Genomic DNA, 144179 nt, shown 5'->3' on the forward strand with positions numbered 1-144179 from the left:
ATGACTGGCGAAAAGGACAAGTTCGTGTCCATTGCACCCAAGGAATGAGGGTTCGTGACCTTCAGTGATAACGCAAAGGGCAAAATCATCGGAGTAGGTAAGGTTGGTAAGGAACCTTCCCTTTTTATTGATAATGTCTTATTAGTTTATGGTTTAAAACATAACCTACTGAGTATAAGTAAATTGTATGATAAAGGTTATAAAGTGTCCTTGAAAATGACAAATGCATTGTTGAGAATAAATATGATAACAAAATTCATTTTACTGTTGATCGTCACGAAAATGTTTACACCACTAGTTTTGATAACTTAGCTTCACAACATGTAACATCTTTTTCTACTATGAATGAAGCAAGTTGGTTGTATTATAGGCGTCTAGGGTATGCTAGCATGGATCTACTATCAAAACTTGTGAAAAATGACTTAATTAAAGGCTTACCAAAAACACCTTTTGTGAAGAAAAAAAATTGTGATACATATCAAATAGGTAAACAAATGAGATCTAGTTTCAAGAAAAAAAATCATATCCACTACTAGACCACTTCAAATGCTGCACTTAGACTTATTTGGTCCTAATCAAGTTCAAAGTCTAGGAGGAAAATTATATGCATTTGTAATTGTAGATGACTATTCTAGGTTCACATGGATACTATTTCTTACACATAAAGATGAATCATGTAAACAGTTTACTAGACTTTGTAGAAGAATCCAAAATTAAAAGGGGTACAAAATAACACACACTAGAAGTGATAGGGGAACAGAATTTAAAAATGAAGGCATAGAGAACTACTATGACTTGGAGAGTATATCTCATAATTTCTCTACACCAAGGACTCCACAGCAAAACGGTGTTGTTAAAAGAAAGAATAGGTCATTGCAAGAAATGGGTAGAACAATGCTTAATGAATATAAATTACCTAAATATTTTTGGGCCGAAGCACGTAATGAACAAAGTCATAATGAGGCCCTCTCTTAATAAAACTCCCTATGAATTATGGAATGGCCATAGACCAAACATCTCTTATTTTTATCTCTTTGGCTGTAAATGTTTTGTGCTTAGGGATAATAAGCACCTAGAAAAGTTTGACTCAAAATCTGATGAAGGAATTTTTCTAGATTATTCACTTGATAGCAAGGTTTACAGGGTATTTAATAAAAGAACATTAACAAGTATTGAGTCCATCCATTTAGTCTTTGATGAATCTAATCATTTTTCTAAAAGAGATGATGAAGATGATATTGAAATTAGAACAAGATTAGAGAAATAATGTTGCTCGGCAACCCACATGGGTTGCCTTTTCTAGACTGACTCTAGGTTTGTGAAATACTGTTGCTAGTTAGTTGACCTAGGTAGAAAATTTTTAAATATCCAATTCACTCCCTATCTTGGGTTTACACTAAAGTCAACATGATAGCTATCACAATTTCAAATTTATTTTATTTTTATATATAAGTATTAAAGTGTTTTTCCTCCAATTATTTGGCATTATCTTAGTTTTCACAATTGTGTTAAATAAATTACTTAACCAATAAATCCATTATTACCTAGTGGCTATTTCCATATTTCAATTGGGATGTCATGCACTCCTATAATTTTTTTATTTTTTTTATCTTTTTTAGTTCAAATTAAATTTATTAACTCTAATTTTGCAAATAAATTAAAATTTTTTATCCATTTTCTCATTTGTAAATTTTTAAGTCTTCTACAAAATTTTCATTAAATGGCTTATCAAAGTTGCCAACATGTTGTGGAACAACTCAATCCGAACCACCTTGACTCGAATGACAACCAAGTGAGTAGGATAAGATAATGGGTTTCAAGATGTTTGTGGTTAGATCCACCAATTTTTAATAGTTTCTTTGTCACTATGATAATCCTAAGTCCGGGAAATTGATAGTCATGATTCGCATAACTGGACTAGTTAGGGTATTGTCTTTTAAGACAGTAAGGATGTCATGCAATGTCATATACAAAATCCTAGAAACTTAGTCGTATCATTTTTTTTTTTTTAGAAGTTTTTGAAAATCTTTAGTATTTTTATGGATTTTTGATAAAAATTACAATAACAAGAGAAAAGTAGTAATAGGAAACATTTAGGCCTCATTTGGAAAATGAAAAATATAAGAGAAAGGAAAGGAAAATATAAAAAAAAAATTCATTTTTTCATGTTGGGTTTTAGCAAGGAATAAATAACAAGGAAAATTATATATATATATATATATATATATATATATATATATATAGCAAATCAATGAATAAAATTTTAACTTTATATCTTATTAATATTAATTTTTAAAATTTTTAATCATATTTGAATAATTTTTTATTTTTAAATGTTATTTCATGTAGAGAGAAAATACAATGAAAAATGCATTTCCTTCTTATTTCTTAATCTAAACGGAACTTAAGAAAATGAATGTGTTTGTTTGGAATTTCCACTATAACAATAACCGCAATAAAGCAACAAAAATGATGGTCACAACAACATAATAGTAATAACAATAATGAGCATGCATTTAGGCACACGTGCTTAAATAAAAATCATGTGTATATGCACATTCTAGCACACACACAACACATGGATGTATGCACCCACATCTATGATGCATATATCCGTGCATGCATATAAACATACACATATTTTTTATTTTTTATTTTTTATTTTTAAAAGAAGGGCGGTACCTCCATTTATTTATTGATAACCCCTCACTTTTGGGAATACCGTGGTTACAAGACAATCAATGAGAGATAACAAAAGACAAATGTTAAAAATCTCCCAAAGAACAACACCAAGATCCAGCCAAAACCGGGTTACAAGTCCAAACAAAACAAAACAAATTAGGACCTACAAAACAAAATTCACACAACATAACAAACAAAAGAAAAATAGCAAAAAGCATGAGCAAAAACCAAAAGAATATCATCTAAACATACCTCATATAAGCCATACCCATCTTCTCCAATTTATACAAACCATTGCTAACTTTAGGGAGTTGACTACTATTTGTAAACAAACTATTCCTCCCCATAGCACCTTGTCGAGCCAAGGCATCTGCTACTTTGTTCCCTTCTCTATACGAATGATTTATCGAAAAACATACACATATGAACTCACATCCATAAGCATATATGCTCACATACATGCCATGCTAATTTCCCTCTCTATGCATGTCTACACATGCAGACATGCCAATACTCGTGCACACACACCTTTGCACAAACAAACATACACCTAGACCAATACATGCTCACACACATTCTAGCTCACATGCATTCACAAACACACATTATCACATACACTGCCTACACTTGATAATGCACATGCAAACATGGCAGATAAAGAGAGGGAAGACCTCCCTATAAGAGGAGGAAGTACTACTTGGTATCTAAAATAAAGGAGGCTGGGAAAAAAGAAGGGGGTAGAGGAGATGGAGGGATGGATCAGTGAAGCATCAGGGAGTGATGGTCAAAAGAAGGCACCACTCAATCCCCCCCCCCCTTTTGGGTTTATGGGCTTTTGTAGGCTGAAAAATTTATCGAGAAGAAGAAAAACACTAAATAGTTAAGGAATTTATTGATTTTCATACAAAAAACTTGAGATCTTCCTCAATTGTTTCAAACTGTTGCAAATCACCCTAAACCACCGAAAATGACCAAAAAGGGTGGAAAAGCCTCGAAATGGTAAAAATTGAGCAAAAAAGAGATGGCAGCTAGGTTCCAAGCTATCTCAATTTTCAACATATTGTACAAGATTAGACCAAACATAATTTTGAGCTGACCAAAAGAACTTCACCTTCTTTCTTTAATGTTATCTTCTTTAACCAAGAAACTATCATCCTCATTTTTTGTACATTTTACATTAGCTAAGTCTTTGTTCTTTCTTTCTCTAACTCTAACCAGTTTAAATGTGTCTCTTTCTCCATATAAATTATTATATGTTTCATACTTAGCTTCTGTTGTATTTGTATGTGTGGCTCTTATACTAAGGCTCATAAATAGAAGATGAAAAGCATATGGGTTGAATTCTTGAAGAGTGTAGCAGTGACTCGTCGATGAGTGTCCTATTCTCTTTACTTGTTTTCAGATTTGCTGGTTGTGTATGAAATTTTATTCTTGGTGCTTCATCATTTGCTGCAAGTTTTATTATTCCACTGTGCATCCTATACTCGATTTCCACAACAAATTGGTATTAGAGTGTTGTTACATGGCGTCGGGTACTTCTTCTATAAGATTTGATGTTGTAAAATTCGGTGGAATCGGGAATTTTGGTTTGTGGCGGAGGAGAGTTAAGGATATACTTGTGCAACAAGGAATAGTGAATTCTCTACATGGTGTTCAATCGGATAATATGGATGAGGCAAATTAGAGAGAATTGCAGGCAAAGGTTGTTTCTACAATACGCTTGTGTTTGGCCAAAGAAGTTCTCTATCATGTAATTGAGGAGGATTCTCCAGTGGTTGTATAGCGAAAGTTAGAAAGTCGGTATATGTCTAAATCAGTTTCAAATAAACTATTTTTAATCAACATCTTTATTGGCTTAAGATGGTTGAAGGATCAAACTTAAATCAACATATCAATGCCTTTAATCAAATCACAAGTGATTTTATGCGTGTTGATATTTAGTTTGATGAAGATGATAAGGCTTTAATTGACTCACTCAAAAGATGAGCAGCTCAAAAGTTATCCCAAGTATAGGAGTTCTGTCATGTAATATTCAACCCAAATGCCAAATTCTTCTTCTCAAGGAATACAGTTAAATCTCAAATCTTACGTAAGTCCAATCAGAAAATAAGAAACAAAAGGGCACTAAACACAGTTCAAATTCGAGTTTTCTAGATTATTTGAGATTTCTTTTGACGAATTAAAGTAACGTGCAATTTAAAATCTAAGTCCTAACACACACGAAATCATCACTGAGAAATGGAAATCCTACGTTAATAGTCGAACAAGAATTGAAATAGGCGTTGAACTTCAGAATAACAACTAAAGATGATAACTTTCCTACGTAATTAAAACATGCAATAGTAAAAAATAAAAAATAAAAATAAAAAGCTCAATCAAACACAAACATGAACAAGAAAAACCGAACTTTTAACAAAATCAAGAACTTGAATCAAGATCAAAATTTAAACGTAAACAAGAACTTGAACAAAAATTAAAGCTTTAACAACTTAAATAAAAACTAAACACGATAAAAATTCAAACTTTAATAAGATTAAACTTAAACTAAATCAAACTTCAACAATAAAATTTAAATTTTAAGGAAAACTACTAATTTAACTTCTAAAAAAAATATTTTTTTTTGTATTTTTTCTTTTTTTTTTTTCAAGAACTAGATTGGACTTTAATCAATTAAATAAATAACTCAAGCAGTAATTAAATCTAATGTTAAATTTCATTGAGAGAAAAAAAAAATAAATAAGCTTTAATAATAATAATACCCAAACAAAGATTCAAAAATTTTAAAACTTTAACTAAAACTCAATTGAAAAATAACAATACTCATTTAAATATTAATTTAAAGCCAGAATAAAAAAAAAAAAAAAAAAACTAAAGGAAAGGAAAGGAAGGAAAAAGAGAAAGAAGGGGAGAGAGAGAGAGAGAGAGAGAGAGAGAGAGAGAGAGAGAGAGAGAGAGAGAGAGAAATTGGAGGTGGCTCAGCTATAGCAGCAACAAAGCTGCTGCTGGCCGTGACATTGAAACCGCAGGCAGTAGGGGAGGCTGGGTGCAGCAGCTACGGTGGCCAGCAAGTTGCAGCAGCTACAGTGGCTAGTTGCAACAGGTGTCTCCTTCTTCTGCAAACAGCAACAGCAGGTAGGGGATCTCCTCGGCTTCAGCACAACAGCAACACAGGGAGGCTTCAGCGCAGCAGCAGCACAGGGAGGCTCGACTATGGCAAAGAGGCTTCTGGCGGTGGTCTCCAACGAAAGCAACAGTCGTAGCACACTGGAGCAACAGCGGCACAGTAGCACCAACAGGGAGGACCTCTAGTGTTTGTGGGCTTACAGTAGCCAGGAGAGTAAGGGAAGTAAGGGAGAAAGAGAGGAAAGGAGAAAAGAAGGGAAAGGAGAGAAAAGAAGAATTAAGAGTTGAGAAAGAATGAAAAATGGAGAGAAGAGGGTGTGGGGCTCTCTTGAGAGGAGGAGAGAATGAAGTTTATAAGGGGGAGGGGGAGCTGCCCTAGTGCGCACGGGAAAGGGGAGATCCAGAACCAGCTACATGGCTGGGTCACATCAAGGCAAGGTTTTATATATTTTTTTTTTCTTCTTTTTCTTCTTTTTGTTTCCCAGCGAACAAGCCCAAGTTTGACCATCTTAGAGCTCGTATACATGGAAGTTGTAGATAATCTTCTCATTTTTCTCTAAAATTTTGAATCGTCTCGATCGGAACTCAGACGAAAAAAGTATGCACAAATTTTGAAACGGTGTCGGTTTTAACTCCAAATAATTGCCCTGTGACAAAAAAAAAATGCCAAAAATTCATAATTTACTCAATGATATCCAAATATCAGAAATAAGATACCATGCTAAAATATTGAGAGTAATTAGGTATTTAATTAAAAATATAAGCTCCAATGCATGAATTAAAACACCTAATTACGCAATTTAAGCACGTAATCATTAATATTACTAAACTCCTTACCAGCGACTCACACTTATGAAAATTTAGTTACCACCCTTACTTGGGGAAAGAGTCTCTTAATTTAGAAGAGGTGACAAGTGTCTTACTGAATTTTCATCAAAGGCTGAAAATATGTGATGAAGGAGAAGAACTTGTGGTGAAAGGTAACAATGAGCGTGGCAAAGGAAAATCCAAATATGGATCGAGTCAGAAATCCCTACTCAATCCAAGAAGAAAAAAGGATATCTAGTGTTATAAATGCAGTAAAAAGGGGCATATTAAACCAAAGTGTTTGGATTGGAAGAAAGGAAATGTTGAAAAGCATGAGGGCACTTCAAAATCCGTGAATATGATTCAAGAAAGAGATTTAGTTTGCAGTGATGGTGATATTCTTTCGGTTTTGTCAGGGTCAAATCACCTTACGGACTCATGGATGCCTGACTCGGCATGTTCTTACCATATGACTCCAAACAAGGAGTGGTTCAACCCCAATAGGTTCGTAAACTCAGGTTTAGTTATTATAGGTAATGATGTTTCTTGTAAGATCATTGGCATAGGAAACATTAAAATAAAAAATTTTGACAGTGTTGCGAGAACCTTGAGTAATGTGAGACACATATTGGAGTTAAGGAAGAGTTTGATTTCACTTGCCACCTTGGATTGTAATAGTTTCAATTACAAGTCCAAATGTGGGATTATGAAAGTATGGAAAGGTAATTTAACAGTGATGAAAGGGAAAAAGCTAGATGGGAATATCTACACATTGCAGGGAACTACTATTGTAGGTGGAGTCGCAGTCGTAGATGTTGAATTTGATGAAACTGTCTTGTGACATATGCATCTTGGGCATATGAGGGTACATGATATGAAGGAACTACACGAGAGGAAATTCTTGAAAGGTATGAAATCATGTCAGCTGGACTTTTTCAAAATTTGTGTTCTTGGAAAACAAAATAGGGAAAATTCAAGTCAGTTGTTCACAAGACGAAAGGTATTTTTGATTATGTGCATTCCAATGTTTTGGGCCCAGTTAGAGTAGCATCAAGGGTTAGAAATATGTATTATATGAGTTTTGTTCACGATTACTCACGAAAATTCTAGGTATGCTTTATGCAGCATAAGTCTAATACGTTGGTCAAGTTCAAAATGTGGAAGGCTAAAGTGGAAAACCAGACGAGGAGGAGAATCAAATATCTAAGGTCGGACAATGGGACCGAGTACTTTGATTCTCGGTTTATGGAGTTTTGTAAGCAGTAGTGTGATACCCCATGGAAGAAAGGCTTAAAATGATTAGATGTTACTACCCATATCAACAAGGTACACCTTTCTTTTCGGGAACCTTCCCATAAAAACTTCACGGTTAAGTGTGCTTTTCTTAGAGTAATCTTGGGATGGGTGACCTTCTGGGAAGTTTTCTTAGGATGTGTGGGAGAGAGGACAAAATACACTGAAAATGACACGTGTTGGTCTGTGGGACCAATCATTAGTTCGATAAGGCCCGCCCCCCTATTGTCTGGTCCAGGTGGACAAGGAGAGATGCAATGCTCCCTGGAAAGACCCAGGTTGGGGCGTTACAAAATGGTATCAGAGCAATTACCCAACTGGAAGTTTGATGAGATTCACATCGCCTGGGTTTGGAAATGTGGGTTCGCAACGAGGACGTTGCGTTCTATAAGTGGGGGAGAATGAGATACCCTGTGGAAGAAAGACTCAAAAGAATTAGATGTTACTACCCATATCAACAAGGTGCACTTTCCTTTTTGGGAGCCTTCCCATAAGAACTCCACGGTTAAGCGTGCTTTGTTTCGAGTAATCTTGGGATGGGTGACCTTCTGGGAAGTTTTCTCAAGATGTGTGTGAATGGAGACAAAACACATTGAAAATGACACGTGTTGGTCTATGGGGCCAATCATTAGTCCGATAAGGCCTACCCCTATTGTCTGGTCTAGGTGGAGGAGGAGAGATGCAGTGCTCCCTGGCAAACCCAGGTCGGGGCTTTACAAGTAGGGCATTAAGAGTCACTTTACCATTCGTCGGACACCTTAGCAAAACGGTGTGGCTAAAAGGATGAACCGAACTCTGACTGAAAGAGTTCGGTGTCTCAAACTTAATACAAGGCTATCGAAGAATTTCTCGGTCGAGATAGTTAGTATGACTTGTTTTCTGATAAACTAATCACCAAGGGCATCACTAGAGGGTAAAGTGGCAGAAGAGGTTTGGATGAGAAATGCAATAGACTACTCCAAATTGAAGTTATTCGGTTGTCCAGTACGTCCACATGTCTAGTGAGGAGTGATCGAAGCTTGACCCAAAATCTAGACATTGCATCTTTTTAGGATATCAAAAAGGTGTGAAGGGGTACAAGTTGTGGGATCCAGTGGCAAAGAAAGTGATGATCAGTAGAGATGTAGTCTTTGATGAGAAGACTATGGTAAAGCACACTCAAGATTGTGATGATCAGAAACAAGAGCCAGAAAACTAGTGCAGAGATGAACATGTTGTGCAGGTGGAGTTGGAAGCTCAAGGCAACGGCAATGATCATGGTCCTCTGGTTGCAGGGAGTTTTATCTTGGGAAACCAGCAACTTGACAATCTTCCTATATGGAGATCCAAACGCACTATTAGACGACCACCAAGGTATGGATTTGAAGAGTCAGTGTTTTATGCTTTTCTTACCAGTTGCAATGATCCAACTACATTTCAAGAGGCAGTGCACGGCCAGGAGAAAGGTAGATGGATGGGTGCAATGATTGAGGAGATGGAATCACACTACAAAAAAATCAAACTTGGGATTTTGTGAAGCTTCCAGACGGGAAGAGATCGATAGGTTGCAAATGGGTATATAAGAAGAAGGAATCAATTTTAGAAAAGGAAGGAGAAAAATTTAAGGCACGGTTAGTGACAAAAGGGTGCTCACAAAAGAAGGAAATAGACTATGATGAGATCTTTTCACCTGTGGTTCGACACACTTCCATCAGGATTGTGTTGGGGTTGGTAGCCCATTATGATCTTCATTTGAAATAAATGGATGTAAAGACAACATTTCTTTACAGTGACTTGGAGGAATAAATTTATATGGTATAACCAGAGGGATTCAATACCCACGAAAAGAAAACTTAGTTTGTAAGTTGAAGAAGTCTCTCTATGTATTGAAACAGTCTCCAAGGCAATGGTATAAAATATTTGAATCCTATATGATGAAGATTGGCTACAAAAGGTGTGAGTATGACTGATGTGTGTATGTGAACAAGCTTAATGACGATTCTCTTATTTTCTTAATATTGTATGTCGATGACATGTTGATAGTCGCAAAAGATTTTACTGAGGTAAATCAGTTAAAGGAAATGCTGCATAAATAGTTTGACATGAAAGATCTTGGTCCAGCTAAGAAGACACTTGGGATGGAGATTCACCGGGATAGAACTGAAGGGAGGTTATGGTTATCTCGGGGTGGTTATGTGCAAAAGGTGTTTGAGAGGTTTAGCATGACTGATGCAAAACCAGTGTGTACACCTCTAGCGAGTCATTTTAATTTTTCTAGTGCAGATTGCCCAAGCACGGATGATGATATCCGGGACATGTCAAAAGTCCCCTATGCTAGCTCCATGGGGAGTTTAATGTATGTCATGGTGTGTAAGAGGCCAAACTTGGCACATGATGTGAGTGTGGTGAGTAAGTTTCTCTCTAATCCAGGAAGACAACATTGGAAGGTTGTCAAGTAGATCTTCAGATACTTACGGAGTACATTGGGGTATGGCATCATGTTTGGCAAGTAGCAGGGTAATCCTTCAGTTATGGGATTCGTAGGTGCTGACTATGCAGGGGATATGGATGATAGCAGGTCTACAACAAGTTATATTTTTACCCTAGTAGGAGGACCTATATGTTGGAGATCCATGGTTCAATCTTTGGTGGCATAGTCCATGACTAAAGCTGAATATATGATAGTTGTCGAAATTGCAAAGGAAATCTAATGGCTTACCGGTTTGGTCAAAGAGCTGGGTTTACAGTAAGACGGGGTTGTGTTGCGTTATGATGATCAAAGTGCTACTTACTTAGCAAAGAATCAAGTGTACCATGCTACAACCAAGCATGTTGATGTGAGGTTTCACAGGGTTCAGGAATTGATTACTTCAGGTGAGTTTGTATTTGAGAAGGTTCACACATCTGAAAACGCAGTGGATATTTTGACAAAGCCAGTCACTAGTGAAAAGTTCAAGCATTGTTTGAACTTACTCCATGTCTCCAAGTGATAGAAAGGAGACAAACCCAACCGAACGGTCCAAGTTCAAGGTGGAGCAGTCAGATATGTTTTTTCGGGTTCTCCTAAGGGACGTATAATCGCCAAGGTGGAGATTGTTGTATTTTTATGTGTGGCTCTTACACTTAGAGCTCATAAACAGAAGATGAAAAGCATATGGGTTGAATTCTTGAAGAGTGCAGTAGTGACTCATCGATGAGTGTTCTGTTCTCGTCGACGAGTGCTCATAATGACTCGTCGACGAGTGTGTTGTTCTCGTCGACGAGGAGATACCGAGAGGCTGGAAATTGCAGAGTCTGAGATACCGATAGTAGCAAATCATACTCGTCAACGAGTGGTCATACTAGTCGAAAAGTGGTCTTCTCTCTCTTGTCGACAAGTATCCTGTTCTCGTCGACGAGTGCTCTTGGGCTGCGAGGAAGAATTCAAATTTTGAATTGGAACGTTGGGACAGTTAGGTATTTGAAGGGAAACCGCCGAGGGGTTGTTAAATAGGTCCTTCTGAGCATATTTTGATAAAAAGAGATTATTGTATGAAGTGTATTGTAAACTTTCAATTTCATAGTGAAATATTGGTCGGATTGCTCCCGTGGATGTAGGCATTACCGAACCACATATGTTCTCGTGTTGTTCTCTTTACTTGTTTTCATATATACTGGTTGTGTATGAATTTGTGTTCTTTGTGTTTCATCATTTGCTGCAAGTTTAATTATTCCATTGTGCATCCTATACTCGATTTCCACAATAGCTTCACTAATAGCCTTGTTTTTGCATCTTTTCTTGTATCTTTATACTTTACAAAGTTTTCCATGTTTCTATACTTTAGTCATGTTTTGTTCCAAATTCTTTTCATACTTCTAGTTTTCTGAACATCTTGATCTTACCATTAACTTTTTTTACTATTCGAGAATCTTTCTCTAAATTCACCTAAAATCTCTTTTGTTATTTTTTTTTTTTTTTATAAAGGTAGTCATCGTACTCCAAAATTTGTTTGCTTCTAAATTATCCTCTGTTGTCCAATCACCATTGTTAATCATTTTAAGTTGAAATTTAAATTTTATTATATTTTTTCCCTTTAGATTCCACCACCTAGCTATCTTGTGTTGATTTTTTATGTTATCCTTTCTCTTTCCTATTTATACATACATACATACATACATACATACATACATATATATATATATATATATATATATATATATTATATACAGCCCTACTATGTTGTATAGTTCAGATTTCACTTGGGATAACTTTGAAATCCTCCCATGATAAACAATCTAGCCTTATGGTTAGGAAAAAAAATTTTGACTTTTATTTTGTCTTCTTACAGCACCTATTCATTGTAGTTAGATCATGTTCTTTAGCATTGATCAAGGAAAAGCAAAAAAATTTGAACTTAACACAAGAAGCTTTGATATATGCACAAAAAATGGATGGTTAAAGCCTAAAGGTCACCATTGTGTCATATGCTAAGAGAGTTGTGGAGATATTTGGAGAAAGAATGCTCCTCTTGAGATTGTCATCTAATTTTCTGTGATATTTCGAACGCTGAAAATACATTTCATGATTCTAACTCCTAAATTTATTCTTGTGGGGAACAATGAGCTGGCTCATTATGTGCCAAAATGCGCATGCCAAAGATCGTGTGAGGCTCATGAGTCTTCCTTGACAGCAAGTCATAGCCCTAAGACCAAAGGTAATGAACTACAATTGTGGTACATGATTGCATCCTGGCTGGTCTTCAATCCACTGGTCAATTTAAAAATAAAAAAGAAAAAGAAATGGCCCCAATTGCATCCTGGCTGGTTTTCTATCCACTGGCCAATTTAACATACACAACAAAGCTTTGATCAAATTTTATACGGAAGAGATTCTTTGATGCCTCAATTGTAATATCTTTCTGCAAAAAAAAAATTTAATTTCCAACTTCACACTAGCGCTGAAACCAAGAAGGAAAAGAAACACCATGCATTAAATGAAAGTATTCTGTACATTAAAAAACTCAAAAAAAAATCCTAGACAACCAATTGTACATGTGAAAAGCCTGCTCTAACCCCAACAGTAAGCACAAAAACTGTTTAAGGCAAAATTCCACGCCTAAGATTTTGTAAGAAGGTACTGCATCAGTTGGCTCAATACAAACACAGCATATATGCTGTGAACACTTGTGCAAGCATCTAATTACACTGATCATGGAAAAACTGCAGAGGTATTGATTGAGGGCAGTACTTCTTTGCCACGGTTTTGTACTGATGCAAAAAGAAAAGCATCAGTAGGCTCTGATTTATCAAGTGGTACAGATTTAAGCAAAATCAAAATAATTACAAGAGAGAGATGTCTTACCTTATGCTGACTGTATTTCTCTCTAATTGCAGGTAAACTAGAACCATGGTTGTTACAGTATAGGCGATGTAGTGCGTTAACGCAGTCGCACAAATCTGAGGGCTGGTAGAGTGTGTAATGCACCAAGGAAGAATTCTGCAAGAGTGCAGAAACAGGACTGAGAATTACATATTTGTGGCAAAAAAAATGTATCTTTCTAATATGTTTAAAGCACGCACCCAAGGCTTCTTAGATGGGAGGAGTATAAATTTGGCCAAGAAAGTGGCAGAAGCAGCAATTAGAGATGGGGCATAACAAAGCATGCTATACTCTAGGAGTGATAACTCTGCAATATAATTGGCCAAACATTCCAACTGCAGTGATGGAACCTGGAAAAAGGGAAAATAAGAACACCACAGAGAATCGAGGTTTCAGAATCTGGTTGACAGTAGATACCTCAGCAACAAGGCATTTTAAAGGTAATTGATAACACATAAAATGGCATTACAAATGGCACTAACCACCACTTGGGTCTTCATTATAGTACTATTCACTATTACAGTCATTTTGAAATATATGATATTTCTTTGAACTCCAGTGTAAATAAAATTAGAAACACCCCGGAGTTGAGCTACCTCCCAAAAAAATTAAAATCCTTTGTTTTTCCTCTTTTAGAGTGATGGATTTTAAAAGAAATTATATTAGCATCCCTTCCAAGTAAATAAAATTTTACATCATGCCCCTGCCCAAAACACTAAAGCTAAGTTCTGCCACTGGAAATATAGCTGTTAAAAAAAAACTAACTGCAATGACAAGAAAATAATGTTTCGTGGAACCCTATACATAGTAGCAGAGGAAAAAAACACGCAAAAATACTGGAAACACAAGACAGATACCTCATTAATGCCTTGAGCAGCTCGAACAAATCGCCTAGATATGCCAGTGAACTAAAGTCAACACCTTGAACAACATAAAAAAACTGCTGTCGAGATATTTAATAAGAATATAAAAGTTTTAAACCTGGCCAATTACCTCAAAAAGCATCTGACTGTTGGAGTTGTCATTTCAAACTTCAAATAATTCAACACTGCAGATTCCATTTGCAAAACCTGCGAAAACAAAATTGTTCAATGTTTGCACAGTTTGAAAAATATAGAAAGATTTAAAAGAAGAATCCAAACCTCCTCCTTCACATATGTATTATCCGTAATGTAACAGAATTCTTCAACCTGGGGTGCACAAATCTCCTCATATTTTCTGGCAATGTTATCATTTTTGAGTTCTTATTATACTCCAAAGTAAACATTTAAAGAGGTGGGGCGGAGGGGGGGGGGGGAGGGGAGGAGAGGGAGAGAAAGTGAACAAGCAAGGGAGGTATTGGTTCTCACGAAGCAATCAACATGCAGGCAACGCCAAGCAATTGAAGCTGTTTCCGGTTCATTGCGTTGCCAGAAAGGTAACGATCTATGTAGTTTACAGTCAAATATAATGTGTCAGGTAGAAGCCTGTACTCTTCAGCTACCTGCAGTACAAATTGGAAATTAACATCACAAGTTGGAAGAAAAATATAAAGGCATTCTTATGGAGGTTAGAAGATTATATAACAATATTGCCAAACAGGACACTTATAATCTATGAAGTAGTGTTATAAAATAAAAATATTACTGGGTGTCTGGGTGATGATTTCGAATATACTTGGAATGCGTTGTGAAAAAATCCTTCCTGAAAATATTGTAGTTATACTGCAATTTACCTCTACAAGCCAATCAATCAATATAGCACGCATGCTAGCATTAATGTCAATTTGAACTCTCTCCATGAAGTCAGATGAGGGCCTTTTCCGTATCTGAAAATTCAAGGGTATGAATGAATTGCAAGAAACATAAAGAGAGACAAAATTGAAAAACTAAGAAAATGTCTATTACAATAATTAACTTTGCATGTTGAACCATCCAGAACTTGTCTCCCATTTCAGCAATTGTAGTGTTTGTATATGGGAGCTCATATTTCATGCAAAACTAATAAAAGTAAAGAGACTCCTCCAACTGATCTACCATCCAGTGAACCTTCAACAAGGTTCCTAGAACCAGGCTGTTGTCAGCTTAGTGCTTCACCGAAATACCATTTCTCTAGTAAGCAAACCACCGTCTACTAGACTTTTATCTAGGCATTTTTTCATCACAGAACATATTGTACAATATGGGAAAATAGGCCCAAAATTTTTCATCTTAAGGTAAAAATATCTGTTATGATAACATCAATGAAGTGTCCAAGAAGGTAAAGTAACATTAACAGTATTCAATGACATATAATTTTCTGAAGGACTGAACAGACTTCAAATATATACTCACTAAATAAATTCAACTTTTTAAGTGCGCAAGTACATGTAAATCACAGAAAGCTCCATAATTTTTTTGTAGCAAGGGAACTCAATACCAATGGCATACTTAATCTGTTCAGCCAGGAAATAATTATAACTAAAGAAGATTTTATTGAGAAAATAGATTTATGCAGTTGCAAAGTTAAAGTCATTGAGTATCTAACTATTTTGGTTTAGTGTTTTCATTTCAAATCATAATAATTGAAATTACTTTAGACATAATATAATGAAATATATCAACCCCACAGAACCAGAATGACTGGCAAGAAAATTATGTTTCACTTGAATAAGCAAAAATAAGCTAACTGCATATGCGATTTTCATCCTGTTATGACTTAGAACCTACTTAAATACATTCACCTGTAATGTATGTGTCAGCTAGACTTGCCTATAAAATTGCTAGCAAATTTCAAATAAAGCTGATATCACATTCCATGCACCACGAAAATGACTATTCTGGAAAGTTTGCCTGTTTAAAAGCACTATGTGAATGATGTGTGTAATAGATGGCATCTACATAAGTATAAACAAAATGCTGAACCTCAGAGGCACGCAGGTGCTTGTAGATGTCACTGGCAATGGTTGCACACTCCTGGGGGTCTACAAAATTATTGTCAATTTTAACAATTTTGTCAAGTGTTTCCATCCCCTGAAGTATATCTCTCTTGCTACCCCCTGAGATCACGAAAACAAGAACTAAGCTTTGCAGTAATGAAGTTCAGCAAGGAAATGTATTATGGCCCAACATTTTTATGGCAAACTATTAACTGAAAATGTGAAAATGTGAAAATGTCATTAAACTCCTCTTCAGCTTATTCAAAAAAAAAAAAAGGAAACAAATAATAGATATAAATGAATTGGATATATGAAGTTTCAATTTTTTGAGGCAGGGAAGACCTGCTACTTCTGCTTGCTCAGATATGTAGAGACTATTTGATGCCTTCCTCTCAATAGAATTAACTGCTGAAGCATCATCATTATCTATATACTCAAATTCTGGACTTCTCAAAGACTCGCAAGTAGACATAGTCTCATCCAAAGAAATTGAACCATCGGATTGAATTGGAGAAGTATCCAATTTGCTGCAAACATCATGGGCAGTATCCACGTTTTGAGCAGGGAGGGCTAATACAGCAGCTGCAGCTTGATCAGTCTTCAGGAAAGAAGTATCCTTGCAAGAAGCACCACGGGTTGGCTTCACATTCAAAGATGGAAGAAGAGTCTTCTCTGAGAGGCTTTTATCGTTAATGCAAGTAGATGACCCTTTCTTCAATTTGACAATTTTTGCAGCACATGGCACCTTCAGAGTTGGAAATTTCAAAACTAAGTGAAAGATTAAAATGCAGAATATCCTAGTGATTATCCCAGGTTAGAATCATATCATTCCAATTAGTTTTTCATGTTGTTCTGAAGGGAAAAAAACTATATTTCTGAATGCATTCCATTAGTTTTTCATGTTCTTTTGAAGGAAAAAACTATATTTTTGAATGCATACATTAGTCAATGGAACTATAAATGTGGTTATCTCTAACCCCGAAGAAGATAGATAAAGATGCAAATATAGAAACACATACACATAGCATATCCTGAATTCCTGCAGATCTTATGCATCTATCAAATATAATAATTTTGGAGATGGAAATAAACTTATAAAACTGCAAAAGTGTTGATGAATATATCTTCTTTTTTTTTGTCGAGATAATACTCGGTAAATGTAAAAGACAGATTTCTGAGTATTGTTCAGTGAGAACTAGAAAAATTATAAAATTTTATTAGTGTATACATATACAAGCCTTGTTTTCCTATTATCAAAATAACAATAACAATTTAAAAGCCAGTAACAATTGAACCTCACACTGCTGATCTTGAATAATCTTCTGTAGATTGATTCTTAATCTCTAACTCTTACATGGCCAATCTCCATGCAGGTTTTAATTTTTAAACTGGGACTTTGGATATAGCTGAAAAGCTTCTTGGTGTTTCTTCATGTGATCTTGAGAACCATAACAAATGAAAGAAAGTTGGCATAAGAAATTTGTGCTTAACAGATGACCTTTTAATGTTTGCCCATGGTGTTATTTCTTCAGCTACCAGCATTAAGAATGCTCTGGGTTCAAACCCAGCTAAGTTCGAATTTTTTAGTTCCCATATTACTCTCTCCACAAAGCAATATATGATTCAAATATGGGAATTTCTGCATGCTCACTCCAGTAAAGCACCTTGGCAACCAATTTGTTTAGAAAGAGTACACAACGCCGATTGCGACCTTCTTGTTGATAGAATTTCTGCATATGGATGCATAGATATATGCCTTTTATGCTGGTAGATTGCAGTTGATTGAGTGAGTGTTGCAGAATTCATGGTTGCTGTTGCTCAGCTCTTGTCCTCCCTGAAGATGTGTGGTGGACCTTGAACAAAAGCTCAAAGCTTTTCTTATGGAGAGCAAATGATTGGAATACATCTAGTTGCAAACAAAATTGGTCCAATGTTTCCAAACCTTGTACTTAAAGAGGGCTTTATTAGCAACGGAGGAGCCCATGAGTGGAATTGATACACATGGGTGAACACCAACTTGACCCAAAAGCTTAAGTCTATTGGGTCTTAGGCCCAATCATGTATATAAGCACCCATCATCCACTCAAATTTTCCAATATGGGACAAACTCACAAGTGGAATTCTCAACAATCTCCCCCTCACTTGTGAGTTCCAACTACTCCCCCTTGAACGGAAACCGTCTCCCTTATGGGAATAAATCCAATTCCCCAACAGTTGCGCAAGTGAGCCTTACCACCAGTGCCTTACGTGCATCGGATTGCATTCCGCGTGCCTCTGAACCAATCCTACCTCTCACGTCTTGATCCTATTCAGATCCATCCCCAACCTAGACAATCTTTATTGGCCTCAATCACACACTTGGTCTTCCAACTTATAACGCGTCAAGAGAATTAGCTTCACATCTCAACTTTTTACGATATCACTCACCCAAAGTTACGAACCGTCGGCTTTGATACCACTTGTTAGTACCGAAGGAGCCCATGAGTGGGCTTGATACACATGGGTGAACACCAACTTGACCTAAAAGTTTAAGCCTATTGGGTCTTGGGTCCAACCATGTATATAAGCACTCATCATCCACTCAAATTTTCAATGTGGGACAAACTTACAAGTGGAATTCTCAACAAGCTTGGTTTGCTAGTTTATGAACTCAACAAAACCTCTGTTTTCAGAATAATTTGGAAATCTGTTCATTTAAATCCTTTCCATTGGTGATATGGATCCTAGTAAAAAGCTTACAGGTAAAAGCTTTTGGTCTCTTAAAGTTCCTCAAAACTGTACATGGACTAGGAAAAATATTCTAAATGCTGGGGATGAGATTTATCCATGTATTAAAAGCCGGTTTGAAAATGGAAAATCTACTTCATTATTTATTTTTTATAACTGGCACTCTGCTAGTCCACTAAATTCTTCATATGGTTCTAGAATTTTTCATGATTTTGGGCAATCCTAGAAATGCCGAAGCTGCAGAAATTATGACAAGTGTGCTTGGGTCTGGCTGAGGATATCTTCTTGTAAAAATTGAATAAAAGATTCATCGGGATTATCTTCCAACTCAGTCTGTAGCAGAACCTAGCTCTACTGGTTCTTATTACTTTCAGCTGGTCTGCTTGGAATCATTTGAGGAAGAACCCAGAGGTTACTTGGGCTTCTTCAATTTGTCTTTTTGTTGCCTGCAAAGCATTCTTTAATATGTTGGCTAGTTCTTCTGAGAAGAATTTCCACCCTAGATAAGCTGAAGAAGTGGGAGAAAATAGAGAATTCAAAATCTTGTGTAAGGCTGAAAATGAGACTCAGGGTCGCTTGTTCTTTAGCTGCCCATTTTCATTTAAAATTTATTACAAAATCTCTTGGAAAATTTACAGTTCAAAGGCCTTCAGATGTTAGGGTTTCTGAGCTTCAGAAGGTACCTTCTCTGGGAGCTCGCGATTCTGCATTATTTGCTTTCTGCAGAGAATGCAGAGAATTGGGGAAGCTAGAAATGCAAGGCTCTGTTAAGGGATTCTTCTTGAGATAGCTGATGTAAAGGCTCAAAAACTTTTAAAATTTATGTTGTTATAAGGTTTGTAATCTTCTTTGTAAGGTCTATAGTCCGTAGTCCCATCTTTTTGGCTGTTTGTAATTTCTGATGTTTGTAATCTTCCCTATTGCTTAATATATTCCTCAACTTGCCTTCTTTGAAAAAAAAAAAAAAACACTATCTTATGGAATGAAAAAGAAAATAAAAAAAAAAAACTAATAAATCTTAGATAAATTTACCTACATATGAGTATTACTCACAGATGTTGTGTTTCAAGTCCCTCTCTGCCCAATCCCCAACCCCAAGAAACTTTAGAATATATATATATATATTGAAAAAAAGAAAAAAAGCTACATTGAGGGCTGGTTACCTAGACATTATAACATTGTTAAACTTCTGCAATCGTGAAAATCAGTTTAATTCACTCACTAATTCAGTAACTAGGTGTGCTCACTTCACCCGCAGGGCGCAGCGCCGCATGTCCCCATAATTGAACACTCACAATATCTTGACAGTTTATCCGCTCAAAACAATCTCAATAATCTTCAAAAATATAAAACGAGCATTCATAATATATTCAAGAAAGGGAAAAGGCATAATAATCGTTCACCAATTACCCAAAACATAAAACCTATAAAATACAAAATCTAAATGAAAAAGACCACAGATAGTAATCTAGTTCAACAGAATCACTTCCAAAAGGGACAATACCCAAAACAAACAACAATTAAGCATCAAACAAAATTATTTCCGGTCTGAGTTATTGTCGTTAAAATAGGAAAGGGAAGCATGTGAGTACAGTTAAAGACTCACTATGGCGGCGGATGCAACACCAGATGTCCGCACTGCAATCTTGGGGCCATTCTTTTGGTTCGTTAGATTACTCAGAGCGGGTCGTTTCTTCGCCAGCGGCGGTATCGTCGCCGTAACCTTCTTGCCGGCATTCTCTGAAGCAGAAGGCCTCCTCAGCGTCGATGATGCTGAGAGGGATGACTGGCGATTGCGATTCGGCGGCATTTCCAGAGCGATTATGGATAGAGAAGACCCCAAACCTCAATTGCCCTGCAAGAAAGTGGAAATCGAATTTTGTAGTTTCTTTAGTGATCGAAAATCACGGAGACAAGTAAAAGCATTCTGGATGAATATAGTAAATGGATCAAACCTCCTCAATGGCGAATCTTCTTGAAGGAATCAGGGTTTAGTGGTTGTCTCCAATTCAGAGATTTTGAAAGATTTGCAGGGTTTTACAGAGAGAGAGAGAGAGAGAGAAGCGTATCGTTTAATTTTCATTTTTATTAATGTTATTTATTACTGGGGGGTTAGGAGCGGGGAATAAGATATTTGAATTGCAGAGATCCTGACCGTTGCTTCTGCATGGAGCGATATTGAGCATCGGATCGGCTCAGAAATTGTTGGCCGCGTGGTGGGGACAGGAGCTGCGCGGCGGGCCTTTTCTCTGTAACGAAACTATCGTCACAGGCGGCCACGAAGACATTCAATGACGGCGACCAATGACATCTCACGGAAAGACGTCAATGGCTGACCTTTTTCGTTTGTTCGCAACTTTAACTGGTCAGTGAGCATTTTAAGTGACGGGGCAGTGTTGTTAGTTATTTGTGTTTGAATTCGAATTCGAAGGCTCCGTTCTGCTCCACGAGTGTCGAATCTGTCTAAGACAAGCGGGGGTCCCACACCATCCAAATTTCGGTAACTTGAACCCTCAGAATGGAAGGCAGCCTTTGTTAACTTAATCATCGCATTTTTTTTTATTTTAAAATTTTTATTTCTTTATTTATTTGCGCGGCTCGTATATCATTAAACTATTTAGATATTTTTATTTTATTATTTTCTTGGGCAAATATGTGGGGAAAACATGGTAGGTTGATGGGGATCAACATGCTTTAACTATCTCTTTTGTTGATATGGTAACACGTGAACGACATCCCGATGTCTACTATTACTCATAATTATTTTGTAAGTACATATGAAACTACTTGAAAATCATCTGTCTTTTGAAGGAAAACTTTTGAAAACTTTATTACTTGTAGATGCATTCTTGAAGATGATATTTTATGTTAGACTTTATATTTTGCATGGTCACTTTAATTTGGATTTGGATATTTTATTTCAAGATTTTATGGACTCGTAGATTGAAAATTTGAAGACTTAAATATTTATTCTTGAAAACTATTAGGTGCATGAAAACCCAAGTGAAGATGTTAAAGTAAGATCAAGCCCAAAAACCTATGTGGCCCACACGATTTGTGAGCCCCACACAATTTTATGCTTCATAGGCCACACCGTTTTGGCCTCTCTTTTGGCACGTGTTTAAATTTGAATTGTAATAGCACATGACAACTAACTTTGAGTTGTGTGTTTATGAGTTGGATTTCCTTATTTTTTAGTAAGTATTAATTGTGTTAGGTTGTCTTTTGTGTGAAAGTTATTGAAAGTATTTAATGTTTTGTCTCCTAGACTCCTATGTTTGTGTGAGACTTATAAGAGTGTTTAATGATTTGTCCATCATGCTAGTCTTTATAAGATTTCCTCATTGTAAGAACACAAATTAGTCTATTGTTGAATATTGAATAAAAACTTCATTATTGAAGCTTGAAGCTTGAAACTTTGTCCAATCTTGTGATTTTGTAGTGTGAGGATACACCGTTCTCTCCGGAGATCAAGTGATGAGAGACCACTCTATCTAACATCACCATCACCCTCTCCTCCCTCTCTCACCCATACGGCCTCCCCCTTTAAGCACCCACATGACCTCCTCTATCTACACATCCATACCTGCTTTTTTTTTTAGATATCACTCCGGGTGTCCACGTCCGTTTAACGGTCCGCGACTAATCCCGCGCCCCGTGCCAGCCTGCCCCCAGCCCACAGAGAGGGTAAATTTCAGGAGCCCACCGTAGGAATCGAACCCGGGAGGGGAGAAAGCCCTAACCTCGTGAAAGGCACTCCCAAGGTCCGCCCTGCCAACTGAGCCACGCCCTGGGGGCTCCATACCTACTTTTTATCTTTATGTTTCAAAGCTTGATTGAAGGACTTCCGGCGTGGTCTAAGCTCATGTTGAACAAGGTCAAATCATCCAACGAATCTCTTAAGTAAACTATTTACTTTTCTTGAATCTTTGCTAGATTGTGTGAGTCATTGCTTGAAGCCTAGAATCCCATATTAGAGGAGCCCACTTGAATTCTTAAATTTCAATATTGTCACTTGCTAATATCAATCATAAGAATATTAAGTTGTTAATTTAGAACTTGTATTTTTGAATTTTGAAAATAAAATCTTTTCGAATGAAACTTGATTCCTTAATAAAGGACCACTTGGGACTTGATTTCTGGACAAAATCATACATTTTTTTCAAAAATATTACAACATGTGAATTATCGCATAATTTATGATGTTCGTGTTTGGTTGATTGTGTTGGTGAGTGCCCAGTCCTACATCACCTCTTTGGGCAATTCCAAAGTCAGTATAAAATCCTTTTAACTCTCTCTCCTGATACCTAGGTTTTGAAGATGAACTCTCTAACTTGGTATCTGAGCTAGGCCTTGGCTGTTTGACTCCTCCGTGGGTTGGACTCATCCTCGCCTCATTTCTCCCCATAGGCTCAAGGGGGAGTGTTGGTGATCGTCCAGTCCCACATCGCCTATGTGGGCAGTTTCAAGCCAATATATGATCCTCTTAGCTCTCTCTCCTTGATACCTACTTTTTGAGGATAAGTTATCTAACTGATTGAATTCTTGAATCAAAGTGTTCACGTGTATGTGTTTGCTTAAGGGTTGATCGTAGGACTTGGCTGACCACACCTATCCTACATCATAGGTTACATTATGCTAATGTCACTCTAACTAGTGCCTAGTGCACCTCATTGTACCAAGTGTCATCCATCTGAGGTGACATGCAGCCCACCAACTTTTTTAAGGCGGGACATGACTCAAGGCTACCACATAGATAAGTGATGTCATCATGATGTCACTCAACATAGGGACAATGCAATTTTGTCACGTGTCAATAGTGACATATGGCACTATATGGACATTTTTTTTATGAGGGGTCGGTTACTTACCCCCTTTTATTATTATTATTTTTATTTTTTTCCTTTTTCCCTTTCTTCTCTCTCTCTCTCTCTCTCTCTCTCTCTCTCTCCATCTCACTATCTCTCCCCCTCCCTTTGGCTGAGAACCCTAAGGGTTCTCCACACCTCCTTCTGCAACACCCCCACCATTGTCACCTCTTTGACTAGCCACATCACTACTGGCAAGATCCTTCTCTAGGTAAGCTCTCCCTTTCTTCTTTCTTTTTTTTTTTTTTAATTTTTTTTTCTTCTTTTCTTTTCTTTTACTTTATTTCTAGAATCTAACCCTTCTTTTCCTTTGTGTGATGTTTGCCCAACCAAACGGATGCTCTCTTTCCTCTCCAGCAGGATCCACCATGGATTGGTCTCACGCACGTGTGACTCTCTCTCTCTCTCTCTCTCTCTCTCTCTCTCTCTCTCTCTCTCTCTCTCTCTCTCTCTCACACACACACACACACACATTTTCTTTTCTTTTCTTCTTGTTTTCTTGGCTATCAAACATCAAACCCCCTCCTCTCATTTTCCCAGCCTCCAAACAATCCCACCCCACTTCTTCTCTTATTTTCTTTCTTGCCAAACAATTTTGGAGCTTTGGTTGGATTCAGGTCATGGGTTAATTTGGTTAATAAATCTAGGCACAGGTTTGGCTAGGCCTAGGTTCGGGTCATAGGTTGACACGAATATTACAAAATGGGTTAGGGTCTCAGGTTGACTCAATTTAAAGTAGGTCTAGGGCTTGAATTGACCAGATTTAAAATGGGTTCAAATCTCAAGTTGACTAAAAAAAAAAAAAAAAGGTTTGGGTCTCGGGTTGCCTAGTGTTTAAAAATGGGTTCAAGTTGCGAGTTGACCCAGTTTGAGACTCGAATCTTGGGTCTGGGATGAACTAATACAATCCAAATCCTAAAGTGAACCTAGATTAAAAAAAGCTTCCCAATGTTGTTACACACATAAGATCATGATTTTGTTAACAATTAGGTATGGAGGGTTTGCAATTTTCAATTCTACGTTTTTATAGTGAACATGTTCATATATTACCCAATATATATATACACAAGACCCCTCCCCCCCAAAAAAAATAATCTAGCCAAATTTAAATATGCTAGAATAAGTAGAAATTAAAAGGAAATATGAGAGATTTAAGGGATTCATGTCTTCAGGCCTTTAACTCCTTCGTCTTAATTTAGGTCCTTCCACCAGTTGAACACCACACAGCTCAAGTCTCCTTATTCTTGTCTTCTACTATATGCCTCTTTTCTTTTCAGTTCTCACTCTCAGCTCTCTAACTCCCCATCTTCCTTTGAATTCTCAACCCTCTCAGCTCACTAGGATGGCTCCTCACTCTTGTTGCCTCTAGTAACTCTCTAGTTCCCACCACTCCTTTTTACAACCCAAAATGGAAAGGGAAATTCCATGAATTTAGGAAATTCCTTCCTTGATTTCCTAATTTTTCAATTGATAGCCTACCATTTTCTGGGGGGGTTACTTGGGCAGCTAATTTGCTTCAAATTTTTGTTGTAGGTAGCATAGGTGTGGTGCTAAGGCTGTTGTGGGATGAAAAGTTGAAGAACCTCCGGTGGACTTTGTTGACCCTATGGGTCATACCCTGTTTTCATTATGACAAATACTCAGGTATTTAATGTCTTCCGAGTTGATGTGCAGGTTTACATTGACTATATCATATGCTGGCACTCGGAGACCCAAAGGAAAAGAAGACCCTATATGTTTTTAAGTGTTGTAATTTTTATTCATTTGGGTTTGTAATAAGTATTTATTCAAAGGTCTGTAATAATCATTGCATAGCAAGCATGTAGGGATAAGTAAGCTCAAAAAGACCTTAGAAAGGCCCTTAGGTTCCCACACTGAAGGGCATAAAGCCCTAACATAGTTCTCATATTATCATGGAAAATTTTAAAGCAAAGAAAAGGACCTTAGGTTAAAATATAAAGGCATTCGGGGGACCGAACCTGGCAGTTCAAATTGCCTCGGTTGACCGAACCATGGATGGGTCAAAAGTTGACTTGAGTTTGGAAAATTAAACCAAAATGAATGTATCTTCCACAGGTGACCGAACCTATGTCAGGACCTTTCCCACCAACTCAAGCGCCCTAACCTTCACGTGTAAAATACCCTCGGGCGACCGAAGGTTGTTGTTCGGGCTACCGAATTATGTGCAAACGACCAAACCTTGAACGATTGGAAAATCACCTAGTTCAGCCAACCAAACCTTCACTCAGGCACCTAAACTTTGAAAATCACATTTTTTCGTTGAGTCTGTTCTAGCGACCGAACCTCAGGTCAGCCACCCGAAACTCTCGGGTTGGAAAATTTTTAACCAAGGTAATTTGGGGTAGAAAGGGGGTTAATTTCTTAAACATAATTAAAATAAATTTTAAAATTACCCTTGAGTCCCCAACGGTCATAATTTGTCCCTTCTCTATATATATGTTTTCATTTGTACAAATTATGAGTGATTAGCAAATAGGATTAATCCAAAACTCTCTCAAATTTCCAAATCCTATTTTGTTCATACTAATTTTATATACTCTCATACACCTATTTCTTTGATCATCTAAGCTTTGTGAGAGTGCCTTGAGTGTTTATACTCCACTTCATTTTGCTTAATACTCTCATTTGTTTTGTTTGTTGATTGATTTTGATATTAAGAGTTAAGCATAAGTTTTCCCACTGATTTAATCTAATAAATCTTGTGTGGGGAAAACTTTGAGGCTTGTGGGTTTTTGCATCAATATTGCAAGATACCTTACCCTATAATTTTTGTGTGTGCAAAATCATTTTACAAGCTAGGATTCAAACATCTCTTGTGCCTAGTAAATTAAGAAAATATTTTTTTTTAGGCTGTTTGAATAACCTTACTAGCATCTTTGAAACCCTAGGTTGATATTGAGATATTCTATGTTGTGTTTCAAAGAAAAAAAACTAGTTTATACACTCTTGTGCTTATTTGAGAATACACATTATATTGAGTGTTGATAGCACACATACACATCATTGAGCTTATAATTCCTATATTGTTGATGTGCATTGATTATACTGTGCGTATTATGGTACATACCTGCTTAGTGTAAGAAGCATTTCCATGTACATAAATTTTTATATTTGTTTTAGTCCAAGCGTGGGCCTGAAGAAGGAGACTAGCCCTATCAAATAGTCCCAGATTGGCTTAGACCCAGTTAGGAAAGTTAGGTGCACCATCCTAGTAAGGTGTAGGTTGAGATCAACCCTGTAAATTGACCTGGTTCTAACTAGTACCATTCCACCCGTTAAGTGAGCATTACTGGAATCTTTGGGCTTGCGAACTAGAGGCGAGGACGTAGGCTTAATTAGCCGAACCCCGATAACATATCATGTGTACACTTTACATTTCCGCAATTTTCATTCCTGCACATGTATGTTATTTTTTGAATGTTGCATATGATTTAATTTTCGCATTTTACAATTATCTGCGTATTTGGGTTTATGTATATATAGGCAGACCCTAGGTTGTGAAATACTGTTGTTGGATTAGTTAAACTTAAGACAATTTTAAATACCCAATTCGCCCCCCTCTTGGGAATACACCAAGGTCAACACTTGGTATCAGAGTCTCGTGGCATTGACTTAAACGTTTTTGCTAAAAGATTGAGATGACTCACATTAGTGTGTTCCCATTCATTGAGGGACGATCACTTTTCAGTCTTTCAGTGTTTTGTGGTGTTGATTACACCGTCTAGAAATTTAGAATGAGTATATTTATAAAAGCAAGGGACTGGAAGGCTTGGGAAGTAATTGCTAAAGGAAGTGGTGCTAACATTTTTGAACATGATTTCAACTTAATTAATTCAAATGTCATGCATATGCTATACAGTTTTTTAGATTCTAACATCTTTCTTGAGATCATGGCATGCATAAGTGCACAGGAAATATAGGATGAACTTGAAAGAAAATATGGAGAATCCCGGGAGAATGAAACCACCACTCAGGAAGTGGAAAATGATAAGGTAACTGTTGTATCAAACGTTGAGGTATAGGATCCTATCTCAGCCTTTATAGATGATTCAATTGTTGAATTATGTGATATGTCATATGCTGAATTATCTATTGAATATAATGACAGTTCTGTTGATAATGCATGTGATTATTCATATGAAAAATGTTGTGATATATTTTATGATGAATCATCTTTTGCTTCTGATGATATTACTGCATGCAATGATTCATTTGTTAATGATTAAAATAATTATTGTAATGAATCATGTGCTAAATTATATGATGAAAACATGCCCATATATAGAAAACTAGAAAAGGCTTCATCTAAACTATATAAGCTTCTAGGCAGAATATCTAAACAGAAAATATTTTTGAAAAATGAAAATAGAAGGTTGGCAAAACAAGTAAAAGATCTAAGAAAATATCATGCCACCTTAGAGAAGAAGAAGATTGTGAAAGTGTTGAAAATCATCTTCTTAAAAAGAAAAACTGAATACTATTCTGAAATGATTTTCAAACCCTCTTGTGAAAAGAATAACAATGATAAACCCTTGGAAGTTAAAAAGAAAAATATTTTCATAAAAGGTTCATGTTCTGTTTATCAAACCCAATGCCATGCCTCATCAAGTAAAAACAGAATAAATAAGTATATCCCTTCATGAAAATCCAAAGTCTGCTTATTTCGAAAAATGGCATATTCAATCTACTTGTTCATCTAGAAGTGCTAGAGGCTTAGATAAGGAGATGGTGTGGGTAGTTATGAAAGCAACTCTTGTAGGATCTAAAGTGAAATGGATCTAAATTAACATTACATAAATATTTTTAATCTTCCTTAGTTCCTAGGTTTAAGGGGTAGTGATGACTGTAGGTTTGGGAAGTGGTTGTTGCTTAAAATGAAAATCTTAGTATACGCACTCTCTAAACACTATCTTGTTATACTAAGAATCTTTATCCATTTCCAAATGGACATGGCATCTATGCCTAGTATTTAATTCAAAATGCTTAACCCATGCTAACATGCAAATCACAAGTTTAAGCATACTTTTGTCCATTGCACAGAATTGAGTTTCATGGAATTTGCCTTGCCTTATATCATTTTACCCTAAACTCATCAATAAAAATTGAGTCATTACTCTAGGTATAAGCACCATTGATAATAAATTCCATATCTATCTAGTGTTAATAAAAAGTCCTCCTCCTTGTAATCAAAATCAGAAGCATCCACTAAGGGATTGCTTCCTTTGAGTTCAAAATAAAAATACTCTAATTTTGGTTATTCTTTACCAACCACGATCACATAAGGTAAAGTTTTTTCCTATCACTTGATGTGTATCCTTGCTCTTGATTGTGATCATATCTAAAGGATACTTCCATTCTCCAAAAAGCATCGTTCTTCAAATACCTATATACTCCTAAATGATCTTTATCTAAATAGCTAGGACTTACCTTCCAGCCTACTCATACTATACAATATCTTGTTTCACCTAAATACTCTTCTAAGCTTAATGATAACCTTATTATCCAAGAGTATTTATTCTCTACAGCTCAAACAAAGCTCTCAAGTTTTAAAATTAAATCATTTAGAGCTTCATATCTTTTGAGTGTGTTGAATGGCTAAATTGGTTGCCTAGGTCCTAATCTTGATGAATGTGTGTATCTCAAAGTGATCTATGCACATGTATTTATAATTCAAAGTCATTCGAACTTGTGCCTCTCACTCATTAGGATTCTCAAAGAAAAGAGGCAATGTAGGTTAAGTTCATTTTCATTGTGACTTTTTGGTCCTCTAAGCCTAAGTATGATATGCCAAGACTAAATCACGAAAAATCTAAAACACTTGGCTAAGTAATTAGATAATGAAAAATGTATAAAATGGTTTAGCACATAACTCAGGGGGAGCATTTATCTTCTATGGCTATAAATTGAAATGCTCTCTTGATCCAATATCATACTATATGCTTATATGCCTTTATGGGAACTAAATTGCACATTGCCATCTATAGCATACTGATTAGTTAAATATTTTTTATAGATAGCATATTTTCCTTGAACTGTTGATTGTACTACCTGATTGCATGCTTGTGTTGAAAGTCTCCTACATGGCAGATGCAGTTGATGAGAATTACATGCTGGTAATGGATATAGGTTCTTATGTGCCTTGAACTGAACTATAAATTGCTCATTTGAATCTATTAAGTACAGGTTTTATGGAAAAAAGTCCAATTTACAGACAGTATGCTGTCGAAATTTTGGTAGATTTTTCCCAAAATAAAATCTTATACAAAGATGACTATAATAAAATGAAAGTTAAAATATTTTTGAAAGGATGAGTGAAAATCAATTGAATAATTAAATTTAATCCTTGCATAATCATCGAGAATATTTAGATGAGCTAAACTCCATCCCTAGAGAAAGAGCATAAAGAACTCATATGCATCATGCTTTGATTTTTGAATATTGAGGCTCTTCTGATATCCTTGAACATTATATCTTGCGCTTGAAGCTTTATGATTTGATATAAAATGTTCTTGGGTCATGAACTATATAGCGTACCTTAATATCCATTTCTGATGCATTTGTTGCCTATAGGGATGACCATACTAATCAGAATATTATTGATAAATCTCTAGTATGGTTGGTTTAAAAGTTTTGGTTTGATGGCTTATACTACTAGGAATAATTAAATACTTCTTTATCTAGTACAAGCAGTTTATTGCATCTAAATTAGGATTCCAAAAGACAGAAGGAGCATCTAAACATTAATCCTATTATGTTATGCTCTTCAATATGTTTAGCTTAGATCTTAAATGAATTCTGTGTGGCATGTGCTTGAATAAAATGATTATATTGAAAATCTAATGTTGAAATATGTAGTTTTGCCACAATCATCCGTTTTTGCCATATGATCTTGTTTTTATCTTTGAATATATTTTTAAGTTTCATATGGTTTTATTCTTTTGGTCATGAGATGTTTTGTACTTAAATATTCACTAGAAAAATTCTACTTGCTTGTGCCTTATTTTAAAAGATCTCTTTTCAGCAAGCAACCCTCAGTACCTTTTTGCAAATATCATAAGGGGAATATATATTTATTATATACATATATATATTTTTTTAAAATTGCATAACTGGTTCGGTGACTTCATATGAAAATGCATGCGAACTTATTAGACTGTTTTTATGATCAAACCAACTATTTGCTATCATATGTCGTGTGCTTTAAACTCAAATATTCCACGGGTCTTATGATATGTTTCAATTGCAATGGTTTGTATATATTTATGGTTTAACCTTGTTTTCATGTCATTTAAATCATTTAAATGACCAGTTTTATTATTTGTCTTCTTAATTGTTGAGATTATCTTTGTCATTCATTTTGCATTGTATGGCTATTCTATATCTTGAATGATTGAAAGTTATATCTCTATTTTATGTCTTGATCATACTGGATTGATTGAGTTGCTTATCATGGAAAAATTGTATTCTTATACTTAATGAGGTTGTTGGAATACATATTGCTTTTGGGAAATGTTCTATTTTCAAACGGCATGCTACCGAAATTTTTAAAAAAAAGATTTCCCAAAACCATCTTTGTATTTGAATTACAATTTTCTTCTTATTTGCCTATATATACTTAAATGGTTTATCTAAGCATCCTTTTTGTTGTTGCCAAAAGAGGGAGAAGTAAGCAAGTATTTGTCATTATCAAAAATGGGGAGATTGTTAACCCTACGGGTCATACTCTGTTTTGATTATGACAAATACTCAGATATTTAATCTCTACCGAGTTGATGTGCAGGTTTACATTGACTATGTCATATGCTGGTACTCAGAGATCCGAAGGAAAATGAAGACCCTATATGCTTTTAAGTGTTGTAATTTTTATTCATTTGGGTCTGTAATAAGTGTTTATCCAAAGGTCTGTAATAATCATTGCATAGCATGCATATAGGGATAAGTAAGCTCAAAAAGACCTTAGAAAGGCCCTTAGGTTTCCACACTTAAGTGCACAAAGCCTTAACATAGTTCTCATATTATTAGGAAAAATTTGAAAGCAAAGAAAAGGACCTTAGGTTAAAATATAAAGGCATTCGGGCGACTGAATCTGGCAGTTCAAATTGCCTCGGTCGACCGAACCGTGGATGGGACAAAAGTTTACCTAAGTTCGACAAACCGAACCAAAGTGAATGTATCTTCTACGGGTGACCGAACCTGTGTTAGGACCTTTCCCACCAACTCAGGCACCCTAACCTTCACATGTAAAATACCCTCAGGTGATTGAAGGTTATTGTTCGGGCTACCGAAATTATGCACAAGCGACCGAACCTTGAACGACTAGAAAATCACCTGGTTCAGCCAACCGAACCTTGATTCGAGCACCCGAACTTTGAAAATCACCTTTTATCATTGAGTGTATTCGGGTGACCGAACCTCAGGTTAGCCACCCGAAACTCTCGAGTTGGCAAATTTTTAATCGAGGTAATTTGGGATAAAAAGGGGGTTAATTTCTTAAACATAATTAATACAAATTTTAAAATTACCCTTGAGTCCCCAATGTTCATAATTTGCCCATTCTCTATATATATGCTTTCATTTGCACAAATTAGGGGTGATTAGCAAATAGGATTAAGCCAAAAACTCTCTTAAATTTCCAAATCATATTTTGTTCATACTAATCTCATACACTCTCATACACCTATTTCTTTGATCATCCAAGTTGTGTGAAAGTGCCTTAAGTGTTTATACTCCACTTCATTTTACTTAATACTTTCATTTGTTTTGTTTGTTGATTGATTTTGATATTGAGAGTTAATTATAAGTTTTCCCACTGATTTAATTTAATAAATCTTATGTGGGGAAAACTTTGAGGCTTGTAGGTTTTTGCATCAACATTGCAAGATACCTTAGCCTATAAGTTTTGTGTGTGCAAAATCATTTTTACAAGCTAGGATTCAAACATCTCTTGTGTCTAGTAAATTAAGATTATTTTTTTTTAGGCTGTTTGAATAACCTTGCTAGCATCTTTAAAACCCTAGGTTGATATTGAGATATTCTATATTGTGTTTCAAAGAAAAAGACTAGTTAACACACTCTTGTTCTTATTTGAGAATAGACACTATACTGAGTGTTGATAGCACACATACACATCACTGAGCTTACAATTCCTATATTATCGACGTGCATTGATTATACTGTGCGTATTGTGGTACATACCTGCTTAGTGTAAGAAGCAATTTTGTGTACGTAAATTTTTATATTTGTTGTATTCCAGGCGTGGGCCTGAAGAGGGAAACTAGCCCTGTGGAATAGTCCCGGATTGGCTTAGACCCGACTAGGAGAAAACTAAGTGCACCATTCTCGTAACGTGTAGGTTGAGGTTAGTCGCTTGAATTGACTTGGTTGTAAACGGTGCTGCTTCACCCGTTAAGTGAGCATTAGTGGAATCCTCGGGCTTGCAAGCTAGAGGCGAGGACGTAGGCACAATTGGCCGAATCCCGATAACATATTGTGTGTACACTTTATATTTCCACAATTTTCACTCCTATACATGTATGTTATTCTGTGAATGTTGCGTATGATTTAATTTTCACATTTTACAATTATCTGCACATTTGGGTTTATGTGTATATAGATAGACCCTAGGCTATGAATACTGTTGTTGGATTAGTTGAACCTATCACACAATTTTAAAATACCCAATTCACCCCCCCCTCTTAGGAATATACCAAGGTCAACAAACTTTCTGATCTCGATCCCCTGAAAAGGACAGAAAAAGAAGCAGGGCTTGGTGGACTCGGGGTGTCAATTGCTCTCTGAGCAAATGTCTTTGAGTGACTATGGCTTTGCCGAGCTGAGTTCAGAGGAGTTCGGCTGATCTGATCCAATGTTGAGGCTTGGTATGCTTTGCTAAGCCAAGTTCGGAGGAGTTCAGCTAATCTGAGCTGATGTTAAGGCTTGCTTGGCATTGCCGAGCCTTGTTCAAAGGAGTTTAGCTTATCCGAGCCGAGGTTGAGGCTCTCCTAGCTTTGTCGAGCCGAGTTCAGAGGAGTTTAGTTGATCCAAGCCAAGTTTGAGGCTCACCTTGCTTTGCCGAGTCGAGTTCGGAAGAGTTCGGCTGATCCGAGCTGCTTTTTTTTTTTTAATTATCAAAATAGGTAAATATATTGATCAACTGAAAAATATACAACAACCCTGGACACATCCAAGACAAAAGGATTACAATGAGATCACTCATTGTGCAATTCCAAACAATACATCAAACCCGGGCATACCTAGGGGCCATGGATGGCCACTCCTAGTAGCCTACTTACATGTCATGAAATATCAAACTAAGTACATGTCAAAATTATCAAAACCGCCCTATAGGTGTGCTTCTGGATCACTTTAACTAATTCTATAGGGGGGATTACAATACTTTCAAATCTTTTTTTGTTCCTAAAATGCCAAATACAGTACACGGTAGCAGCAAGTCCAATTCTTTTTCCTGCAGAATGCACACCATTCCCCTTAGCCTCTTTATGAAGTCATTTCACAGCAACCTTGATTGTGGACATGGGTCTTCTAATTCCTAACCATTTTCTTATTATACTCCAAATTTCAGCCGAGTACTTTCATTTGAAGAAGAGGTGGTCAAGTGTTTTCCTGCTTTCATCACAAAATGTACATCCCTGATCAATCTCTTCAACTTGAATTTTGTCACAAGTTGGTAGCTTCTCCTTCAGGCCAAGCCATAAGCAAAAAGCATGCTTTGGGGTAGACCCATTGTACCATACTTCTTTAAACCAAGGTACTTTATAATTTTTCTCTCTCCAAAAATCATACCACATGTGCGAATTGTTTTGCATTTTATGCATCATTTCCACAGCTGCCTCTACTCCCCCAGCAACCTGAACTAGTTGATTTTTAATCTCAACCACCCTCTTAAATAAAGGAGAGTGCTCTTTCCTGGCAGCAACATACCAGATTTCAGTGTCATTTAGGTACACCTGATGGATCCATTTAGTCCATAAGCTGTCCTTCTTCGCAAAAACATTCCATAAAGCTTTTGTTAGCAGGCCTTTGTTCCAGGTCTTTAGGTCGAAAATCCCCAAACCACCTTCTTCTTTCGGTAGGCAAATATCCTTCTAGGCAGCCAAAGGTTTTCTCCTGCCCCCCCCCCCCCCACAGAAATACCCTACATAGTTTGATAATTTGGTTTAACACATTAAGAGGAATGGGGAAAATTGCAAGCAAGAAACACTCTAAGCCTTGAATGATTGAGTTTATTATCTCAAGCTTCCCAGCATAGGATAATGTATGCCCACACCAGCCCTTAATCAACCCAGCATTTATAGTAAGCTGCATTTAATCTTGATGACATTAAGGGGATGCCCAGTTATCTGAAGGTAAACACCCATTCTTTAATGCCAGTCTGGTTGATAACCTCTTCAAGATCATTAGCCTTCATTCCAGTATGAAATAAGTTAGACTTCAGGCAGTTTGCAAAGAGACCAGAGCATTGAGCAAACTCCTTCAGGCAGTCCATTAAATACCTTACAGACACAGCATCTCCTTTAGAGAATAACATCAGATCATCGGCAAATACTAAGTGAGTAATCTTCAACTCTGCACATTTAGGATGAAATTTAAATTTAAATTTACCCTCCAGGGATTTTAGAAGTCTTGATAGGTATTCAACACAGATTACAAACAGAAAAGGGGATAAAGGGTCCCCCTGTCTCAGATCCTTTCTTCCTTTGAAGAAGCCATTCAACCTTCCATTTACTGAGACTGAGTAAGAGGCAGTAGAAACACACTCCAGAATCCATGAAACCATTTTTTATGGGAAATTTAGATTCTTCAACATGTCCTCCAAGAAAGCCCAGGAGACAGAGTCATAGGCCTTTTTTAGATTCTTGCAGGGCATATATGTTTAGCACTGTCCAGCTCTTCTTTAAGTGATTGTACTGAGCAGCTCCTTCGTATATTTTTCCGAGCAGCTCATGTTGTGGAACTTTGTTCTAACTAGCCCTTTGAGGAATTGTGCCGAACAGCACCTGTTCTAACTAGCTCTTCTCGAGGTATTGTGCCGAGCAGCTCCTTCTATAGAACTTTGTTCCGACTAGCTCTTCGAGGAATTGTGTTGAGCACCTCCTCCTAGGGAACTTTGTTTCGACCAGCTCTTCTAGAGGAATAGTGTCGAGTAGCTCCTCTTGGGGAACTTTGTTCCGACTAGCTCTTCCGAGGAATTGTGCCGAGCAGCTCTTCTTGGGGAACTTTGTTCCGACCAACTCTTCTGAGGAATAGTGCCGAGCAGCTCCTCCTGAGGAACTTTGTTCCGACCAGCTCTTCCAAGGGATAGTGTCGAGCAGTTCCTTTTGGAAAACTTTGTTCCAACTAGCTCTTCCTAAGGATTGTGCCGAGCAGCTCCTCCTGGGAAACTTTGTTCCAACTCGCTTTTTCAAGGAATTGTGCCGAGCAGCTCCTCTTGGGGAACTTTTTTCCAACCAGCTCTTCCAAGGAATTGTGCTGAGCAACTCCTCCTGGGGAACTTTGTTCCAACCAGCTCTTCTGAGGGATAGTGCCGAGTAGCTCCTCCTGGGGAACTTTGTTCTGACCATCTCTTTCAAGGAATTGTGTCGAGCAACTCCTCTTGAGAAACTTTGTTCCGACCAACTTGTCTTATGTGGCCTAATGAGTTATGCTCATCTTTTGGGCTATCTTCTAGCCTAATGAGTCGTACTCATATTTTGGGCTTTATTTGGGCCTAGTAAGCTCTGCTCATCTTGTGGGCCTTTATTTGGGCCTAATGAGCTATACTCACCTTTTGGGCCTACTTTCGAGGCGGGTTCATCAGTTGGATTGTACTTGTGGTGATCAGAGAGACCCTCCATCATGTTGGTCGCACCTGCAAAGTTTCAAGATTTTTTGTTAAGTGAGCCATACCTGTGGAGTATCAAGATTTTCCTCGGGACTATACATCTCTTTGGTGTCCCATCTAGTTAGGAGGCATGCTTGTACAAAGCCTTTGCTAGCACGTGCCTCGTAGAAGATATCTTTTTTAAATTGCACGCTCGTATGGGGACTTGCAATATTTTCCTCGAGATATGAAATAATCATGATTCTGCCTCCTCTAGATTTGCACTTTTTGTAGGGATTCAAGCCAACTTTTCTTTATGTAAAGGCGCTTGCTGGCTCATTTGCTCCCTGTCTCAACCGAGGTTTTCCCTTGCTGCTAGGTACGCTCTCGCTTTGTCCTTTTCCTTGCTTCTTTTCATTCTTTTTCTTGGTATTGTGTAATGTGTTCTTCATATGTTCTTAATGTTCTTCATATCTCGTTTGAATGTTCTACGTGTTCTTCATTTTCCTTGGATGTGTTATTAATAAACCGTAAGAAATATGCATTGTTGATCCAAATCTTTGTATAGTGTAAATTGTTTGTCATTTTGACACTTCAAAGCTTTGACCCCATGAATTCTTCCGACGTTTGGTCCAGATCTCCCGTAGCCATTAGGAATGCTCGATCTGACCTCACCCTAGAAGAGCTGCAGACCATACGTCATTTATTTGTTATCCTCGATACTATCCACCTTAAACTGCCCACCAGCTCTGAGTTTGCTCAGCAGCCTGGTTCGAATAAGATCTGTTTGTATACCGATTACCTTGAATTAGGTCTTAGGCGTCCTTTCTTAGCTTTCTTTTCCAATGTGCTTCGTTTCTATAACGTTGCCCCTTCGTAGTTGGCCCCCAACTCTTACTCGACATTAACGTGTTTTGCTATCCTTCTCCTCAAATGAGGCCACCAGCCCACCGTGTCTCTGTTTCGGAGCTGTTATCAAATGAGAAGGCATACCATAGAGAAGGACTTGTACTATTTCAATGCCCTTCCTGACTACAAATTGTTTACCCCTAGTAGCTCTTCCATTTATGATTGGAAGTTTCGATTCTTTTTTACGTCTAGGGAGCTACATTATCATGGGCCCCACGTGTGGTCCACTCCTCTGGATGGTGATGTTCCTCCTTTCACGTTTTATTTATTCTACAAATGCCTAGGTCATATATACATTATTATATAACAATATCCTCGTTATCAGCTTGATTGCGACACTTGGCTCCCACTTTGTCCTAGTTAGAGGAAGCTATCCTTGGAGAGCTGCGGGCCAGTGCTCGGCAGGGGCTTATCCCCCACGAGCAGCTGCTCAAGCTGCGAGTCCTTGTGCAGTGGGGGCTAAGTCACGTCTCTTCTAGTCTCTACTTTTCTTCAGCTTTATGCATATTATATGTGTACCTTGTTCTATTTAATTTTTCCTTACTCACCCCTCTTTTCCTTCGTAGATATGGACTTCAATCAGTACAAGGCTGTAATGATCGAGGCCAAAAAGTAGAGGACGAGTAGGAAAAAGAAGAAGCGGGACTTACAAGGTGACTCTTTTCAGATGGGGGATGCCCCAGTTGCCAACAATGAGCCTCTACCTATTTAGTTGGCTCCTCCAATGGCTACTTCTTCTAGAGGACCCATCTTCTATGATCCTACTCTTTCTGGTCCTGCCCTTTGGCATGCAATGCATGTTGAATTCCTTGTGGAGGCGAAGCTGACCCTACTTGAAAACCTGCTTTCCAGTGTTCGGCACACCGCCTATTAGGTAGTTTGGTTAGTTTTACTCATGAGGTTTGATCTTACTACTCATTACTATGTGCTAATTTCGATTTTACTTACAGCTAGTTACTATGTCCCTAGTTGTTGAAGACAAGGTGACTGAGATGTACCAACTCTCCATAGGGTCATGAGAAAAATATGTTGCTACCCAAAATGAGCTTTTCGAAGCCAAAGTCGCTACTAATCATCGTGAGAAGGTTCTTCAAGAAGAGATAGCAAGGATTTGGAATGAGGAAATCCTTGCTGCTGTTACTACTGTGACTGCCAATGCTGCAGTATCAGACTACCGAAGCTTCAAAAAATTTGCCTTAATACTTCCAAATCTTATCTCACAGGCTTTCGTAGATGCTGAGAGCAGGTCAAGATAATGCATCTTAACGTCTCTCTAGACGAGGTATGCTCATACGGCTATGGTAATGAGAGCCCAGAATCAGGGGATGAGATGGATGAGATCGAAGAGTATGTGGAGGAAGGTGGAGAAGGAAGTAACGCTGGTGATTAAAGATTCTAGCTCAATATTTTGTTGTTTTTTACATTGTACTCTGACTTTTGAATCCTTTTAACTCAATTGTACAACTTATGCAATGAAATTTTAAAAGTAGTACTTTTTCAACATATTCGAATTCCATGTGTTTTTTATCTCCTTTCCTTCTAGGTCTTCTAGAGTGTCAGCTCCTGTCTTGATTTCTGATGCTACTTTGTATGGTCCCTCCCCATTGGGCTTCAGTTTGCTTGAACCGAGTTCTGCAGGGTTGCTTTACACCTTTCTTAGGACCAGATCTCCTGGTTTAAATGTTCATGCCTTGACCCAGGTATTGTAATATCTGGCCACCTTTTTTGGTATGTTGCGATTCTCATATGTGCTTGGTCTTGCCTTTCCTCCAGGAGGTCTAATTCTGCCCTTAGCTCTTCATTATTGTTCTGCTCGTCAAAATATTTGTTATCGAGGTTTGGCCAAACCAGCCTACGTCCCCGCCTTGGGCATACCCCCCAAGGATTGCACTAAACCCTCTCACTTAAACAGACAAAGTAGAAGCCGTTACAATCTCTCCTTACGGGGCGAGCTAGCTCAATTATAAGGCTAAACCCAACTTGTCTTACTTACAGGGCTGAGACTCCCCAGTTCAAATTACAAGTTGAACCTAACCGGTCTGACTTATAGGGTTAAGACTCCCCAGTTCAATTTATGGAATGAACCCAACCGGTACAATAAAAACATTTTCGTATATGATAAAATGCTTCTAAATACAAGAAAAGATGTACAACATTTAAGCTCTAAATACATGCACTCTAATATGATATGAAATATGCTCAGTAGAGTAAGGGTTCCTATCAGATAATCAATGCACAAATATATGTAAGGACTAGGAACAGATTCCAACTTCTGTAGGGATGACTGCTTTGGCTCCAAAAGTGAGCATAAAGGGGGTTTCCCTGTAGCTATTTGTCGAATCATGTGATTCATCCAAATAATGGAGGGGAGTTCTTTAACCCAATTGTCGTCTGAAGCCTCGAGTTATGTTCTGATACTATGCAGTATTGTTCTATTCATGTTCTCTACTTGTTCGTTGCTTTGTGGGTGTGCAACAGATGCGAACAAAAGTTTTATGCCCAGGTCGGCGCAAAATTTCTTAAAGCGGTTGTTGTCAAATTGTCTGTCATGGTATATAACTATAGCCCAAGGGATACCAAACCTGCAAATCACCGAAGTCCATACAAACTTGGTGATGTTACACTCTGTTATATGGGCCAAGGCTTCTACTTCTACCGACTTGGTGAAATAGTCTATAACCACTAACAAGAAATTTCGTTGCCCTGTCGCTTGTGGTAGTGGTCCAAGGATATCCAGTCCTCATTGGGCGAAGGGACAATGACTCGTCAAGGGGGAGAGAACACTGGCCGGTTGGTGTTGTATGTTCATGCATCTCTGGCATCCGTCACATCGTTTGACCATCTCAACCGCTTCTTTCCTCATAATGGGCCAGTAGAATCCTTGTCGCAGAGCCTTGTGAGCTAAGGCTCTGCTGGCTAGGTGATTCCCACATACCCCTTCATGGATCTCTTTTAATACGTACTCTCCTTCTTTGCTACCTAGGCATCACATGTATGGCAATGTCAGGGATCGTCTATACAACTCCTGATTTATGAGTGTGTACCTAGATGCCTTCTTCCTTAGCTTCATGAACTGCTTCTTGTCTCCTGGTAAGGACCCATCCCAGAGGAACTATATTAAAGGGATCCTCCAGTCTTCCTTGTTAACTTCTATTATTGCTATATTGACGTTGATCTCCTTGTGATAAGGCTTCCCAATTCTTTCTAAGTAGATGGTGTTTTCCCAATCTGGCTTTGAGGTTGAGGCTAATCTTGCCGGTGCATCAACCTTTGAGTTCTCTGCACGTGGTATGCGCTCTATATCAAATTAAGTGAATGTTTTGACGTATTCTTGTGCTCTTTCCAGGTATTTCTTCATCTTCTGATCCCTAACCTCAAATTCTCCTTTGACCTGCTCAACCACAAGCTAAGAATCGCTCGAGACTTGAAGCCGAGCTACCCCGAGCGATTCTGCCAAATGTAGACCCACCAGCAAGGCTTCGTATTTGACATATTTGTTAGTTGTTGCGAACTCCAACCTCAATGTGTATAAAATTTTTAAGCCATCTAGTGCCGCAAGGATTAGCCTTGCACCCCCTCCAGCTCCATTCGACGACTCGTCCACGTGTAGTATCCAAGACTTCGACTCCTCAGTTCTTTCGTAGGATTGTTCTACCATGAAATTGACCAGCACCTGAGCTTTGACAGAAGGCTTCAGCTTGTAATCTATATCAAATTCTCCTAACTTGATTAATCACCTTATCATTCTCCTCGAGGCCTTCGGCCGTTGGAGGATCTATCTCAACGGCAAGTTGGTCAGCACTATTATCTTATGTGCCTGAAAGTATGGTCTTAATTTTCGCGCACCACAGATGATGGCAGAGGCTGCCTTTTCAGTTGTGGTGTAATTAATCTTAGCCTTGCTTAGCACCTTGCTAGTGTAGTAGATGGGCTTGTGCTCCCTTCCCTCTTCGCTAACCAAGACTGAGCTGACCGCGTGTGGAGTTGAGGCCACGTATAAGTAGAGGTCTTCTCCTGCTTCTGCCTTTATTAACAGTGGGGGGGAACCAAGGTACTGCTTTAGCTATTCAAAGGCCTTACCTTGTTCCTCCCCCCACTTGAATCCTCCTTTTTTTCGCAACTCTTCGAAGAAATGTAGGCTCTTATCTCCTGAGCAGAAGACAAACCTACTGAGTGAGGCAATTCTTCCAATTAAGACTTGGATCTCCTTCTTGGTTCGAGGAGCCTTCATTTCCAACAATGCCCTTATCTTGTCAAGGTTAGCCTCTATTCCTCTATGTGTCACCATGAAACCTAGAAACTTCCGTGTAGAGACATCGAATACGCATTAGAAGGGTTTAACTTCATTTAATACTTGCGTAGTAGCTTGAATTCCCCTTTAAGTATTTGCAATGCTCCTCTGCTTTCAAGCTTTTCACAAGCATGTCATTAACATAAGCCTCCATCATTTTCCTAAGTAGACCTTTAAACATCCTGTTTACCAGCCTCTGATACGTTGCTCCCGCATTTTTCAATCTAAAAGGCATCACCCTATAACAGCATAACCCCCTTTCTGTGATGAATGACGTTTTCTCCTCGTCTCTTGGGTGCATTGGAATTTGGTTGTATCCCAAATACACATCCATGAAACTGAGGAGCTCGTGTCCAGATGTCGAGTCTACCAGCTGATTAATGCATGGAAAAGGGAAACTATCCTTCAAGCATGCTTCATTCAAATTCATGAAGTCGATGCACATCCACCACTTTCCATTTGACTTCTTTACCAGGACCACATTACTGAGCCATTCGAGGTAATTGACTTCCATTACGAACCTGGCCTTTACCAACTTTGACACTTCTTCATCTATCACCTTGACCCGCTCTAGCGTGAAGCTCATTTTCTTCTGTTTAACAGGCTTGTGGTTAGGATCAACTTGTAACCTGTGCTCCATGATTGCAAGGTTGATCCCCAACATGTCATCAGCTGTCCGAGCAAATATGTCTACAAACTCACTCAGTAATCTGCTCAGCTTCGTTTTCAAAGTGTCTGATAGGCGACTTCCTATTCGGACACACCTCTCTTGATCACCATTTATGGGGATATCCATAAGATCTTCGTCAATAGTGCCGATTTGCGGATATTCCACCCTTACCTCTAGGTCTTCGATAGTCAGGGCCTCCCATGCCTCATCCTTGCCTTTCAATGCCATCACATAACAATTTCGGGCTGCTGACTGATCTCCTTTAATCATCCCCGTTTCGTGTGGAGTAGGAAATTTTACCTTTAGGTGGTAAGTGGATGCCACGGCTTGGGCTGTGTTGAGTGATGGGTGGCCCACTATGATGTTGTAAACTAATGGCAGGTCAACCATCAAAAGGTCCGCCCATCAAGGTGATTTGTTGTGGGGATATCCCCATTGTCACTAGGAGCGTTATCGTACCCATCGGATGTACCACATCACCTCTGAATCCAACCAACGGGGTGAAGATTGCTTTAGGCGCTCTTTACCTATTTTCATCTCTCGAAGCACCGACCAGAATATTATGTTGGCCAAGCTCCTGTTGTCTATCAGCACTCGTCTCACCCTGTAGTTGGCCACTAATAGCGACACCACCAGGGCATCATCATGAGGCTGTTGTACTCCCTCCTCATCTTCCCTGTTGAAGGTGATAGTGTCTTCTTGCTTTTGTTTCTTACCATCTGACTTCCTTTTAAGAGCACCTGCTTGGCATATCTCTTCCGAGCACCTCTGTTATCTCCGCCATTGGCAGTTTTGCCGAAGATGAAGACAATCTCTCTGATGATCTGCTCTCCCTTTTCTTCTACATCAGGTCTTTTTTGCTCTCGAGCTTCCCTTCGATGGTCTCCCCTTTTCACGAACCCTGATAGGTGACCTCTTTTTATCAGGGCTTCAATTTCATTTTTGAGGTGAATGCACTCCTCTGTGTCATACCCGTGATCCTTGTGAAATTGACAGTACTTCGACATATTTAGCTTATACGAGGGCGTATGCACAGGTTCAGGCCATGAAACGTATCCTTTTTCTCTTATATGCATTAATACATTGGTTCGAGGTGCATTTAGGGGGGTATAAGATTAAAGCTTACTTGCCTATCTCGACTCCTTGGAGCTACTTTGTAGCTTGTTGCTCTCCTACCTTTCCCGACTCTGGAGGATTCGCCCATATCCCTAGATCCTTTTCTTTTCAATTCGGCCTGATCTCTCATCATATCCATTACGTCCTCCAAGTTGATGTATTTTTGTGCCCTAGCCATCAACTCTCCCATGTTGACCAATGGCTTCTTTCCTAATGAGTATAGGAAGGCTTTATACCTTTCAAAAGTTGGCATTTTGAACTTGCTGGGCAGTGGGACCTCTATTACTTCTTTGGTGAATGGTGGATTTGATGACTTTAACAAAGTCTTTCCATAAGAGGGGTTGGATCGGCCCTTTTTTTATCATTCTTTCTATTTGATCTATCTTTTTTATTCTCTCCTCTAGGTCATTTGATCGTTGCTCATTGACTCCTACGCTATTCGAGTCCTCCACCTTCTTTGTGGGGTTGGTTTTTTCATTACTCTCCTTCAGGTCTTCTGCTTTCTTAGATGAATCAGGATCAGCCCCTTGGTGGTGGGGGATGAGTTCGGTCTTTTGTTGTAAGAGTAGGTTGAACATGTCTACCATTTTCTTCTAGGAGGCTGTCATATCTTCCATTCTCTTTTGGATGAAAAGGAATTCTTCCCTTATCACCCTCGGACGATCTTCGGGCGTAAAGTGAACAGACTAAGGCGATTGATCACCCGCAGCAGAATCCGACTTAGAATTAGTGGTTGCTGCCATGATTCGAGGATCGAGGGTCAGAAATAGGATGAGCACCTCTCAAAAGCGTTCCCACAGACGACGCCAATTGTTGCGAGATGAAAAGTTGAAGAACCTTCGGTGGACTTGCCAATCTTGATCCCCTAAAAAGGATAGAAAAAGAAGCAAGGCTTGGAGGACCCAGGGTGTACTCCGGAGGATCACTTCGATGCTTAAGTAAGGGATTGCTTTAGAGAGATAGTAAGCAACAGTAAAGATGGGTTAAGAAAAAGATACGTTAGCCTCTTCTCCGAGTCCCTATTTATAGTGACGGGAGTTGACTCGAGGGTGTAATGCCATTTATTGGCGAATTATGGTGCGGGCGTGAATCGCTCTAGTCTTTAGCTTGATAAACTTTCATAAAAAGCAGTCTCACTTTCACTCCCACATAGGTAAATCTATCAAGTGTGTAACTGTAATTAAACACATCACCTAACAAAGGATATGGATTTATTAAAAGTTAAACTCAACTTCACAATCATTGAAGTTGCACTACTCCAACAACAGAGGGATGAGTAAAAATAATAACAGTGCTAAGCAAACAACTCAATTACTTGTTATTACCCATTGAACTTAATTCATGAGATCTTCAATCACATAGGTTGGTTTGTTATCATTAGTAGTTTATGTTAAAAGCTTAAGACACATCCGCTTTGATGTTTTTTCTATTACCTTTCTAGTTAGTCCTTTAGATAAGAAGTTCATTAATTAACAGTTGTATCTCAATTTTCATATTTCAGTCATATTGGTAGTAAGTAACCCCATATTTTTGTGATCGCACTAGCTAATAATAGCACAATTTGATAATTCAATTAGTTCATGCATGTTAGTCTATAGATAACTAATCAATACCAATACTGTGGCTACCTGTCTATTATCTACTTGGACAATGCACCACAAAATTACACATTTATGTGTATTAATTATTGTACTCTAATTATTTTTTCTATCTTATTTAAGACTCGTAAATTTAGGTGACTTCACAACCGCACTATCTACCAAGCAAAGATTCTGCCTCATTCTACCCTCATTCTACCATGCAAAGATTCTGCCTCATTCGCACCTATCTTACTTTAAAAAACATTTGCAATAATTATGAAACATATTAATTCATTTACATATTTATGCACCACCATCTATTTCACATTTAAATAAAATATTAAAAAGTACTTTTAATAACTCCAACAATTAAAGATAATTCATGTGCCTTACAAAAAAATGTATTTGTATAATGAGAAAAGTAGATAACATTTTTTTTATATACATAGTGAAATAGAATAAAATATTAAAATGTTATTCATGGGAAAATAGTAGAAAATAACAGTGTGTCTCATTTATACACGTATGAATCTTCCATTTAAATAAATAAGTTAAGACCAACAATGGGAAGCGAACAAAAACTTCTAATTTATTCAAGCCACAATTTATATTTGACTCAAATATAGTAAATCTTAAATAATATTATTGTGATTATAACATTGTAACCCCCATATTTCTAAATCTGATAATATTTGACTAATTCAGTAAATTATTGTAATGAAAATAACATATCTTTAACACAATCACATTAGAGAAAATAATTTTGAGAAACTGATAAACTAATATAAAATACACAATACTCAAGCATGTACTCACCATGCGAGGAATTGAAGTACGAATAACATCAAAACTCCGCATAATCTAGAAAACTTAAGAACACACAGTGTAAAAAAATTACTACAAAATAAGGTCTTAATTACATAAACATACATTTACGTAGAATGTTCTCAATATAGAAAAAAAAAATAACTCACAAATTTCACACAATCATATGTCTTATAGTCCACTTAGTCATTTTATTAAACAAAATAGGAGCATATGCAAATTAAAAATATGTGATAACTGCACAAAATAAAAATTTGAATATTTTCGTCAATATTGCTAAGGAAATCTCTAGTCACATGTCAAATCAAAATTTATGAAAAGAAATAATAATAAATTTAAGTAATAAATATTGTTACTACATCAATAACAATGATGTCAACAAATAATATTATTAATAATAATAATAATAATAACTAAAAAAACTTAGGAGCTTTTTAATTTTTTTCAACTTTATAAAACCATGTTAAAAAAATTAAAATGGCATCTTTTAAGTTTATGAGTTTAGATTTAAAAAATATATACTCAAGGAAAACATTAATTCAAATTTAGAAAGTCAACATTAGATTTTAGTAGTGTAGCGCCCCGAACCCAGTGTGGGTACCCGAAGTGCTATTCCACCTACGTATAATCTCTGATACCATAATTATACCGACCTATGCCCAAAGTGGGGCATGGGACACTTGTCCATAACTCATATTAAACAACATCGCGGAAACATGCATATATATATAACCCTAAAACACATACCAGAGTTCTAATGTCACCATAATTACATACATAAATCCCCAAAATCCTTAATACATCCCATGATACACAAAACATATCCATGTCTCACCAATACTTACTCTGAACTACAATATCTAAGCCCTGCTCTGGAGCTCTCTAGGCTTGGTTTCTTGAATTTCCTGAAATGATAAAGTTATTAGAGTGAGACACTTCTCAGTAAGACAGAATAGATTATCGTTAGTGTGTGGCAACATGAGTTTTAATGTATCATAAACATATCCTGTAAATAGTTAACTTTAACTGATAAATCATATAAATCTGTACTCATATATATGTTCGAAAAATAAATACTTTTCAACAGAAGCATACTTTATCATAATAAATTTCTTTATATATGTAAATCATCTGTTATATGTATACATAAAAGAATTTTCCTCTGAATGGACAATCATATAACATTATATAATAACCTCACATGATCGGGTTGTGCGGCCCAAAGGCGGGATTTAGCAATGACTAATCTATCACATTAAGCCAAACATAACACGTCTGTAAGTATGACTGGCCTACCCAGCCTGGTCCAGACTGCCAGGGGGATACTCTACTCTTCTCTGGCTCAATTGACTATCCATACACCAACACTTTATGAATAGTGTGGTAGCACTAACTATATCATATTAGCTACGGTACCGTGTTCTGAACATAATTGGTCCATCAGGGTTCTTATACCATATAATATTGTTCATATATAATAAAACTATAACTTGATCTCATTTTCATAAAACTTGTCATATTCATAATCTGTATAATTCTTGTCATATCATAAATCTGTCTGAATACTATCATATCATAAATCTATCTGAATACTGTTATATCATAAATTTGACTAAATACTGTCATATCATAAATCTGTCTGAATACTGTCATATCATAAATCTGTCTCAATAATGTCATGTCATGATTATATAATATTTATAATATTTCCATAAATCATTATAAAATCATACTTGCTATGTATCATCATAAAATAATCTAACAGGTTTATTTATATAGTAGTATATTCATTACTCATGCCACACAACTTGAGTGATAATTCATAATATAATAATCTGCTTAGGAAAAATATATTTTGCTGAGAAATAAATGTATAATCATCTCTCTAGGATTTACTTAAACCTAAAATACCTAGTTTTCAAAAAACATACATATAATAATAATTCAACATTTCCATTTTCATATGCCTGAATATTCAGAAAAACATATATATATATATATATATATTATTCCTCTAATCACGTACTACAATTCAATCGGTTAAATTTTCCAAAACTAGCTGACATATTTTATTCCTCTTACTTTATCCCTGGAGTGGTGCCTACGAAACCCAAACCACGAATCTACTCTGATTAAATCGTTAAGGATCGAAGTTAGGATCCCGAAATGACGTCTGATCGTCATTTTGACTAAAATTTGGAGAGAATTGAAGAGAGAGAGAGAGAGAGAGAGAGAGAGAGAGAGAGAGAGAGAGAGAGAGAGAGAGTGTGTGTGTGTGTGTGTTCGCAGCCCAGAGAGAGAGAGTGAGAGAGTTATAATTTTTCCCATAAAAATGAACTAAGATCAATTTATAGGCTGCTATCCTCGGACAAAACCGTTGAACCGTCAACGGTTTTCCTGAAACCGTCACCGTCGACGGTTTGGTTTTTAACCAAACTGATTTTTACTATTTTACCTTTACTGAGCCTCGGTAATTCAAAACCGTCGATGGTTTTCCTGAACTCCACCAAACCGTCAACGGTTTGGTCTATACCAAACCAAATTCCCTGTTTTCATTATTATTATTATTATTATTAATTTTTTTTTTCGGGTCTCTACAAGTAGGTTTCGAAATAAAAAGACCATATCTCTTCATTTCATTACTTGATTGCTGATGAAATTTCTATAACATAGAACAAATAACCATATATAGGGTCACACAATTAAGGTTAAAAAACAAATTCTAGGCATTAATGCCCATGGCCATAATGTAAAATATCAATATAATGGATAACTAGCAATGATCATGCAATAATAGGCAAGAATTAGTGTTGTCTTCTTATTAACAACCGCTTGATTTTCACTAAACTTACCATCATTACCATCTTAGGGTCGATTTGGTGAGACATTTGTGAAACACATGAATCAACAACTTCTGGTTCTTTGCCTGAAGTGCCATCTTCCTGGTATATATATGGAGATGAGTTTTAGGCCGTCCTACCTATTTATACTTGTCAAAATTTGCCTCTTTGAAATGTATATATTAAACAGATATTTTTTAATTTGAAACATCCAACAGTAATACCAATGTTAACTGTAATGTGCCTATTATAACTAATCCATACTATATATAAAAGTATGAATAGCGCAAATCATTTTGTCATGAAAATATTCTTGTATTTTAAAAGAAAGACTAAAAACCCTTTAAAAATTTAATTATAAATCAATTAGTGAAAAGGTATTCTTATTTTTAAAATTAAATTTCAATAAAATGCACATACATAAAGTAGATAATTATATATTATGTATAAAAGTATGGATGATGTAAATACAAAAATATTCATAAACTTTAAATTACAATTAAATATTCTTAAATGAAGTAAAATTTTATAATATATATAGAAAGCAAATCCAATCAAAATTAGATAAATTACATTTAAAATGTATAAAATTTAAATCTATTCGTAAGAATACTCATTTTGAGAACCAAATGTGAGGTTAGTCGCATTGCTTCAATCACAATAATCTAAAAAATAGCATAAAAATAATGACCCCATAATGAAATCTTATATATTTACTGAATTAGGTTTATTTGATAATTAAAAGTACTAGATTAATTTCTACGAGAAAATTTTAATTGATTATTGGTTTTAAAACAATAGTTTTATTTGTGCAAATAAAATAACAGTTATAAAAATGTTTTACTTGTAATTTGAGATAGTTTCTATTTTAATATTGTGGAGAGGTTTATAGTCTAAAATTAGAAGTATTAATATAAGTAACCTTTGTTTTATTTCAAATTGATTTTATGTACATTGAGTGATGTTCAAGAATTAACAGAATTTTCAAGATTCTATTTAGGGCTCCAATATTGATTATGTGAATTAAATCTCATAACTTGAAGTGAGAAACTTTATGGTTTAAGCCTAGTGTAGAATAATTAAGGCAACATTTGTATTTAAATATCAAAACTTTGGGAAATAGTTTCAGTTTTTAATAATAATAATAATAATAATAATAATAATAATAAAACACATTCTTCCATAGTCCGCATACGCCAACATAAATTCTTTTGACATGCATATTTTTGTTATTTATCCTCTCATATTATATATTATTAAAGCTTGATATATATTGTTGGCTCACAACCTAATAACTTAAGCTTTTAGGTAAAGTGGTAATCTAACATGGTATCAGAGCTGGTTGCTAGAAGGTCCTCAGTTCTAGTCTTGTTGCCTGCAATTTAAAAAAAAAAATTGCATTCCTTATTATAGGTGTTATTTATCATGTGTTAATCTCTCCATGTGCTGTCGAATTGCACATGCAGGAGAGTGTTAAAAGCTTGATATACATTGTTAGCCCACAACCTAACCGTCTAAACTTTTAGGTAAAATGGTAATCTAACATATATTAATCACAAGATAGACAGTTATGACCCACAACTTTGAGTAGATATAAGAAAAATTATTTTGTAAATTCATTTTTATTTTGTTAACCTAAAAAAAGTGTTTAGTTATCTTATTTGTTATTTTAGGTTTAAATGTTACACTTGACGTGATCTAATATTCGTTATCTCTTTGGAGTTAGATGTTAGTCTAAAAACTGACAAGAGCTACGTACATAATATTGAGGATATACCTTGTTGGAATATTGCTTCAAGGATTGAATAGCTGGAGCTAAAATCTAAGGCTAAGTTAGAAGAGGAGCAACTGAGTTAGTTAATATTGTTTTAGATAGTCAAGTTGTTATTTTCTTTTTCTTGTTTCTTGTGTTGTATAAATACAACCATGTATTCTATATTTTGTATTGAATAAAAAAGAGTATTTTTCAGCAAATACAAAGCTTGACATGGTATCAGAGCAAATACTTCTCTTCAGCAATTTTTCAAGAAAACCACACGAGCTCTGTTTTCTTTTCTTTAACAATCTTTCCATAACCTTTGCGTTTATCTCCAAATTCTGCTTAGTACGAATATTCACAATGGTCTGCAGCTGAACAGAGAAGTTGATGAAAGACATTTCTTGGCATTATTCTTATATCAGAGAAGCTGAACAGTGAATATTGAATCGACATTGTCTCTGTTTTTACAAGGAAAGATTTTTGTTCTGCAAATTTTATATTTCTTTACATTTCTTGGAAGAATTTCAGAAATGACTTCTGCTGAAAATTCTACCAGCTCTCATACTTCTCATCGCGTGATGAACCTTTCGGATGATTCATCCAGTCCATATTACTTGCATCCAATCATGCCTTATGTTTTACTATTAAAGCAATGGTGATTGATCTACTCCATACTGCATGGCTGCGTGCAAATAATCTAGTTCTCTCATGGTTAATGAATTCCATTTCCAAGGAAATAAGGAATAGTCTTCTCTATGTTACATCTGCTGTTGATCTTTGGAACGAGCTGAAAACAAGATACTTACAAAGCGATGGTCCGAGAGTATTCCACCTTGAAAAATCGCTAAGCTCCATTACTCAGGGCTCTTTATGGGATGAGTATGTTAACTACAGACCATTTCCTACGTGTAGTTGTGGCAAAATGGCAACTTGTACCTGCAACCTGTTTGATTTTTTGCTTGTTGGTTAGACAGCAATCTGATTATGTGTTAAAGTTTTTGATTGGGCTGAATGATTCCTATGCTCCAATTCAAAGTCAATTACTTATGGTTTCACCATTACCGAGCATGGCAAAAGTATTTTCTTTACTACTTCAAGAAGAAAGTCAAAGACAACTACACAATGTTGTCAATAATAATACTCATGCTTTGATTGCCAAACAAAATACTCAGCCATATGTTCCTTCGAAATTTTCTGAGGACAAATAGAAAAGATCTTCTTTATACTGCACTCATTGTGGATATAATGGCCATACAATAGAAAAATGTTTTCAGCTTCATGGTTACCCTCCTAGTTGGACTGGACCAAAAGGAATGAGGAAACCACCCACTGCTCATGCTGCTGTAACAACATCTGAGATCTCTACTCAACATAGTAACAAAGATCAAAAGTTTTCTTTTACTTCTGAGGAATTCAATAAATTGTTGGCACTTGCAAATTCTACTTCATCTTCAATATCCACCCAAACACCTTCACCTGCTGTCAACATTGTTGCTTCTCAATTTTTTGGTAATCTCTCAAATTTTTGTTACTTTGCCTCTTCATCTTTGCAGAATGTATCCTCATGGATTCTAGATACAGGTGCAACAGACCACATGACATGGTCACCACTATTATATTCTTCTCCTCCTAAACAAATCAATGTTTCCATAAATTTGCCAAATGGGAATTCTGTTCCAGCTTCACACATTGGCAAAATTTGTCTTTCAAACACACTTTCTTTACATGATGTTTTATGTGTTCCCAGTTTTTCATTCAATTTACTGTCTATTTCTAAACTAATAAAGCAATCTAATATTTGTGCTTCCTTCTTTGACTCCCATTGTCTTTTACAGGACCAATCGACAAAGAAGATGATTGGGATTGCACTTGAAAAACATGGATTGTACCACTTATCTCAAGCTACTTCAAAGGCTGCTTCTCACAACCAAACCATGTTTCATTCTTCCTCCTTGGCTTCAGCCATTACTCAAACTCAGTTAGATACTTGGCATTACAGACTTGGCCATGTTTCTAATTCAAGATTACCCTTTCTTAAACAGTTGGACTCATCCATAACTTTCAAATCTACAAATGTTTGTGATGTATGTCATTTAGCAAAACAAAAAAAGCTTTCATTTCCTATATCTCAAACCTGTTCAAATAAAAAGTTTGATTTGATTCATTGTGATATATAGGGTCCTTTCAATGTTGTTTCTTATTCTGGTTTCAATATTTTCTTACTATAGTTGATGACTATACACGTTGCACTTGGGTTTACATGCTCAAGATGAAATCTAAAGTTTCTTCTATCCTTAAAACTTTTTGCAAAATGATAATGACCCAATTCAGTGTTCCTATCAAAACAATACGATCAGATAATGGTCCTGAATTTCTTTTGACTCAATTTTATAGTGATAATGACATTATATATCAAAGAAGTTGTGTTGAAACTCCTTAACAAAATGGAGTTGTGGAAAGAAAACATCAACATTTATTAAACACTGCCAGGGCTTTACTATTTCAAGCAAACATGCCTTTAATTTTTTGGAGTGACTATGAATTAATAGCAGCTCATATCATAAACAGAATTCCTACTCCTCTTCTCAACAACAAAACACCATTCGAAATGTTATTTGATAAACCACCTAATCTTTCTCACCTCAAAGTGTTTGGTTGACTTTGTTTTGCATCAACACTTACAACTCATAGACATAAATTTGATCCACAAGCTACCAAATGTCTTTTCTTGGGTTATCCCTCTGATATCAAAGGCTACAAATTAATGGATCTTAATACTAATAAGATTTTCGTTTCAAGAAATGTAGTCTTTTCTGAAAATATTTTTCCTTTCAAGGCTTTTTCATCTAATCCTGACACTCATATTTTTTTATTTCCTCCTACACCTTCTACTTCAAATTTCTATTCTAATTCTTCTGGTATTTCTTCTAATCAACATCTATCATCACCTCAACACCTCATCTCAGATTAGCATTCTTCACATCATCAAACTGATCAGCATCTTTCACACCATCAATCTTCTTTGACCAATGATCATATCCCAAATATTATTCTACCACAACTTAGAAAGTCTTCAAGAATTAAACAAAAACCAAGTTACTTGGAGGATTTTTATTGTGGTACTGCTTCATAGGTTCCAATTGCAACTCCCTCATCTGCTATTGCTGATTGCTCTCCTAATAAAGGTATTTTATATCCCATATCTGATTTTCTTTCTACAAATCGATTGTCTTCTTTTCATAAAGCCTTTTTAGTATCTCTTTCAGCCTCCAAAGAACCCAAAACTTACAAATTAGCTGCTCAAAATCCTGAATGGCAACCCACAATGCAAAATGAAATAAATGCCTTAGAATTAAATAAAACTTGGGAACTTGTTACTCTTCCTAAAAATAAACAGACCATTGGTTGTAAGTGAGTTTTTCAAATCAAGTATAAAGCAGATGGATCTATTGAGAGGCACAAAGCTAGATTGGTAGCTAAAGGTTATACTCAACAAGAAGGATTGGATTTTTTTGACACTTTTTCTCTTGTAGCAAAGATAACTTCCATTCGGCTACTACTTGCTATAGCTGCTGTTAAGCATTGGCATCTTCATCAGTTAGATGTTAATAATGCTTTCTTACATGGTGATTTGCATGAAGAAGTTTATATGGATTTGCCCCCTGGTTTGGTTGTCAAGGGAGAAAATAAAGTTTGTAAACTTTTAAAGAGTTTATATGGTTTGAAGCAAGTTTCTAGGCAATGGTTTGCTAAACTATCCACATCACTACTTGATTATGGTTTTACTCAAGGTAGCTCTGATTGTTCTTTGTTTATCAAGAAATCTACATCATCCTTCATAACTTTACTAGTCTATGTAGATGATATTCTTCTGGCCAATGATAGTTTACTTGAAATACAGCTACTTAAGTCCTTTTTAGATGACAAGTTTACCATTAAAAATTTGGGGGAACTTAAATATTTTCTTGGCTTGGAGATTGCAAGATCTAAAACTGGTATATCTCTTTGCCAAAGGAAATTTGTTCTCAATATGCTTGAACAAGCTGGAGTTCTTGGTGCAAAGCCTACAACTTTTCCTATGGATTCAAACTTAAAACTCACTGCTTCTAATTCTTCTTTATGTGAGGATCCTTCAGCCTATAGAAGACTGGTTGGGAAATTGTTGTATTTAACTTTAACTAGACCTGATTTTGCATTTTCAGTCCAAGTTCTGAGTTAGTTTTTGGCCAAACCTGCTGTGAGTCATTTCCAAGCTGCCATTCGAGTTTTCAGGTACCTAAAAGCTACTCCTGGTCAAGGATTATTCTTTCCAGCCTCTTCAGAATTGCAGCTCAAAGCTTTCTCCAATAGTGATTGGGCAGGCTGTATTCATACTCGACGAAGTGTCATTGATTTTGCTGTCTTCTTAGGTGATTCCCTGATTTCCTGGAAGAGCAAAAAGCAAGCAACTATCAACAGATCCTCTGCTGAAGCTGAATACAGGGCACTTGCCTCCACAACTTGTGAAATTCAATGGCTTCTTTATGCACTACATGATTTGTCTATTCCTCATCAGCATCCAGTTTTAGTTTACACTGATAGTATATCAGCCTTGTCCATTGCAACCAACCCAGTTCAACATGAGAGAACCAAGCATATACAAATCGACTGTCATCTTATTAGAGAAAAATTACAACAAAATATAATAAAGTTGTTCCATGTTCCTTCACGATTGCAATTGGCAAACATTTTCACTAAGCCTCTCAGTTCTCTTCCATTTCATCATAATCTTCGTAAGATGAATATTCAGAATATACATATTCAACTTGAGGGGGGGTGTTGGAATATTGCTTCAAGGATTGAACAGCTGGAGCTAAAATCTAAGGCTATGTTAGAAGAGGAGCAGCTGAGTTAGTTAATATTGTTTTAGATAGTCAAGTTGTTATTTTCTTTTTCTTGTTTCTTGTGTTGTATAAATACAACCATGTATTCTATATTTTGTATTGAATAAAAAAGAGTATTTTTCAGCAAATACAAAGCCTGACATACCTAATTGTTTAACTTGCTACTATGATTTTAGAAGACGAGTACCCAATTGTTGTGTCTCTCTCCAATTTTTGTAATATCTCTAAGATTATAATAATGGATCTATCTACGTATATACAGAAGACTTTGTTTCTATTAATTTGGCAAATTGTGGGTTTTGTCCTCATATAATTATTATGTGTATGATCTAACAAATATTATGGTACGTATGATATATGAATTTCAAATTTTGATGAGGATGATTCAATTTTTAGAATAGTAAATTTTTTTTTCCAAAATTATATATTATAAATATATTCCTTTATCATTTATTCGTTTAGCATCATCTCATTTAATCATTTTATTTTTGTAGAATAAGTCATGGGTAAATTTTTATCCTTCCACTTCTAGTATCAACTTTCTAGCATCACTAAAGGAATTGAGTTGTAATTTCACTATATATGTATTAGTGTGTTTATATCCTCTTGAATATGTTGATTATTTTGCACTTTTTAAGTGAGATAATCTTCATCGAACTTTTACTAATTTTTGGACTATATTGTAAAATTGTTATGTTGATATTGAATTTTGTTTGAGGGATCGACACCAAGAAATTTACATGGTGATCCCAAAACAAAAAAATAGTAGAAAAGAAAAAACAAACAATTGTAAACATGACAAGGAGTTGCCACCTTATTTTTTAAAAGATAGGGAAATTACAAAAAAAATCGTAATCTATGAAAATCAGAAATTGAGTTTGAGAGTACATTTGTGTGTTGGGAAGGTAAATATCTAACCATCTCAATGATGGTAAACCAATCAAAACCCCTAATGACAGTTATTTATGAAATGGTCACCGCAATTACGTGTGTATCTTTCTTCTAATCTTAAAAATTTACGAAAATGACTGAAAACACCCATTTTGGTCATCCAGCAAGAGCTATTGTCCGAGTACTAAACACAATTTCTAGAAGCCCAAAATATGACTCTTAAAGGGGGTTTAGCCTTAGAACACTAAACCATTTTTTTGAAAAAATGATGATGATGGTGGAAACAAAAGGAGTTATTTGAAAACATCGCCATGAATCACCAATTTGAAAAATGAAATTTTGGGGATAATTATTGGAGAGGGAATATTTGGTAGTGTCATTAATTTTGAAAATGATTTGGAAATACATGAATTTGATTGAAAATTTCAACATGTTTGCTTAAAATGAAGAAGACTTTCAAAGATAAATTTAAAATTTTTTTAATAGAACTATTAAGCCTAAACAACAAACATATGATTAGATGTTCTTGGGTTTATTTAATATAATCTCATTGATTGAGACCATAATCTCCTTCGACTATACCTTTTTTCGGGAGTTAAAAATCTTCACCATACCTAAGGATAAGACGAAGAAAACACTTAATAAAATAAAATTCATGCATCAAAGCAGCACTTTCTCAAGTCAATATATAGAAATGAAATGGGTAATGTAAATTATTTTTGATTTGAAGGAAAACATTTTTTTTGTTTTGTTTTTGATTGAAAACATCAAAAATAAGGATATGACATTCAAGTTACCTTTTGAAAATGAAACAAAATGATTCGGAGGTTGATTTTGCTTTAGGATCCTACTTATCTTATGGTTTATGCTTATGGATTTAGTAAAACCTCAAATTTAGGATCTTTTTATTTTTGAAAAAAAAAATATTTTTTATTGAAACCATGAAAAAGGCTTTGACCCCCTTTGAAACATCTAAAATTGGAAATTTAAGATGTCAAAATTTTTTAAAAATTAAATATTACTTCAGTCGAGAACCATGTTAGAAAAAAAAAAAAGTATAAGAGAAAGCTATAAAGAAATCTCCCATTCAAGAAAGAAGATTACTTAACGTTGGAAAATGGGCAAATGTAACTAAAAATGAAGACCGCTCTTGGACCCCTTCTAGGTGCCAACTATGGTTTCACATGTTTTAAAACAAGATAAATCCATAATCCTCAAGTTAAAGGTCAAAACCAAAACATGAACTTATTAAAAAAAACATAAACTTTATTTGAATAACTTATGTCCAATAATAAATAACTTCCTCCACCAATCTTTAATTTAGGCAAAAATATCACCTCTTGAACCTACACTCACGGAGCTTCAAAATGATGGGTGGTAGGTCACATGGTTCAATTACGTGAATTCACAGTATGAATCCAAAGTTGAGAAAGCTGAACGTCGCAAATTGCAAAAACCTTTTCTAACTCAATCTCTATGTTTCAAACTATGAGTACTTATATCATTTAAATATGTTTTGTATAGTTTCAATTTTACTAATGCTTTTCTATGCTATTTGTTTCTTACCTCTATTTGTTTATGATTGTTTTTTGTGTTTCTATCTTTTTTGTTAACTTTGTTTTGTTTTGTTATCCTGATTTGATTGGTTGTTGGTGTTGTTTTTGGGAAAATTTTATTTTATTTTTCTGTAATCTCTTTTTTGTTTATCTTTTAATCACTGTATTCCTCTGCCAAAAGTAAGAGTTTATTAATAAATAAATAAAGGTATCGTCTTTTTTTCGTGAAAAAAAGAAAAAAATCACGTCCAGTATGGTTTTACGTAGGTTTGAGTTTTATTTTTTTTAAAATCAACCTAATTAGTTTGGTTGAAAGTTCAAGTTCACCCCAACTTAAACTGACCCACAAACAACCCTAATCCGGAGGGTTTGCATGAGGTTTGAAATTCCGAATCACTAAAATTAATAATAATTATTTATCATCAATCCAATTCAATGTAGTCCAATGTTCTTTAGTTAGTAAATCAAACGCACAATACGAGTCCGTATCAGGCCCATTGTTCTCTTAACTGGGCTTTTGGGCTGGCTTTACTGCAATACTGACTAGCAAAAGCCCTAGAACTGCCAGCAATTTTCCTTCATCCTGCCATGGCCATGGTCTACCAGTCTACCACCCACGTTCAATAAAAGCGGGAAAAAATAATAGTTGACAAGAGAGAGGGAGACAGAGAGAGAGGGAGTGAGAGATGGCGCCTTTACTGCAGAGCTCGCAGCCATGGGTGGAGAAATAGTACGAGTCTTCCTCAACTTGTTTAGGCATTTCGATTTTCCCTCTTTTTGGACATATTTTTCGTAACATATTTTCCATGTTTTTGCTGAATACTGAATCAGCCGGCCGAAGCAAGTCAAGGATGTGGCGTACCAGGACGAGGTCGTCCGGGTCCTCACTAACACCCTCGAGACCACAAATGTAATAATGGGTACTCTCGATCGCTTTCTCTAGAACCCTATAGTTAATTTTTCGGACTTTACCCTATATTTTCTTTCTCTGCAGTGTCCGCATATGCTTTTCTACGGCCCACCCGGCACGGGCAAAACCACCACCGCACTCGCCATTGCTCATCAGCTTTTTGGGTATTCTTGCCTTCCATTCATATTTCTCTGTGTGCGCGCGTGCGCGCATTTGATTTTGGGTGTCATTAACTTGTCACAATGATTGTGAATTGCTTTGGGTTCTAAGTTCTATTTGGTATGACCCCTATTCTGGGATATCCCTAATAACCATTTGCATTTTCCTAGCTAATTTTGTTAAGGAGCGACGAAAATGCCAGCTAAAGAATTGTTCCCGTCCCTAGAAAAATAATAGTGATTGGATGCCATATTTTTTAATGGAGCATCTCCCCTTCAAGATAATTTTAAAGTTAAGTTTGTCAACTGATCTAATTTTATCTTATAGAGGACATGGGCATTCATTGAATCAAATCTTGACTGCGCATTTAGATTTAACCCACAAAGTTCCCCACTTTGCTAGTGTAGGGTTCTTTGGGAGTGTAACCCCATTTTTTGGGAGCTTGGAGTTTTGTCCTTGGATTTGGATTTTGTGAGGATTTGGATAAAATGCAATACAAAATTGTAATGAGTTTCGTCAAAATCTACACAAATCAAAATCTGAAGCTTGAAATTTGTTTCAACAAACACAAACTAAGGCTGCATTTAGGAGCATTTATTTCAGGACTTAGATTTGGTTTGGGTGGATTTGGACAAAATTCAATATAATTTTGTATTTCATTTTGTCCAAATCCATAGAAATCCAAGGCCTCTAAGCACATTATTTACTCATAGCAGTAACATGGTAATTGAGTCTTATGAGTTCTTGAAACCCTCTTACAAGCGAAATTTTTTTTCTAAGCTACATGACGAAGATTTGAATCTTTTGCCAGCTATAAAGTTGGTTTCTTAAGGCTTGTTTTTCGTTTGCTCAATCATTTATGTCATAGTTTTGATGTCTAGACCTCTTGAAACACTCAAATCTTTTTGGTTTTATGTTTTATTTGAAAGAATGCACTTTTGGGAAGTTCATTAATTTGTTGACCCTTGTGCACTATATCTCATTTTCAAGGCTATAATCCGGTGATACATCTTCTTGTTGAGTGAGATTACCATGTTTTAGCCCATGAGTGGACTCTGTAGTGCCCTTTAGGTTTGGATGGCGGCTTAAACAATTCCTCATCCACAAGAGGCTATCATTTTGACTACTAGTCAGTCATATTACACAGTGGCATGTACACTTTAAGTTTGGCCTGCTGTACTATTTTCTTGCTTGCCTGAATGAGGCCACTGTATTCTGCAGACCTGAACTCTACAAGTCTAGGGTGCTTGAGTTGAATGCAAGTGATGATCGTGGGATTAATGTAGTTAGAACAAAGATTAAAGATTTTGCTGCTGTTGCTGTTGGTTCTAGTCAGCGCCAGGGGTACGTACTAATGACTCATATTTATTTTCTTTGCTTGTTTAGTTCATATATGCTTTTCCTTATCTTGGTTTTTATGCCTTTGCTTTCATGTGTTAGGGGTTATCCTTGTCCACCTTATAAGATAATCATCCTTGATGAAGCTGATTCAATGACTGAAGATGCGCAGGTATGCTTGTAGCAGTAAGAGTTCCTCTATGAGCACTATTGATAAATTTTCTAGGAAAAAAGCCAGGAATGCAACGCCACTTGCCTCTTACAATGCAGAATGCTTTGCGGCGGACAATGGAAACCTACTCCAAAGTTACAAGATTCTTTTTCATTTGTAACTACATCAGCAGGTGTGTTTTTTCTTGTCTTTATTCCCCCTATTTTCATGCAATATGTCATGGTTCTCTCTCTCTCTCTCTCTCTCTCTCTCTCTCTCTCTCTCTCTCTCTCTCATGTTGGGGGAATGGGTGGGTAGCAAGAATAGAATAGATATGTTTATTCCCTTATGCTAGGATTGATAAATGTGAGTATTTAAGATACTGTAACACTTTAATCCAGTGACTCGGGCATTGTATTTGTAACCTGTTCCAATTTGCACTTGTGTTCCGAGTTTAAACAGTGATTGTCAGTAAAAATGTCGCTTCAAAGTTCATGTCACTACAAAATTCATAAGTTATGCTGTTTCATTAATATTTAAGTCCTTATTCTTGTGAAATGCCTTGCAACTTGCGACCATTTGTACGGATAAATGTGAGTCTGTAAGATACTGTAATAATCTAATCCAGTGACGCTGATTCTGTATTTGTAACCTGTTCCTATTTGCACTTCTATTCCAAGTCTGAACAGTGATTGTCAGTAAAAATGTTGCTTCAAAGTTCATGCCACTTTAAAATTCATAGGTTATACCGTTTCACCAATATTTTAAATCATTATTATTGCAAAATGCCTTGCAACCTGCAACCGATTGCACTTGTCTATTTCCTGTAGCTACAAGGTAAATCGAAGGTGTTGAATAATTGTGTAAAATGGAAGACCTAACCTCAATAATCGGTCTCCCTCTATTTATAATATATGTCAAATACAATACCAATGACCATAATACCCTTAATAACTCTCAATTACTAACATAACTCTTAACACATTTTAATAATGCAAAATGACCAAATAAAAATTAACACTTCCCCTCAAGTTGGAGCATATATATATATATATATATATATATATATATCATATGCTCCCAGCTTGTACAAATGAATTTCACACAAGCACCTCTCAATGCTTCAAATCACCAAGTTGAAAAATCAGACTTCACATGAGTGATCGTAATGAGCTTCTGTACAAGTTTCTCCCAAACAAAGTGACAATTAAGGTCTTTCATTTTGATTTTGACTCAGCTTTCGAAGCTCCAAAAGTACGAAAACTTTCACGGAAATTTCAATTTTGATATCAATTTCGATTTCTATTTGGAAAAATAATGGAAATCATTAGTAAAGCATGGAATTCTTTTATGAAGCTTTAGAAATAATTAATAGACATAATAATGTATGTTTTAGGACTAATATATTACAAGTAAATACATCTATACTGTGTATGAGGTGGAGAAGTTGTAATATAATATGTGCATCAAACATATTTGTAAGATAATGTACATTAAACATATTTAGTGAATTAGTTAATACAAATGAAATTCATAAATCATTTAAATATTATTTATTATACAAATAATGATAATTTAAACATGATTGGTTAAATAAAATATTGTTGTAGGTTTATTTTTTCATATAATTTCAAAAGCACTTGTAAAAATATTTTGTTTCGATAAAAATAAATAAAATAATTCAATAGAGAAATTTCACTTCACTCCTAAATCAGTCATTTGAATTTCGAGGAAATTTCATTGCATAATTCAAATTTCGACAAGTTTTGCTAAAATTTCAAGATTTCGATAAATTTCAGATGATTCGTGGAGATTTCGATGGAAATTTTGCAAGTCGGAAATTGATTGCCATTTTGATTTCGAGGGTCACAGAAATTGGAAATTTCAACAATTTTGTGGAAATTTAAGGCTGTGGTGACAATCAATTTTAATGTGCTCATCCAATCATAGAAGACCGAGTTGGTGGCAATATGGATAATAGTTTGATTGTCATACATCAACTTCATAGGCTGAGAATGTGGAAAACTCAGCTCTTCCAACATGTTCTTCAACCAAAAAAGTTCACATGTAATGTGAGCCATAGCCCTATACTTTGACTCAACACTCTACCTAGCCACCACCGTTTGTTTCTTACTTTTCCAAGAAACTAAATTACTACTCTATCCTTGAATATGAGTGTGACCCGATCTTGATTTAGGAGACCTATCCCATGTGCACCTTTGAGATATCCTGAGATGCGAATTATTGCATTCTAATGACTTGTTTTCGAAGAATTGAGAAACTGACTTTCAACACTTGTTGCAAAAGATATATCTAGTCGATTGATTGTGAGATATTTCAACTTTCCAGTAAGCATAGTAGTCAGAGGCGCGAGGCGAGCCGAGGCGCAAAGGGTCTTTGAGGCGGAGGCGCGAGGCGCGAGGCGAAGGCGCGCGCCTCACGAAGGTGAGGCGCACAATTATTAAAATGGTGTAAAATATCTATTTGGGGTAATTTATATATGAACATATGAATATCTAGTCATATTAGAATTTAAAATGTCAAAACATTCAATAAAAAAATTGAAAATTTAATAAAATTGCCAAGACAAAGCCCAAAAGCCTCAACAATTCAACATAGTTCAACATCAAAAGAAAAGAGTACAATAAAAGATTTCAAAATATAAAATCTAAAAATCCTCCTCAATCATCACTCATCACTCATCATCAACTAGGTCGGTGAAGATATCATCATCTTCCTCTTCATCATTAGAACTGTTTTCTCCAACATCTTTTTCCTCTTCCGTCTCCTCTACACTATCCACTTGGATTTCATCCTCATCTACAAGTTCCAACATTGTGGTCCGACCCGTAGCAGTGGTTGCACTACTAGATGAAGCCCTTCCTCTTCCTTTAGACGATGATGGCATTCTTGATCTAGTGTGATGCGGGGGGTTATTTAGTCCAGCGGCTCTAGCAACAGAATCCCAAGTCAAATTATCATCTTCAAACACTAGTTCATCATCCTCATCAGAATCACCATCCATCCTACCAATCAACCACTCATTACTATCATCAATGTCCTTTAGGAGGATGGGATCAATGGTGTCACGTTTGTCGTATCGACGCCTCAAAGTTCGATTATATTTCACAAATACCAAATCATTCAAGCGTTGCTGGGATAGCCTATTTCTCCTTTTGCTATGAAGCTGCAAAAAGTTTAAAGTAATATGGTTAATAATGATTCTAAAAAGCAGTAGATTGGTAGTTCTTGTTCTTTAATAATTAATCCATGATATACTAATGGCTTACATGTTGGAATATGCTCCAATTTCTTTCGCAGCCGGTAGCACTACACGTGAGGCTAAGAATTTTCACAGCAAACTTTTGCAAGTTTGGAGTTGTTGATCCATATGCCATCCACCATTGCGCTGCTATAAAATAAATTTTAAATGAATACCTACTAGGTAAATAGCAAAAATAATTTTCAAAAATGAAGAGGTAGTACAAATGCCACTTTACCTGGTGCTTTTGTCTTCCTTTGTCTCACTGCCAAACTAATTCCAAAGACGCCACTAGCGGCATTGTATTTTTCCAACTCATTTGAAACTTTATCTTGCATTTCAATAGTTGGCACTAACCTTCCAACACATTTGTACAAACCCGTCATAATTTCTTCATCTTGCAAAATGTTGGGGTTTGAATAGAAAAATTCTGGATTCAAGTAGTGTGCAGCTGCATGCAACGGTTGATGGAGTTGGCATCCCCACCTCGTATCAATAATTTCAAATGCCTCCTTGAATTTATCCTCTCTCTCACCAAAAGCCTTAGCTATGGCTTCCTTAGCCCTATCCATTGCTTCATAAATATATCCCATTGCAGGCTTCTTTTCCCCATCAACCAAACGGAGTACACGAACAAGTGGACCTGTTAACTTAAGAGCATAGACGATGGTACTCCAAAAAGTAGGCATCAAAACAATAGTAGCTGCTCTTTTGCCAGCCGCCTCCTTTGCCCATTTAGTAGTATTCCAATCTTCAGAAGTAAACATCTTCCTCAAGTTATTCTTTTGAAGATGGATTGAACGAAGAGTGATGAAGGCAGTTGCAAATCTTGTAACTGCAGGTCTTAGCAACTCCTTTCCTCCAGTGAATTGTCTCATCAAGTTGACAACGCCAACACGATTATAGATATAGCCATTCAAAAAAATTGCCCTTTTCAAAGTTGCATGAATTGAAGGCATCTTCCCAATATCCTCCAAAATTAAATCAATGCAATGAGCAGCACACGGTGTCCAATATAAATGTGGCCTCTTTGCTTCCAACAATCTCCCTGTTGAAAAATCAAGGAATGAAGCCATTAAAATATTAAAATAAACAATATATACACTATAGAAAGTAGTTCTAAAAATAAGTTCTTACCTGCTGCAACATAGTTTGACGCATTGTCAGTTATCACTTGAATCACATTTGATTCTCCAATTTCTTCGACCATCTCATCAAGTAATCTATACATTCTATCTGCATTCTTGACAATATTAGAAGCATCAATAGACTTGATGAATACTGATCCCCTTGGAGAGTTCACTAAAAAGTTGATTATGTCCTTATTAGCAACTGAATCTCTCCAACCATCAGACATAATTGAGCAGCCATATTTTGTCCATTCCTCCTTATGGACCTTCAACAACTCTTTCATTCGACTGACTTCCTCCTTTAGGTAAGGAACTCTCACTTCATGATAGCTCAGTGGCTTTATTCCAGGACCATATTGTCCAATCGATTCAAGTGCCATTGCAAAGCTGCTCAAACGTACAGCATTAAATGGTATCCCAGCATCATACATCCACCTAGCAAAATCTCCCATTGCCTTTTTTCTAAGTTCTTTTTTGCACGCTTCATTTATTGATGTTTGCTTCATCTTCCCTTCTTTCCTAGCTTGAATCGCTTTCTTTGGATCGGGAGTAAAAAACAAGTCTATAGGCCCCTTCTGTTTTGGTTTCTTCAAGTTGGATTGGTATGATCTTTTACTTCCATCACTAGTAAACACTCTCTTGCCACGAATGTCAATTTCTTGAACTTCATCTTCTTCATCTTCACCGTAATGATCTATATCATCAAAGTCGGGCAATAACTCATTTTCCTCCTTTTCCATATCTTTCTTCAACATATACTCTTTAATATCCTCACGTACATGAGTAGGGCATTTAGAGCATTCTTTCACATTTCGAAATCCTCCGACAATGTGTTGTTTTGCTCGAAATATTCCTCCCCTTGTGACTTTAGCACAAAAATTGCAAGTCAAATTATTTCTATTTTTTTGATCCTCCAAATGTGCATACTTCCATGCGGGATCTTTCTTTGACGAGGCCTCACATCCAGAACTAGAATCCATTTAAGATTTTAGACTTGGTATCCCGTATCCTAACTGAAAAAACAATGCATCATATATTTATAATTTAACACTTACATAATGCATTTCCAAACAAATTAAAAAGCAGTACCTAAATTTCAATAAAAAGAAATATTATGTATTAGTTATAATTTATAAACTTACATTAATTAAACTAAATATTATAAATTAAAAAACAGTAGCTAAATTTCTGTAAAAAAAATAAATATTATGTATTAGTTATAATTTGTAAGCTTACATTAATTAAACTTAATATTATAAATTAAAAAACAGTAGCTAAATTTCTGTAAAAAATATACATATTATGTATTAGTTATAAATTGTAAGCTTACATTAATTGAACTTAATATTATAACTTAAAAAACAGTAGCTAAATTTCTGTGAAAAAAATAAATATTATGTTATTAGTTATAATTTATAAGCTTACATTAATTAAACTAAATATTATAAATTAAAAAACAGTAAGCTTACATATAAAGAAGAAGAAGAAGAAGAAAACAAGCAGGCAGCAGTCAGCAGTCAGCAGCCAGCAGCACGCAGCAAGCATGCAGCAGGAAGAAGAAGAAGAAGAAGAAGAAGAAGAAGAAGAAGAGAAGCAGCAGCAGAAGAAGAAGAAGAAGAAGAAGAGAAGAGAAGCAGCAGGCAGCGGGACGCAAGCAGCAGCAGCAGTAGAAGAAGAAGAAGAAGAAGACTTACAAAGGTTCGAAGTGTTGAAGGCGACGTGACGAACTCACGTCGTGCTCGAAGGCAGTCAGACGAACTCACGACTGCTTCGAAGGCAGGCAGACGAACTCGCGAGGGCTCCGGCTGGTTCGAAACGAAGTTGCGCAGGTCGTGCTTCTTCAAAATGTCGAAGATGAACTCACGATCCTGGTCGAAGCTCGAAGACGAAGTCGCGAAGGCTTCCGGCTGGTTCAAAGGCTCGCAAACGAACTCACGAAGGGCTTTGAAGGGTCGAAAGGGGCTAGGGCTCTGTTCGTTTGAGTCGAATAAGGGATACGAGTCTGGGGCTTGGGCTATTTGTCTCCTTTAAATGGCTTAAAAATACACAGGCGCGCCTCACTGCGCCTCGCGCTTCACTGCGCCTCGTCTCGCCTGGGGTCGCCTCTTGCAGGTCGCCTCGCCCCACCTGGTATGAGGCGGCGGACTCATCGCCTCACTGCGCCTTGCGCCTAGGGGCGCGCTTTTAACTACTATGCCAGTAAGTCTCCAATATCGTCTTGGATTAGGCAATGAATCACCCATATTTGACACTAACTTACTATTGGGATCCATGGGTGTATCAACAGGTTTGGATCCCAAAAGTCTAGTCTTATCTAAAAGATCAAGAACAATTTTATTTGTGACAAAATTGTTCTCATATGAAATCTCAATATGCCTATACCCAATAAGCACTTCCACGGTCTCAAATCCTTGGTTTGGAATTTAGTCTATAGGAAAAGCTTTAGATCCTGGATGCTTTGGTCATCATCTCCAGTAATCACATTGGCATCCGCACTCACAATAAACAAAATCTTGTTAGATGGAGTATGGTGATAAAATACAGAGTGATCCACTAAACACTATTGGAGGCCAAACTCAAGTACAACAACACGGAATCAACCAAACCATGCTCTCAGATACTATTTTAAACCGTATAATGATTTCTTGAGCTGACACACTAAGCTTGTTTTCCCTTGAGCAACAAACCCAGGTGGTTGCTCCATATAGACCTCCTTTTGAAGATCACTATGTTGGAAACATTCTTCACATCTAATTGATGTAAATGCCTATGACAAGTAGTGGCTAAGGAGATGAAGATGCATATTAAAGCAAGTTTAGCGATTGGAGAGAATGTGTCAAAATAATCCAAATCATACACTTGAGTATATCCCTTATCAATAAGGCAGGCATTCAATCAAACGACGGAATCATTTGGATTGACCTTCACAGTATACACCCGACGACAACCAACCATAGACTTATTAGGAGGTAGAGGTGTCAATTCCCAAGTATCACTATCCTGTAGTGCATGCATCTCTTCAATCATTGCATTCCTGCTCCCAGAATGAGACAGAGCTTCAAAAACAGATTTTGGGAGGGCAACAAAAGATAAAGTACTAACAAAATAGTAATAGGAAAGAGTTATACTTTGTATCAGTGAAAACTTTTGTATCTACGTATTATGTAATAATATTTGTTTGTATGATTGGGGTCACATTGATATAATGTATATATGCTTGTTGGATTTGGGAAAATGCTCTGATAGATGGGACAAATGTTGATTATAGAAGCAAAGTACATGACAGAAACTTGTCAGAATGTCATGATAGGTTGTAGATGCTAGAAAATGCTAATGCCGTAGCATACCACAAATTGATTGAAACATTTCACAACATGGTGTGTTTTTTTTTCAGAGCACAAAATCTAGCAATCCAATTCTTAAATTCAATATTTTCAATATGACACATTTTTTATAAGTAGAAGTGCAGAACTACTGCATCATAATTTTCTTTTGTCATTAATTCACCAAAGAAAATCCTTTTAATTAAGAAGTGCAATGACATCTTCTTTTAAACATATAATAATAACCATCATCATATAGGGAGGGAGGGAGGAAACCATCACCATCTTCATGACAGTGAGTTTTCTCTTTCTTGGGCTTTGACTGTTGCGTTAAAAACTGAAAACTAAAGGATGGACAGGATTAGAACATCGGAGAGAGAGAGAGAGAGAGAGAGGGAGGGAGGTAGGGAGGGAAGCATCACCATCATATGACAGTGAGTTTTCTTTCTTGAGTTTTGAGAGAGAGATAGAGGGAGATTTAACATTTAGATTTCTCAGTGGCTGTTTGGTATAATTTTTGTTTTTGTTGTAGAAAAATTTGATAACAGTGCGTTTGTGTATGTTGCTAGTTTTCTTAAATGTATTGTTAAATGTGCTGTCATCACACTTAGCAAACCCAAATTGATTTAAACTTTTCGCAACATGGTGCATTTTTGTTCAGATCATCAAATCTAGCAATTCAATTATTAAATTCAATATTTTTTATATGACACTTTTTTTGTTAGTAAAAGTGCAGAACTACTGCATCATAATTTTCTTGTCATTGTTATTCTTATTCATCGAAGAAAATCCTTTTAATCTAAAAGTTCTTTGACACCTTCTTTTAAATGTATAATAACCATCCTCATCATCATCATTGAGTTCAATCTTAATTAAATTGAGAAATGCAGATAAACCCTTTCACCTAATACAAGAACCTAAAACCAGAAGAAAAGGAAAGAAAAGAAAAGAAAATAAAAGAAAAATGACCTGAGCTTGAGGATACTCCAAACCTAACTTCAATGAAGTGTTTTCACTTTGTGCTAATGGACATAAAAAATTCCAGCAGCACAGTTCAGCCATAAGAAGTCTGAGAAGGAGGATGGATAGGAATTAGAACATCAGAGAGAGAGAGAGAGAGAGAGAGAGAGATTTAATGTTTTCACTGTTTCCCAAAGAATTGGCTTGCACAATCTTTATTCTTTACTCCATTTCTTTTTGTGGTGATGAATTAGAATACAGATTTGTTGTTTAGATTTATCGAGGGCTGTTTTGTATCATTCTTGTTTTTTGTTGTAGTAAAGTGTGATGGCAGCGCGTTTGTGTACGTCACTAGTTTTCTCTTTTAGGTTTTTTCTTGTTGTGACAAAAATTGAAAACCAGATTTTTGGGTTTTTAGTTGCTGTAGCAACGTGTTATCATGGTGTTTATAATATCTAGATTTCGCATTTGTAGATTTAATCATTCTATACACAAATTTAAAATAAAAAACTAAAATAAAATGAGTATGTGAATTTAAATTAAAATAAATATATCTTTTAAATTTTCTAAAAAATTGGAAAGTAATAGGTCATGTAAACTATATTTTTACCATTTTTCAATTGTCATATACAATAGGATTGTTCTTGGAGCACCAAAAATTGAGTTTAAAAGTATAATAATTATAATTAATTTATATTTTTCATTATAATGTTTACTAATTTTTATTTTTTATTCTTTTGCATTTCTATGATTTTATTCATACATTTTAGTTGTTATTTGATTCAAAGACAAAAATAAACATTCATTTAGTTTTCAGGTTTTGATGCTTGTATTGTTGCCAACTCCAATTTTATATTTTAGTAATTATGAGTAATAAATTATATCTTTTGTAATCATTCCCATTTTACTGATATATTGGAAACCAAATTAATTTTGAAGTGGTTTTACTTCATATTATGTTATGATAAGAGTCCAAATGATCAAAGTGGTAATTTTTTGAGGACTTCATGGTTTTCATTTTTATTTTATTTTATGCAGAATTATTGAACCACTTGCTTCTAGATGTGCAAAGTTTAGGTTCAAGCCACTTTCAGAGGAAATTATGAGTAGCCGTATATTGCACATCTGTAAGGAAGAAGGCCTCAATCTTGATCCAGAGGTGTGTGTGGATTTAATGATTTGATGCTTTTATAAGAATATAGTGTTTTGTTGTCAAAGGGCGTGTTCTTGCACTCACTGCTTTCTTAACATCTTTGTACATAATTCCAATATGTCATTTGTAGGCTCTTTCGACCTTAAGTTCTATCTCACAAGGTGATCTCCGTCGGGCTATAACATACTTGCAGGTAAAAATGAGGAATATTTCCCCCATGATGAGGTTAAGCTTGTAATCCTTACTCATTATAGCTGTTGTTATGTGTAAGAAATTAGTAATTTTTTTGATTGTTCATGTATGATTTTTTGAAGTTTAGATGGCAAAACACTTTGTATGTCTGTACTGGTATACATCGAGAAGGCATTCTTGACTGCCATTCTACACCAGCTTCTCTATCAGTTGTTTACTGCCTCATTAGTGATTTGGCTCCAATTAAGTAGCGCATCTGTGGAAGTTTTGACAATGCAGCTGAATTGCTCCATAGTAAATATTTTCTGTGCTTTTCTTTATGGGGGCAGGTGAAAATGATTTGTTGTTAAGTTATTTTGTTTGTCAAAGTGTACATTCCAATTATGAATATTTGGCCTTGATCTGAGGACAAAAAGACGTTTTGCGCAAGATGTCTGCAGGGTCACATGCAGCTGAAACTGCTTTAGCAAATATTGACTTCTACCCTTTCCTTTACAGTGGTAGGCTCCAAATGATTTGTTGTTGTTAAATGTTGCTGGTTCTAAAAGAGTCCCTTCCAAACATGAAGTGTTTGTCACATCTCTCTCTCTCTCTCTCTCTCTCTCTCTCTCTCTCATATTTGGGTCCAACGGGGCCATGCTCAACTAGATCACTCAGTTGGAATGATGATAAACTTGCTGAATAAAGAGTTTTCTGGCCTAGGATTGTATTTGTGTGGCATTCTAATGTATACAAACTGAATGATTGTTTTATAGGTAAGACACTGACTTCCCCTGAGGATTGGCAAAAAGACATGGTCCTCCCTTGAGGTTTCAAAAATCCCAAGGAGCTCCTTTGAGGTATCAAATATTCCATAGACCTCCCTTGAGGTTTGTTGAAAAGACACAAAACTTACCTTATATTTGGAAAAAAAGACAAGTCTTTTGAGTGATATTAATGTCTCAAAAATCAAATTTCAAAGGTGGCCTGTGGGATGTTTGAAAATTCAAGGGAAGTCTCTGAGATTTTTGAAACCCTAGGGAAGGTCTGTGTCTTTTTGCCAAACCTCAACAATGGTTAGTGTCTTCTGCCCTTTTTTTATTGAAGGACTTGAATGTTGAAATCTTGGAAGATTATTTCTAGTGCTAAAGGTTGGTTTGATGTCTGAAGCCTAAAATGATCTTGCTTTTGCTTCTATGACGAACGGCTTTTCTCTAGATGAATTTAATGTAGGCACTAAAATGGTGCCATATTTATATGACCACGCAAACGTGGAATTTATGTAAGTCTTGGTGAAGACATTTTTAGTGGAACCATGCTTTAAATATTTTTGTTTTTTTTGGGGGGTGGGGGGTGGGGGAGGGCTAATTATTTCTTTCTTCTTCATCATCTTCTTTTAAAGAACAACTTCTGATTACTTGTTTCGTTGAAATCTATATGGAAATGGAATTAGGTTGCCATTTGGACAAGATTCAAACCTTGGATGTAAATTTAACATTTTTGTTGTGAATTTCAGGGAGCTGCACGCCTATTTGGGTCATCTATATCATCAAAGGACCTAGTCAGTGTATCTGGGGTGAGTTAAATGAGAATCAAATTTCCAATAGAACAAATCCTTCCCTACTTTTTTCTCCTAAAAGTTGTCCTCAACTCACCTACCACGTCTGATTGTTGGAATTCTTGACTAACATGAAGTAAGTCATAGTTCCAGATGAAAATTAGTTAGGCGGCATTTCCTGCGTTCTTGTTGCCTGTGTAGGGGTGTAATTGGTTCAAATTAGTTCGGTTTCGGCCAAAACCAATTACTGAACTGAAAAAATTGGTCTTTTAAAATCTCGAACCGAAACTGAACCATACACTGACAGTTTAGTTTAACCTTAAATTGAATTTTTACAGTTGGTTTGGTTTATTCTCAGTTTTTATGTTTTTTAGTCTTAAAAAATATTAAAAACTAGGCCCACGACCAATTTTAAATCGTCAAATGCAAAGGGTTCACAAGCCCAAAAGAGTGTGCAGAAAAAGCCCATATGAAATGTAGACCAGCGTGGCCTATCAATGTAGAATAATTGAAGGGGCTAATTGGTGTAGGAGATGGAAGGTCCAGATGGACTTTCATAGGAGGGGGAGGGACCTCCAAACACAAAAGTTGGGATCTTCCATTCTCCACTCCTCTCTTGTCCCACATTGCTAAGATGAAGAATCTGTGGGACCTTGCTTCTTATAAAACCCCTACCTATTCCTTCTTTCTCATTCTTGAACAAGTTGAATGAAAATTCAAATATAATAAGTCAAAAAATTTAATTTATGAAACCAAATATTAAACATTTTCAATTACTTGATTAAAGAAATAATATATATAACAATACATATATATGCGGTACTGCATTAATAATGAGCATTTTATAATAATAATAATAATAATAATCAGTTTTTGATTTTTTTGGTTTGGATTTTTAGTGAAACCAAAGCTGAAACTCAGTTTTTATGAAATTCAAAACTAAAACTGAAGACCAAAACTGGAACACCGAACTGAGGTATCAAATGGTTTGGTTTCAGTCTGGTTTTCAGCTTTTTGGTAAAATTTGTACCTATGTGTGTTGTTTGTTTGTATGTGAGATTATGTAAGTGAATAATTTTGACTAAATCTGTGTATATTATTTAATCTTATTAATAAATATGTTTTATTTTTAGAGCTAAAGGTCATAATAATGGTTTTAAGAAATGGTGGCGATTAGTATACCGATAATGGTAGAGGGCATTTTGGATATTATGTAGACACCATACCCATAAATTCATTTTTTTGCATGACAAACTTGTTAAAAACATATAGATTCGTTGGATCCTATAATTACATACTAATGCGTTAATTGAAATTTCAATAAATTTCAATCTATCTAAACTTATATATACTAAGTATTTGATATCATCTTGTGTTCTTTAATTTCTATTGGCGAGAAGAAGCATGCATTTGCTACTTTTCATTACTTTATTGATTATAACTGAAATTTAGACTAGAAATCTTAAATACAATGAAATATAAAATTTAATGTTTATATTTCAAACAATAGGATGTGTTTTTGTTTCCAAATCAGTTGCATGGAAACTACAGAAAACAAAATGAAAGAACATACAACGAGCAAATATTTGTGTTAGTTTAATAAGAGAAAATGTTATATTTATTTGAATGCTAGTTATTAAAGAAATACGATGACAACAACAACAACAACTAGAAGCCAGAAGTCCCACTAGGTGGTGTTGGCTATATGAGTCCTTTTCTAACAATTCACACAATCTAGGGCATCTCCCTTGGTTAGCTTAAGAGCTATTAGATCCATTCTCACTACCTCATTCCAAGTTATTTTAGGTCTACTTCTACCCCTTTTACTATCATTAATAATAACTAACTCCTCCTTATTGGAGCACCACTTATCTTATGTTTCAAATGCCTAAATCATTTAAGTCGCCCTTCTCTTATCTTATCTTCTACTGGTGTTGCACCTTATTGTAAATATGCTCCTTCGTTAATTTATCCTTTAAAGTTGTCCCACTCATCCCCTTAGCATTTGCATTGCTGCAACTTTTACCTTTTGTATATGTTGTTTCTTAGTTGACAATATTTTGATCCATATAACTCTACGGGTCTTATAGTTGCCCTATTAAACTTTCCTTTTACTTTATGGGTATTCTATAATCACACAACACGCCTGAAGCACTCATCCATTTTATCCAACATGCTTTAACTTTATGTATTATACCCTCTTCGATCTTTGCCTCTGCTTGTATGATAAATCCAAGGTATCTGATCTTTTAGTGCTATTAATTTCTTGATTAGTTAATTTTAATCTTATCTCCAATATTCCTATTTATGTGGCTGAAGTTTACATTTTCATATATTTTGTCTTATTTCTACTTATTTTATAGCCTCTAGACTCTAAAGTTTTTTCCGTTGTTCTAACTTATATTCTACTCCCCTCCTACTTTCTTTTTTTATTACGTCAGGTGTCCTAGGATCATCGGGTGCCATGCCCTAACCTAGACTAATCCCATGCCCACGTTCGCCAGCCCCACAACCAATGCAGGAGTAAATCGGATTTTGATTGTGGATAGTAGGAATTGAACTTGGGACTTATACCGGCAAGCGGCCCATCCCAAGCGCACCCTTGCCACCTGATCCAATGCCCCCGGGCTACTCTCCTCCTACTTTCATCAATTAGAATGATCATCTATAGACAACATACACCATGGGATCTCATTTTTGACATTCCTAATGAGTTGATCGATAACTAAAGCAGAAAAATACAAACTCAACGTAGAATCTTGATGTACCCTTATTGTGATTGGAAATTCTTTAGACTCTCCTCCATTAGTCCTATCGCTGGTTGTCACTTTATCATACATATCTTTAATGACATCAATATATCTATTGAATACTCCCTGCTTTTCTTAAACCTACCAAAGGACTTCCCTATGTACTCTATCATATGCTTTTTCAAGGTCAATGAAAACCATATGCTAGTCCTCCTTCTTTTCCCAAATTTTTCCCATTAATCTTCTTAGAAGATGAATAGCTTTTGTTGTTGACCTCCTAGGCATAAAATTGAATTGATTCTTGGAGACCCTCGTTTCTAACCTAGTTCTTTGTTCAATTATTCTGTTCCACAGTTTCATTATATGACTTATAAGTTTGATTTCGTGGTAGTTATTATAGTTTTGAACATAACCTTTGTTTTTGTATAAAGGTATTATTATGCTTTTCCTCCACTCCTTCGACATTCTCTTGGTTTTTTGATTTATCATTAAAAAGATTTGTTAGTCATACACTTACAATATCTCTCAAACATTTCCAAACTTCAATTGAGATGTTATTTGGTCCTATAGGTTTCCTAGTTTTTATCTTTCTATCTTTACTTCCCATGGACTCTAATTTTATGGATAAATCTCATATTTTGTCTTTTCCTCATTTGTCAAATCTAATTTCAAACTTTCAATTTGATTTTCATTTAACAATAAACAATTTATCAAAGTATCTTCACCACCTTTCTTTTATGTCTTCTTTAACCAAGACATTATCATCTTCATCTTTTATACAATTTACCTACCTAAGTTTTACACCTTCTTTCTCTTGCTCTAGCATGTTATATTTGCCCCTTTTTCCTTCTTTTGTATCTAGCCTGTTATATAAATTATCATAAGCTCTATGTTTTGCCTCACTAATGGTCTTTTTGATATCTTTTCTTGCCTTTTTATACTCTTCAAGGTTCTCTATGCTTCTTCTATTTTGGCATATTTTGTACTAAATTATTTTTGTCTTTACGGTTTTTTGGACATCTTGACCATCACTAACTTTCTCTACTGCTTGAGAATCTTCCTCTAAATTCACTTAAAATCTTTTTTTCTATCTTTTTAACTAAGTTAGCCATCCTATTCCATTGATTGTTCGCATCTCCTTTATCCCCTATTATCTAATCCCCCTCCTCGATCATTTTATCTATAAATTTTACTATATTCGTGGTCTTAAATTTCCACGAAATTGTTGAAATTTCTGTCGAAATTTCTGATTTCCATCACCCTTGAATTCGAAATGGTAGTTGATTTCTGTCTCGCATAATTTTCGTTGAAACCACAACAAATCACCCTGAAATTTATGGATATCTTGAAATTTTAGCGAAACTTATCAAAATTTTAACTATACAACGAAATTTTGTCAGAATTCAAATGAGAAATTTAAGAGTGAAGTGAAATTTCTATCTTAATTTATTTGATCCAAACAAAAGATTATTACAAGTGCTTTTGAAGTTATATGAAAAAGTAAGCTTACAGTAACATTTTATTTAACCATTCATGTCTAAATTATCATTATTTGTATAATAAATAATATTTAAATGGTTTATGAATTTCATTTGTATTAATTGAATATGTTTAATGTACATTATCTTACAAATATGTTTGATACACATACTATTTTACAACATTTCCACTCATACAAAACATAGATGTATTTAATTTGTAATATATTAGCCCTAAAACTTATATTATTATGTTTGTTAATCATTTCTATAGTTTCACAAAGAATTCCATGCTTTACTATTAATTTCCGTTATTTTTTCAAATCGAAATCGAAATTGACATTGAAATAGAAATTTCCGTACTTTTGGATCTTCGAAATTTGACTCGAAATCGAAATTGAAGACCTTGACTATATTTTCTCCCTTAGATCATCCAGTCCTCTTGTACCAAATTTGTTCTTTCTCTTCCACTTCTTAGTACATATATATAATACTAGTACTCTATGTTTTGTAGTCAAGATTTCACTTGGATAACTTTATAGTTCTTACAAGATAAACGATTCCCACTCCTATTTAAGAAAAAATCTATTTGAATTTTATATCATCCACTTTTGAAGGTTATTATGTGTTCTTCTCTTTTCTTAAAGCATGTATTCAATGTAACCAATTCATAGGATGTGGCGAAATCTAAAATCAAATCACCGGGCTCATTTTTACCTCCTTATCTTTGGCCTTCATGTATTTGCTCATAGCCTTTATTGTCCTTCCCAATATGTCCAGGACTCCAGATAAGCTCCTATGAATGTTTTTTAAGCCCTGATGTCCCTTGTATAACATTTACACTATCCACATCCTCCCAAATCTGTTTTATGAGATTTTTTGCTAATCCTAATTGGGGAGCATACACATTAGTGACATTTATTATCTCTAAGACACATACATACATTCACAGGTGTGTGTTTTTTATGTATGTAAATGGCTTAATCTCACTAATTCTACCAACTTGTGACTTTCAGGTTGGTCATAGGTCCAGGTTTTTTAAAAAATAATTGGGTATATTGATAGGCAAATGGATATGAGATGTCATCCTCCAATGAGAAAATGCCACGTTACATATTAGTGAGCCTTGATTTGAGCCCATCAAGTGCAAACTCTTTTAACATCACAGCCTGCTGCATGCCTCTGCAGTCAATCCCAGGCGTGTGCTACCAATTTTAACCTTCTACAAGAGGACAAACATAATATGCTTAATAATTAATTCATAATTGCGAACATAATAGGCCATATAAGTCTGATGTTGGTCAATTTCACAAGCTAGGGTGAAACCGTAATTTTCATGCATTTATAGAATGTTACATATTAAGTCATTTTTGTCATTTTTTGTTTCTGTGTTTTTACAAAATGTCCATTGTCTCCTACTCCTGGACCTTGATCTATCAGGTGGTCCCACATGAAGTTGTTCAAAATCTTTTCACTGCATGCAAGAAGGATAATTTTGACTTGGCAAACAAGGAAGTCAATAATGTAATCGCAGAGGGATATCCAGTTTCTCAAATGCTTTCTCAGGTCTTGTTCTGGATATTTTGAACTAAAATTATTGATTCATCTCAATTGTCAACAGTTAGATAATCCCATACTGATACATTGTTTCTTCCAGTTGTTTGATCAGATTATTGAAGCAGATGATATAACAGATGAACAGAAGGCGAGGATTTGCAAGAAAATGGGTGAATCAGATAAGGTTATTCATCTTGATTAGATTATTCCACTTCATGTAAGCTGCTCAAAAGATTTTAAGTTATGAGTTTGCTATCTGCAAAATCCTGAAGATCAATCATGGTCAAATTTCTTTGTCTGTCTGTCTTGAGTTTTTCATGATTACCCCTGAAAATGGTTTTGGACTCTGTTTTTCTGCTGTGAATTGATCAAGGAATCCATTTTAGAGCTTTGAGAAAGTGACATCAGCAATTTTCCCCCCTTTTTTCAAGTTAAACCAAATTTGGATGAAGATATTTCTTTAATCTGATTGCCTTTTTTTTTTTTTTTTTTTTAATTTTTATTTGTTTTATTTTTATTTTTACAAATGGTCTACTCTGGGTGCATTATGTGGTGTGGTTTTGCGGCTAATTAGCAGCAATTTTTTTATTTTAAAAGAAAAATTCGTGAAGTTTTTGGCAGAAGCTTTTATTTGACGTAATTTTTTTTTTTTCACTATTTTGGGATTTGTAGTGTCTTGTTGATGGAGCTGATGAGTATTTACAGTTGCTGGATGTGGCAAGCAGTGCCATGAGAGCTCTCTGTAATATGCCTCAGGAATTCTCATAGGGTGTGTTGGGCAGATAGATGCAAGATTAAAAGACAACCATCTGAAAACAAGTGAGTCATCTCCAATCCCCAAAGCCCAAAAGTATGATTTTTCCTGTTGAACTTATGTAAAAAGAGTCCAAATGCTTTCAAAGGTTTCAGCATGTACCCATCAATCTGCAGGCCATGTGCTTTTGCTGCTCTGCATCTGTTGTATGTTTGATAATCTTAATGAAAATTCTGTGTGTTTAATGTGCCCTTTGGATCTCATTCATCAACACGTCTCTCTGGTGGTTGAAGAATCATTTTCTATAAATTTTGAAGGTATGAAGGGGCATTTTCTGATTTACTAGCCATGCCATAAATAATGGCTCAAGAAAAAAAGGATAATCATGATCCTACTGAACTTTGCAACAAATTAGTGCTTATTTGGCACGGTTCTAGACCTCCCTAAAATCATTTCCAAAATTTAATATTGCATGCTATGTTACATCTAGCCCTGGAAATTATGTTAAATTTTATGGATGGCTTGAACCTTTTTGCACTTGTCATGATGATGAAGAAACTGCTCAATATGCAAGCTGTCTGGAATGCCCCCTCCCCTCCCTCTTTTAATAACTAAGCATTGGGTTTTTTCATTTTTTATTTTTCTATTTTGTTCTTTTTTTAGAGCTGTGATCATCTTAAGAGTTCTTTGTAAGGCTTGCTGTAAACACTATTCCACCTTGACAGAAAACAATATCAATATTTTGGCAGCTCCTATAGGAAACAGAACAAATGGTCATGCCTTGATTCAATCCCTTTGAAGCACTCGAAATGATCAAGGTCTTAAAAGTAACCATGATGATCCTTCAAGATTTAATTTCTTTTCTTAGGAGCCACTAGGCTGGCCTATCTAAAAGCCCTCTCAAGGCAGCTTATGGCCTTTTTAAGGCAGTCCTAAGTTATGCAAGAGCAAATGAGTCTCTTAGCTCATGACATACAAGCTCTGTATGACTTGCCCCAAGCCTAGGGCTACCTAGGTTGGAGAAAAGACCTTCGAGGGTTAGGGTAGTTTGGACACTTATGAATGAAGAGTAGAAGGCCCTCTAACATTGACTTGGAGCTTGTGATTGACAAAAAGCTAAAAAGTGAATCTCTGAAGTTAGAGAAAGTAGTTTGAATAGTTAGATCAATTCCTTATCCCTTTGTCAGTGGAATTTCTGTTTGCTAGAAGAGTTGTTGACAGGCTTTTGCCCCAAGTTTTTGAATGTCATCCATTAAATTCTGCGATAGTAGCATGGGCCATATTGATCACCTAGAGACTTTTAGTGCTTTGATGGTTCTTCACGGAGAACCTAAAGTGATAATATGTAGAGCCTTTTGCACAATCACGAAGAAATTAGCCCAATATATAGTACTTTGACCATAAGGAATCCTCAGTATGCTCTTTTATCCAAGTTACTACCATGTTCATTAACCATTTCATTAGTAGTAGGAGTATGGCAGAAACTTCTTTTATTCTCATGGATTTGTGAGAAAATATAGGTACTTAACTGTTGAAGCCTTAGAAATACATAATATGGACCACGGAGTGATAGTGATTGCTTGATGTATTGTTTCTAACCTTCAAATTTTTGCTTTTCTCTCACCAATAGTTTCCCAAAATCGTCAATTGAGCTATTCTTAAGGCTGAAGATGTATTGCAACATGGAGAAGACCATGAAAGCTAGGCCTAGTGTTAAGCTAAGAAGAGACAAGATAAGGAGAGAAAGAATTGGTAAATTCACCCTACATCTTCGGAAGGGGAGGTAGAAAGAGGGAAAATGCCCATGATTATTGGAACTGCGACCTAGAGAAAAAGTTTGAGCATTTCATTACCTTAAATCCTTTAAGGAGCAAATATTGACACATATTAAATATTAGATAATACACCATGACTCACTACTTGAAATCCTTGCAGCTAGGCCTCTAACAGAGGCAACTAGATATGTATTGTTATTTTTACCGAGACTATGATATGAACCTAAAGGTTGCATACACTTGAAAAACGTGATAATTGCCCTTATTCAGTGAGGTTTGTTGGGGAAGTTCATGGGACAGCTCAAACAACAATAGAAAGAAAAGCAACATGATGATGTTGAGAACCTAATGGGCGCAATCAACATGATACCTTGAGGACCTAAAAAAGAAGACATCTCATTTGCATGGAGGACTTTAGCTCAACGCTTTTAGGCCAAAGAAAATAAAGAAAAAGATACATAGTGGCTTTCCCTCAAGGCCAATAATATTCTTCTCTGATGAAAATATTTTTGGATTACAATTTCCTTATGATGATGCCTTAGCAATTACCTTAGGAATTGCTAATATATTTTGTTAGGATACCTTCAACAAAATGAATATTGGCGTAGATTGATTAAAATTAGCAAGATACTGCTCTTTGATTTCGTAAGAGATATTGTGCAACCTTAATAGATGATCTTTTTGTTGGTGTTGTTAAGGACTATCCCCTTGGGGAAAGGCAATACTACAATGGGTTTTCTTGCGGCAAAAGCATCGTAAGTTGAATTAGCTTGATCTCCTTCAGGGCGGTCACCCAGTGTGCCATTTAAAGGTGAAGTTTGCAACTTGATCATGGCAAAATAGAGCTACATAGCAACTTAAAGAAGGTGACCAACAGTGAAACACTCACTATTAAAAGTCTTGTGGTAGCCATAAACAAGGCAATAATGCAAATAGGCTCCCTAATAAAGGGATCAGAGCAAGTTAAATTGCATAAATAAGATCTGACCAGAATTATGCATGTTGGATTCAGTCTATACAGAACAGGTGGAGGATACACACACACACACACACACACACACACACACACACACACATGTATATGTATGTATATATGTATTAACAAAGTTTGTTGGAAGGATAACTTCCCTATCAAAAATGATCACTTGTTGAACAGTACCTCTATATATAATTAGATGGTCATGAGCCCAAAAAAAAGAGGAAAAGGGCCTTTTTCTCTATGGATGGGGAAGAGAGTGTTGTTAAGGGGCTTTGGATGAGTTTTTTTTTTTCGTATTTAGTTTTATTTTATTTAAAAATATTTAAGAAAAGCTCGAGAGAAACTTTATTTGCCTATTTGATGCATCCTAAAAAATGCTGGATGGTCCAGTGTTTGTTTTGCATAAAAGATGCTGGACCATCCAGTGTCTTTTATTTTAGGGATAAAAAGGTCATTTCACCTACGTACACTGATGGCTCAATGTACTGACACGTGATGTGTGCCATCTGTCACAAAAAAATGCTTTCCTTCCCTTTTCTTCTCCATGCATGTTGGGGGGGGGGGGGTGGGGGATTGTGCCACCCTAGGTGGCCATTGCCACTGCCGCAGAGCTTGCACCACCGCCATTCGCATGCTGCCTTCACCGACCAGCCTCGCCGATCACTGCCCAGCTCGCTGGAGTGCTTCTCTGGTCATATCTTGCTCTCTCTTTCTCTTGGTTCCCCCCCCTCTCTCTCTCTCTTCTGCAACTCTCTTTCTTTCTCTTGCTAAATTTCTTCTCTCTCCTCTGCTGAAACCTCTTCTCTCTCCGCTGAAGACTTTTCTCTCCTTTTAATTTCTTTACTTGGGTTCTCTTTCTTTTAAATACAGAAGAAAGTTCATATTAGTTGAAAAAGTAACTTTAAAAATTCATCATCCAACTTGATAAAAAAAAAAATTAGAAATTTGAATTTGTTCAAAGTTCCAATATAATTTTGAGCTTAAAGCACGAAAAAAATTTGAAATAATTTTTTACACAATTATTTAAAGTTGAAAATCTTAAATTTAAATGTGGGAAACTGCATGATCTCGAGTCAATAAAATCCTTTCTTTTTCTGGATTTTTTTTTTCAACTGATATGAACTTTATAACTCCCCTAGAATACAGAAGAAAGAGAACCCAAGAGACGAAATTAGATGGAGAGAGGAGATTTCAGCATAGAGGGAAGAGGTTTCAGCAGAGGAGAGAAGAAATTTAGAGAGGGAGTTGCGGAAGAGAGAGAGAGAGGGTAAACCAAGAGAAAGAAAGAGCATGATTTGACCAGAGAAGCACTCCAGAGAGCTGGGCAGTGGCCGGAGAGGCTGGTCGGTGGCGGCAGCAGGCGGGTGGTGGTGGTGCAAGCTCTGCGGCAGTGGCAATGGCCACCTAGGGTGGCACAATCCCCCCCTGCCACATGCATGGAGAAGAAAAGGGAAGGAAAGCATTTTTTGTGACGGATGGCACGCATCACGTGTCAGTACACTGAGCCATCAGTGTATGTAGGTGAAATGACCTTTTTATCCTCAAAATAAAAGACGCTGGATGATCTAACGTCTTTTTTTTGTAAAAAATGCTAGACAATCTAATGTCTTTTTATTTAAAAAATACTGGATGGTCCAATATTTTTTAGGACGCATCAAATATGGAAATAAAGTTTTCCCCAAACTTTTCTTAAATATTTTTAAATAAAATAAAAATAAATGCAGAAAAAACTCGGCTGAAGCAAAGTTCTATGGCGCGTAACCACTTTTTCTATCCTTTGGACCTTGTGGATAGAAAGACAGAAGAATTTTCAATAGTTGATTAACCTCATGACTTTTAGGGGATAGAGTGACTTGCCACTTTGTAGGTTCACTCCTTGGGTTTTTTTAGGGGTTTTCTGTTGTCTAACCTCGTTAAAGACTAGAAGGTAGCACTGTAATGATTTTTGTTTGTATTGTATGTTGTTCATATGCTGGTTCTTTCCTTGTTTACAGTTTTTATAGCCTTTTTAATTGGTTGGAGAGGATTCCTTATCGTCCATATTTTATACTCCTTTTTCTTCAATTTTAATAAATTATCTTCTTCTATAGAAAAATGAAGGAAAGGCATTTGACATTGAAAGAGGGACTTACCATTTCTACATCATGCTCTTTGGATTTAAAAAGGTGGGACCACCTATCAAAGGTTAGTAAATTTGATCTTGAAAAAGTAGATTGGAAGATATAAGGAGACTTACCTCGACAAATATGGTCGAAAATTGTTAGGTTGGAGGACACATATAGGACCTAGAGGAAGCTTTTGTGGTGCTAAGGAAGTTCCTATATATGTTCTAAAAGAGAGGGATTAAAGTGAACTCAGAGAAGAAACTTGCATTGTTGGATATTAGTAATGGAGCAATCTCGTATAGAATGTTCTTAGTCTGGTGTACTCGAAAGAAGATGATGTCTGTATGGGTTTAGTTGGCAATGTATCAAGCCAATCTTCTCAATTACCTGCACATAGGGAATGCTTATGTTTTGGTGAGATTAAAAGCGTTGAGGGAAAATTGGATGAATTCAACACATTTATTCAATAGAAAATTTCATCAACTACTAATCAAGCATTTGTGTAAGCTGATGTGTGTACAGTGATGAAGATCATGCAATCATTAATTTGTTTTCAACATTATTTAAGATTTATAACATTGGCTTATACCCTTGCTATGACTTGGATTCTAGCTTTTGTTTTTGTTGATTTGTTTTGTTTTTTAAATAATTAAGTAGCTAGTTTGTGTGGTTGTTTAAACACTATAAAATTATATATGAAGGGGAGTTTAGGTGCAATAGTAAAGTTGTCGCCGTATGACCTGTCACGAGTTCAAGGTGTGGAACAGCCTCTTACGAAAATGCAAGTTAAGGATGCGTTCTATAAACCCATTGTGGTCTGCCCCTTACTCGGACCACGTATATGTGAGAGCTTTGTGCACCGGGCTGCCCCCTATCAGTATACATACATACATGCATACATATATATTGTTTAAAAGCATATCAGATCAAGTGATTGATGTTGGAGTGATGCTTATATGAAATAAATTACAAAAAGTGTAGGAATAAGGGCACCTATACATCAATTTTTGTCTTTGCAAGATATGCATTTATATTCACAATGAACTAATAATTCGTTGCAAACAGATAGCGCAACTGTTGATGTCTTTGCTAATTCAAAAAAGTATCTTTCAAGGATGATAAATTCCAGATTTTGCAATGACGTTGGAATGAATCATCAAGAGAGTTGGGACAAATTTAGTAACAACATTGATATAAAATTGTTGTGGTGAGACAGTAGCTAATTAATCAATTTGCAATGGAGCTTTTAATGACAAAATGAATGACAACTCCTTTCTGCCATTGTATATACTTAAGTGATGGATTTATATCCTATTTTTCTTGTAGTTTAGGTCACGTGGACTTGGGCACAATGTTTTCAAATGGTTAAAATGGCCTATAATTTATTAGTTGACTACAATCGTCTAACAACTTACACGTAAACGATTTGTAGATGTAATTTGAATAACAAAAAATAATAGTAATAGTTAAATAAATAATTAATTCAATAAAAAGTTAAATGAAGACATTATGCTCATGAACATTAATGTGTGAATGGAACTATTTGAACATTAATGTGTAAATGGAACTATTTGAATGTGTGTCTGATCTGCATGACTATCAGGAAGCCCAGTGATCAAGAACCTTTTTTTGCCCCTTCATTTTATAAAGCCTTCTCCCCCCTCTAAGCGGTCACATAAAAGAGAGTGTGACCATTAATTTATATATTGGATATTTCTTTGTATGATAAACTTGCAAATCACAAAGCTTGAGGGTTCAATTTCACACACACACACACACATTAAAGTTAAGTCGTCATCATTATCAACCAATATATAGATTGTGGATCATAGTGTTCAGTTAAACGAGGAAAGATGGGGACCCTCTTGCGATGTATTGGGAGGCATGCATTTTTGCTTTCATTCAAAATGCAGCTAAGTCATCTATAAATATATGGGGATGGGATATGATGTGGGGTTAGTGTGGGTGACAAGCATTACTTCTTTACTCATTGCTCGATGCTGAATGCTAATCAATTAAAAAGGCAGCTGTGGACATTTCAAAATTTTGAACGTTACAGTCTTGGCAACAAGGCATGCAGCCCCCCAACATTATTGGTCGGCTACGTCCCCATGCATCTTGATTTCTTCTACATATTCAAATACATACCAACTTCTCCACGCATCACAGAGAATGAATTTATTTTATTTGATTTCTCTCCGCACATCACATGGGGTTTCTGCACTTAGTCAACCTTATAATAACGCCATTCCAATCATGTTTTAATTTACGGCTTAAATCCCCTACCCCATCTGATTTCTCTCTCCTCTCTCTATGATCTGAAGAAAAGTAGGTAGGAACTTTTCCGCCATATATCAATTTAGCAGAGTTAGTCAAGAAGTCAGCTGCGTGCATGGACCCATCAACCCACTTTTCAGGGTTGTAATTTTGTACCATACAGGCATACAGCCCCCACACCTCCCGCCTTCAATCTCGCAGCCGACTCGCCCGATCTTATAATAAGTACCAACCTATCTTCCTTCTCCATCTCTGTCATTCACCTGTCCCTTCCCCTGCTCCTATATATGCAAACACACTTCTGTGTGTGTGTGTGTGTGTGAGAGAGAGAGAGAGAGAGATTGTGTGCTTTTGGTAGTTACTTTCAGTTAAGAACAAAGAAAATATGGCAGCAGCAGCAACAGAAGAAGTAGCAGTACTAGTGGACGATTCTACTTTCAAGAAGCCTGGAACTGTTCCCTTCAAATGGGAGATCCGACCCGGCGTTCCCAAGTTCCACCAAAACCTACAGCAACCACCAGCTCCTCCACTACCCAAAAAACAGCAGCAGCAGCAGCACCACCATCGCCACCACCACCACGGTCAACAACAGCCGCAGAAGCTCAGACCCCCACCTGCGGGGCTAACCCACTTCCACCCTCCACCGGAGGTCCGGACCCGCTCCTTCAGGTCCGTCCCTCGCGGCCGCTCCGATCGCTGGCGTTTCACCAAGCACGACAACGTCGCCCGACCCGAAGTCGTCTCGCAAGGGTGCTTCCTGGGGCCGCTGCTTACCGGGCGGAAGGATGAGAAGAAAAGGGCGGTCCATAATGCCGAACCCGACTTCACCCTGCAACTGGAAACCCTGGCCCGGTGGTCCGTGTCATCCCGGAAGTCCCTCTCGCCCTTCCGGAACTCGCCCTCCTCCTCTTACTCTTCCTCCTACCAGTCTTCGCCCCGACCTGTTAGCGATGCTGAGTGGGCCGGGTTCGGACTCTTTTAGATCCAAACCAGTCCCTAAATAATTACCTCTTTTTTTTTTTTTTGTTCCAGTTATCGTTGGTGGGGGAAAAATCTACTGCATCCCCCCTTAGATCAATCAATCTCCCATTGTGATTTGCCATTGAGGTTTGTGAAATCGCAATCGTGGTGGATGTGTAGAGTTTCTTTTGTTTGCCTTCAAGAGAGGATTTGCCATCATGGGTACACTTGATTAATTTCACAGCAAACAATATTTGTACGTGAAGATTTGGAACTAAGCTGTTTAGGTCAGACTTTGTTTGGTAAAAAAAGAAAAAAAAAACTCATTATTAAACAAATTTATTTAATTAAAGCTGATGATATATAGAATTTATACTTTTGTTTATTAATTTTCTATATATATATATATATAATTCTGATTTTTTTTTTATAATTAAATATAAAAATTGTCTTCCTTCATAGGTTTTTTCCATTGAGTTGACAATATATAATGTTAAGTCTAAAAAATTTTCTCCAAATATAATTCAATTGAACATGTCTACATGATTATATTAATAATTCATTAACAAGACTTAGTAGACTTAAACTTGAAAACTAATAAAAGTCATCTTTTTATAAAACGGTAAAAATATGATCAAATCATATAGTACAATTTATTTGCTAATTTCGTAAATACTAGACATGTATATCTTTTAAAGTCACCCAAACCTCTCCATACCTCACTTTTAGCTCGGCAAACCATTCGTAAAATTGGAGGAAAATCCTCCCACAGGAAGAATCGAACCTTGGTTTCCCCTTTAGAAAAGTTAGGAGATAACCATGTAACGAAGTTCGAGTTCATCTATTCATATGTCCACCTATTTGAGTTTAGAATTTATTTCTTATGCCTTTGGGTATTTAATGCGATATTATAGGAAAAATATGGTTAAATTTATTTACCTTATTGTGAGTTTTTTGAATTTAGTTAGGCAATGAAGAGTTCGATACATAAAGGACCAGATTGAGTAAGGAGAACTCTTTTTCTTAGTAGCATAGATAATATTATGATACTAAAATTAATATTATTGTAACACAATAGAACAACATTATTACAATGAAAATGTCTCTATGTACTACAAAGATATGAATGCTTTCATGCATCGTCACACAAATAATTAATGGTCATTCTAGTAAATATATTAAAATAACCAACATGTTTTTATGCTAAATCAAACATAAATGTGGACATCATGTTTTTATGCTAAATAAAAATCTTCTCGTAGAATATACGTTTTTCTTGAGAATACGTTCCTCTATACCTCATATTCTAAAAATTTAATTTCAAAGGCAGCTGTGAGACTAGTGACAAACCTAACTTATGCTTATATGTAGGTTCAACATTGCTTTGAAGTAAATACAACTTTGCTTGTTAGATATTTTATCAATTAATAATTTCATCGTTCATCACATCATAGTGACAAGCATGCAAAAGCATGTGTAAGGTAGCAATTGTTGCTATTTTTCTTTATTGTTAAGTATGTTTGCAGATGTTAGTTATGTGTAAATGAAAAGTATTTTTACCAAAAGTATCCCTTAATTTTTGGAGTGATTACAATTAAATTCATTAATTAATCAAATTAAGTAGTCTCCAATCTAATTTTTTTGTCATAGGAGTAATGTCTTCCCCTCCAAAAGTCGCAAAAGAAATTATTCACATGCACATTAATATCTAAAATTGTCAACATATGAAGTCTAAAACATTACAATGACAGTTTTCGGAAATGATGTGAAGCTCAAACTTAACTTTAATATTTTCATCTCAAGTTTTGCGGGAGGAAAAATATATAACAAATTATGATTATGTACATACCTTTCTTTCCTTTTTCTTTCACCGTTTATTTATACATGAAAAGAGAGTTAATATTATGTGTTATGATTGCTAGGCAAGTGATATAAAGTAATCTCATAGATAAATCGTCAAATTGAGAGGGCCTGTGGGAGTGAAAGCTCTAATTATATTTTGGTTTTAGCAGTGGAAGAATCACTAATCTTGCTCCAAATTATGGCTTCTGCAATTATGTAAAGAAAAAGCCCCAAGTCACAAGAATTTTTGTCTTCTAATTTCTAAAACTCACCAATTAAAATTCCTACACATTGAATTAAATTTTTATTGGCTTCTTCTCACTAAATTAGTAATTAATTTTGGGGGGAGAAGCAGGACAGAGTGCCCACTGTCTACTCCCCTTCTTCTTCCTTGGCATTGGTTGGGTCTTTCATCTCCTTACATCATCTCAGATTGACAGTCACGAGTGTTATCGTTCTTCTAAGAGATGATCATATCAAAACCACTATACAACTCTCGCACTGCTCTGGTAAACCAAGTGTTGGCTGCTATGGTCCAAAACCAACCGCTAGATGCCCGAATTGCTGCCTTTCCTGGTCCGCCATGGAGCGTTGAAGCTGTTTCTGAGGTGTTGCGATCCGTGCCCAGATTCTTCTTTCAGTCTGCTCGGTCCATTGGTCGCCAAAATGGTTTCCGGCACCGTGCTCCTCTCAAGCAAAGAAACCTCCGAGAAGAAGCCAAGAAAGTTCGCAACAATGTGCTTGTTCTTGGCCCAGCTGCGTACAGAGACCCCCAGAAGGTCAAATTGGGATTGAACAAAGCAATGGAGTTCTACTATTTGGTAGAATCCCGATTTGGGTTTACCCACAATGAGATGACTTGTAGAGAGATGGCTTGTGTATTGGCCAGAGCCAATAGATTGACAGCTCTTTGGAAATTTCTCAAGGAAATGGCCAGGAGAGGGAGCGGCGGGCTTGTAACTACTGCTACTATTACCTGTTTGATTAAAGTTCTAGGAGAAGAGGGGTTGGTTAATGAAGCATTAGCTGCATTTTACCGGATGAAGCAGTTTCATTGTAAACCAGATGTTTATGCTTATAATACCATTATTTATGCTCTCTGTAGAGTTGGGAACTTTAAGAGGGCAAGGTTTTTGTTGGAGCAGATGGAATTGCCGGGGTATAGATGCCCGCCTGATACGTTCACATACACAATCTTGATTAGTTCCTATTGTAAATACAGTCTGCAAACTGGGTGCAGGAAGGCCATCAGGAGGAGGTTATGGGAAGCAAACCATTTGTTTCGGATTATGCTCTTTAAGGGTTTTGTTCCTGATGTTGTTACTTATAACTGTTTGATTGATGGATGTTGTAAAACTTACCGAATTGGGAGGGCACTGGAACTTTTTGATGATATGAATAAAAGGGGTTGTCTCCCCAACCGGGTTACTTATAATTCTTTTATCAGATATTACAGTGCTGTTAATGAGATTGAGAAAGCAGTTGAGATGTTGCGGAGGATGGAAAAAATGAAGCATGAGATGCCCACTTGCAGCTCATACACTCCAATTATTCATGCTTTGTGTGAAGTAGGTAGGGTGGTGGAGGCTAGGGATCTTCTGGTTGAGTTGGTTGATGGAGGCTCAATTCCTAGAGAATATACATATAAATTAGTTTGCAGTGTGCTTAAATCTGCAGAAAAAGAAAATTTGCTACAAGACAGACTGCGCAGAAGAATTGAGGACGGTATAGAGGATAGATACAGGCAGGTGATAAAGGTGAAACCAATTATGACCCACGGGGATTCTTTATAGCATGTGCAAATGCACAAAAAATTGATCTTCTGGACGAAGGGTTGAACGTGACTTTGTATAAGAACCTCAGATACAGGAAGTCTTGGCTTGCAGGTAAGAATTATAACATGCTCTTTTACTGTCATTCAATTTCATCAAAGTTCAATTTATTGTTTATTTGTTTCATTGACTTTCTGATGTTTCTACAATTTGTCAGGCATTTAATCATTGATCAGACACACAAGGCTGGCAGTGATGCTAAACCTAGTATTTTGTGCCCTACAAGATTGTGGTTGCCATAGTCCAGGTATTGCCACTGATTTGAAATTGGTTTACTGGCTAAGATTTTTTCTTTATTAACCATGACTTAGAATTTCTTCTGCTGAAGTGTAGCAATTTTCTAAGTTGAATACTCTTTTCTCAACTCTTTGCTGAGTCACAATAAGTAAATTTTATGGGTTAAGTTTATATGTAGTGGTTTTGAGTTGATTACCTACTTTGGGAGAATTCCGATTTAGTTTTATAATATATATCCTTTACAACATAATCATTGTTCTATTTTTTTTTTTAATAATTTGAAATAATTAGGATTTAGGATCAATTGTTGGAGAGTGGTTCAAGTTTTTTAGTGGAGAAGCTGGAAGGGAACCATGGAAGAAATTTATTTGTAAAGTATAAAGGCTAAACTTGTTATGCCAAAATGGTCTTAGCAACAGTTAGAGAGATGGCTACTGACTTTGTCAAACAAGAATGTGCCAATGATGAGAATTTCTAAGATGGTAGATGAAGTTGCATATTCTTTTTTCAACCTTTAAAAGACATCAAGGAAGCAGCCTTTTTACATAAAAATAGGGGTAAGGCTGCGTAAACTGTGACAACCCTCCCTCTACTCTCGCAAAGTAGGGAGCCTTGTGGCCCACCGATGCCCTTCTTTAATCCTTAAAAGACATCTACGTCCTTACCACTCTAAGGCCTATAGAAAAGGAGAATGAAACAATAGCAACAACAAAAAGCCAAGTGTAATGGTCTTGGGCCCAAGGTATTGTCCGCTTTGGCCCTCTGGTTTCATGGATTTGTTCTATAAAAGGCGTCTCACATAGTTGGAGCCCAAACCAATAAGCCCAAGATTTTCGTAATACACATTCTATGTGGGACCGTGACATTCTCCACCTGTGTAATCTCTAATGTCCTTGTTAGACTACCTCCAAGTAGGGTTCCACATGATAGTACCCCTAGGGTGGCTCTGATACCAAATGTAACAGTTTGGGCACAACTATGGTGAGGTATTGTCCGCTTTAGCGCATCGGCCTCACGTAATTGTCCTTAATACACATCTAATGTGGGACCATGACGCCAAACTTATGTCCCACTAGGTGGGCTCGGCTACATGAATCCTTTTCCACCAATTCATAATCTTGGGCAATTTCCTTTGCTAATTCGTGGGCTGCTAAATTTTTACTCATTATCTCATTCCAACTTATTTTATGTTTGCCCCTACCCCTTCTACTTCCGCAAAATAATTAGCTCACTATTCCTCACTACAATATTTGGCTTACATTGCAAGTGCCGGAGCCATCTCATCCTCCCTTCTCATCTTCTACAAGTTGTGAGTTTAAGTTACTATGAATACATTCATTCCTTAGTGCAACTTTACTTTCTAGATATGTTATTTCGTAGTTGCTCAACATTTAGATTCATAGCATAGCTGTCTTATGACTGTCCTATAGAACTTTCCTTTTAATTTTAAAGGTATTCTATAATCACGCAACACACCCGAAACACTTCTGCATTTCACCCGACTTGCTTTAACTCTGTGTTATATCTTGTTCAATTTCTCCTTCATTTTGTATAATAGAGCCAAAGTATTGAAATCTACTAGTGCTATTAATTTTTTGAACATCAAGTTTTATCTTCTCTCAAGTATCCCTCCTACCATCAAATTTTTCATATATTTTGCCTTATTTCTGCTTATCTTAACATCTCTATATTCTAAAGCTTCTCTCCATAATTTACTTTACCCGAGTTTCATCAATCAAGATAATATCATCTTCAAACAAAATACACCATGGAACCTCATTTTGGATACTCCTATAAGTTCATCCAACACTAAAACAAAAAGATAAGGGCTTAAAGCAAACCCTTGATATATACCTATTGTGATTAAAAATTTTCTAGACTCTCCACTTGAGCATCTAATGCTAGTCACAATTCTATTGTAATTTGTACATATCCTCAATGAAATCTGCATACCTACTGCATGCTCCTTCAGTCCTTTGTTTTTCTAGAACCCTCCATAGAACTTCTCTATCATAGGCTTTCTCTTAGTCAATAAAAACCATGTGTAAGTTCCCCTTCTTTTCCTTAATCTTCTCTATTAATCTTCTTAATAGATATATAACTTCTCTAGTTGATCTTCTAGGAATAAAGGTGTAAAACCAAACTTATTTTCTAAAACCCTCATTTCTAACCTTAGTCTTTTGTTAATAATCCTTTCATGTAGTCTCATTTTATAATTCATAAGTTTAATCCCATGATAGTTATTACAATTTTGAATATCTCCTTTACTTTTGTATATAAGTATTTAAAGTGTTTTTCATCAATTTGCCAAGCATTTTCTTAGTTCTTGAGTTTTGTTAAATGAATTTGTGAACCAAATTATTCTATCGTAACTTTATCACCTCGGCATTTCCAAATCCCAAACTTTAGGATGTCATCCGGTTCAATAGCTTTTTCATTCTTCTTTTTTAATGCAAAATTAACTTTATTAACTCTAATTTTTGCAAATAAATCTCAAATTTTTAGCCTTTTTCTCATTTGTCAATTCTAAGTTTAAGCCTTCTACTTGGTTCTTGTTAAATAGCTTTTTAAATTAACTTCGCCATTTTTTTTTTATGTCTCCTTTAACCAAAACACTATTAACCTCTTTTTTTTTTTTTTTAATGCATTTTATATGACCTAAGTTCCTCCTCTTTCTTTCTCTAGCTCTAGCAAGTTTAATTATGTCATTCCCCTTATTTTGTATCTAGCCTAGTATATAATTATTATATGCTAGGTTCGGATGACCTTTTTTGCATCTTTTATTGAATCTTTAGAGTGCTACAATACTAACTGATGGACCTACCTTCTTGGTCTAATTTGAAAAGCCTCTTATATAGGCAAAAAGCTCTTTTCAAAAGCTTTCACGAAGAGCATCCACTATGACCTTGAGTGTCCTATGAAACATCACATTTGCAGCAATTTGCAACTCCATTATATTCAACAGTTGCACAAGAAATATGTCATTCTCTTTCATCCAATCTTCATAATTTTTGGAGTCAAGGACAGAGGAGAATGCGACAAATACTTGGACTTCACTTTTGAGTTTACACACGCACTGCACGTGTAGCTTTGAACCACAAGTAATTGGAGGATTGAACCAATTCAATGGTTGTCATATATACGTTCAAATGAAGCTCTCTCTAAGGCCATCAAAACCACCCCAATGCACTACAATCAACACACAAAAATGAACGACACACAACAAAGTAGAATTAAGCAACCCACACTCACACAGAACAACACTCCACAGCTTCAAAGGTCCAGAACTTCAACAGGAAGCTACAATCACAGTTCGTGTCAAAGTTGGCTTTAACCACACAGAACAGCATCAGCCACACTTTGAATGAACAAAGCATGGCAAACCACTATGACAAACATGTCGAGGTAGTCAAGGAGCACTTGGTTTATTAATGTGCAGAAAGTCGTTGGCACACTATTTAACCTATAGGGCATCTAAAAAACACTCAAAAATCCCATAGTAAGTCAAACTAGTAGTCTTTTATTCACACCTTATGCTATCTGCACTTAATAGTAGCTTGCCTCACACCTCACCCTCAAGCTTCATACTGTGGAGTTGGCAACTAGCACCCAGGTACAGTACCAGCAGCAACCAGCGGCCAAGGGCAGCAGCCCCTTCTGGAAACCACCAGCACGATTGAGAGTGAAGAAAGAGGTTATTTTCAAGCCTTGAATTTATCTAGTGTACTTTACCATTCTTAGGAATTCTTTGATCATTGTTTATTACATTATGTAAAATCCCCTTAAGAATAGACTCTGAGCATGTTCTCACTCTCTGGTGTACTTCCCCGTTCTTGAGAATTTATTAAGAATGATGTTTGTTATCTTATATAAAATCCCTTTAAGAATAGACTTCAAGCATGCTGTTGTTCCATGTACTTTCCCATTTCTAAGAATTTTTTGAAAATTATGTTTGTCATCTCGTGTATAATCCCCTTGAAAAATGGACTCCTAGCATGCTCCCTCTCTCTAGTGTACTTTACCATTCTTGAGAATTTGTTGACAATTTTTTTATGTTTATGCTTGAGTGTGCAATAAGATAACTTAAAATATTTTATTAGATGAATCACGGTAAAAGAAAACTACAAGTGACGCCTTTTTTTTTTTTTAGGATTCTCGAGATGTAGAAGTTAGGCAACAAACTCTAATTGGAATTTGTGGTTCTGTTTCTCCATCCTATTTCAAACCTTCAATTTCTTCTCGACGCCCTTCCAAACCTACTTGAATCATATCAACGAGGTTGATCTCTCTTCTTTAGAATGTGATCTAGGAAAACATCCACCTATATGGGATTATCCTCTAAATCAGCAAGATGAGATTTGATGAGCTTATGTTATAGTCAGATCATATCGACATTTTTCGTCAAATTATCCATTTGATGATAAACATCATCATTGCTTTCAAACATCTTGGTAGAAGTTATTTTTAGATTGTTTGAGTACTACCTGACAAAAGATGTCGCATTTTGTCTTCCTTGCTATCCTTTAACAAGTCAATTAGACCTCTCCGATCTGCATTTACTGTGGAAGGATGTTGATGTTGGAAGAAAATCAATGAGGGGTAAGAGTGCTTTTTAAATCGTGTTGGGAAAGATTCTAATTCAATACACAGAAGTGTTGTGAGACAATGTCACAGATCTTGCAAATCAAGCACAGCACATTGGAAGGATTCTTGAAAAGAAAAACTCCCAACAAATTGCTAATAACCGATTGGGTTTGAAAGCCACTATTGACGCAGTTAAGTGGCTAACATTTCAATCTTGATCGTTGTAGATTAGCAGCTCAAGGATTTGCCTTGTGGGAGCTTTAGAAATAAGCTTGGATTTATTAAATCGAGACAACCTTATTGCAATGGTTAAGATTTTAGCCTCTTACAATGAAAACATTACATCAGTTGTGCCTTAGAATGCTTCATAAAATACGTCCTACATTTCGCATGGGATTTAGAGATATTGCCTTTCATTGCTAGTAAAATATGAAAGGTCACTAGGTAGGAGATTGCCAATGCAAAATTATGCAGTATCGTGGATGAAGCAAAGGATGAAACAAAAAGATAGAAAATGGCTTTTGTTTTGCAATATGTTGATGTTGATGGCTATGTTCAGGGGCATTTCTTTGATATTGTCCATGTGTTTGATATTGTATTATTGATAAATGTCTTTATGCATATCACATTCATTGTCTTTCTCATTGTCTCCAATTAGAATTAATTGTGGCATCAAGAGAGGTTATCTTCGTTCATCAATTTTTCTCTAAATTGGCTTTTGATCTCAATATTGTTGGTTCCTCTTGCTAATGACATGACCAATTGAAAGCTGCTCAAGTTTCAAAAATTGAAAAAGTATCTGTTAATGTAAAGCTTGATAGTGGTAATGGGTTGAATCAAGTTGGCACTCTTAACATTTAGGTGATACTCATTGGAGTTCTCACTTGAGCTCTATTCACAGCTTGATAAATATGTTTGCATCTAGTTGTCCTGTCGTAAAAAATATAATTGCCGAAAGGGTTTCCATTTCTCAAAGAGGCGATGCAGATGCAACTTTTGACACAATCACCGTGGGATTGTGTTAATCCTTTACTTGATGAGAGGGATTATAGAAATCACTGATGATCTTTGTGAAGCATTGTAATGCAACCCTCAAGATATATTGAATGCAATGCATTTAGTATCAATAACAAAAAGTCTCATTCAAAAGCTTATAGAGAAGATGGATAGACTCTAGTGTTTGAAAAGTTGCAAGAATTTTGTGAAAAAGCATGGAACATACATTCTCGACATGAATTGTTTATGTACAGCGGGTCAAGGTCGACCTCTTTATATAAAAATCCTATGATAGGCCATTATTTTCAAGCTAATGAGTTTCTTGCTACCATCAAATCTCAATTGTGAGAATTGAACACAAGATTTAAGGAGGATATAATGGAGCTGCTCATTCGTAGCTCAAGTTTGGATCCGACAAATGGTTTCAAATCCTTCAATGTTGATGATATTTCCAAGCTCATAAGTGGATTTTATCCCGAAGATATTACTGAGTAAGAGAAGTTACATTTAAGATATTAGTTGCAACATTATTAGCTTGATGTTTGTTGGTGCCCAGAGTTTCAAAAAGTGTCAACCATCTCTAAATTATGTTGAGAGTTGGTGAAAATGAGAAATTTTAGTAATCTATCCTCTTATAATACATTAATACAACTTGTTTTAATTCTCCCTATTGCTACAACTACAACTGATGTGCTTTTTCAGTTTGGGCCTTTGTTAAAACTGGGCTTCGCAATAATATAGAAGATAAGCATCTTGCAAATACCTTGGTTGTATACATTAAGAAAGAAACTACTTAATAGATTGATAGTAATTTGATAATAGATGACTTTTTATGCTACGAAGGGGCAGCTAGCACAATTATATGATTCTTATTCAAGTTGGATTATTGGTTTGAAGTTGATCTCTTGGCATTATATTTTTTTTGTATACACTGTGCTCATAGTGAGGTCATTTTTTACTCTTTTTTAGTATTGGTGGGATGTATTTACTCATTATTCTAATTAATGAAAAGTTTCTTTTTTGTTATTCATGGATGTCGATATAGTGGATGATTTAGATAGATATCAATGGAAGATGTAGTAATTACAATCATAGTAAAACATTCTCTCTAATTTTTTATTTTTATTTTTTATTTTTTTATTTTTTATATATACTTTGCACCACACCCTCCACCCCCCTGGGTGGGCGCCAGGTGGGGCTGTGATTCCTGGATCTGCTGCTGCATTCTACTTATCTGGGATGTAGGCAAGTTTTGAACCCTATGTCCTTGGATTTCAACACTTGCCTACGGTTTCAACTCTTAAAGGAAGTAGAACAATTTGTCTCTCTAACATGCTCGAATGTCAACATCAAGGGAGAGAATTATTTCACACGCTTTCTGATAGCTCCTATCTGTTCAAGATCTCATATGCAGTGTAAAGCATTATACTTAACATTTTCAATAAAGAATTAAGCCATCAACTGTCTGCTCAAGTCTTCCCAAGTACCAGTTGTGCACTTGTCGTTGAGTTTCATCATACTTTTGTTTGCCACCAATTGGCATTTAGCAATGGATACTTTACCTTCCTACGAGTTGCACCTATCCAAAATGGAAGTATTGATCCATATCAAAATGGAAGTTCTCGAGCTCATTGGCATCATGGACACCACCGAAGGCTCAAGTTCTGGCACCAGATTGATATTTCCAACATCATGAACCAAAAGATTCATCTTTCTGATTAGCTTCCTATCTATTGTTGTAAAGCTTCCAACGTATTGTAGAAGTCTTTTGTTAAATCAAGAATGGAACCTTGTTGCTTTTGAGGACCATCAAGGGCAACAACACATTCCACAAGTAATCTCTATAGGCCTACGGCCGCCTCATTGACATTCCTGACTTGCAACTCAACTCAAGCACATTCAAGTCTCTCCGTCCAATCCTTCAGAGCCTTAGTTTCCCACCAATGTTTCAAGCAAGCATACTATCAGAAGGCAAATGAATTACAGAGCAATGAACTTCCCACCAATGTTTCAAGCAAGCATACTATCAGAAGGCAAATGAATTACAGAGCAATGAACTTCCCACCAATGTTTCAAGCAAGCATACTATCAGAAGGCAATTAAATTACAAAGCAATGAACCAAAGGACAGCATCAAGGACTCACAGCCATGTGGGAATGTGGGAGAGATAGAGGAGAGGAGAAGGGCAGAAGAAGGAAGAAGGTACAATTCGGGGAAAATCACACTTCTTTCTATTCAAATTCATCAAAAGACTGGCTCTTACATGGCTTTCACAGTCTATTTATGAGGAAGCCTAGAATACAAAAAATTACTGGTATAAACATGAAGATTCATGAAATTATAAAAGAAACTAAATACACAAGTATTACAAACCCACCCCAAATAAACATAGGCCTGACTAATTATGATATTGGGCTGGAATCCAACATTCCTCAATCCAATTCTCATTAGTCAGCTTCCAATTAGAGTTCATCCACTGCCCTACTTCTTTCCCTACATCAAGGAAAAAATTCAGCCTTGAATCAATGAATTAGAAAACTCACAAAAATGCAGCAAAATCTGCTTCTTATTGCTGGAAGTGAAAAGTTGACACTCTAAAGTGCTGATGGAACTCTTGTAATCCAATTTCTAACTTTGCATATCAAAATATCACCCTTGTTTGCCAAGTATCTTGTCTGGAATCAAATATCATGATGTCAATCAAAATCTCGGGGTGAACACCAAATTCTTGTGGCTAAATCAATTTATGACAAGTATGGAGATTGTTGAAGGGATTTTTGGGAGTTTTCCAGTGTGTGGCTCCAATGCATGTGGCACATGTGCCGCCTGCGAGTGTCCTTCGACAATGAAATTTTGGGCAGTAGCAGATCAAAGGTGGTTAGTCCCTGGTGGTGGCAGTATAAAGAAATAAGTCCAGGAAGTTGGTGAATGGTTCTCTGGTATGTGCCACATGCGTGGTGGGATGCTGGTGATGAATTTCGGGGAGATGTTAATTGCCAGTCTCTATTACAAGGGACGGTGGTGGGTCACGAGTTTTTTGGGAATTGGGTGTTTGAAAGCTGGGGACACGACTATAATCTTTTAGGAAACTATTTTTTCTTTTCTCTTTTCTTTTTAAGTTGAAATTTTGTAGCAACTAGCAAAATGCCCACTCTTCGCAGCAGTGCAACTTAAGATTGAAAACTATATTAAGAATTAAAGCATGTATATTTGATTCAAAATCACAAATTAAATTTTACACACTTTAGTTGGGTATTTTAAAACAAATATTATGTTTAAAAAATATCTATGAATGAGGAACAACCTTGGAATATCCCTACTCCATTATGCTAAATTTTGTATGTAGCAAATGAATAATAAGATCGAAAACGCAAAATTAATTTGTATCATTACATTGAAAGTTCTCCCACAACAATAAAAATTTGGGTTGACCAAACCACTGAATCAAATGAAGAACACAACTCTTAACCTAAATTTTTTTAAAAACCAACAGCTCATACTTGTTTTTTTTTGTTGGAAGCACCAAAGCTCCAATGGGCAATCAACGAATATTATACACCCTGCATTAAAAATTAGGGCAAACATCAAAACAGAAACCTATCCACAGTTTTCATTGATTGCAAAGCTTTAAGTGAATAAATATTTACCACTTTTATCACAAATTCCAACCATTCCATGGATCGCCACAAACATGTTAACTACAAGCATTCAATATCAAAGTTCACAAAAGCAAAATATCATGGCAGTATCTTAATTCAATAATATATCTATAGTTCCTTACTCTGCATTGGTCGCTTCTCACTGCCCAGCCACCACTGTTGCCGTTGTCTGTAAGATTGTCATAGATCTAAAAACAAAAGAAAATTGTGATAGAGGGAGTTCCTCGCTGCCTAGCTGCTACTGTTGCCCCAAGCGCACCACCGGCAGTACCTTGTGCGCCCAGTCATCAGTGTTCATCTCCTAAGCCTTCCCCCTCAAATATGAAAAATATAAAAAAGAAAAAAAGTTTGAACAACTTGCAAGGGAGAGAGAGAACGAAGAGGAATGTTTCCCTTTCCACAGAAAGCAAAAAAGCACCGAGCCCTAAAAAAGATTCTAGAGAGTTGGACATGTGTCCTTTTTGTGTTGACTTGCGGTGCTCGCCAAACCCACTTCCAATGCCCCCCATACCCTTTCTCTTCATGCAAAAGCAAGGCAATGCCAAAAAAAAAAAATACTACTGATGCATGAAATTAAAAAGGAAAAAAGAAGAAAACTCACTGTCCAAAATACCCAGTGCTGGAATCACAGTATTCCTCCGTCATAAGTGAGGAGTTTTCTAATAAAGAAAGGAGGTGCCACCTTCTTTTACAGAAAAAAAAAAAAAAAAAAACCCAGTGAACCTGACTGATGCTAAGGCACAAAGCTGACGCACCACATGTCGCAATGTGGGTGCACCAAATCTCAGGGTTCATATAGGTTATATATGATAATTATTCAAGGGGCTTTATGGAAAGAATCAAAGATGTAAGAACGAGAGAGAGAAACCGAATTGATGTAGGGCAGAAACAGAAGGACAGAGAAACCAAATTGATGTAGGACAGAAACAGAAATTAAAAACAGTGAGAGAAAGAAAGAAAATTAAGGGAGAGAATTAGAAAGAAAAAGAGACGGAGAGGAGCAGAATAAGAGAGGGACAACAGGATAGGAGGCAGAAGAGAAAATCATAGAGCAGAGGATAGCTAGATCAGAAACTAAACAGGGTGAGAAAGAGGAAAAGGGAAGAAGAAGGAAGGAGAAGAAAGGAGGAGGAAGTAGAACAGAGAAACAGAAAAAGAACAGATAGAGAGAGGGTCAAAAGATCAAAAATAGGAAGTTAAAGAGAATGAAGAGATGAAGAGGAGGAGAAGTAAAGAGAAAGAAGAGTGAGTGGGGAAAGTCAGGGATTGAAATGGAAGAATGAGGTGATCATGGTTGGTCTTTGATACCAAGTGATGCAAGACAGCGTCAAGGAATTACAGCCACGAGAGAATGTGGGAGAGAGTGAGGAGAGGTGAAAAAGGAGGAGAAAGAGAAGGAAGAAGATACAATGTGGGGTTGGTATGGGGACTCACACTTCTTTCAATTTATTAAAAAAACAAACTTGTGCATGGCTGTTACACCCTATTTATGAGAAAGCCTTCAATACAAGTAATTGCACATACCCCTGAAGATGCATGAAATTACAAAAAACCCCTAAAATGCACAAACATTACAAACAAACCCCAAATAAACAGCAGCCTAGTTAATTATCCTAAATCTATAAGGCTGAAATCCAGTACCTCCTCAATGCAATTCCCCTTAATTGGCCTTCATGTGTCCACCCGTTGCTTGCTTCTTGTCCTACATCACTATCATAAGTCAAATACTTCCCACCAATGAAGTTCATGCAACTCTAGTTGTGGGATACAAGCTTTAACTGGTCTGCCCAAAATTAAATGCAATTCTGTCACATAAACTCATCTACAAACATTGAATACAAAGTATCCAGCAATTGATAACTAAGAATGAAGTAGAAAAGTGAATCATATGAAGGAGAACAAAGCGATGTGGTTCAATTCATTACACCTTCATATGCAAAATGTGTTTAGAAAAGGAGGCAAGTGGACTAAACACAAATATGATATTTACAAAATTGATGAACACTCACCCTCCCTTGAAGAACATTCTATGCTCTTCTCACTATAAAACGAGGAAACGTTAATATGCATGAGGAGCCATACTCTGCTTGTTTAGTAGAATGCTATTCCACTTGAAACATAAATCCTACACTATTACATGATCATTGCAAGGCCAATAGGCATAAGTCCAACCACAATATGTAAGAATGAGGCTCTCGACACGCTTGGTTCATGACACACATACATGTGTAAATAGCAGGGCATTAACCATTCATTATTTTTTATTATGATTTAATTAACTTCAAATTTAGAGTGAAAATTAAATACCTATCTTTAAAATAGCCATATCTTGTCCAAAAGTCATGAATTTGCACATATAAGTCAAGTTCCTCAACCTGAATGCAATTGAATTGAATTATTTCGTCCACAATTTTGGATCCGGTTGTATTCTATTTGCCATAAAGAAATTTACAATTTACAAGTTAGACAATATTTGCTCAATAGTTAGAATTCATTTATACAAAATGCATTCTAATTCCGGTCTTCATTGCATCCTAGAAGCTCTTTGTAATTTCCTTCTGGTGCACCATTTTCAGATTGGTGGGTGTGATATAACTGTGAGTGCACTACTACATGCCTTGAAATCTGTTAAGAATTTTCTGTTCCATCTCTCTCTTGTTCCAATAATTTCTTCTTTTTTATTTTCTCTGGAAAATTTTATTTCAATTAGTCTTTTAACGACTGACTCAGGATTTTACTATTATTTTGGCAGTGTGAATAATTTTGGGATTAAGATTTAGGGATGTGTAAATCAGCCCGCAAGAAATCACAAAGGAACTAAGGCTTTGTACCAAGTGTGAAGGATTTTATGTAACAAGGAAGGTGATATAAAGGGAGAAAAGATTAAACCTCCCTTTTGAGTGCATAATGTTTGTAGAAATTTATCCATTTAGAATCTGAATCATGTTTGTACCAGCTTCAACATGAATGAATAATTCAGTAAATTATTGTAATGGGAAAAAGCCACAAGGCTTGCCAATGCACTGTAATAATTGAATACACCTGATGGTTCCATTTTTTTTATCAAGGGAAAATTCAAATATCATTTGGTGAAACGGGAAACAGTATGCTTTGAGGGACAAGTGTTGCTGGCTTGTGGGTAGATAGGTTGAGCCATTGAGGTGAAGAGTGGTTGTAGCTAAATAGAGGGTGAACAAGAGTTGTTCAGATCCTTCAGAGGCACTTTCTACTCATTTCATATGTTTGTGGATTATGAAAGCCCATCATCAAAACTGGCGTCACCTTTAGAAAAGAAATCGACATTGAGGTGGGGATTCTATGTCTTTGAAGTTTTTAAATGATGAATTAATGTGGTGAAGCTTCTCTTTGTGTAATATACTGAAGCTTTATAGAATGGCTACTAGGATAGGTATGCGTTTTTCAGAGTTTTCAGATCCATCCTGAATGTGGAATCGGCAGTGTTGCCACTCAATCTTTTCGAAGAAACCTGTGGAGGATTGGGATTTTGGCTTCTTAGATGAGCGTCTTGCAAAGACTGCAATTCAATATTGATCATACTGGTTAGGATCACAATAGCTGTATTCTGGACAAAGCAGGCCCATTCCTTGCTTGGTTGCCTTTTTAAAAATATTCTTTTGTATGATTCTTATTATCGTTCGACTACATGAACAAATCTACATTTTGTTTCCATAGAATCGGTTGAATAAATTTAATCCTATGTTTGGTATGCTAGAATGAATGGATTGGAAGTAGAATCGGATAGAAAATTATAAAACTTATTCAATTGCATTCCTTTCTTGTATACCAAACTGATTAAAATTTATTATTTGATTTCTTCCCACTCTCCATTTAAAACTCCATTCCATTGCATTCTGATCCATTCCATTTCTGAAACCAATGGCATCTATGTTTTTTCAAATAAATCTCTCACACCTCTCCTTATCATAGTAAATTTAGTCTTTTGGAGTTGATCCATATAATAGCCAGCTACATAGTTTCTTGTAATATACCCTTGATTGTGCACGCATAGCGAATTGGAAAGCAAAAATTAAAAAAACCAATTCACAGTTATAGAACTCTTACCGAAATCTCCACTATACTGCCATGGGGATTTCAAGCTCCTATAAATCCTAAGTATTATGGACTCGTGAATCATATGACAGCTTAGAGAGAGAAGAAAGGAGAAGGGCATGTGATCTATGTGTTGTTTTATCTTTGACTGTCTATAATGAATAGAATGATTGATAAAATCTTACCCTACGAACTCGAAATCAAGGTTGCTTTTGAATATGTGCAACAACTCAATAATTTTTTTTAAACTAATACATCCTCATTTTTTTGTTAATTTTTTAGGTCAAATTGGAGTATATTTTCTAGTGTGGATGACAATGAGTGTTAGGCAATGCTCTTGGATGGACTTAAAATATCAACTAATTTTTTTGTCTTGGTAAATTGAAGGGCTGAGCAATGCTCTGCAAGTGCCATGACTGTTTCCTAGTTATTATTAATTATTTTTTTAGCTCCTTCATTATTGAAGTAGGAAAAAAAAAATGAATTCTTAAAAAAATGGGGAAAAATAGAAGAAAGAGAAATGGATGTCAAAAGGGTTGACATTCATAATCCATGACTAACAGATTAAGACATTCATTAATACTATATGCAGCTATGGCCCATATGCACATCTGACTTCTGAATTATTATTATTATTATTATTTTTAATTAAGATGGTTTAGGCATGACAAAGAAATAAACTTTCAAAATTTGTTAAATGGAAAATTTGAGAATGCAAATAGTACTCTATAAACAATATATCCAATTAATTTATGCTTTTCATTACCTTAATCTACCCATAATTGATCTATTATTTTTATGTAATGTTTAGTCGATAAAGTGAAGTGAATGATAGTGGAACGAAGTAAAAATTTGAATAAATAATGCTTAAAAATTAAAATTACATTTGATTTCATTTTGTCCTACATACCAAACATAACACAAACTTTTGTTTTTTTCTCTTTGGAATAGTGATAGCATTTAAAAAAAAAAAAAAATACAATAACTTGTAAGATGTGCAATTGGATGTGTTCGATAAATTATTAGTTGTAGTTATTGGTGCTTGATGTTACATGGATTAATGTGGACTATTAATAAATATAATAAGTGAATTGCGACATAGAGAAGGGCAGATCACTATAAAAAAAAAATTGCATTTCTCTCGTCGAAAATCAGTATTCATTATATGGGGCCTTGCCTCTATTGAATGAAATGAGAGTGCAATTGGTTCGAGATAATGGAACCTTAAGGTGATTGGTGGCTTGGCCCCTAGAGTGAGCAGATGTGCACTTAGAGAAAGCCAAATGAATATAAAAGAGTTTGAATTTCTCTCTTTTATGAGAAAAATTGTTAGAGATCTATTTAGTTTTTGTTGAAAGGAAAAAAAGTGCAATTGATTTGTAGATGGTAGAATCTTATGGTGGTTGGTAGTTTTGTGACTCGAGAGAGTGGACACATGTCTAAAAAGAGTTGAACCATCTTTTTCTCTCAATAACCTACTTCACCCTCTCTTGGGTTGCCACAAAATAAAAATTGTTATTATTTAAATGCTTCTTTCCCAAGGACTTATTAAAATTCTAAAAGTAATCTATAACAAGCAATTAACGCAGTTTCAAGGAGAGACATGCATGAAAATTTGATTTAGATCACTTGATTCTCAAATAGATTATAATCTACTTACTATTGAAACCATATATCATATGTTCAATGATGCAATGAGAGAGCACTTTGAAAAATGATCGAAATGAAAGCATAGTAGTTTTTGATGAAATGAATTGAAAATAAAAATAAAATAAATTACTATTATTATTATTATTTGAAAGAAGAGAAAAATATAATTTTTTTAAAAAAATTAGAAAATGGTTATGAGGATCAAAGTGTTAGAAGCCCTTGCAATATCCATTTGAAGAACATTCACCATTATTGATTGTCTTTAAGAAAAGTTGAACCATCTCTTTCTCTCTTAGTAACTTACTTCACCCTCTCTTCAGTTGCCACGAAATAAAAATTGGTACCATTGAAATGCTTCTTTCTCAAGGACTTCTTAAAATTCTTAAAGTGATCCACGACAAGCAATTAAAAAGTTTTAAAGAGAAACATGCATGAGAATTTGTTTTAAATCACTTGATTTTCTAATATGGTTCATCTAAGACAATTATAATCTAGCTACTATTGGCGCCAAATTTCATGTGTTCATCGATGCAATGAGAGAGCCCTTTGAAAAATGATGGAAAGAAAGCAAAGTAGTTTTTGAGGAAATGAATTGAAAAGCAAAATAAAAGTTATTATTATTATTTGAAGGGAGACAAAAATCTAAAATTTTTTAAAAATTGGAAAAGGTTATGAAGATCTAATTATGCACAAAGAAAGTGTTAGAAGCCCTTGCAATAACCATTCAAAGAGCATTTGCTATGATTAATTGTGTGTTCATATAAAAAAGAATACAATTTTTAAAATATTTGGGAAAACATAATCTCACATATGCTTTGATCACAACATGAACAATGATATCACTCGTTAAGATATGGGCCACCTCCTTTCAGGTATCAAAATATGTGGAGTTTCCATGAAAATTTTTTCCCTTTTATTTGTCATATTTGGATGGAACTAGTTCAAGTTTGGGGCATGTGTAAGTTGGTTGTTAAGCTCAAAAAGGCTAAAGTTGCTTTAAATAGGTGGAATGTAGAGGTCTTTGGTCGGGTGGATCTTAATATCAAGGGTTTAGAGAATCGAATGATGGACCTGGAGGAGCAGTTACAAAGGGGATATGGTCAGAAGGTGGAGATTGACTTCTTGGTTACAAAATGTGAACTGGATTATTGGGAAAAAAAGAGAGGAAATCCGTGTTGCTCAGCTTGTGAAGAAGCAATGGTTGGTGGAGGGTGATCAAAATTCTAAGTTTTTTCGTGCTGTTATTAATCAAAAAAGAAATTCTTCGATGGTTAATTCTATGATCTTAAACAATGGTATGATTTTGGCATCCCCCGCGGAGATTCATAAGGTGCAGTTAAGTATTTTTAAAATTTTCTCTCGGAACAATCTACTAGAGCATTACTTTATTTGAGCCAGCTTATATCTATGGAGATATCAGATAACGAAAATGAGTATTTGGTCAAAGATCCTTTGGAAATGGAGCTAAAAACAACTCTAAATTCTATCCCAAAAGATAGAGAAAAAGCTTCTTTTTGGTTTGATAAGTGGTTGAGTAGTGGTCCCCTTGTAGAGTGTTCTTACATGGTCCAACATCCTGAGTTTAAGATTCAAGATTACTGGGAGTCTGAGAATTGGGATACTGATATGCTGAAAGATTTGGTAGGGGTCCCCAAAACAGATGAGATTTTTTTTTCATATACAAAGCACAAATTGGGGGCATATGTGTTTATTTGGAAGCCTTCCATAAATGGAAAATTTTCAACTGCCTCAGTTTGGGAGGTGATAAGAATTAAAGGGAGCAGTACCCGTGGATGGAGTGGGTCTGGCATAAACTACTACCTAAGAAAGTATCGATGTGTATGTGGAAAACCATGTTCCATTGTCTTCCAGTAGATGAGAGTGTGGAAATTGGGAGTTGATATGGTCTCATATTGCAACTGTTGCGTGGATAAAAAAGAGGAATCTCTCAATCATGTTCTGAGTATGGGATTTATCGCAAGTATGGTTTGGAAGAGAGCATCGCCTGTTTTGGGAATTCTAAATTTTGATGATAAACCTTGGAGGGTGAAAATTAGTACATGGTTTAGATGTGCCAAAAATTCAACCCAAAAATGTACTATAATTAGTTTTTTACCTACTATAATTTCTTGGAGACTATAGCTGAGATGTTGTAAAGCCTGTATGGAAGATAAGTATGAGTCAGGGATTAATGTAGTTTGGTTATCAGTGAGGTTTTGGCTCGCTAAAATTGCAGAAGGTGTGAAGGGTTCTTTGCCTTATATTAATAAGAATTTATTAGAAGAGTTCCAAGTGGAAAAGATAACACCGAAGGTTAGAACTCCTCGAAAAGTAGTATGTGAAAAGCCTCTTGTAGGTTGGTTGAAACTAAATATAGATGGCTTTTGTAGAGGAAATCCAGGTTCTTGTGGTGGTGGTGGTATCAAACGTGGCTCATAAGGTAATATTAAGGCTGATTTCTCTCTCTGAAATTTTTTTTCAAGTACTAATAATGGAGTGGAGTTTTAGGCTCTTACTAGTGGTGTTCGAATTTGAAAAGAGTTGGGATATTAGAATATTTGTATTGAAAGCGACTCGAAATTGGTGTTCGGATGGTTTACATTGATCACGCGCCTAAATTGCGTAATTAGGTGTTTTAATTCATGCATTGAGACTTATATTTTTAATTAAATACCTAATTATTCTCAATATTTTAACATTGTGTTCTATTTATAATATTTGAGTTTTATTGAGTAATTTATGATTTTTTGGTATTTTTTATTGTATGGCAATTATTAGATGCTAAAATCGACACTATTTCGTAATCTATGCGTAACTTTCTCGTCTGAGCTTTGATTGAGATGATTCAAAATGCTGTAGAAAGCTAAGGAAAATATCTACAACTTTCATGTTTTAAGCTTTGAGAGATATAGGCTTCAGGATGGTCAAAATTGGGTTTGTTTGCTAAAAAAACAAAAAAAGAAGAAAAAAGAAGAAACAAGAAAAACAAAAAGAAGAAAATAAAATCGAAAAATACCATTTGGCTCCATTCTCCGCCATCAAATTTCTACTAGAGCAGATTTGTCGTAGGAGCAACGTAGGCATATTCTTTGGGATAAGGTAAATTCTCACTTTTACCTTAATTTTTCTTAAATCCTAAGTAAAATGGACGATCGGACACCACCACGAAAATTTAGGGATGATTCTCTACAAGTCTAGTTGAGTAGATTTCTCTTGGGGTCGTCATAAGCATAGCCCCAAATTAGGATAATGGGGTTAGTTATAGATTCATTTTTATTTAATTATTGTAGATTTGAAAATGTTAAAATATTGGGCATTGTGGGATTGAACTAGGGTTATTGAATTCAGGGCTCGGGTGTGCGCCGCGGGTATAATTTTGGGATCCTTGCAGGCGTAATTCAGGAAACTAGGTAAGTGGAATACATTATTGCAGTTATTTTTGAAATTCCTGATTGAGAAAATATGTGAAACTGAATTTAGGATATTTTTCCTGAAATTAATACGAATATCAGATAAAATTGTGTGGTATATGATTTATACTAAATTGTGATGTTTTGGGAAATGATGGAAAGTGATAAATACCATTGGGTATTTTCTGAGAAATAATGGAATGTGAAACATAGATATGTTTACTAGAAAAATGATGGAACAGGGTATATATATATACATGCAAATATTTTCTATGATAAATGAGGATATATGAAATGATATTATGTGTTACTAAAAAATGATGAGAATATTGAAATGATATGAGAATTGTTTTATTGAGAAACATTGAAATGAGGATATATATATATATATATTGAAGAGTATTTTTTGAAAACTGATGAAATATGCAGTATAGAAATGTTTTACTTGAAAATGCTGAATAATGTGGAATGAGATATATATATATATGTATGTATGTATTATCATGAAATGAATTTTGAAATGCGAATTTTGAAATATGTATATTGGAAAATGAATATTGAAAATGGGAATATTGCAATGTAAATATGAATATTGAAATGTAGAAATTGAAATGTGAACATTGCAAAGTGTGAAAGTTACAATGGGATGATTAAATACTGGGAAATGGGAACATTACAAAGTGCAAAAGCTGCAATGAGATCATTGAAATATGATTGATGAAATGCCAATACCGCATAATGATTGCGGATATGTGGTAATGATAACCCTGATTAATAGATATGGAAACCCTAAGGATGGGTTGTGATATTAATTATGGTATCGTTGCTATTGAGGTGTTAGTGCAACCACACGGTCTCGTGGAGAGTGTGGTGTGGGCAGTCGACTAAGCCGTTTAGTAGAATTGTTGTGCCCCCTGAGTTTGGATAAGAATTATAGGTCGGCCAGTCATACTATAGACGTATGGATGGATTTCCATTTTGATCTAACCGGGTAGGCCAACCGCGGTTGGATCCAGGCTTCGGACCGCACAACCCTATTCATGGGGGGAAGCATGTCGTGAAAAAGAGATCTTCAGGGCAGCCATGAGTTACAGATGCGATGTTGGTATTGGTACCAAGGAAACGGAAATGAATATGTGTGAGTTAATAATATAGGTAATTGAGGCCAAGTAAAACTCTTCGCCTGAGGGCTTACTGAGTAAGGTGAGTGCCTTGATAGGTATCAGATGTAGCCATATCTGATTGCATAATGTATTAGGGCAGATGGAAGCTACTTGTATGGGTGGGTAATCTTCCCTATTCTCGGGAACTTCGCTGGTAAACTTGGGTTACGTGTGAATGATTTTGAAAATGGAATTGAAAGCTTAGGAAAGTTTGTATTTTATATCTATATGATTATGAGCATATATTAGTTATTTTATCATATAATATGATAATTTAAAGAAGTATATTATGATATGATGAAACTCATATTGTCACACACTGTAAATAATTTATTCCGCCTTACTGGGATGTGTTTCACCCAAATATCTAAATATTTCAGGAAGTTGTGACAGAGCAGATGATAGAGCTTTAAGATAGTAGGGAGCTGGTACCTTGATATACATGGTTAGTGCTTTGAACTAGGGATGTGCGTTTCCCCTAAGATGTTTTGTTTTTGGGGAAATGTGTTAAACATATATGTAGATATGGATGATTTAGTACTCTGGGTAATTGTATTCTGGATGGTAGGTACATTATGTATTCTGCTGTTAGGTTAATATAAATAAAATGTCTGTTTACCCAATACCCAATGTGGGTCGGGTCATGTGAGTGGTATCAGAGTTGTTGACGTGGCTGATATGTGATAATTAATATGTTTTATTTATAATTATTATTGGAAAAAAAATGGTATAAAAATCGAGGCGTCACACTAGGTACATTAGACCATTCAAGATACATGAGAGAGTGGGTTCGGTTGCCTATAGGTTAGCTTTACCACCAATTTTATCTAGAATTCATGATGTTTTCCACGTATCGATGTTGAGGAAATACGTCCTAGATCCCTCTCATGTGATCAGATATGAAGCACTGGAGCTTAGTGATGCCTTATCTTATGAAGAAGTGTCTGTACAGATTCTAGATTGAAATGAAGAAGAGTTACGCACAAAGAGGATTCCAAGTATTATGGCGCAACCACGCAGTCGGGGAGGTTTCGTGGGATTTAGAGGAACAGATGCGCCAGCGTTATCCACACCTGTTCAATAGAGATCAGAGATGAGATATTAAGAGTAAAATAACTAATAGTGTTTGTATTCTGACTTGTATAGTTTAAGGCCGGATATTTAATATTTTTGATTTTAGGTTATAAATGGTTTTGGGAGAGTTTTCTTTTCTTTAAATGGTTGTAATCTCCCATAACTATTCCTTGTAACCATGGTATTCCTCCGCCATAAGTGAGGGTAATTAATAAAATTGCAATGTTTTTCTTTAAAGTTGGAAATGTGATAGATAACAAATTTCAACGAAAAAATTTTTATGAGGGGAGAATGTAGAGATCCGGAAAATAGAAATGATAAGAAAAATAGAAGAAAAGAGGAAAATGGTTTGGTGAGGACAAAACCTACGACGGTTTTCTGGAGTGCTAAGAAAACCGAGATGGTTATATTTTTACCGCGGCCAGGTTAAGGGTAAACATTGAAAATCGGTTTAGTTAAAGACAAAATCAGTGATGGTTTTTTGGGAGCTTAAGAAAACCGTCAACGATTTTCGCTAGGGACAGAATACTATAAAAGGGCTGCATGTCATTTTTCTTGTAAAAAAAATTCAAAACCCTTACTCTCTCTCTCTCTCTCTCTCTCTCTCTCTCTCTCTCTCTCTCTCTCTCTCTCTCCTCATTTTATCACTCTAAACTCGCCCCATAGACTATCAGACTCCGTAGCTAAGGCCTAGCGGTGATCCTTGTCAATTTGACCGGATCATAATTGTGTTTGGAGGATCCTAGGCACCACCCCAAAACTGAGGTAAGGAAGTGATTATGGTGTTGATTGGTGGTTTAATTGATTTAATGAATGTATAGGTTTAGGAATGTGAATATGAACATTATTTGGGGTTGAACTGATAAAATTGGGATTTGTGGAATTCAAGATTTTGGTGCGAATGTCGCAAGCAAGGGTTTAGGGTCCCTATGGGCGTTTCCTCAGGGAATGAGGTAAGAGTAATAAATAGTTAATTGTTTGATGTTTCATTAATTAAATGTAGTATGTAGATCCGAGAAAATGTGAATATGATATTATTATGGGGGATACATGATTTTAGGGTTTTTGAGTTCCGAACGCCGCAGGCGTGAGTATAGTGTTTTTGCAAGCTTCTCTATAATCAGGTAAAGAGAATAAGTTAAACTAGTTAATTTCAGGAATTTTATCAATTAAAGTATAACATGTGTTTATGGGATTTGAATTTTTCATTTGTTATATGTTTGTGAAAATTTAGAAATTTTGGAATAGAGGACAGTTTTACAAATGATATATATTATTTTTATATAGCAGGAAAATACATTTTTTTCCCGTACAGATTATAGTACAAGAGTTTCATTTAAATTGTGTGGCATGAGAAATAGCAGATATAGTATAGAGATTTAATACATAAATTTTTACAGCTTTTACAGAACTATGACATTATAGTTTGTACAGAACCATGATTTAAAGTTATTACAGAACCATGATTTACAGTTATTATAAAACCATGATATACAGTTATTACAGAGTTATGATTTATAGTTATTATACACAATCATGGTTATTTCAGTTGATATAGAATCATGGTAAAATAATTATATACAGACATAGTATTATATAGTATCAGATCCCTAATGGACTAGAACATAATACAGAGCACGGTATCGTAGCTAATATAGTATAAATAGTGCAACCGCATATCTCAGATAGGGTGTGGAATGACAGTCGATTGTGCCCAGAGGAGAGATGAGGAGCTCCCTGGCAGTAGGACCAGATTGAGGGGGCCAATCGTACTACAGAGGTTTACAGTTTGACTTAGCCTAGTAGGCCAGTCAGAGTTAAGTCCAGCCCACAGGCCGCACAACCCGAGCATGCGAGGTTAATTCATGCATACAGTTATCCATCCAGGAAAGCTTTCACAGTTATATAGATAAATGTATATAGTTTTATAGAGAACATGAACTATCTATTACAGGTAAAAGTATGTTCGAATAGAAAGATTATTTTAAAAGTCATAGGTGTGAGTTATGCTTGTTTTACATTGAAATATTATCACGGTTATACTTGAATTAATAATTAAGTTATTTAAGTAAAACTTATTTGCCACACACTGGTTGTATTTTATTCGGTCTTGCCAAGAGGTGTCTCACCCCAGCATTCCAAACATTTCAGGTGATCCATATAGGCGTGCGGAGCGAGCTCCAAGGTAGAGGGGACTTTAGTACTGCCCTCACTTGGTATGAATGTATTTACATTATTTGCTAGAAACTAGCAAAACCTTAGTTACGGGGTATGATTATGCATCAAAGTTGCGTAATTAGGTGTTTAAAATCATAAATTAAAGATTGCAATTTCACTTAAATGCCTAATTATGTCCAACATTTCAATATTGAGCTCAATTTATAATATTTAAATTTTTATTCTATTTTTATTCGTAAATTTATGAGTTTTTGTATTTAATTATTGTAAGGTATTTTGGGAATTAAAGAAGTGAAGCTGGTCATGCAAAATGATGCAAATGGAGGCGTTAAGTGCAAAACGAAGCTAATTGGGTGATTATAGACAGTTTCGACATTATTTCGTAATCTATGCATAACTCTCTCATCCGAACTCTAATTGAGATGATTTAAGATGCTGTGGAATGTCGAGAAAAAGTTCTACAACTTTCATGTTTCGAGTTTTGATAGATACTGACTGCATTAAAGTCAAAATTGGGCTTGAAATCGCTGCACCTGCTATAAAAATCGTGCGCTAGAAAGAAGCCTAGGGTCATGCATGCTTGTGAGTGAGCTAGGTGAGGCCCATGCAAAATGCATGGGCCATGCATGCATTTAATAGAGAGCAGCCATGAGCTTTTAACGTGGGCCGTGTGCTGGGAGAATTAAGAAAAGAGAGCTGTAGGAAATTGAAGGGAGGTTGGGCTGCGTATTTGATAAACATTGCGTAGCAAATGCAATGTTAAAGGAGGCCATGCAATTCGTGAAGACCATGCGCTGAAGGATAAAAGAGGGAAATAAAATAGGGTTTTTGGGGGAGTTTTCTTTGGAGAGGTCGCCATTGGAAAGAAAGGGATAATAGGAGCTGTGTGCGTAGGGGGCATCTCTCATTATCTTCTACACATTCGGCCACACACCATCTCTCTCTCTCTCTCTCTCTCTCTCTCTCTCTCTCTCTCTCTCTCTCTCTTGTTTCTTTATTTAATTATTTTGTTTAACTTCAATGACATTTTAATATTTGTTGGAACTTATTATTATGGATTTATTTTCATTTAAGCTGAAGTTAATGTGGAATTATTTTGTTTAAGCATTTGTTTGAGTTTATTTTTATTTAAGCCTTGGTTGAAGTTTAGTTTATTTTTTTTTAAGCATTTGTTTGAGTTTTTTTTAATCAAGTCATCGTTGAGTTTAGTTATTTTTGTTGAAACTATTGTTGGGATTTATTTTTATTTAAGTTATTACTGTGTTGAGTTATTTTATTGTTGAAAGATTTCCATTAGATTAATAAAGCCCTCATTTTGATTCACTATTTAAATATTTTAAAGCTTTGGTTATTTTGTTCATTTACTTTTGTCATAGTTTATTTGATCGTTTGAATGAGTTATTGAATGGATTATATTAAGTAGACATAGTTGTTTGGTTTATTTAATTTAATGATAGTTATTTTACTGTTTAAGCATGTTATGTTTTTAGTTTAGGTTTCGCTTGTTTTAATTTTGTTACAAACTCTCAAAAACCCAAGAAATGAATCTGGAATGTGTTTAGTAAATGTCTTTTATTTTCTTCTTGTTGTTTTAATGCGAGTTTGAAATTGATCTACATTCCCTGAGGAGACGATCTGACATTTGGGCTAATTATTATACGACAAAACTCCTATACTTGGGATAACCTTTACGCTTCTCATTTTAAAGTGAGTCATTGGTGTTTATGGGTATCGCCCTAGAAACCCTCACGAGACTATAACTCGTCTACTAGGATCAACCTAGGGGTTTAAAGCCTTGTTGCATATAGTAAATGCAACCGTGTTTTTCGTGAAAGAGGAGGTAGATTGGATTTTCTAGTTTTCTTAGTTTTTGCTTTGCTCGAGGACTAGCAAAGTATAAGTTAGGGGTTGTGATGAGTTCTTAAAATACATTATTTTAGGCCTCCATTTACCTTTGTTTATCCTCATTTATCTTGTATGTAACCCTTTGTAACATAGTTCAGAGTTATGCAAGGTTTATTTGTGTTTCAGGAAATACAGGGTAAAACCGAGGAGTTAAGCATTACGAGAGGCCAAGGGAGTAATTGGAGTGCACAAAGCCTAAATCAGATGCTCAGCCAAACTCCTAGAGCCTTAACACATCAAAGGAGAAAAGACTTTGTTCGACCATGTGGTGTGACCAACAACACAAAGGGCGACCAAGTCATAAGCTGTAGACTCCAAGGTTCAGACTGAAGAAGAAATGCTGCAAGGTTCGACCAAGTGATCAGCCAAGTGACCATCAGGGGCAACCAAGTCGAAATACTGAAGACTATCGAGTTAAAGATACTGAGAGTCTCGACCAACTGCTTGGCTAGGGAGACCATGAAGGGCGACCAAGTCGAGTCCCTAAGATGAACAAAAGATTGAGATACTGCAAGTCTCGACCAGTAGCTCGACTATCAAGACCCTTTGGAACGACGAAGTTGAAGATGCCGAAGTTGAAATTCTTGATTTCTCACGAGCCTCGACCAGGCCGCGACTAGGGGAAAGCATGGGTGCGACTTGGTCAACAACAACAATCTTCTATGTGTAATTTGCTGCAAACTTTCCTATTTTTAAATTCAAACCTTGTACGCCCTAATAGGTATAAATATTAGCTTCAAAGATGTTCTTAGGGTTCCTCTTTGGCCTCTTTTAGGTTAGTGACAGACTTAAGACACCATTGAGAGCCATTTAGAGTAGGAATTATTGTATATTTCAATACTTGTTTTGGTTAGTGCAAGAAGTCTTCGAAGGCCTGTGACAACCTGCGAAACTCTTGTGCTTCCAAGTAGATAGATGATCGTTTAGTTGTAACTCCAATCGTTAGTGACAAACAATTTGAATGCAATGGAATGATCTTTTACATGCTTTCATCTTTACTGCTTTCCTTTACTACTTTCTTATACTTTCATGCACTTTTAATGCTTGGATTGTGATGAAGTCTTAGGGATAGGATAACACTACTATCGATTCAGTCAGATATACGTAGTAGGCTATGGATACTAAAAAGGTTTTTCATGATCGTTGAGATAGGGTATACTTCGGTTCCTGATTGTTCTCTGGACGATTAGTGCACCCTTGCTACCTTATGCCCTCGAACAAATCCTTTCACCATCTAGCCTAATAGGGATAGCTGACTGAACGTAGTTTATGCACACGACATTCTAAGTTGGATTCATGACCGAGTACTACTTTGTAAGAGTAGAGTTAAAGTATAATTTACATGCTTTGAGTAGGTTGTTAGAAAACCCCATCAAAATCTCTCCTTTTCACTTTCTTTTACACAAAACTTTAATAAACTAGATTGGAAGTGGTTCATAATTGCACTTAAGTCCCTGTGGATTGACACCTGACTTTCTCACTTTCTACAGAACTTGGAATTAGTTAGGTTTTATAAATTATATTTTTGGTAGTTGAGGACCCAAGCCTTGGCAAGCCTACTATGCTCGTATCAAGGCGAAACCAGTTAATAAGAACGAGATGATGATTGAAGGGAAGAAAGGGGAGGTCAAAGCTTGGAAGGATGTGGAAGGAAGGACAATAGTAGTTTAAATGAAGGTGCAAGTAAAAATGTGGAGGGGGATCCTATTATTGTGTTTGATAATAAGGATATTAGAAAGGAGGTAAAGTTAGTCGCGGATAAAGGAAAATAGGTTTTAGAGGAGGGTAGTCCTCATCCTGTCCTCGTTGATGAGGGACTGCATGTGGGTGGGTTTGGCAATAATTCTCAGGCAATTGAGAAGGACGAGATGGTGTAGCTTGAAGGGCAAAGAGAGTGTAACACATTGGTGGTGGAAGAAGGTAGTAAGGGAGGAAAAGAATTTCAAGAGGTGGTTGAAGATTGTGTTGTGCATCAGTTGAGTGGAAGAGTGCAAGGTGAAGAGATGCTTGGAAAATGATGATAGAGGAAGGGGAGATTATTGAACCTGCTTCCGACGTAAAGGATACGAGGTTGGACCTACAATAATTTTAGCTTGTTTATGAGAATGAGAGTAAACTACATGGTCTGGCTTCTGATAAAGGCTATGATTCGGAAGGTAATTTTTCTCAACCCAGAATTCCTTTGTTAAAAGCTTCTAGTATTACAGCGAGGTAGTCCTAACAGGTTATTACCCGTCGTGTAAGACTTAATTTATAAGGACAAAAATGATGGTGTGGAACGTGCAAGGTATAGGCACGTTAAAGAAATGCTTGAGGAATTTGGTTAGGAAATATTCGATATTGGTGTTGGCCATTTCGGAATCGTTCATACAAGAGGACTCTATGTTTCATTTCGCACAATTTTTAGATTTTCCTAACTATTGTTCGAATGAAGCAATGTGAGGAAAGTGTTGGTAATGTGGAATGAGCATGATGATTTTGATATAGTGAGTATGTCGAATCAAATGATCGCAGGATGGATGGTCTTAAATGGGACAAAAGTGCTTGTCACCTTTGTATATGCGAAATGCTTCTTTTAGAACATAGGGGTCTTTGGAAAGATTTGGAAGCTCTGCAAGTAGGGTTGAATCCTTGGCTTATTGTGGGGGATTTTAACATTATTTAGGAGGATGAGGAATGAATTGGGGGGCAGCCTAGACCTTTAGCTACTATGGAGGAGTTTAATAATTGTTTAAACAACTGTGGTGTTATTAATTAAAAATTTTACGGTGGGTATATGTCTTGGTATAATGGGCAAGTTGGTTCGACTAGGAGATGGGCGAAGCTTGACCAAGCTCTTGTGAATGTGTCGTTCATTAATCGTTTTCAAACGGCTAGGCTGGAATACTAGGCGAGGAAGACATCAAATCACAAACCTATGTTGATACACTTCTCAAATCATTCGACAAGATGTGGGCCACCTCTTTTTAGGTATCAAAATAAGTGGAGTTCCCATGAAATTTTTTTCTCTTTTATGCGTCAAGTTTGGATCAAAACATTTCATATTTCAGGCATGTGTAAGTTGGTTGCTAAGCTAGAAAAAATTAAAGTTGCTTTAAAGAGGTGGAATGTAGAGGTCTTTAGTCGGGTGGACCTTAATAACAAGGATTTAGAGAATCGAATGATAGACCTGGAGGAGTAGTTACAAAGGGGTTATAGTCAGGAGGTGGAGATAGAGTTCCTAGTTACAAAATGTGAACTAGATTATTAGAAAAAAGAGAGGAAACCCGTGTTGCTTAGCTTGCGAAGAAGCGTTAGTTGGTGAAGGGTGATCAAAATTCCAAGTTTTTTCATGTAGTTTTTAATCAAAAATGGAATTCTTCAATGATTAATTGCATGGTCTTAGAGGATGGTACGGTTCTGGCGTCCCCTGAGGAGATTCATGAAGGTGCGGTTAAGCATTTTCAAAATTTTCTTTCAGAACAGTCTACTTATGCATTACCTAATTTGAGCCAACTTATTTTTAGGGAGACATCGGATGGAGAAAATGAGTATTTGGTCACCTTAGGAAATGGAGCTAAAAACAGCTCTAAATTCTATCCCAAAAGATAGTAGTCCAAGACCCGATGGTTTTGGATCAGGATTTTACAAATCTTGTTGGGACTTTGTTAAAGAGGATTTGTTGGAAGCTTCCAAGGAAATTTTCAGTGGAGCGCCTCTACCTAGAATTTTCACGTCTTTGTATTTTGTTTATATTTCTAAGGTGAAGGATCCAAGAAGCTTTGAAAAGTTTAGACCAATTAGCATGTGTTTTGTTGTATACAAAATTTTTTCAAAGATTATTGTAGGTCAATTGACGCGTTGTCTCAATAGAATTATCTCTTTAAAGCATGGGGCTTTTCTCCCTGGTAGAAGTATTTTTGAAAATATTACTCTGACATAGGAAATGATTCACTTAATCGATAGAAAGAGTAAAGGGGCAAATGTAGTATTAAAAATGGATATGACAAAGGCTTATGATCGGGTTAACTGGAGATTTTTGATTTGAGTTTTGGAGGGGTTTGGATTTTCTAGTCATGTTTCTAACGTAATAGCAGAATGTGTTAAGACTCCATGGTTTTTTATCATGATGAATAGTAAGTGAAAACCAAGGTGTAGTCAAGGGGGGGGGGGGGGACTGAATTGGATTTAAAAATTTTCTTTTAACTCTTTTTAAGAATTCTTGACTTCGTGTTGATTTATCAAATACACAACAAATACTTAAAACAATATCCAATCCACAACACAAGTATAATCAAGTAACCAATCAATCAACCAAGCCAATCAATTTTCCAATCAACCACAATATCCAAAGATATAAGATTCAGCTTTAGTTTGTTTGCAGCCCCGTATATATGAAAGTTTGATTCAAGCTCCGTGGTAATGAATTTGCTTTTTCAAAATGAAGTGCTATATAAAATCCAATACTCTTTCCAAAAGCTTAGACGTCAAATAAACTTTCAGTTAAAGAGTCTTCGGGTGTTTCATTTGTAGTGACCCGAATAATTATAATATTTAAATAATAATAGAAATGGGAGAGGAAAAGAAAGAGGCAGTAGGCCTCGTTGACGAGGGTACATTTTGTCGATGAGAAAATACCAAGAGAGGTTTTGGGAGATTCTGAATTTCGTCGACGAGGGGAGAGTTCGTCGACGAGTTGTCTTCATGACCTCATCGATGAAGGCTAGTGTATATTTATCAGCTTAATCTTGCCACAGAAACTCTCTCTCTCTCTCTCTCTCTCTCTCTCTCTCTCTCTCTCTCTCTCTCTCTCTCTTTCTCACTTCCTTTGGTTCCCTACCCTTCTCTCTAAGATCTCAGGCCGATTTTCTGCTGGTTCGATGATCTGAAGTCATCACGACGCTCCTAAGAAAGTTCTCTGCAAGTTTGTCGGAGCGAATCGTTGGTGGGGTTAGTTCAAAATCCATCCCAAATTCAGGGTAAGACTTTCTATTCAATATTTGACTTCCTGACAGTTGTAGAAAGCGTAATACGTGTAGAAATACTAAAGTTTAGTTTTGAAAAATGTCATTTTTAGAGTGTTGAATGGGGGACCCTGCGGGTGCAGGATTGTCTTCTTAGGGGCTTTTTCAGGAATCAGGTAAGAGGATAAATTAAGCTAATTATTTTATGAAAATATATGTAATTACAGCATATGATTTCTGGAAAATAAATATATTTATATATGCTATATGTTTGGGAAAATACTGCTGTAAAAGATGATATGTTTAAATATGTATGGAACCTATTTCGTGTGGCATGAGTAGAAATTATAATGAAATACTGTTTTTTGGGAATATGATAAAGATATGGATTTTTATAATGAAAAACCGGCGTACGGGTAGAGAATTTTATATGATTTTCCGGTGTACAGGCCGTGCTATGGATATGTTTGCCGGTATACGAGCCGAGCTACGGATATGATTTTCCGGCGTACGAGCCGAGCTATGGGAAAATGTGAAATAGCGGCATACGAGCCGATAATTTTCATGATATATGTATATATGTAAAACGATATGATGATATTGATTTGGTAATTAATGGTATGAATTATCCATGTATCACAGTTTCAGTATATGCTATATGTTATCAGAATCTGGTTGACTTGGTTTAGGCTAACACTTGCACGGTACCGCTGCTATGTGTTCATGATTCATCATGATATTTGTGTTGACGCTACTGTACGGAGTAATGTGAGGTTGGATAGTCGATGTGGTTTTAAGAAGTGTGAGCACCCCTAGTGTACGGACCAGGTTTGGCAGACCCATTGGACTTATAGACTGTACTTTTGACTTGGCAGTGGTCAGCCAACCATTGTTAGGTCCCACCTTCGGGACACACAACCCAGTCATGTGGGGGTAATACACGACAACAGCCAACTAACCTACTAGCGTGGTTTTGTATTATTATTATTATATGAGATGATCTATGCCGTCAGAAATCCTTTATGTTCTGCTTTTGAATGAGTATATATGTTTTCCCAGATATGATACATACAATTTTACTGGTCATGTTTATGTATATGATTATATATAACACAGAAATGCTCATGTTGCCACACACTAGTATTAGTTTATTTCTCTTACTGAGAGGTGTCTCATCCTAAATTTCATAAACATTTCTAGAGCCCCTGATAGGAGAGCGGGTAAAGCTCCGATGATATAGGACAATTGATCTGCTCTCTTTGAAGGGTAAGTTTTGGTGGGGACGGTTGAATTTTTTGGGAAATGTCCCTAAGTCTTTCTTTTTGGGACATATATACTTAAATATAGTGGATGTAGTAACTCTGGTATTATGATGGATGATATTATGTATGGTGTTATGAGTTATTATGATTTTTTTATTTCTTGCTGTTTAGGCTTCCGTTTGTATTTCTGTTATATCCCTGGTACCCACGAGTTCAGGATGATTATGATCTGCTGGATTTATTATACAGATTTTGTATTATTTTTTAAGGAAAAGGAAAAAAAAACTGGAAATTAAGCAGGTCGTTACATCACCGATCAATGTACTCCCTTACGGTTTCCGTAAAGTATGGATCAACCAGCGTACCTCCTTTTGGTTTCCGCAATCCAAAAAACAAGTTAAACTTAAGTTTATTTAATATCTAATTCATGTAGTGTATATGATTAAGAAATTAAATCATCCACGCAGTGTATAAGTTAAAAGTAAAGAGCAAGGGAAAGAAAAAGTGAGACCATGATTTTTACGAGGTTCGGCTTATACCTAGCCTACGTTCTCCGGGCGGAACAACACCGTTTACACACTCCTTTAGTACTTTAGAGCCCGCCTCTCCAAGTGATATCCCCTCACTCGGTCACTCCTTCAGTTAGGCTAGAGCTCGCCTCTTTAAGTGATATCCCCACGCTTAGCCAATGATCCAAACACCTTGGAATAATCAAGAATACTGTAAGAATACAAAAGAGTAGCTGTGTATAAGAACACTCTCAAATAGAGTAGATTAGTACAAATTCAGCACTATAACTTCAAGAATTTAAATACCAATATGAAATAGTATTGAAGCTCAAGTGTAGAGATCACCAAGGGTTTTGTTTTTATTGAGAAAACTCAGTATGAGAACCGTAGGTTGATGTTTCAGAAACAATTCAGATGATTTCCCCCAGCAAAAGTATGAGCAATAGAGAACTTTGAGAGAGGTTGAGAGATTGAATGCAAGCTTGTTGTGTAATAGCTTGGTTATCATATTCTTCGGATTAAGGTAGTATTTATAAACTTTTTAGGATTAGTTTCCTTATTCCCCAAGTTACTTGGAGTGTCCACCAAATTTTTTTAACGTTCATATTTGAAAAACTGATTTTTAGAAATTTCCCGTTAAGTTTAAAAATTCAAATTCCCATGGAGTCAGTCAACTGGACAAGCAACTGGGTAAGCAATTTTCATAGGGTTAGTCGGCTGGATAGGCGGTTGAGGCCTTTCTGTCAGCCAGAAATAAATTCAATTAAATTTTTAGTCGGCTGGCTTGACACAATTTAAAAATGTTAGTCAGCTGGGTGTGTCAGCCGACTGACTGATCTTAATGCAACTGTCAATCAGTTGGACAGTTATTCATTCTGATATTTTCCTCTCACTCGACTGAGTAAATATAATCCAAAATAACTATTCATCACCTGTATTCTCATATATACACATCTAGTATTCACAATCATCCATATCTCAGAAAACTTAAAATATAAAACATAAAGCATAACTTAATATATATCTCAGAGTTTACTATTTCTATCTATAATCCAAAATAACTATTCATCACCTGTATTCTTATATATACACATCCAGTATTCATAATCATTCATATCTCAGAAAACTTAAAACATAAAACATAAAGCATAACTTAATATATATCCCAAAAATATATTATCAAAATTATACCCTTTTCCTTTTTATAACCCAAAAAAAATGCTGTAATAACCTCGAGCTCCCTAAGTTCGACCTCGTGGAGGTCTTGAAAAAGATAAATTCATATTCGAGTGAGACACATCTCAATAAGGGAAGAAACAATATATTAAAACAGTGTGTGGCCAACATGAGATTTGTATATAACATATTATTCATCATTTGCAAATCATTAACATAATTTATGGAATCATTTTCTGTTCTTATTTAAACACATGTAAAGTATTTTACCCACAAGATTACTTAAGCATATGGGTGATTACTCACCCATACAAGTAGCACCCTTCTGCGCTGATACTTTAGGTAACCCAAAGGTCACAACTAAAGCATACCAGAGCACTCACCTTACTCAGTAAGCCCCTAGGTAGTGATGTAATCTCATACTCACATAATTCATACAAAGATTTACCAACGAAGGCCCCGAGAATAAGGAAATCTACCCGCTTATACAAATAGTTTCCCTCTGCACTGGTACGTTATCCAGTCTACTGCTACACCTGATACAATCAGGGCACTTGCCTTTCTTAGTAAGCCCTCAGACGAAGAATTTGCCTTGCCCAAACTGTAACGACCTGCTTAACTTATCATATAATAATATATATTTAATATTCAAGTCAACCCGAACCCATGTGTAACGGGATACATCTGACATTTACAGCGAAAACCTAAGCAGCAGTAAATATAAATCACATTTTCATAACCATAAAATATAAATACCAAAATCAACTACATTCCCAAATATTTGTGTTTATATACAATCTCCAAAAAATACAAAATATATGCATATCTAGGAACCCACAATATAAATCTATTGTTCCTAGATCAAAACTTACCTTCCTAACAGGGCAGTACCACACTATCTCAACGGTGGCCTCGATTCGCCGGTCTTTCTTGGTGGTCTTAATCTGCTGATGCATATTCGTATGCTTTTCATTTTTAGTTTTCCTCAAATGCTCCTACATATCTAATGTCTCTCTCTCTGCAATTAGAAGGAGAGTTTGTCACCTCCTAAATAGTTAGATTTTCCACCACTACATTGTGTAAACAACTTTGAAAGGTGTTGTTTCTAATTGGTTTGTTAAGAGAAGTGATGATTATAGGATTACTTTATTTTTCAAGATTTGTGGTTTGTCATTCATCTTTGAATTAAAGAGCTTATAGTTTCTATTAGAGTCAAACATGAGAAATGCTTTAGGTATGCAACCATTGCCTTCACATCCCCCTACCCCCAAAAAAACTAATCAATTTCACCAATAAATTAAAGTTTGCCTCAAATTTCATTCTATGATTTATGATAACTAGCAATAAAAAAAATCCTCTGCTGGCATCCCAACAGTGGCCTTCTCTCCCAAACACTTACAACCAAATCTATATATAGTCATATAAGTAGGTTGAGAAGTGGAAGGAGAAAAGTTTTGATGGGAAAATTAAAATTCATCGAGAAAAGAAAGAGACTAATGGAAAGAAGAAGGATAATTTAGAGAGAGCCATAAATTTTTTAGGGATAGAATTGAGATTTTATTTTTGACACTTTTGAGTACTATCATCATTTTGCCTTGTCTTTCATTAGTAGTTCAATTAAATTAAACGCTGCTACCACATGAAATCTAAGCTAGGTGAGACCCTAGAACTGTCTTCTGCCAGCACTCCTTGCCCGCAGAGCGGCATAGTGAAAAAAGCTCGTACTATTCCACTCTTCCCTGAAGCAAAGCAAGTAAGCCATTGGGAGAGGAGAGAAAATCTTTCATGAGAGACGAGCAAGTGACAGATTGAGCCTCAACTTAAATGAACGGGCATTTTTGGAGACTAGCCTGCCTCTGATGCCACATCTTCACTTGCCTTCAAGCAGAAAGCATCCATTTATTTGACATCGAATCTGAATCCATTGATTCAACAGATGAACTAATTCAATGAGTCATTTATCTAACTTACGAGTTAATATTGACTAAATCAATAAATCAATAATAAAATAATAAAAGCATCATACCTACAATATCTAAAGAATCACTCCAAGAGAATATGTTTGTGAGTATGCATATACTCACAAAAAATAAATAAACGATTAGAAGCATACATTATAAACTCATTTATGCTATAACATAGATCGTGAATGCTCTTTAAGCACTTTATTGTTTGTAAACTTATGGTTTTTTTCCCATGGCAAAAAGCTCAAATGACTCCAAAAAGTTGGAAAAAAAAAAAAAAAGAAGATCATTTAAACATCTGCATACAACACACTAGTAACCCCTTCGAACCACTTTGACTTTGATAAAAAAAAAAAAAATTTAAATTTTTTAGAGCCATAGATTGTGTTTCTAATTAAGAACCCAGTTCAATTTTAGGTCTAGGTCACCGTATTTTTAAGTATTACTATCCGGCCAAGTTGGGCTTAATAACACTGCAAAGAACAAAAAGCCTAAAACAAGGCCCATAAAAGAAGTTGGGCTCATAACACAACTCAAGCCCGTAGGGTTGTAGAACTCTGATTGAGCCCATGGGCTCTTTCTTTGAGGAATAATGAGCTGCCCAAGCCCATCACTTTCTATGCATCATTTTGTCATCTTTACTATTACTCCAATTTTGGAAGTTTGAATTTTTGAATTTTAATTTTAAGCTATTTGGGTGTGATAGGAATAAATTGATTTACAAGTTTATTAGACTAAAACAGATAAATACAAATCCAAATTATGTTTCAACGAATATGTGAGTATAAACTCAGATTACATACTTTTCAAAATGAGACTAGAAAAAGAAAATATTATCAAAAAATAAAAAATAAGTTGAAATTAATGTATAATTCTATGTTTTAATTTAAAGCCTATCATATAATAGAGTTGATTTGCAGGATACTTGAATAGGGGAAAATGGTCTTCTGAAATATCAAGAACAATAATATCAAATAGAAGTGTACGAGGTTCTATGTGCAATCTTACCAATCCTCCAAATTCATAATAAGTGAAAATATGTTAATATTATGATTTTTTTTTGGTAATAGAGCAAACAAAATCAATAAATACTTGAAAAAGCATTAAACCTTAAGAAATATTGACACCAAATAAAAAAATTGGCATCCCAAAATTTAACTATAATTCTTGATAACCTAGAAGTGTAAATGGAAAAAAAAACGAAAAAAATTAACAAAAAGAATCCCTAGACAGAGTCGGTGGGAGGAGATGGAAAAATGAAATCTGAAAACACAAATTCAACACTCGAAGCCCATATGTATGTTAAAATAATAACACATAAAAAAATTAAGAAGAAAATATAATTAAAAAAATAGAGCATTTAGATAATCTCATTCAAAATGTCTTGAGCAAATATAATATAAATAATTATTTCTAGAGATGATTTCTTCTAGATAATAACAAAGTACTGATAAAAAATGGAACGTCATACTGTTGCGCCCTCTTAGATGACCACCGATGTGTATCTATTACCACTATTAGTTATGACTATTAATATTTCATCTCAAGATGAAAGCCAAAAGCTCCCGTATCACTAAAATAATATACCAAAAAAAGAAACGGATAAACATGAGAAACAGATATAAAAAATAGAAGGGAAATAACAATTATGAACTTCTTATCTTTATTAATTGAAGATTTATTCCATTTCCTTTATATTATTTTTTTAACGGACAAACCAAGGGGAAAGAGAGGAGATTGGAAGGGAAGAAGAAGAAGAGCATGCTCTATAGAAGAAGACTTGTTAGAGTTATCACATTCTCTATCCCTATTGATCAATAACGAATAAGCACTTTGTAAATAATGCTCATTAGAAGTGCTTAAATAATGAGGAAATAAAAGAGACAATAAAGTAAGATAATGAATCTAAATTCAAAACCTTTAAGGATCAAAGGAGATGGAAGATTTACAATCTTATTATTGCTTAAAACCTTTTAATTGTTGTTAGTAGTTTTCAGAACGTTTAAGAATAAAACGTGATGGAAGACCGATCTAAGAGAATGTATTTTAAAGTGTAGTATTATTAATATAAAACTTATCACAATGTACTAAAAAAAAAAAGCGTTACTACTTTTAAAAGTAATATAGTATTTATATAAATTTAGGCAAAATATAATATAAAATTATATTAAATTTTATCAAAAAATATATAAAAATAATTAAATTCAAACATAATAATCTATACCTCAAACACTACTTTACCTTATTTTATTTTTTGTATGTGCAATGGTGGCGAGTCATGCATGAGATCAAAAGATATATCCTACCTAATGAAGTTGAAAATGTAAGTATCACAGGGGCAGTTGTGCGTCACTTTGTGCATATGAGAATATGAATTTGACCATATCTAAGGCAACTATATAATAATTAATGAAATATCAAAATCCTTAAATAGTTTTGTTTTGACAATTTATCTTTTAAGGATCCACAAGTCAAGTCATTGCATCAATCTTGAACAAAGATATTTTTCTCATAATCATTTGTCAAACTATTTCACGATATGATGAGCCCAGCTAGGTTAGCTCAAGCGGTAAGGACAACTTGTGATTTTAGTGACCCCAAGATTACGAGTTCGATTCTCCCTTAAGATATTATGTAAGTGAATTACCAAAATTTATTAATTTTCGTTTAAATTCATTAAAATCCTAATTCAAAATTTGAAATTCATACTCTTAAACGTAGAATTACTTTCATTTGCATCAAATCTATTTGAAATTACAAACTACAAACGTAATTAAATATTAATATTTACAATCAATGTTTTACTATCATCAAAACATAGATTGAGTTTATTTCTCTTACTAATAAGTGAATTTATTTAGACTTATTTATTAAATGTTTTCTTCTATATATATTATGTTAGATTACCACTTTACCTAAATGAAATTAGGATAGCTTCCCAAGAGGGGGGTGAATTGGGAATTTAAAAACTTTCTTTTTAATCCCTTTTAAAAATACTTAACTTCTTTTATTATTTATCTAATTCTTTTACTTGTTTGTTTAATTTGTCAAACACACAATAACTTGGTTTCTTTTATACATTCAACAACACAAGCACTTAAACAACTAAATCACCAATCAACCTTTCAATTAATCACACTATCCAAACTAACCAAACACAATTTGAAGGCAAACAACCAAACCAAAATTAAGATATACAGTAGTAAGAAATTAGGATGGTTGTTTGTTTATGTATGCCTTATAAATATGAATCAAGCCTTGTAGTTGAATGATATGCTTGTTAAAACAAATTTGTTTCTTTCATATGATTTACAACCACACATTCACACTCTTCCCAAAATTCAGAATTCAAATAAACTCTTAGTTAATTTTCTTTAGGTGTTTTAACCAAGTAACGTACTCCCGTATGGTTTTCGCAAAGTATGGTTTAACCAACGTACTCCCTTTCGGTTTCCGCAACCCAAATCAAAATTAAACTTTAAGTTTGTTTGATTTCCAAATAAACGTAGTGTATATGATTTCAAATTTAAACCATCCACGCAATATAAATATGCTGAAAATAAAGAGTAAGGGAAAGAGAGAGTGAGACACAGGATTTTACGAGGTTCGGCTTCAACACAGCCTACGTCCTCGCCTTTGGCAAAACCACCAAAGGATTCACTAAACATGTTCCTTTACCGGGTGGAATAATACCTTTATACACTCCTTCAGAAGGCTAGAGCAGCACCTCTCTAAGCAATAATCCCTCGCCTAGCCAACGATCCAGCAAACCTGGAATCGTCACAATCTACAAGAATATAATATAAATTCTGCGTACAAAAAATACTCCCAAAATTTAGAGCAGGTTGTACAAATTGAAATGTAAATTGTACTTCAAAAAACCAAAGCAAAATAGAATATATGAAGCTCTAAAGTTTTTAGAAGTCACCAATGGTTCGTTTAAAAGAGAAATGGAATTGCAACCCGGAACCGAACTTTGATATTTTCAATCTACCAGAAATGTAGAATTCCTCTCCAGCAAAAGATGTGAGCAAAGAAAAACTTCAGAAGAATTTCAGCACAAGATGAATTTCAAATTTTGTCTGATTTCTCTCTTTTCTTGTGTTTTCAAGTATTGTATTTTTTCATTACCCAAAGAGGTATTTATAGGCAATTTAAAATATCAACTTCCACATCAAATTAGGTAAACTTTGAAAAAACATTTAATTTTGAATTTCAAAATTTTGAAAGATCAACATTCACATCAAATTAGGTAAACTTTGAAAAAACATTAAAATTGTTGACTAAATTTTGAAATTCAAAATTTTGAAAGATGTTGTCCATATCAAATTAGGTAAACTTTGAAAAAAACATTAAATTGTTGATTAAATTTTGAAATTCAAAACTTTGAAAAATGTTGTCCATATCAAATTAGGTAAACTTTGAAAAAACATTAAATTGTTGATTAAATTTTGAAATTCAAAATTTTAAAAGAAGCTTCCCTTTGAGATTTAAAATTTGCTCCACGTGGCAGTCGTCTACCATGACATGGCAGTCATCTGTCATAGTTAAAATTTAAACCCAAAATACTTTTATTAAACCCTTTAACTTGCCAGTCGTCTGTCCATAGACAGACAGTCATCTGTCAGGTGCACTGCTTATCAGAAATTCAATTTTTATTTGAACACTTTCCTTCCTTTAAGATCTTTGTTACTTTAATTTCAAAAACATGTTTTAAGCTCTTTAAAACAAAGTGTTTCTTAGTTTCTTTTGATTTTATAAGAGCTTCACATATCTAAATGACATTTGGTTTTGAAGTACTTACAACAGTTCTTCTAATTATGGTCTTCTTAAATCCTTCAGCCTCCTTCAGCCTTTTGAGGTTCACTTTTGACTTTGAGTTTGCTTGCCCTTAAGCTTCTTTATTTGTTATTCATTGCCTTCAATATTCTGAGGCGCTTTCACTAGATTAACATTGAGTTTCAATTTATCAACCTTGAGAGTTCTTTTACCTAAAACGCATCACTTAACATTATATGTTAAAATGCTCTTCATTTTGTTATCATCAAAATAGGATTGAAAAGTCCAGTTAAGTCAACACTAAAAAGTTAAGCTTTTAGGTAAAGTGTTAATATAACATGGTCTCAGAGTTGGTTATCAAAAGATCTTGAGTTCTAATCTTGTTATCCGTGTTTATCATGTGGTGTTTAAAAAAAATATTACGTTCCGTATCATGAATGTTATATATTGTGTGTTTATCTCTTCACGTGTTGCCGGACGAGTGTTACAACTTGATATACATTATTGGTCCACAACCTAATAACTTAAAAACTTTTAGGTAAAGTGGTAATCTAACATATTAAAAATATTACATATAAGTTAAAATTGGTCCAAACATGTACGGGCATTTTTTGATAGAGATGTTTGAGAAGGATTCTCTTCTCCTTACTACTTCTCAAGTATTTAAATTATCATTTGTAGGCTCTTTAGTAATATACTTTTGATGCCCCAACACTACGATTATGATACAAACTAATGAAAGCATATATAATATGCTACAATAAACTTCTGTCCGCTAGGTTTATTTGTTGGGCTTTTGTGGTGCCTAGTTGCATTCGATTTGGATGATAACCCGACTTTTCTTTAATGAAAGATTTCTATCCTAAGGTTTAGTTTAGGAAAAAAATTTTAGGCCATTTTGGAGCCCATTCGGAACCTTGTGTGTAACATATAAAATGATTATTTTTGGGTAATTAGGTCAAGCGATCACACTTTGTGAGAGAGCGAGAGAGGGAGAGTATTGTACTGCTGCACTCTCTGTATTTTTCTTCCTGATAATAGTGAAATCCTCATAACTCTGTGAACGTAGGCAAAATTATCAAACTACGTTAATACTGTCTTGTATGTGTGATTAATTTTTTTTTTTTTTGCATATATTCTTTCTTTATTTTGTTTCTCACAAGTTTCGAGAATTTGTTATTAATTTCCAACATTATTGACTTTTTGTATTGACGAAATTATTATGTATGAGCTTCACAGTTAGGTCTTCGACATATATAAGGTGCCTGTTGAACTTTTGAATTTTTAGAACTCTAGTGCTACTTTTCATTTTCAATTTTTTGTGCTTACTATGAGCACATCAATGCTTTGGGACGTGTCTAGACAAGTTGTGAAAAAAAAAAAGATTTTTATTTTCACTTTAGTTTTTTATATTTTATTAAAAAAACAACTATTTATGATCTATTCCAATTTGAAAATAAAACATATACATATATAATATTTTCATTTCTAAATTTTCAAACAACTACAAAATCACATTTTTATTCAATTTTCTAAAAATATCTAAGAAACAAGAAATCTAGAAAAACAGTAAAAAAATATTTTGTAAATTTCTTGTACAAATATAGAAAATAAGGCGTCAATTTTGTAATAGTTGAAAAATTAGAAATATAAAATAAAATTATTTTCCAAAAGGAAACCAATGTCAATTTCTTTTATTAATTTTAATTTTTTTTTTTATGCAGATCATTTTTTATTCTTTGTGATATCTTTGAGAATTTTGGGAGGAGCTCATGGTGGAGTTAGAATGAGTGAACGTCATGTTAATGCATCAATATAGGGAATGTAATAGTGCAACTCATTTTCTTGCTAAAGAAGGAGAAATGAGAAGCAATGTAATATATGAAAAACAACACTTTCTACTATGTTATCTGAAAGGTATTTTTCGGATGAATATATATATTTGTAATCCTTTGAAAACTAATGAGAAAAATAAAAAAATATTTTTCTTAGCAAGCCCTTAATATTCTAATTAATGCAATAATTTGGTAAGCTGGAATAGAATAACTAAAAATTGCAACGTAAAAAAAAAAATTGTACAGTTAAAGGAAGTAATGATGTCACGAGCCTTAAGATACCATTGGTAGAAATCTTGTTTAAAGTTATTTATGATTTCTCTAATCTACACATTAGTTGCCGTTATTTGTCCTTACACACCACTTATATTAAGTAATCCATTGCATTATCACATCCATTTTTTGGGTTAGATAATGACGTGCTCTTGATTCATCCCATAATACTTATAACCTTTAAAGCCATATTTTTTAGAGGAAAAATATTATCAACCAAATTTAAGAAGCATACTAAATATGGGCAAAACACAAAATGCCTAAACTCTTCTCAAAATTAGGAAAAAAAACTCATAGATTTCGCCAGTGATGACGATAATTTCATTAAATCGGAAGTTAGACATAATACATCTGGTTGTGCATATCCACTATAAAATTGAAGCCTTCAAATTCCTTTTATCATGTTTGGTAACCACTAATTTAATCAAAAAACATAATGGTTGATTATATATAAATGTTGTGCAAATTAATGAGCAATGGAAATAAAACGATCTTACAACACAACAATAAACAGTGAAATATACAGAACCACAATCACACAGATTATAATAAAAACAATAAAACAATGACGCGAAGAATTACATGGCTTGACAATGCCTACATCCACGGGAGCAATTGGCATTGTAGTTTTCACTATTTTGTGTCCAAAGACATGAATATTACAGAGTTACAATATATATACCATGTATATACAATCCTCTCGGAGGTTTTTCCCTTGAAACCCAACTCATACAACTTCCCAAATTCAAAATTCGAAAACCAACGCTCAGTTACTGAGGCAAATCATTGACGGTTTGCTCCTGCAAACCTCAGCTACTGTTTTCTACCATGTTTTCTCATTATACATGTATTCCACTAAACATATGAACCACATGTTACAACAATTAAGGTATCCTAATATGTGAAAACAATACCTATAGGTTCATAAAATAAACTTCAACCTTAATACTCTAATACTACTTGTTAGAAAATTTTCATAATTAAGAAACATCTTTAGCCTATTTTATGAACCTTAATCAAGTAGACTAAGGAAATTAAATCATGATATACCTTATGCCATATCCATTGAAACAACTTAACTTTGATGTATGAACCTTTTATTTCCTTATGATCAAATCTCTATTATGGAACTACTTGAGTTTCTCTGTTATTGTCCATTCTTATGTTTGTTTAGTGATGAAGATTTTACCAAACTTCATCAAGTGATAAGAGGGTCTGTTGGCCTAAACAAGGCTTACGATTCTTAATTTTGATGATAACAAAGTAAGGTTACTTAATATTCTTCAAAGTTGTGATTGTCGCGACGTCCCGGGAGCGCGTGTGCCCCGGGCGGCGAAATTAAAAATCAATTTTAAATTTTCGAGGAAAGTATGGAATATCGGAGTCGCCACTAACCTTTAGTGCGGTTAGAACACATGATTACTACCCCGTTAGGGGTTGAATCGGTCTACATTACCAGAGTTAGGCTCGGGAGTTCGGTTACGCGAGGGGAAGGTACGAGCACCCCCTACGCGCCCGTTCTTACGAACGGTACCTAATTAATTTGAAATTATCCCTAAGTTAATCTAATAATTCTTTGAATTACTCCTTTTTATGAATTTATAAATACATGTAAAAAATAAATAAATAAATAATATATACATATATGTATTCCCTCAGAGCTTAGGGTACGTGAAGCCCGAAGGCTAATACCCCCCGCAATAAAATCATAGGGATAATAATTAAGAAAATACACTCCCAAATTTTGAAATTGTAAATAAAATTTTTATAGGAAAATACTAGTATGGGAGGTTTTAATATATATTAATAAGATAATAAACTAAGAAATTAAATTACCATAATACATGTAATAATAATAGGGATACATATATGCTATACATACTATATAATAATAAATTGCTTATAGCACCTAATAACTTACCCTAATAATAAACCAACCTAATAGATAGTAATAATACACGCATAATAATAATAATAATGATGTAACTCATATCATAATAATACTAAACTTAGAATAATAATAATAATGATACTATATCATACGTAATAATAATAATAATAATAATAATACTAATAATGACAATAATACACTACCATATAATAAGATATTAACATCCGATAAATACAATAATAACAACCTGGAAATAATCAAAACCTTAAAGTTAATATTCAATATATACACATATGGAAACAATTAATCCCTATGGAAACAATTTGAACCCTAAAATAAATGTACAAAATGCAATAATAAATATGGAAGCAACTAATGTAATTATGGAAGCAAATCTACCCTAAAACTAATATGCAAAAGGCAAAATAATAAATATGGAAATAACTGAAATTATGGAAACAAATCGACCTAAAAATTAACATGTTAACAAACAATAATATATACTTAAAACAATTAATGAAATTAAGGCAACAAATCAACCCTAAATAATATATAATAATAATCGAAAACTCTATAACAATATAACTGCCTTAATATACAATATCAATATGACAATAATGATAACCCAAAATATACAATATCAATATGACAATGATGAAAACCATAAAGTAACTATATAATAAGATCAATTAAATATTAACATGATAATTACAACGATAATAAACAATAATATCACAGGGATGCATAATAGACAATACTATTACTTAAATATATATACATGCAAATTAGATATACAATTTGAATATTATGGAACTACAATAATAATATGTAAGCTCATATACAATGGAATGTGCATGAATATGCAAATAATTATATAAGGCAATCACAATAATAATACAAATATACAAACTATACAAAAAAAAATGTGCATTCAAAATAATATAAATATACAAATAAACATATAAGGCAATAACCATAATGTATATGCACATTAGATAATAACTAATAAATGACAACAATAATAATAGTACTCCAATAATATAATAATAATAATAAGAACATACCAACAATATAATAAAAATACTAACAATAATAAGTCAACAATATAATAACATTACTAATAATAATACAAACAAAGTAATACTAATACAAGTAAAATCAATATAATAATGTTAACACAATTAATATAATGGCAATAATAATATCCAAGCAATTTACTAATAACAATATATTAACAATGATAATATTACTAACATTAATATACTAATATACAACTAGTATACTAGTATATGTTATAACACACTAACCATATTATATTATTCCTAAACACAATATATCTAATAATGATAATATCACTAATATTTATATACTAATATACAACTAGTATACTGATGTATTATATATATATACCTAGCTGGCCGGAATATCGCCTGAACGCCGGTGGGTTACCAGGAGCAGGGGTGCTGACTCCCTGGAACTGGTGTGGTGCAGGGGAACGACGTGCAGGCTCTGTGTAGCTGGCCGGAGCATAGGAGGCCGAGAGTGATGGGGCTGTCCGGAGATGATGAGGATGCTGGCGCCTGCCGGTGTTGCAGGGGGAGGCCCCGGCTGTGGCGGTAACGGTGGCTATGCTGCGGCAAGAGAGAGCAGAGGGAGGCTGGTTCATCGGCTGGGACTGGAGAAGGTGGAGTTGGAGGAGCTGTTGGTGTGCTCTGCTGGGGGGCTGCTCGGGTGATGGCCGGATTTACAGAGTAGCTGGAGTGGTGGTTCGGGGCAGAGGAAGCCCACGGATCTGCTGGGGCTGCAGTTGCAGGGATCTCAGGCCCGTGGTGTGGAGGGTGGCCGGAAGGAGGAGAGTTGCAGAGATGGAGATAAGAGATGATGAAGGAGGAAGAAGATGGAGCAAAACAAGACAGGGATTTTTTTTTTTTTTTGGCCTGCTGCGTGTGCTGCCGTGGCTGTGTTCGCAATGCCCCCCCTCCTTATAAAAATAATTTTGAAAAAAACCCTAAAAATATTTCCTTATTTGGTTTATGGTATTTTTCTTTTTTTTGGAAATAATATATACTACTATTATAGAAATAATAATAATAATAATAATAATAATAATAATAATAATAGTAATAACAAAGATAAATAAATAAATAAAATAATAATAATAATAGTAATAAATAAAGCTAAAAATAGTAATAATAATAATAATTAAAAATAATGTCAATAATAATGAAAATAATAAATAATAATAATAATAAAATAGACATAAAAAAATAAAAATAAAAGTAATATCAATAATACTAATGAATAATAATAATAATAATAATAAAGAAAATAATAATAATAATAATAATAATAATAATAATAAGATTAGTGAAAATTAATAATAATAATAATAATAAGAATAAATAAAATAATAATAATAATAATAATAAAATAACAATAATAATAATAATAGTAATACATATATTGGGCCTGGGTAAAAATGGGATGTTTACAGTGATATTTCAGGTAAAATAGATATTGAAGCCTAGCATACTTCATATGATCAAGGAACATCTTTTAAAAGCTCATATATAATTCAAGTGATCAATATTGAAAGCTCAAGGATCATTGAAGCTTAGAACCAAAGAGACTTTAAAGTAATAAAGATTTGAAATTCAGAAACAAAGAGAACTCAAAGCGGCAATTTCAAGATTTCAAGGAGTTCAAGAAATGAAGAGAGTCAATAGGACATATATTGTAAGTACTTCTAGTAGATTCATATATGAAATTTATTTTTGAAGCTCATCAGGTATAAAGAGACTTAGAGACCTTATTTTAAAACTTGGAACATATTTTTCAAGAAAACAAATTGACATTCCAAAAATTGAGAAGCAAAGAGATTTAGTACAAAAATATTTTAAAAACAAGAATTTTTGTCTTGACAGGAGCCTGACTGAAAATAGTCAGTAGGTTGCCAATTAAGTGTTTTTAAAATACACAAACAGAAGGTTGTCAGGCTACTACCTGGACCTTGACAGGCGCTTGCTGAGGTATTTTGAGAAGCCTATTTGGGTTTTGTTAGACTACTGTCACCCTACTACCTGTTTTTTAAAACTGAGAAATTCAGTGATAGGCGACTGCAACCCTACTGCTTGTGAAAAATACCTGTGTATTTTATTGACAGACGTCTGACCAAATTTCATCAGATTACTGCCATGCGGTAGATTTCAAATTTTATAATGGACAAATTTTTGAATATTAGATTGTTTGGGGCTCACACTTAGTTAAAACTTGGACACCACTTCAAGTAAACTTTGGGAACAAGTAAAATGATTTTTTTTACATCTATAAATAAGCCTCAAGACCAATGAATTCAATATCAAGAATCAAATTTAGCATTCAAACTCTCTCAATTCCTCTCAACACTCAAAGGCTCTCTCACTCTCATCTTGTGCAAGAAATCTTCTAAGGCTTTGCTGATTCTAAATCACCAATCTTGTGCTACAATTCTGAATTCTTTCAATCATTGAAAGAACTATTTGGTGATACACTCTCTTGAACTTTAATCTAAGTTTCATATTTGAATTACTTTGAAGTATATAGATTGAATTTGTACTAATTAGCTCTTTTGAGAGCATCTCTTGTACACATTCTTTTGAATCTTATCTTGTAAATTGATTGACGGTTCAGGTGCTTGAATTGTTGGACCAAACGAGAGGATATCGTTTGGAGAGGCACACTCTAACCTAATTGAAGGAGTAGTTGTAACGATGTTGTTCTGCTCAGAAAGAAACTGATATATTGGAATCCTTTGGTATTTGCTAAAGGCGAGGACCTAGGCTGGGGATAAAACCTCGTAAAAACTTGGTGTTCTTCTCTACACTACTCTTTAATTTATGCATTATATTTATATTTGTGGATGCTAAGTGCAGGTTGCAGGGCTTAAACATTGAAATTCAAAGAAGACTCTTAATTTTAGAAAGTACGTTTCAATTAATCGTTTGCCAAAACACACAAGGGAGTATGCTGGTTAATTTGCGAAAATCTTGATTAAGAGAACACAATACAAACCAAATCAAAACAGGGCTTGCATTCATATTACTGGCCTATTACCAAAAAACTAAAAGTAATTCAATAAGTTGCAACTTTTTTGTTATTTTGGTTATTAGCATGGATCATTGTGTGGATGGTTTGATTGTTTAAATTTCCAAGCAAATTGTTGTGTGTTTTGGTTTTTGATTGTTAATTGATTGAGTTACTTAAGTTTTGGTTATAAAGTACTAAACAAATAAGTAAAGGATTTAAAAAGAACTTAAAATTTTTAAATAACCCAATTCAGCCCCCCCTCTTGGGAATACTATTCTACTTTCAGGGTCGAAGAGCCTTTTATATAAAGTTCTATAACTCAATTCATCAAAGAGTTGTAAATGTCCACATATAACTTTTCCCTTCTTTCAAGATGAATGTACCTTAATATTATGTGCTACATCCCTTAATGCGTATCCCCATTTTTACAATGTATCTTGAGAGACTTTTCATTAACATGATACGCGACTTTAGTCATTTACTTATATTCATGAACTACAATATAATTAATTTTTAATTAATTATTTTAGAAAGATAGACATACTCCATGCCATCATGACAAACATATAAAATGCCAACATAGGAACATGTAAAAATATTAGACCTGATAAAACGGATCGGGTCAGATAGTCAGTGGAGGATTAGACGAATTATCGGGTGAGAATATTACAATCAATATATAACCGACTCATTTAACTTGTGGATTTATAGCGGTTCAGATCGGATAATCCATGGCAGATGGCGGATAATCCGTCATTATCATCCCTAATATAATTTTTTTTACCATCAAATGAACAATTTATTTTTATAACACAATAAGTGAAGTTGTTTTTAAAATTATAATTTGGTAATATATTAAACATTTAATAACTAATCATAAAATTATAGTTTTTTTTAAATTTTTTTTCAGAGCATAAATTTAGATACTTTTATTTTGATCACAAAAAAACTGAGCATTTGAGCTTGAATTTGAATGTGGGCATAGGATAGTCCTAGAGATACATATAGTAGTGCAAAAGTTGAGAGTGTGAGACTAGGCATTAGCCAATAGATCTTGTGCTAATTGATTTGATGTCTAATAAGCATGAGCATATTAGATTATCAATGAATTTAAACATTAGTTGTTAGCGGATAGGCAAATATCCATCGGATAAAATCCAAAATCCGTTAACTAACTCATTTAGAGGAAGATAAAAAAAAAGTTCAAACCATATTTGACTCATTTAATGTGCGAATTGGTTATGAGTCAATTTAAGCGAATCAGATTCGGTTTGGATTAATGAATTTTTATCCATTTTGTCAGGTTTAAAAAATATAAAAACTAATTTTATTTTATTTTGTTTCACTATTGATTACCAAAAGAATAATTAGTTACTTTCTATTTTTTCTCTTTTGCCTTCTTTAATATTTATCAAATTACAAATGAATCTCAATAATAGTTGATCCATGCATGTAGTGTGGCCTCACCTAATCGTTGACAAAGATGGTCCGATAAAAGAACAAAGAACAAAAAAATATAACACTACTAAAAAAAAAAGACAAATAAATTTCAACAAAAAAGTGGAAAAACTCAATTATATGTGCAATTATTTGTGGTAACTAAAAATAAATAAATAAATAAATAAATAAATAAATAAATAATATGAAGAGCATGTGTCCTAAAATGATATATTTAGTGAGAAAATATTGAGGGTAGGTCGAGTAAGCCTATGCATATGGTGGAGAAGTGATGTGACATTGGAGAATTTAATATGCACATTATATCCATCAATTCTTTTTTTATTTTTTTATTTTATTAATCTCACTCCTTCAAATTTCATATCTATGACTTTTAATATGAAAGTCTTGCACTCTTATTGTTACTTTTATTAAAAATATAAATTTTTAATTTTTTTTGTTTGAGTACATACAAACTTTTTACTCACAATAATTTACTCATGATGCATATGCTTTTTTGTTTTCTTTTTAATTTTTATATTGTGATGTTTGTAAACATAAAAATTTTGCATTGCAAATTTTTAATAAAAAAAATATAGTTTAACTAGTCAAAGTAAAATATATAAACCGTTGACCTTATAGGTCATATCCCATTTTGATTATAACAAATACTCTGATATTTAATGGTTGATGAGTTTGTGTGTAGGATCAATTGAAAATTTCAAATGGTGTATATGGACTTTAAAGAAATTGAAGACCCAAAATATTTATTTGTTGTATTTTAAGTAAGTTTTTATTTGGGTCTGTAATAGTAAATAAGAAAGGTCTGTAATAATGAATGCATATCATGCTTGTAGGAACTAATAAGCTCAAAGACCTTAGATTGACCATAAGTCCAAACACACTGCATGAAAAAGACCCCATATATCTTAGAAATAATTATCATGAGAATAGGGGTGATTTCAAAAGAAAAATTGGACTTAAATTGCAAATTTTATATGGTCGATCAACCAAATCACAATACACTAAAACCCTCAGTTGACCAAACCTCTCTAGGGTTAAAAGTTGACCAGTTGGTTGGCCATCTTTAAAATAAACTGCAATGCCCTAGTCGACCGAACTAACACGTGGGAAACCCCCACGCCTCGGCCGACCAAACTTGAAGAAGAAAAATGGCCCGATTGACCAAACATCGGAGGTTCTGAAATCGCCTCAAACTTGGTCGATTGAACCCACAATTCAAAAATGCCTCGGTCGACCAAACCTGGCATTTGGGTTGACTGAACCTCAAGTATGGTCGATGGAACCTCTCGGGTTGCCCAAATTTTTATCGTGGTTAAGAGGGGTTAAACAGGGTTTATATTCATAAACAGTTTTAAAACAAATTTTATAATGCCCTATGTATCCCCAATGGTTATAAAATTGGGCAAGTCTATAAATATGGATTCATTTGCTCTGATTAGAGAGGGATTAGCAAAATTGATTAGCAAAAAACACTCTGAAATTTCTTAAACCCTATTTTCTCATGCAAACCCTATACACTCATAAATTACCATTCTTTTGAGAAATCAAGCTTTGTGAGTGTTATTCATTGTGTGCTATTGCTTGAAACCTTCATTTGTTCATTACATAGTTGATTTTTTGGATTGAGGGTTGAGCTTAGTTTTTCCTCAAATTTAATTAGATAAATCTTTTCTGTGGGAAAACTTAGAACTTGTGGGTCTTAACATTCAAATTGCAAGACACCTTAGCTCATATTTTTTATGTGTGCAAAAATTCTTTTTATAAACACACATTTGAATATCTCATTGTGCTTTGATATTGAGAAAAATATTTTTGCAATATTTCAACTACTCTTGGTACAAATCTTTGAAACCCTAAACTGTGATTGAGATTTTTATTTATACATAGTTTCAAAGATTACCTTATTAATACACTCTTGTGTTTAAATTGAGATAGTCATTACTTGAGTGTTGATTGCACACATACACCATTGAGCTTATAGTTCTTACATTACTGGTGTGCTTTGATCATTACTGGTGCAAATATACTTGATTAAAAAGCATAATATTTGTACACAAACTATATTTGATTATCTGTTGTATTCTAGGCACGAGCCTGAAGAAGGAAACTTGCCTTGTAAAAAGTCCTAGATCGGTTTTGATCTGATTAGGAAAGTTAAGTGCATCATCCTGTTAAGGTGTTGTATTAGGTGCCACTCCACCCATTAAGTGAGCTTTAGTGGAATCCTTTTACTTGTGATCTTGAGGCGGGGATGTAGGCAGTATTGGCCGAACCCAGATAACATATCGTGCGTGTACTTTACATTTCCACAATTTACTTTCTGCACTTTCTCTTTCAGCACATGTATGTTGTATACCTGATTCATTATATACTTCACATGTGTTGATTGGGTTTACGATTATTTAGACAGACCCTAGGTTGTGGTTATACTGCTGTGGGAATTTAGTTGAACCTAAGAATAAATTATTAAATACCCAATTCACCCCCCTCTTGGGAATACACCAATTCCAACAATTGGTATCAAAGCCTTGTGACATTGAATTAAACGTTTTTGTTAAAAGATTGAGATGACTCACTTTTGTGTGTCCCCATTCGGAGAGGGACAGTCGCCTTCTAGGCCTACTGTATTTTTTGGCGTCGATTACACCACTTGGAAAAATAGAATGAGCGTATTTATAAAATCAATGAATTGGGTGGCCTAGAAGGTAATTGTTAATGGAATTTGTATGCCCTTGGATGAAAATGACATTAGTTTAATGCATGCAAATTCATATGCCATGGACATGTTATATCTTGCATTAGATTCTAATATTTTTGTTGAGTTTGTGACATGTCATAGTGCAAAGGAAATCTGGGATGAACTCGAAAAGAAATATGGAGAGACCCAGAAGAAGGAAGTGTGACAACCCAAATAAAAATGGAATTTGAATAATTAAGAGGGAGAGAAATAGAAACAGAAATAGAAGGAGGCCGTAGACTTTGTTGACGACATTGCATTTGGGGGATAAAAATAATTTTAAGAGATTGCCTGGATTCGTCGATGAATACAGGGGTTCGTCAACGAGTGTAAAAAAAAATTCATCAACAAACACAGGGGATTCGTCGACGAGAAAATACCGAGAGAGGATCTGGGGCAGCCTGAATTTTGTCGACCAATACAGGGAGTCATCGATTTATTGTAGGATTCATCGACGAAGTGACGTGTCTCGTCAACGAATCTGGTAGTATAAATAGGGGAAAATCGGGATATTTTGTCATTTTCAGTGCCTCTCTCTCTCTCTCTCTCTCTCTCTCTCTCTCTCTATCTATCTCTCTCCCTCTCCAACGTCTCTCTCTCACATCTCTCTTCGATTTTGGCCTCGCCAGTCGCTGGATCGAAGATTTGAGGTTACCACAACGCTCCTGGCGAAGTTCTCTACGAGTTTTCCGGGGCGGATCGTTGGGGAAACAAAGTTGGAAATCATCCCTGAGTTGAGGTAAGGCTTTCTAAACCAAATTTGGTCTTGCGATAGTTATAGGAAAGATGTTACGCATTGAAACATAGAAGTTTTAGGGGTTTCTCAGTAGACAGGGTAAGGGAATCTAAACTAAAGCAGTTATGTTCCTGCAAAATATTAGTAATTATGAGTAATCGGTTTTCAGAAAAGCATATGTTATATTGGTTAGTATGAATGAAAATGTACGATTGGGACAAACTGATATGATGATAAAAGGATATTATGTATGAAGATGCCAAAAAATCATGATTTTAGATATGAGTATGAATTTTACAAAGCACATATGTGGCATGATAGTATTTTATGTGAAATTATTTGAGATGAAGCTTTACGCAGCAAAGATGTTTTCAGGTATTTATGAAAAGATGAGTTATGTTTGTGAGAATTGATGAATATATGATAAATGATTATTTTCAGCTGTATATACCTGATGAAAACAATTTCTGGCCCAGCAAAAGGCCGTATTTATGTGATCGGATGAGGCGTATTTATGATAACGGCACGAGGATGGCCCGTATCAATGTATGATTTTGGCACGAGGTCGTACTTATGAAAATTAGGAAAGCTGCGATATTACCTGACTATCTGTTATCAGAATCGGATGTTAGTTTTTCGTTCAGTCAGGAACTTGGTACACGTCGTTATATATAGATCAGATATCTACGTCAGATTAGTGCTAATCATCCCACGAGGGGATGAGGATGCGATAGTCGATGTGGCTTTCCGGAGAGTGTGTGGACGTCAACCTAGCAGTTTGACCAGGGGTTTTTGTGGCGGGCTCATCGTACTACAGGGACATAGTTGACTCGAGGCAGTGTCAGCCCAGCCCTTGTGGGTCCAGCCATTCGGGTGTCTGCACAACCTTCATGGGGGGCATACATGACCCCAGCTAGTTATTAATCCTGGGTATATTTTCAGTATACAGTAGAATAATAGATGTTTAGTATGTTATGATTATTAAACAAAAATATGAAAATTATATGATTATCCAGTATGATATGCTGCATGTTTACAGAGTTATGAAAGTAATGTAAACCGTATAAGTGCCTTAAATATTCATATGCAAACAACTGCATTTAGTTTCTTTCCCTTATGAGAAGTGTCCACCCCGACTATTAAAGCTTCAGGACCCCCAGAGGGGACGGCCGGTGTCTTGTCAGGGCGCCGTTAAGTGGGTTTAGCTTCTCACTAGAAGGGTAAGATGACATAGGATCAGGACAATTTTATTGTCGATCCTAGTGTTCTTGACCTTTGGAAACTTGTCAATAAATCCCGTAT

The 144179-nt window shown here is 35.3% G+C and overlaps 5 protein-coding genes and 1 long non-coding RNA gene across 11 annotated transcripts; 3 read left to right on the top strand and 3 right to left on the bottom strand.

Moving 5' to 3' along the window:
* Window positions 1-12835: 12835 nt before the first annotated feature.
* On the bottom strand, window positions 12836-20944 carry LOC131161762 (cyclin-A1-4-like). 2 transcript variants are annotated; one of them, XM_058117720.1, is made up of 12 exons: window positions 20822-20944; window positions 20473-20721; window positions 16482-16884; window positions 16126-16259; window positions 14958-15050; window positions 14593-14726; window positions 14386-14461; window positions 14237-14313; window positions 14101-14134; window positions 13444-13593; window positions 13226-13360; window positions 12836-13131 (listed from the first exon to the last, which is right to left on the bottom strand). In XM_058117720.1, the coding sequence occupies exons 2-12, from the start codon at window positions 20674-20676 to the stop codon at window positions 13060-13062; spliced, it is 1512 nt and encodes a 503-aa protein (XP_057973703.1). In that variant the 5' UTR covers window positions 20677-20721; window positions 20822-20944; the 3' UTR covers window positions 12836-13059. The 2 variants fall into 2 exon arrangements, with proteins under 2 accessions (XP_057973703.1, XP_057973702.1); XM_058117719.1 differs by having other exon boundaries at window positions 12836-13360.
* A 22118-nt stretch (window positions 20945-43062) lies between these two features.
* Window positions 43063-43521, bottom strand: LOC131162573 (uncharacterized). Its single transcript, XM_058119189.1, has one exon. The coding sequence runs from the start codon at window positions 43519-43521 to the stop codon at window positions 43063-43065; it is 459 nt and encodes a 152-aa protein (XP_057975172.1).
* A 14828-nt stretch (window positions 43522-58349) lies between these two features.
* On the top strand, window positions 58350-84529 carry LOC131161824 (replication factor C subunit 2). Of its 5 annotated transcripts, none has more exons than XR_009138624.1 (14): window positions 58391-58625; window positions 58727-58805; window positions 58890-58969; window positions 60186-60308; window positions 60405-60474; window positions 60573-60646; window positions 70167-70287; window positions 70412-70474; window positions 71969-72028; window positions 77679-77804; window positions 77896-77979; window positions 78468-78614; window positions 83394-83487; window positions 83568-84004. XR_009138624.1 is itself a non-coding variant. In XM_058117809.1 (12 exons), the coding sequence occupies exons 1-12, from the start codon at window positions 58582-58584 to the stop codon at window positions 78561-78563; spliced, it is 1020 nt and encodes a 339-aa protein (XP_057973792.1). In that variant the 5' UTR covers window positions 58350-58581; the 3' UTR covers window positions 78564-78795. The 5 variants fall into 5 exon arrangements, 1 of the variants encoding a protein (XP_057973792.1); XR_009138625.1 differs by having other exon boundaries at window positions 83394-83468; XR_009138622.1 differs by lacking the exons at window positions 83394-83487; window positions 83568-84004 and adding an exon at window positions 84110-84529.
* A 1410-nt stretch (window positions 84530-85939) lies between these two features.
* Window positions 85940-86997, top strand: LOC131161826 (uncharacterized). Its single transcript, XM_058117810.1, has one exon. The coding sequence runs from the start codon at window positions 86071-86073 to the stop codon at window positions 86665-86667; it is 597 nt and encodes a 198-aa protein (XP_057973793.1). The 5' UTR covers window positions 85940-86070; the 3' UTR covers window positions 86668-86997.
* Window positions 86998-88840: 1843 nt separating this feature from the next.
* On the top strand, window positions 88841-102884 carry LOC131161823 (pentatricopeptide repeat-containing protein At1g77405). The gene is made up of 3 exons (XM_058117808.1): window positions 88841-90373; window positions 90477-90566; window positions 102548-102884. Exon 1 carries the CDS (start codon window positions 88955-88957, stop codon window positions 90278-90280), a length of 1326 nt encoding a protein of 441 aa, XP_057973791.1. The 5' UTR covers window positions 88841-88954; the 3' UTR covers window positions 90281-90373; window positions 90477-90566; window positions 102548-102884.
* On the bottom strand, window positions 98345-100319 carry LOC131161827 (uncharacterized). The gene is made up of 3 exons (XR_009138626.1): window positions 99918-100319; window positions 99637-99696; window positions 98345-98629 (listed from the first exon to the last, which is right to left on the bottom strand). It is a non-coding gene; the product is annotated as an uncharacterized LOC131161827 (long non-coding RNA).
* Window positions 102885-144179: the final 41295 nt, after the last annotated feature.

The sequence above is a fragment of the Malania oleifera genome, chromosome 8 (assembly GCF_029873635.1).
Source record: "Malania oleifera isolate guangnan ecotype guangnan chromosome 8, ASM2987363v1, whole genome shotgun sequence".
Classification (NCBI taxonomy): domain Eukaryota; kingdom Viridiplantae; phylum Streptophyta; class Magnoliopsida; order Santalales; family Ximeniaceae; genus Malania; species Malania oleifera.

What these genes read in the sequence shown, in the direction of transcription:
- LOC131161762 (XM_058117719.1), bottom strand. Translation starts at nt 20,676, where the DNA reads ATGCCGCCGAATCGCAATCGCCAGTCATCCCTCTCAGCATCATCGACG. An exon ending in GTGTTGCATCCGCCGCCATA is followed by an intron (nt 16,885 to 20,472) that starts GTGAGTCTTTAA and finishes CCAACTCTGAAG; the next exon opens with GTGCCATGTGCTGCAAAAAT. An exon ending in TGAGCAAGCAGAAGTAGCAG is followed by an intron (nt 16,260 to 16,481) that starts GTCTTCCCTGCC and finishes TCGTGATCTCAG; the next exon opens with GGGGTAGCAAGAGAGATATA.
- LOC131162573 (XM_058119189.1), bottom strand. Translation starts at nt 43,521, where the DNA reads ATGCATATAAGAGAAAAAGGATACGTTTCATGGCCTGAACCTGTGCAT.
- LOC131161824 (XM_058117809.1), top strand. Translation starts at nt 58,582, where the DNA reads ATGGCGCCTTTACTGCAGAGCTCGCAGCCATGGGTGGAGAAATA. An exon ending in GGTTCTAGTCAGCGCCAGGG is followed by an intron (nt 60,309 to 60,404) that starts GTACGTACTAAT and finishes TTCATGTGTTAG; the next exon opens with GGGTTATCCTTGTCCACCTT. An exon ending in ACCTAGTCAGTGTATCTGGG is followed by an intron (nt 72,029 to 77,678) that starts GTGAGTTAAATG and finishes TTGATCTATCAG; the next exon opens with GTGGTCCCACATGAAGTTGT.
- LOC131161826 (XM_058117810.1), top strand. Translation starts at nt 86,071, where the DNA reads ATGGCAGCAGCAGCAACAGAAGAAGTAGCAGTACTAGTGGACGATTCT.
- LOC131161823 (XM_058117808.1), top strand. Translation starts at nt 88,955, where the DNA reads ATGATCATATCAAAACCACTATACAACTCTCGCACTGCTCTGGTAAAC.